Here is a 144,179-nt window from a genome sequence, read left to right on the forward strand (position 1 = left end):
GTCAGCTTGATGTCTAGACATTGGCACCATTCAGATGGTCAGCTTGATGTCTAGACATCGGTACCATCCAGATGGTCAGCTTGATGTCTAGACATCGGTACCATCCAGATGGTCAGCTTGATGTCTAGACATTGAGGAAATAAATGTTGGTCCCGCTAAAATATCACACTAGTTTAGATACATCAGATCAGCTGAGTCTCGAATAACAACAGTGGCACGTGAAAGCTTTGGGTCGTTAGAGTGTTTGTTAATCACATTCTCCATCTGTTGTCACTTTTATCTCAATAGTTCAGGGGTATGAAGAGCAAAGAGGTGATGTTTAGTTACCAACAGCTGCGTCTCTAAAAAAGTGTTCATGTGTCTCTCTCTTTTGTGGATAGTTGAATTAAATCTTAATCATCCATGTATTATAAATAATTGTCATTTCAGTAATTAATTAGTTTTTTTATCACAAGTTTGATATGCTTATATAGAATGAGTCTTTTCATTACAGTATCAATTAATGACGCTACCAGTTACACCATACATGTTATTGGATTTGTTAAGTATGATTATTATTTTTTTGATTGGTCTACGTTAACATCAGAGGTGCGGGGTGGTGTTGGTTAATGACATGTGAGACGGGTAGACTGGGTGAGGATGGGGGGGGGGGGGTTGCAGCATTTACAATGTTTGAGGCCACCATAAATGGAGGGATGACCTCTTATTAAATGTAATACAATTAATCTTGAACGTCTTGTGATTTGCAACTAGCGTACCGAAATGTCACAATATTATGTTTTAAATACGTATGTTTTTCCATGCATTACTATTATTTTAATTTATGTTACTTGTGTCTTGTATGTGTTATTCATGTGTTAAGTATGTGTCAAACAATGTTATTTGATTTGGGCAATGGTTTATTAAAACACTATACACAAACACATCTCTTATTTAAACATTTTAAGCCTAATTATTTTAAAATTGTTGAAAAAAAAATCAAATGTGTCCGTCCAAACAAAAATATCTTCCCTTATACTACTAAAATTAGACACCGCAAATTGAAACTAAACATTTAATGTGACATAAAGAAGAAAATTCTCTAAGACAAGATCGAAAAAAATACACCAATAACAGTTATCTCGACCTTATCGGTTGTCTTTGATAAATGTATAACGTTTGGCCACTGTTTTGAAATTTATTTATTCACCTATTTTTTTAAGACTTATAAATGAGCAATACAAAAATCTGTTTGAGTGTATAAATACTTTATTTACGTAATTTAATGTGATGCAATTTTCAGCCCTTTTTAGTATTTAAAAAGAAAATGTAATGATATAAGTATGTGTCAGTTATTTTTTAAGTTATTGCCCTTGATATATTTTTTGGAAAAAGACCTGTAGTATTTTGGAAACATTCATTTTTATTGCAATTTTAAAATTACAAAACTCTAACCTAATCTACTTAATATATATATTTGAATATTTTCACTGAATGTAACACTGTATCAGATTTAACTTTGTTAGTAATCCACGTCATGTCAACTGTTATTTCATATTTGAATTGAAATCCTACAAGTATCTGGCCACAGACGTGGAAAGTTATAGCAGCTTGCCATTTTCCTGGCATAATCTCTTAAGAAGTTGATAAAATATTACATTAATACAATTGTGTTTTAAACACATGTTTAAATCATCATATGTTTAATATATCTTATGCTAAAAATGTTGAAATGCGTTTTCAACGTGACTTAATTGTGTCTTAAATGTGTTTTACATGTGTCTTACATGAGTCTTAAATGCTTAGAGTTTAAAAGGTAGTGTTAGTTTTATAAAGTGTGTCTGTGTTGTATGCAGGGGCGGAACTACCATACCGCCAGACCCCGCAATGCGGGGGGGGGGGGGGGGGGGCAGGACGTTTAGGGGCCCAGTTCCGACCAAAAAACAATGCATTTTTTTCAAAAATTATGTTTTTCATACATCTTGAAAGTGGTTTTGTAAAAAAAAAAACAGGTCTACTATAGCAGAGATTGTTGCGTAGAAAACTAATTTAAAATCTACAAGAGCTATAGTTTGAAAGGTAGGTAAACATTCACACTACTTCCATGACTTACTGCCCTTCTTTAAAATAGGAATGCCCACGAAGCTCATTTAAATAGTTTTGTACTATGTATATTAAAAAGCAATTAATTCTCTGAATTGTTACTTAAATAAGACGTACTATACAATAGTTCAATTTTTTCAAAATTGATATTATAAAAGCCAAAATTGAAAAAAATAAACATAACGCGAGAAACCATTCACGAATCAAGCTAACGTCTTTATATATTTTTGACCATCATATTTATGATGTATTATAGACTCTGATTTGGTTTGGACCAGGGGTCGGCAACCTTTTGAGACAGAAGAGCCAAAAGTTACAATTTACAAAATTTCTTGCTTTTAAAGAGCCACTATCATTTTAATTTCAATATCATGATCTTTGATTAGGTATATATATATATAAATATATATATATATATATATATATATATATATATATATATATATATATATATATATATATATATATATATATATATATAGGGGGCCCTAATTTTTTCTTTGCGGGGGAGCCTTTTTTTTCTAGTTCCGCCACTGGTTGTATGCAGCCGGCATTGGCCACTCATGTATATATCGCACATTTACCAATCACCTACAACGTATGTATCTATTGCACATAATTTTTTTTTTAAATGTGTCTTATGAATGTACATTTTACTTTAATGGGATAAATTCAGTACAAATGCAATAAAAGTATGATTGTTCGACATTATGGGTGACTTGCATTTTTGATCATGTGGCTAACTTTACATTTAAGAATGTATTGACATTTATGATATATTTTTTGTAACGATTTAATTTACAATATTATTATGTATGACCCTCTTAACAAACAAAAAAAAATAGTCATTGTTTTCCAATCCTACTCGCCCCGTAAGAATAATTGGATATCCGCCATCTCTCGTGTATCTCTCCGGTATTTGTTAGTTGTATTTTCCGTCTTCTCCAACGTCCCAAGAACAAAATAATATTACAGTTTATTCATATATAGGCGCATATGAGACCATTCCTAACTGTACTCAATCTCCAACTGCTTTATGATATGCGACTATGTCCTACACGTTACACTGACCAACTCCTAACGTTTGGTCAGCTGACTGTCACACGTGACAGGCCAGTTTGTTCCACTGTTATTATATTGTTTCTGCTTGACCAATGTGTAGTTATTGTCTGGTCATTATAGCGTGCATGTACGTATTATCGTTTTAAAAAAAATGTCATGGAATAGTATCATCGGAACAACTTTAATTCAACCGGATTGATCGTTCGTCTTATTCATTCAAATGTCATGGCAACCATATTTTCAATAAAGTCCCTGATGCTTGCAAATATATTCCTTTACAAGTCATATTGACATTCAGGATAGTGTCCAGCTCACAATAATTACATTGTTCTTATAAATACAACCTATGTAGGTATATAGAGATTGTTTTATATGTCTAAAACTTGAATAATCTTTAGCTGTAGATAAATAAAATTCGACAATACTGGAGAGTGTTTTTGAACGAGTTATTTCAGTCATAATAACTAATTAAAACCATAGTTTACCTTTCAGATCAGATAATGAACCAGTGTATATAATTTGTCATGGGTTTGGAAAATAAAATAATTCAATGGCTATTTCCTTGGATTACTCGAACTTGTAGCAACATGGGATCATTTTCCTGCAAGCCATACACCAACAGTGGGAACAAAAACCGTTTTGTTACAACTTATCTTTTTGCTGAAACATACCCAACAACCACAGTGTGGTGGGAGAAGTCTAAGGTTTTATTATATATGTGTCAGGTCATCGACTTTCTTATTCACTTAGCTTTGTTAAGGCCTGTAATATTACTCCAGTTTACAACACAACGACACAATTACAAGTTCAAATAACATTACAGTTTTTTCATATATAAGCATACATCATTTTATTCCTAGCTGTACTTTTTTTTTGGAAAACTGTGCAGTTTTATTTTTTACGATATGTTAACATTGAGTCAAGGTTAATGCATCATTTAAAAAAATGGTCAGCTGACAGTCACACGTTTCGTTCCAATGCTTTCATTTTGCATCTACTTGTCCCTAGGGGGTTGTTGGTTGAGAATTAGAATTATAGCTTATATGAATGTATTATATGAATGTATTATTGTTAAAAAAAAAAAAAGTTTTTTCGGAAGAACAGACAGAAGAGTTCAACCTAGATTTAGCTGAATAAAGAGAAAGGCCTGTGACAAAGTCATACTGGTCAAAATAATTGTATTGACCATTACAACTGTCCCTTATGATAATTGTTTTTTTTTTGGTCAAAATAAAAAAAAATAGTCATTTCAATTATAATTTATTTTACGGGCATTTAAACAAATGATAAGTGACTAAATTAAATTATTTCTCCTTTAAAGTATCTAAACTTACAATCATAAATGACTGTTGTTTCTTTACATATAATATAGCAACATACCTTTATTTATCCTTATATAATTGCGATTATTTATGATTAATGAAAAATAAAGCATTATAACACACAAAGTAAAAAAAAGGAGATACAATGCAAATATATTTTTAAAATTGATTGAGATTATCATCAGCTCAACCAGATTTGTGTTATCTTTGGCAGTCTGGACAATACTATCAAATGTCCTTTGTGTATCTGTTGCTGGCCTTTGGAATATCATCTCCATCAAACATAACAGATTGATCTAGTTTCCTAGTTACAAGTTCATTGACTTTCAGATCCGGCTGAGTAGACAATTTATCCTTCAGTCCTATGAATGTGTCAATATCTCCGCTGTTAAAGGCATACAGAAGATCAACCAGCCATTCTTTATCTGTGCCCTTCAAGGATGCCAAGATATCATGGGCAAGTACATTCTCTCAACACAAAAAACAATTAAGATCAACGTTGAGCTATTTGGAATTGATGCTGGTTCGCTTCAAAATAAGATTTGAAAACCAAACATTTGTGGAGCGGTAAGTTTACTGATCTCAAGAGCAAGTTAGATGATTTGGAGGTCCAGTAAAACATGCACGTTTCACTGTACAACTGGACAGCTCTAAAAGAAATGTCGCGAGTTGAGGCCCTATTACGTGACGCATGGAAAAGTCTTACAGGATACTACGGTGAGGTGAAGAAGTTGGCTGACATTGGAGTGCTGACGATCTTCGGGTCAACATATTCATGCGAGCAACGTTTTCTTGCATTAATATAATACCAAGTATACAAGCCAACTAACTAATAAAAATCTATAGGCGTGCTTGAAACTGAAAACGGGTTATGAGCCAGGTTTAAACAAACTTTCAAAAGGCTCGCAAGGTGAAACTGTTGTAAATAGTATTCAATAATTAAAGTTATATAATTTGATTACTGATTTTATTATTCTATGTTTGTGTTTTAATTTGAATAAATATTATTTAAATCTCTCTCTCTCTCTCTCTCTCTCTCTCTCTCTCTCTCTCTCTCTCTCTCTCTATATATATATATATATATATATATATATATATATATATATATATATATATATATATATATATATATATATATATATATATGCAGACTAATATTTTTATGAGTTTTGAAAATAAAATAAATAAATTATTAATATTTGTGCAAGGAGCTGAAGAGCCGCAACTGGACATCAAAGGAGCTGCATGCGGCTCGCGAGCCGCAGGTTGCCGACACTTGGTCTATGTCAGATCCTTGCTTTACCAGATATGATTATGTATCGGATATTTCCAAAAAAATGTTTCTAATGTGCAACACTTCAACGTACCGACATCGCATGTCATGTTTTGCATTTCTCAGAATCATGTATGCATACAGTTCACTATTTCAAAATATATAATTATATACTTTTAAAATTTTTAAATTAGCATACAGCTTCACATTCTTCACGGTTTTAAAAATAAAAAATAGTTTTTATATATTTACATCGCATTTTTCCTAAAACGTTTTAATTCCTAATTATGACGAATTAGATAGCAATTATTATGCGTTTCCTTAATGTTATCTCCCTTGTTTAGTTTAAGTAAAAGAAATTGCAACTGATATGCAAGTTTAGATTTGTATTAAAAAGTGATATTTAAAAAAAAACAAGCCACAAAATGACTCAACAATAGACTGCCAACAAGCAGAGCAGATAAATCATAAACAGCAAATAATTTTCTTTCCTGCCAAACAAGAGAATCAGGAATTGACGTTACTGCATGTTTGTTTTTGTTTTTTTTTATTTTTTAATTTTTTTTTTAAATACAGTTTGACTAATTAAGAATAAACCATGGGTGATTAAAGAACCGTAAAAACGAACTAAAATTTATCAGCGGACTGTGATTGTGAGGTATGTTTCACCAGATAATGGGCTACCTGTTACACGTTTTTTTTTTAATTTCCCTAGCCATGGGTAGCTACACGGGGGAATGTATGGCTGAGGTAGTGCACAACTACCTTTATGATGTGGAGCAGGTGTTTTGATCAATGTTGGATAATATTGCTACCAGTGCCACTATTCTCTACATGATGGCTAATGATTTAATACAATTTACTTTATTATCAGAATATGACAGTCATAAACTCAAAGATCAAAACTTGTCGATTAAAAACGCGAATTAACTAACACCTATGGTTTAAACTATAAAATGAACCATTTCGGTGCATCGATTCAGTTCAGTGAAATAAATGACGAGCCGTTTTCATTTACGTTTTATTTAATTGAAAGTCAAAGTTTGAAGTTAAAAAATAAAGTAAATAATAATAAAATAAAAAAGATTTTGTTTTCATGTACGTGTGGTTAATTTTCTAATTTCGATAAATTACAAAAAGTAAGAAAAACAAAACAATATATATGACACAAAAAAGTAATATAAATAACTGTGGTGTTATATTGTGTAAAATGAGACATCTTAATCGTATTATTTTTTGCAACTTCAAAATTACCAAAAACACAGCTACGATGTAGGCCTATACACCGTGATTACATCGCAGAACATTACTTTGTTGTTAATAATGTCAAATGTATGTCTGTTAAAACATTTTTTTTTAAAATCACTTCCCGTTTTGTTTTATAGTTTGGTAAGGGCTATAACTTTTAAAGAATTCTCTCAAAATCAATGAAACAATTTACAACACTCATTGGCATTCATAAAAAAATAATTCATAATCATGAAAAACAAGTAAGATACCATGAGACAAAAGTAAGACATCATGAAACACAAGTAAGACGCCATGAGACACAAGTAAGACACCATGAGACACAAGTAAGACACCATGAAACACAAGTAAGGCATCATGAGACAGAAGTAAGACACCATTATAGACAAGTAAGACACCATGAGACACAAGTAGGACGCCATGAGACACAAGTAAGACATAATGAGACACAAGTAAGACGCCATGAGACACAAGTAAGACACCATGAGACACAAGTAAGACACCATGAAACACAAGTAAGACACCATGAGACAGACGTAAGACACCATAATAGACAAGTAAGACGCCATGAGACACAAGTAAGACACCATGAAACACAAGTAAGACATCATGAGACAGAAGTAAGACACCATTATAGACAAGTAAGACACCATGAGACACAAGTAGGACGCCATGAGACACAAGTAAGACATAATGAGACACCAGTAAGACGCCATGAGACACAAGTAAGACATCATGAGACACAAGTAAGACACCATGAGACACAAGTAAGACACGATGAGACAAAATGTTTGTAGCTGGAAAAATGTCTTACAACACAGCTACGATGTTAACGCCTTGATTACATTGTTGAATTATTTAGCTGTCAATTATTTCAAAACTATGTACAAAAAAGAATGCTTTTAATCACTTCTCATTGCTTTTACTGCAGGTTTTAGGGAAATAATTTCTGATGTAATTACTTTAACAAAAAAAATAATTTACAATATAGAGAGGCAAATAAAACTACATTCACTACTGTTTCTAAAAAGATTTTGATTGAAATAATTTCTAACACAGAAAAGTGTATTTGTTGTGTACTTTTAAACAAAATATGATGTTTTTCAGTATATTAAAATGCATAACCGTGATAATATTTTATAGTAAATTTGTAATTATGAGAAATATTTTCTTCAAGCCACGGTGCAAGGATCAACTCAATGAGGAGAAAGTAGTTGTTTTATTTTTAATAAATTAACATGTGGCTAATTATTTCATTCGAAGTAACAAGCCTGCTTGTGCTGAGGAAGGTGAAGTGGAGTTCAGCTGTTCATGGAATCTATACAGTGATCCCAACTCGAGACTTTCGTGATAGCCGTACAACACACCACAATAATCCCGTTCTGAATGTAGCTTACCCCATTAAATATTGAAAAACAGAGTTTGCATAATATGACGTTATAATAATAGTGTTCTATGTCAACTGTTTGAAAGAACACATTGTTAAATCTCCTGACACGCCAGGTTAAATTGTCCTCAAACAATTTTTAGAGAAACATCCATTTGAAAAGTGAAATGTTATTATATATTATGTAAACTATTTGTGCTATTGCTAATTATAAAGCTCTATATTAATTAACCATTCAGTAATTAAAATGACTTCACTATGACCAATCAGTAAAACAGAAAAAAATGGGCTTTAAATAAAATCACGGATTATGGCAATAATACAAAGCTTATAAACACAAAGAAATATGATTGTATAGACAGTGAGAGCTTATCCCCACAGATAACAACATATTTGCCAAATCAATTAACATTCAAGAAGTCATTCTTGTATAATGTATTTAATTAAAGGACATACAGGAGTCTACAGTCACACAATGTATTTCTAGGCCGACCCACATAAGTTACGAAAATGTATGTAGTAGTGACCCAATGTTATATTTCATACTGAGTTTGAATTTGATTTTGAATACTCTCATTATAAATACATTAATAAGATTATATTTTTAATTGTGTATAGAATGTTGTAGCACTTGAATAGAACATTTGATTCTATTGTTTGCTACGTTTCTACGCAATGCGTTTTTTTATTGTTATGAAGATATTTAGAGATATGATAGAATGAACACTATAACTTTTTTACACAACAGGTTTAGTTTTTAAATTTCTCTTTTTACACATACATATATGATAGAGTTAGCAAAACAATTATGGTATAGTTACTTATAGTTTGTACGAGGTCTAGACATTACTAGTATGCATACATATATCTATGGTGTATTTACCTTTCAGTGATACTGTAAACCTCTAACGTTTGAGGAATAACTATAGATTTTCCCACTACATTTTTTAATTATATCATTGTTCATATCATTGTCCGGTTTAAATTTTCTCTTAATCACTTTTTGTAATTTTTTTTTTTTCATTTTTTTACAAGGCAAAAAAAAAAAACAAACAAATTGCTTCTTTAGGGGTCATCCATAAATAACCTAACGCTTTTTTTTTAGAATGTTTACCCCCCCCCCCACCCCACCGCCACTCCCCTTAGTCACAAATAGTCACAAAAAGTCAGACACCCCCCCCCAAAATGACGTCACACATCAGACAACCTCCCCCCCCCCCCTCACAATTGCCGTTAAATGCTCATTAAAACAGTTATATTTTCCCATTTCTTGTCTGAACTCTGTCAACATACAGTGTTTTAATTAATTTTATTTCAATTTATTAAAACATTTTTTGACGAGAAATAGTAGCTAAAATTCGTTTTCTATCATTGCTTTTTACAATGAAAAAACAACCCCCTCTGCCTCCTCATAAACCGTCGCAAAATTACGGACCCCCCCCCCCCCTTTCCTCCTAACAGTGTGACGTCATTTATGGACACCCCTATCCCGAGATAATTTTCTTCTCAATCGGCTTATGACAAAATTCAGAAAAAAACATTAAGGAATTTCGATTGCCCGAACGCCGTTTGCTGGAAGGCCGTTTTTTTAAATTTAAATACATATTTTATATGGAAAAAAATTAGAAGGGAGACAACGCAAAGCAAATTACTAGCCAGTCGGTTTTTGTAAATTTCAGAAAGATATATTTAAAAAAACGGTCACAGTATAAATTATCTGACATAGCTATTTAATGGTTTTAGAAAATATAAAACAAATTAGTAGTCATGCTAATATGCATTAAAAATTATTCATGCTATAAAAGTTTTAAACAGTGACTTTAATGTATACATTTTTCTCAGAGACGCAATTTATTCAGCTGAATCAATGTTCACTAGTTTCTTTCTGTCTGGAAATAATTTTTTTAGCAATAATACATTCATATTAGTAGTATAAGCCAGGGGTCGGCAACCTGCGTCTCGCGAGCCGCATGCGGCTCTTTTGATGTCAAAATGTCCTCTCCAGCTGCTTTCACAAATACTAATAGTTATATTAATTCATTTTAATTTGTTTTAGTTATTAGCTTCCTACGGTCGAGCTGGGTACTGGACGGTAGGGTACGAGCTTACCCTGGGCTCTGTGGGGTGGAAGATAAGCCTGGTGAGAACCAAAGGACAGAAGTGACCGATACACGGTAATCAAGCCGATACCCAAGCCAGTTAGTCTGAGTTTGTGGTGTCGATGGATGCCTGGCTAATGGGAGACACATCCAGAGCCGGTGATATCCGTAAAGAAAAAAAAGTTAACAGCTTCTAAAGTGGATTGGGAGAGTCCTTTAGTTATATTATTTGATTTCTAATTTTATTACGCTGGCAAAACATGTGTATGTTTTTGTATGAAAAAATATTATCTCACAGTTAAAGCCAATTATTTAAAATAACAAATCTAATTTATTTATCTAATCCCAATCAAATACCAAATATTGAAACAAAAATGTGGCTCTTTAAAAACTGGGAAATAGATGTAGATTGACTTTTCTTCAGATTTCAGCAGCCATAAACTATGATTATACAAGTAGTTCAGGATTTCATGAAAAGAAAGTGTAAGATAACATTTGGCATTATTTGTGAATTACTTTTTTTTAAATCAATTAAAGAGCAATCTGTAATGCAATTAAATATATAAGGAAGCTTTTACTTTTTTGAATACGTGTTTTTAAGAATTAAGATCTGTTCTAAATTTTTACGACTCTGAAAAATCCACTATTGGTTTCTTGCTTTTTTTTCTCGCAAATGGTTTTCCCAGTGACCGTTATGTCCTTACTTAAGTATGGTACCTTAGTTGTGAGATCAATGCAACTTTCCCATTTTCCTGAACAAACCTCCCTCACTATTTGTCGCAGTCTGACAGATCTACAACATTTTTGTATTAGTGTGAGAGGATTCTTTTTGTTTATCCTCAGCATCACTTTGTGTTATTTCTAAATCATGACCTTTCCAATAATCATCCGTAGTAAAGTTTCCAGTTTTTCTAGACTTTGATGTGGCTGGATTTGGGTTGAGTGATATGGACAAATAATTATTATTTAATAAAATTTGGCACTTAAAAAAAAATAGACCAAAATATAAAAAAATCGCTACAGTTTTTTATTTGTACAAAGTATGATCAAAACCAATAAAACGTAAAAAAATCGAAGTACTTTTAAATAAATATAATGTTTTTTCGTATTTTAACAAAAGTAATATGTTATACTAAATGTGTAATGACGATAAATCTTCCAATAAATAACCGACTCTCTAATGTCTCTATCATGTGGTAAAGTGATAGTTTTATAACTAAAAAAAAAATTAAAGGACCTAATTACTCCATTCAAAGTAACAAACCTGCATGGTCTAACACTACCTACATTTCAACTGTCCTACATACTCTACTGGTCAACTGTGACTGAACTAAAATGTCTGACTGCTACACGCTCTACTGACCAACTCTAACACTATCTACATTTTAACTGTCCTACATCCTCTACTGACCAACTCTACAACTGACCGCTACACCCTCTACTGACCAACTCTACAACTGACCGCTACAGCCTCTACTGACCAACTCTACAACTGACCGATACACCCTATACCTACCAACACTACAACTGACCACTACACCCTCTACTGACCAACTTAAAATCGTAAAAAAAGCGTTAGGTCATTTATGGATGACCCCTAAAGAAGCAATTTTTTGTCTTGCTTAAGATGGAAAAATTAATCAATACAAAATGTGATTGAGAGAAAATTTAGACCGGACAATGACATGAACAATCTTATGATTCAAAAATATAGTGGTAAAATCTATAGTTATTCCTCAAACGTTAGAGATGTGCAGTATCACTTAAAGGAAAATACGTCATAGATATATTTATGCATACTCGTAGTGACTAGGCATCGTACAAAATATAAGTAACCATAACATAATCAATTTGCTAACTCTATCATATATTTATGTGTACAAAGAGAAATTTAAAAACTAAAACTGTTGTATTAAAAAAATATGAAGTGTGCATTCTATGATATTCCTAACAATAATAAAACGCACTAGATAGTAACAAAACAAATAATAGAATCAACTTTTCTATTCAAGTGCTACAACATTCTATACACAATTAACAATTCAATCTTATTAATTTATTTGTAATGAACATACTTAAAATCAAATTCAAACTCAGTATACAATATAACATTGGGACACTACTACATACATTTTCGTAACATAGTATTTGGGTCGGCTTATAAATACATTGTGTGACTGTAAACACGTGTATGTCATTTAATAAACATTAACTAAATACATTATACGATAATAACTTCTGTAATGTTTTTATTTGTAATTATGTTGTTATAGACAGGGGTGTCAGTGGGGATAAGCTCCTACTGTCTATACACTCATATGTTTCGTGTTAATAAGCTTTATATTATTGCAAGAAACATTGATTTTATTTAGAGACAATGTTTCAGTTTTACTGATTGGTCTAATTAGTCTAATTAAAGGCACGTTAACTACTGATATGTTAATTAATATTGGGCTTTATAATTATAAATACAACAAACGGTTTACACATATTATTCAATTTCACGTTTCATTTGACATGTTTTTATTTAAGGATGGCATGATAAAATCTTAATCTGTCATATGTCAGGTCTTCTAATAATGTGTTATTTAAAGCGGTTGACAAGGAACATTACTATAACGTCATATTATGCCAACTTGGTTTTTCATATTCAAGGCGGTAAGCTACATACAGATTAGTTTGTATATGGATGTACCATATTAGGCTAGAGTTTTGTAATTTTAATATTGCAATAAAAATGAATTTTTCCAATAAACTACCGCCTATTTTCAAAATATTTTAAGGGCTATAACATAAATTTAACTTCAACTGCACTTGATATCATTGAATTTTATTTTTACTCCAAAAGCCCGATAGTTGAATACTATTAAATAATTTAAACACATTTGTTGATACATGGAAACAGGTTTAGATTCATTCTTATGTGTGTAAAAATAAGATGTGACTTAATGAATCACAAAACAGTGACCAAGACATATACATTTATCAAAGACAATATATTACGTTGGTTTAATTGACGATTGAATATTCTCAGTGTGTCGACGCCAAATGTTGTCACAGAAAGAAAGAAATATCTGTGGACGATAGAAATAACAGATTTTAGAAACATATCAATCATACCTAACGTAGCTGGTTATCTAGCAGAACGACAAAGAAAAGTACGTGTGATGTTTCCACTGAATGGGGACTCAAGAGTTATACAACACAAAATATGGCATCGATTCTAAGGCTTCTGTAATTTGTAAGAAACTCCGTCTCAGAGAGACAAGTACGCATCCGTATATTTTACTGTTCAAACTTAATAATATACCTCGTGTTACAATAAAATGTATATGTTATTATGTCATAGAGAATTACATAAACACCTCTTTTATATAAATCTTTTCCTACATAAACTTTTCTCCTGCATAAACACATCTCCTACATAAACCAATCTCCTACATAAACCTCTCTCCTATATAAACCTCTCTCTTATAAAAACCCTATGCTATCTAAAACCCTCTCCTACATAAACCTACAAAATACTTTCTCCTTTATAAACCCCTCTCCAACATGAACCCTTTCCTACATAAACCCCTCTCCTACGTAAACTTCTCTCCTACATAATCATTTCTTCTACATACACCCCTCTCTTATATCAACCCTTCCCTACATACAGTTCTCACCTTCATAAACCCTCTCTTACATTAAACCTCTCCTACATACATCTATTGATCTTCGTGTAAGGTTCTGAGTTATATATGGCTAAACGATTGTTGATTAAATTCTCTCTTATAGTATTACTTACGCTATTGATTTATTATTATTCAGCATCCAATGTTACCATTCGTGCCTAAGACACATGGAATAGATACAGTAGAGTCACTCATTTTTTATAACTTCGGCCAACAAGGGGATAATGTGATCAACATTATGCTCAGCCACCTTTGTTTCTCTAACTTAAGTCAGGTACCCATTATATACGGGTGGACTCAAGAACATCATAAGCCACAATACCTAACCTAATATAAACAGAAAGTGATATTTCAACGCCAAGGGTAGACAACGGTACAGAAAATAGTCAAAGTAAAGACTATGTCTATCAGATCTGTGCAGCCTAAGAACCTAAGGCCTCTTGATAGTACTGAGCATGGTAGCCCATTAGTTTATGATAGTTGCTCGTTAGTTCATAGAAGCGTCCATGTACTGTGGTCACTCCATCTATATCATTTAAAATCTTCTCTCACTCTTCCATTAGGGCCTTTATGGGATTACAATGTCTGGTTTGTTTCTATGTAGTGCGTTTTATTATTGTTAGGAAGATATTTAGAGATATGATAGAATGCTTACTTTATACTTTTTTGATACAACACTTTTATTTTTTTTTAATTTCTCTTTTTACACCTACATATCTGACAGAGTTAGCAAAACGAGTATGTTATTGTTACGTATAGTTTGTAAGAGGCCTAGACACAACGAGTATGCATAAACATATCACTGATACTGTAAATCTCTAAGGTTTGAGGAATAACTGGATATTTTACCATTACATTTTTGAAACATATCATTGTTTATATCGTTGTTCAGTTTAAATTTTCTCTCGTTTACATTTTGTAATCATTAATTTTTCCATCTTACGCAAGGCACAAAAAAATGCTTCTTTAGGTGGTCATCCATAAATGACCTAACGCTTTTTTTTACGATTTTTACCCCCCCCCCCCCCCCCTCCCCAGGCCCCCGCCTGCCACTCCCCTTAGTCATATAAAGTCACAAAAAGCCAGAACCCTTTCCACGCAAAAAAAACGTCACACCTCAGCCTACACCCCCCCCCTCCTCTCAAAATTGCAGTTGAATGTTCCTTAACACAGTTATATTTTCTCATTTATTGTCTAAACTCTGTCAACATTGTGTGTTTTAACTATTAACGTTTATTAGATCTATAATTTATTAAAGCGGTTTTTTTAAACGCGAAATAACGGCGAAAATTCAAAACAACCCCATCCCCCTCATCACACACGAATCTCGTTTGCCCGAACGTCTTTTTCCAGAAGGCCGTTTTACCAAAAACATGTTTGCGACAAACTCCTTCTTTAGCGGTGCGGTGTTTCTCAGTTTTAAAAAAAAAATATTAATAACGCAAGTTAAACGTTATACAAATATTTTATAGTTATACAATTACAATTAATATTTCATACTGTATTGGTTAGAGTTCTAAATCAGTAAAGATACTGTCTGGAACAAAATGTGTTTTTTTTTTTTAATTTAAATGCATATCTGCCAAAGATCTTTGCCATTTTTATATGGTAAAAATTACAAGGGAGACAAGGCAAAGCAAATTACTGAGTTGTCGGTTTTAGTAAATTTAGGAATGATATATTAAAAAAATTGTCAAATTATGAATTATAAGAAAAAACTATTTATATGTTTCAGAAAGTATTAAAAATTAGTAGTCACGCTGATATGCATTAACAATCTTTCGGGTTATAAAATTAAAATAAAAACAGTAACTTTAATGTATACATTTTTCAAAGACAAGTAATTTATTCACCTTGATCAATGCTTCCTACATCTTCCCAATCGTCTGAAAACAATTATTATAAAAAAAAGTAAACAAAATATTAAACACCACCAATAAAACAGCCACAACAAATAAAGCAATCACACTTAATTTAATTAATACGATTAGACAAAGAACAGAAGACGAAAACAGACTAGTAGCAACGGCTATTTATAGATCGACTATATGGCAAATTAGGAATAAAGTCAGATATTTGTTCACAAAATACACGGACATCGAGTAAAAAGAAATATTTCAAGCAAAGCTAAGACATAGACTGGGAACTCACTGAGAAGAAATGTACAGGAAATAAATAAATGAAGTTTTAATTTTAATTTAGACAGTCTCAAGCCAAACATCACTCGATCAGCCCCCAAGTAAATTAACATTAGAACAGTCTTCTGTTTCCCAGGCTCTTAAAGTGCACAACCTGAATGGTAGAAAGAGATACACATCTCAACACCCCCCCCCCACACACACACACACTTCCCCCCCTCAACCGGACTGGCGGATATTTCTAGGTAGCGTGCCCTCATTGCCAAGGGTCAATTTTATGTCATGTAAAGTTTTGGAATGATAGATCAGTATGTGTGTTACAGAGACACTTCACCCACTGTCGTTTCTATTTCTGTCCATGGGTGGCTACAATGTGAACTTTTGACTCCGCAGCACAGTAAACTAAGCAGTCAAGAGAAACCTAGTTTGCACACCTTATTTTAGTCTAGTTCTTATGCCATTTTATTTTCTCCCTTTGATTATTATATATGCAATAGATGTTCATTGTTCATGTCTTTGATGCTGTGTAAAATCTATCAAATATATTATTATTACTGATTTAAATGTTTAAAACAATTGAATTAATAAACAAACAAAAAAGTTATTTCACAACCCCACCCCCTCCTTGAACAATTCCCCCCCCCCACACTTCTCACCCGGACTCCTGTCACTTGCTTTTGACCTTTACCCCCTTTACTGTTATGCCTTTCAATTTTGTAAAATCACATACATGACATCATGTAAATATTTATTATGTAGGCCTACATTTGCAAAACCTTTCGTTTTCGTTTGATGTTCGAAATGATGTAAAGAATTTGATGTTGATGTACTTGTTTTAAATTGCAAATAAAAGTATTTAAAAAAAAATAAAAAAAGTAACATTTGTGGATCGCTAAAAAAAAAAATTATAACAATAATACATTCGTATTAGCTGTAATTCTAATATTCTCAGCCACTAACCCCCCCCCCCTCACTAGGGCAGCGTTTGTCATATACACAGCATATGAATGACACACGACAAACACATAATACATTACAAGACACAAGAAGGAAATGATAAGTACTAGTAATTCACGACACGGTATATATAATTAAAACTTATTATTGATATATTCGAGTACACTATTTCCAAATTATAAGACGCTTCTCAATTGCTTGTATTAAATCTATTAAGAGGTCATCCAACCAGTAATGGCGATCTCAAAAGATTAAAATGTTACAACCCCCCCCCCTCGCTTAGTCCACACGAGTCACGTGTCATCAACCAACACCACCCCGCACATATGATGCTAACGTCCACACAAAAACTTGTTAGACCACTTAAAAAATTACTTATGATTAACTAATTCGTAACATACTGTATTTGATGAATTGTATTTGGGGTAAAATGTGTATGATAGTTGAATATATGGCCATCGGAAGGGGGTGTTATGTATAACTTTAAAATGTTATTTTTATTGTATTTTATTCCTGCAAACGGGGTTCGATCAAGTCCTTTGAGAAGAAAATTAGCTCAGGTTAAGAAGCAGCCTATTTACAAGCTTGTATTTAATATTCTTCCTCGTCCAGTCAGTCTATCGTCAGTCTGTCGTCGGTCTGTTGTCTATCTGTCGTCACTTTGTCGTAGTCTGTCGTCAGTCTATCGTATGTCTGTCGTCATTCTGTCGTAGTCTGTCGTCAGTCTGTCGTCAGTCTGTCGTCAGTCTGTCGTCAGTCTGTCGTCCGTCTGTAGTCAGTCTGTCGTCAGTCTGTCGTCGGTCTTTCATTAAGTTTCAACGTTGTTATTTGGGTCAAGACATGAAGATTTTACTTAATGGGGTGCCTAATTGATATTTTATGAATTTTGTTTTTATCAAATTTCAAATTAGTAGGCAGCCTTATCCAACTATTGCGCACTGTTATACGCGGGTTATCATGTTTATTAGGTGCTCAATAGTTGTTAGTCATGCAACTAAAATTGTAAATAAAAATAAAATAAACCGGGAGTGATCTCCCCTAAACTTTCTCGATTATTCTTATATAAAATAACAGGGGATGGGAACTCGGGCTATAGACATGATTTTTAATCCATTTTAAATACTTAAAGTTTTAAAAATAGAATAAAATCTCGTAGACAAATTAATTGCACACCAAGTGAACACCAAATAAAAAAGCGCATAATAGTGCACAATATTATTAGTACTTTTAAAATTTAGATTAGTTTTTTGAGAAATCGGAAGTAGCGTAAATTATTACTTCCGGTCAACGGAAATTACTCAAAATTTTAAAGAAGGTAGAGAATTAGATCTTTTACTTACATGTGAAATTTCATTTATCTATCTGAAATAGTACTCAAGTTATATGCTTTTGAAAAATTCAAAGTAGGAAAAGTACCACTTCCGGTTATCGGAAATCGCTCAAAAGTTGATACGGATCTACGAGTTTGATAAAATACTTATATATGAAATTTCATCAACCTAGTTGTAACGGTACTCAAGTTATCGTGTTTAAACACGGACAGACAGACAGACACACAGACAGACACACAGACATACGGACAAGATTGCACAATTATGTTTTTCCGTATCAGTGAGGTGTAAAACGTCGAGATTTGTAAAAATCTCGATTTTTTTTTTTTTTTTGCACGATTACAATACTTTCTCTATACTACGTATATACGAGAAAGTAAAAATAAAGTACATAAAAAATGCAGAAAAACGTTTCAATAACAAGCTTCTATATAATAATGTATTAAAAACAAAGTAGAAAATAAATATAATAAGGCACTAATATTTAAATAACTATAAAGAAAAGCGTGGGTCGGTTCCTAAAATTAGTAAAAATATTCAATACATATTAATGTGTTTATTTTTATTTTATGTTTTTCTTTTCATGGAATTTTGTAAATACTTTTATTTGCAATTAAAAACAAGTATACCAACATCAACATATTTTACATAATTTCAATCATGTAATGGAACCGAAGTATTTTTCAAATGGACGTATTGAACAAAAATATTGAAAATGGGTTTTCAAATGTATAAATAAATAGAAATATTGTTTAGACTTTCTTTAACAAAATGTATTTACAATTAGTATACAGGGAGGTAATAAATATAAGTGTGTGCTAGTGAAAAATTCAAATTTGGGTGAGAGGAGGGTTATGGGGGCAAAAAAACATTAAAATAGGGAGTGGAGTATGTGAGGGTTCTAGTTCAATGATGTTTATCTTAACAATGTTTAAAGGTTGTGTGATTTCTGTGTATGGGGTAGGGGTGGGCAGGCGTGAAGCAAGCGACGTGCCTGTGGAGTACAACGTCCGGACGTCGTAAGTTCATCTCAAGTTTACAAAAGCCGTGTTGAGTTGGAGTAAACGATTTAAGATATTACATCGACAACAGAGAATATATGGCAACATTTGAGGGAAAAAACAATTTCACGCTAGATGTGGGATGGGTGGAGTCGTAATGAGATCGTAGGAGCAGCGAAATGGTATAGGGGATGAGGGTCTGGAATTGTTCTTTTATTTTATTTTCTTATATTTTTATTATAGTATTGCAACACATGGGTGGGGTCATGGAACAAATAAGATGCAGATGGTGGCTATGGGGTATGGGAGTCCTGAGGTTTGAGGGCGGGGAAAGTGTGCTTTTTTTAAAGTACTTAACAGAGAGAAAAAAATCGAAAACCCTGCTCAGCGTTAGTTAATTTGAATTTGTCGCATCTTTTAAAAACAAGTATAACATATATGCACTGTTTTTCTTAGCATTATTAACAATCTTCTTATACTAAAGACGCAATGTTTCAAACATATGCTATATAGAAACAGCAGCGTATTTAGTTATTTTTGCCAACCGTATTGTACTTTATTTTTGTTTTGACTAAGGGAATACCTTGTAAGTTACTTCCCTTAACCTAGTACATACAACAAAATGGTAAGTGATACAAACACTTGTTTTAATAGACATCCATAATACATTATTAACAACTAAATGATTCAACAATGTAATCACGCGTTTACATCGTAGCTGTGTTTTAGGTGATTTTGTAGCTGCAAAACATTTATTTGATTCACACTATAGACGACGATTTAAGGTGTCTCATTTTTGTTCAAATTTATTTAAGTAAGAGTTATCATTCCATATCAATCAACCCGATTCAACACAATCAATTTATAAGCCAGGTTCTATTTTTACAACTTTTGTGGCCCATAACCTCTGTCCACGGAATAACAAATTACTGATTAACACATTCTTTAAAATATTTAGGTTTAAAATGTTGAAAAAAAGATATTTGTGTATGTATAATGTTTAAATAAATAATTGCCCTAATAAAAAAATAATTTTTAAAAAAAACCCACAATTTCTAAAATACTAAACTAATATTAGCTAATTTGTTTTTTTTTTTTTTTTTTTTTTTTTTGGATATTGTGTTTAAAATATTTAAGGGATTGAACTTTGAATGACGTTCTAAAATCCTGAACGAAAAACAAGTGAAACATAGGCTCGACTTTTCTTTATTAAAATTGTAAAAAAAATGGATATTTTATAATATGTGTAACATTTTATAAAAGCTTTGTTTGCGGTGTATAGACAAATTGTTTATGGATAATATAGTTGGCTTTATATTTAATATTAAAAATATGATTTTATATGTGTAACACAATGTATGCAGTCTACCAACAATATATCAATACAATAGCTTTACACTATTGAACAAAACACAACACTGTATTAATTATATTTGCACCTTACTGCAGAAAAAATGTGACGGAGTTGTCGAACGGTTGTTTGTATGGCTTCTAACACGTCAAATCTGAATGTTCAGTTCAACCAGTAACTGACTCAATGCGAGATAAAAACTTTTGTCACGGTTTATTGCTCACCATAGAATACGTGTAGACCAGACACATCATAGTTATGTTTAGAACACGGAGTTCTGATCACACAAAACAAACCCTGGTAAAATTGTTTGGTTCAGATTTTTATAAACAACCACCTTAGCTTAGATGAAGCCGCTGACAAAGAGGCTGATAATTGTTGCATTGTGCCCGATAATCCTAACTACGCCACATTGTATCGTTCTAACTTTGGCCTGTTAGAGTATGGTAGTCTAGAAACAGGTTATGTGTCTCTCACTTTGGTCTGTTATAGTATGGTAGTCTAGCGGCAGGTTATGTCTCTCTCACTTTGGTCTGTTAGAAAATGATAATCTAGTTAGAGCCCATGAACATGCCATAACCTTAAAAAATTGAAGTAACAACGTATAAAGAATATTGTTTGTCATTTCACTTTAAATATTTCAACTTTTATTTATTTTGGAAAAAATATGTAATTATTTTTTTTTTGTATTTTTTCGGTGGAGTGGGTTAATGGAACTGTATCTAATGGTTAATGGTCTAAGTGTTGGATGTGTTTCTTGTATCTCAGCTCACACCCTGAGTGGTCTAAGTGTTGGATGTGTTTCTTGTATCTCAGCTCACACCCTGGGTGGTCTAAGTGTTGGATGTGTTTCTTGTATCTCAGCTCACACCCTGGGTGGTCTAAGTGTTGGATGTGTTTCTTGTATCTCAACTCACACCCTGAGTGGTCTAAGTGTTGGATGTGTTTCTTGTATCTCACCTCACACTTTGAGTGGTCTAAGTGTTGGATGTGTTTCTTGTATCTCAGCTCACACCCTGAGTGGTCTAAGTGTTGGATGTGTTTCTTGTATCTCACCTCACACTTTGAGTGGTCTAAGTGTTGGATGTGTTTCTTGTATCTCACCTCACACTTTGAGTGGTCTAAATGTTGGATGTGTTTCTTGTATCTCAGCTCACACCCTGAGTGGTCTTAGTGTTGGCTAGTGCGCATGTCATGGTAGAATGTTTGCAAGTAAAACTAGAGACCTAGAGATTGTGTACGTCTCTTATTAAACAATATTTCCGTTCATAATGTTACATCAGTGTAATCTCATCAGGACTGTGTTGACATCAGATGGTATATGGGTGGTAGATGGGGGGTGATGGGTGGATGGGTGATAGATACATGAGTGGTAGGTGTGGGGTGATGGGTGGATGGGTGATAGATACATGAGTGGTGAATGATGGATAGATACAATAATGTCCCTCACACAGACAAACTTGATAAAACTAACACTGGCGACTGAAATCAAATAAGACACATTCAAGACACATGTAAAACACGTTTAAGACACATTTAAGGCACATTGAAGACGCGCTTCCACATTTCGTATGTAAGATATATTAAACACATACATGATTTAAACGTGTGTGTTAAAAAAAAAACAGTTGTATTATTGCAATAACTATCAACATCGCAATAGGTTGTATCGGGCAAATGGCAAGCTGCTATAACTTTCCACGCGTCTAGCTAAATACTGGTAGGATTTCAATTTAATTATGAAATAATAGTAGAAATGACGTGGCTTACTAATGTGAGAAATACAATACAGTGTTACATTCATTGAACATATCGCAACATATATTAAGTAATTACGCAATTTGGCTAGAAAGAATGATTTTAATATATTACTGTCTTATTCGAAAACATTTCAAGGGCGATAACCAAAAATATAACTTCCATAGTAATGTATATCATTGAATTTTTTTTGTATATACTCAAAAGGCCCATAGTTTCATACAATCAATTATCAAGGTACTATATTGATACACGGAAACAGTTTTAGCTTTGTTCTTATATATGTCTTTAAAAAAATGGATGACTAAATTAATTACAAAAACAGTGGCCAAGCATTATACATATATCAAAGACTATCAATTGGGTAACATTAAGTACTGTTGTTTGAAACATTCCTGTATATATACTTTTCTTCTTAGTGTCAAATGTAATTTTTAGTTTCATTTTGTGGGAGCAGTGTGATGGCTTGCCTTAAACACAGACACCCTCTCCACGCCTCTTCAGACACATCTACCCCCTCTGTCCACTTCACCCTCAGACATGATAACCCCACAACCCCTTTAACTGTTCCAACGACCCCACCACCCACCCCAACATCAATTTCGAATATATATTCATTTACTTATTTAAATTTCTAAATCTTGCTTCTTACCCCTCATCTTTCACACAGAAACCTTTTGAAAACTAAATGCGACCAGTATATAAACTGGTCAACATATTTTGTTTCCTTACATAGAAAAAGCTTCACTCTCACATTGACCCACCCCAACACCCCCCCTCCCCTCTTTGAACAATTTCCTTTCCACCCCCTGAGTCCTGACACTTTCATTTGACCTTCACCCCTTCTACTGTTATCCCATAATTTATTTTATTAAAAAAATATTCTATCCTATTTGTATTCTATCAAAAGTACATATATATGTTAGTACAACTACATTTGTATTATTATCTCTACACTTTCAAAAAAGGTTTTTCCTTATCTCATGGTGCACGTTGAAGTATTCAGCATTTAATGATAAGCGGCTTATAAACTTTCAGTAGAAGACTACCAGTTTTGATAAAGTCCATGGGCTAACGAGTCTTTTTAACACCATTCTCATCAATATAACTTTCCATCGATACACCGATTGCTATGTAGTAATCATTAACCATCCTGCAACAATGTTAACCACTTTCGAGTTCTTTACCAGCAAAGTATCACAATCATTCATTTTATATGCTGGATAGTAGTTGAATTTGTCATTTATTTATGTCTATGCTCCTTGTGCTATAAGAATCTGATACACGTTCACCATTGTAATGAAAAGATAGCTCATGTTTCTATTAAAACAAAAATTGTGGTCGCAGATTTTAGTGTGATTGAAATAATTTATTTTGGACTGACATTTTTTTTCCAACTGTATTACAATATACTGATACGATATTTGTTTTAAAAAAATATTGACTTTCTGAATTATGATACATGAAAGATAGCTCCAACGTTTAGTGAAATATTGAGTGCAATATTTGTTGAATACACAATTTCATATACATTGTTTTGTTTTTTCTTACAAGTTGTAGTTGATCGAAGTAAAAATTAACATGTTAAGTACATAAAAAACACATTTTAAAAGAAGTGTTTAATTTCTTTACTTCAAGACTTTGACTTTCAAACAAACAAAACATAAAAACAAACACATAATTAAGTTGTGTTTATTCATTTATTTTACTGAACGAAACCGATACACCGAAATAATTCATTACATAGTTTGAACCAACATTTGTTGGTTAATTCGCTGTTTTAATTGACAAAATGTGATCTTTGAGTGTAGGACTTTTAGATTATATTAATTTTAACAAAGTGATTTGCATTAAAATCATTAGCCATCGTGTAGACAATAGTGGCACAGACAGCAATATCATCCAACACTTACTAAAACATATTTTCTCCACATTATAAAGGTAGTTGTACACAACCTCAGCGATACATGCCCCTGTGTAGCTACACATGTCTAGGGAAGTTAAAAACAAAAACGTGTAACAGGTAGATCATCATCTGGTGAAACATACCTCACAATCACAGTCAGCTGATCAATGTTTGGCCGTCAATTATTGAGTCATGTTTGGGCCCAAAAGAAAGTTGGGAAACTAAAATAATGCCCATTTAGCTGATACGTAAATCCTACAGTGAGTGTTGTATTAAACTAAACGATTAAATAATTTAAAATTAAATTGTCAGTTTAGAATTGCCGTAGTTATGTACTTTTTTATATCAATTTTTAAAACAAAACTAAACGATAAAATAATTTTAAATTAAAATTGTCAGTTTAGAATTGCCGTAGTTATGTACTTTTTTCTATCATTTTTTAAAAAAACAAAACTAAACAATTAAGTAATTTTAAATTAAAATTGTCAGTTTAGAATTGCCGTAGTTATGTACTTTTTTATATCAATTTTTAAAACAAAACTAAACAATTAAATAATTTTAAATTAAAATTGTCAGTTTAGAATTGCCGTAGTTATGTACTTTCTTATATCAATTTTTAAAACAAAACTAAACGATTAAATAATTTTTAATTAAAATTGTCAGTTTAGAATTGCCGTAGTTATGTACTTTTTAGCGCAATTTCCATACTGGAGAATTGCGTTTAATAATGGATGTGTGGGTGTGTGTCCGCTGCCTCTAAGTCGTATCTCCTCCTCAACGAAGCAATATCGAGGACTAGTTTCAAAAGCAAAAAATTTAAGCAAGTTCTAAGGATGATTGTGGGCCAAACAAATTCCCGGAATTCCTTCCTGGATTTCCCGGAAAAGCCAAAAAGCCTCGAACAAATGCAGTTTTTGCTCCACATCTCGGCAACCAGACCACTTAGCGACTTGAAACATTTACCAATCGATTCCTGCCATAATTTAGACCAATATTGCCGAAGAAAGTTTTCAAAAATATCCTTTCGTTCGGTCACAAAAAATGGTTTTAAAATTATTTAAACTGAGCATCTTGTAGGCCTAGGATGATATTTTAAACTGAGCATCGTGTAGGCCTACTAACCAAGCACACCGGCTGAGGCAGTCGCTAGTGAGAGGTAACGTCTACTTGTTTAAACTGAGCAACGTGTAGGCCTACCGTTGATATAGGTTATTCCTGCCATAATTTAGAACAATATTGCCGAAGAAAGGTTTCAAAAATATCCTTTCGTTCGGTCACAAAAAATTAAAAATTGTTATGGATAACATAAGGAGATTGCGCTTAAATTGTCGCTAGACTTTTTATTAACTTGTTTATATCAATTTTTAAAACAAAACTAAACTTGCTTAACAGTTAGCCTTTGTTTGAATTTAAACTATTCAAGGGAGACAACATTATCAAAATGCATAATTATCGATTTCAAGTTCATGGAAAAAATTCTACTTTTAACGTAATAGGAACAAAACACAGTAAATGTAGAAAAAAAGTTTCTATTTTTAAAAGTTTCAATATTATTAAGTAAATTACTTTCTTTTTCAAATTATAATAGTCTATAGTTATTGATTGTGAAACAGTAGCCTACGTCCACACAATTTGCCTTAAATTCCGAAACCTACCTTTCAATATTATTTCTTCAAACGTTTCTCTTTATATTAATTTATTATTATTTATATATATATATGGGGGATTCTTTCCCTTTTTTTGGAAGTGATCAAAAAGTTAAAATGTAATCTGGAAATGTTGTTTTCTTAGTAAATTGTGGTCATTTGTTATATTTTACCGCTTATAATTGTTCCCCTTTTGGTTATTCTTTCGATTTGTACATATCAATTTAACTCCAACATATAACTTGCCACTATGTAAAGTATTTTCAACCTACCAGTGTAAAATATGTTGTAGTTTGTTTTATGGTAAATAAAAGTTTTAAATAAAAAAAAAAAAATAACTTCCAAAATTTCAAATATATTATTATTACTGATTTTAATGTTTAAAACAATTGAATTAATAAAAATAAAAATAAAAAATATCTACCCCCTCCTCTCTCCCCCTTTATCCACTTTACCCCCAGACATGATAACCCCACAATCCCTTTAACTGTTCCAACGACCAAACCACCCACCGCAACATCAATATCCAGAACTTATTTAAAGTTCTAAATCTTGTCTCTTTTCCCTCATCTTTCACACTGCAACCTTTTGAAAACTCAATGCGACCACTACAACACCCTTTCAACTAGTCAACTTAAGTTGTTTCCCTACATAGAAAATGCTTCACTGTCCCATTGACCCTCTCTGAAAAATTTCCTTTCCTCTCCCCACCCAGACTTCTGACACTTTCATTTGACCTTCACCCCTTTTACTGTCATCCTTTGCAATTTTTTTTTATAATCAAATACATGACATCATGTAAATATTCATTATGTACATTTGCAAAACCTTTCGTTTTCATTTGGTTTTCAAAATTATGTTAACAAATTTGATGTTGATGTACTTGTTTTAATTGCAAATAAAAGTATTAACAAAAAAAAATATTTGATTCGAAGAAATTGTTGGATTATTTAGAGAAGATCTTATAGAAAAAAATCTAGATCAAGTCTTTTACAGTTTTATCTCAACGAATTTTTAGCTACTTATTTAAACGTGTGTGTATTTCCATTAGGAACCTTGTGTGTGTGCGGTTTTTTTTCCACATTTTATGCATTGTAAGTACTTTTTTTCTTTTTTTATTCTTGTGTGTGTGTTGCCTGGCCCCGGGTGGGCCTCACGCACAACTATGTCGGAAAAATACATCAAACGGCAATTCCTGTCTAAGTTTGGCATGGCAGGAAATGCGCCAAAAACTCTAGAGATTTTCATAGAAGAGGGTTTTTCTTTAGCTACTCTCACAGCTGGCGAACCAAAAAGAGAGCTATGTATGTTATGTAGCCTATCACCAGCTGAATTTGAGGGTCTGTATAACTACTGGGCACTGCGTAAATGGTATGTTACCATTAGATCAAAGGAACTATATGAGAAAATGCACCTAAAAGAATTTCACAGAGATTTGCCGCCTGGGGTAACATCCAGATACAGAGTGCAGAGAATATCAATAACCCACGCCGATAAATCTGGGTAAAGTGGCATGCTGAAATGGCTGCCTTCCAAGACAAGCGACGATGATATAATGGCGATTCTGAAATCTATAAGCAGTCAGGACTCAACACCAACAATCAAATGTGGTCCAATTCACCATCTCTCTGGAGAAAGAAGATGTGGAGAGTGTGCCACACTATATTATACTTACAAATGAGGCCAACAAGGAGAGCAGGGTCCTTATAATCCTCAATGGGAGGAGGGTGCAATGTTGCCACTGCAACACAGATAGACACCTGCCCAAAATGTGTGAGCATTTGAGGACTCGCGCTCTTGACGGCGTCCAGCTAGTAGATGGACAGTACAGGGCAATTGAGCCTTGGGATGCAAATGATAAAGAAGAAGTTAGGGAGCATCTAAGTAACAATAGAAATTTCTTAAAGCATTGGGACAGTTATGATGTTGACGGAGAAAGACAAAATGAAATGCTTAGAGAAGCAAGGCTTAGAGAGGTAGAAGATGCCTTTGAAGTAGATGGCCAAACTGAAACACATCATACTACTGCAGCATCACAGCAAGTTAACGAAAGCGTAACAGAAACCAGCATAGAGGCCGAAGCCATGGAGACAATAGCGACCAGAAATTCCATAGTAACAAGGTCTCAAAAAGATGGGGATCAAGAAAATTCGGAGGCAGTCGACGAAGCAATAAATGATATTCTTCAAGATAACACTAGTTCAGAAAACATAACTAAACCGCTAAAGGAAATTAAAAGCTCATAAAGTATATCAGCAACAAAGGTATCAGGTCAACTGTCATATAGTCAAGCAATCAGTTTAAGTAAAAAACAATTACCCACAGTAAAGCCATCTCAAAGGGTCGTGACCAGGGCCCAACTGGATAGAAAACCATCGGCTGGAAAGTTTGGCGTTAAAAGACCACCACCATCCAGCCCTCCAGAAACAGATGTTCGAAAGAAAACCCCAAACAATTCATGCTAACTCTGGCAACATTGAACATCGGGGGGGGGGCTAGTGACAAAACATATTATATAAACAACGTAATAAATAAACACAATATTGACATCCTACGTTTACAGGAAACTAACATTTGAACTACAGAAGAAGCAATTAAACTAGATGCATACATCGGCATCAAAAACTCACTGCACAGTACTGGTTTCAACTTCAGAGGAACCAGTTTACTTTGTACATCAGACAAGCACAAAATTAAAAGTACATACACGGATAAACAGCGCAGGATAGCTTGCATCACATTGAATATTGATAATACAGAAATAACAATCATCAATGTATACGCTCCAACACAAAGACAAGAACAAAAACATTTCTACCACACGCTTAATGAACTTATAAATACCGAATACAAAAACAAGACGATACTTTTAGCAGAAATATTTCAAGCAAAGCTAAGACATAGACTGGGAACTCTCACTTAACTGAGGAAAAAATGTACAGGAAAGCAATCAATAAAGTATTAATTTTAATTTAGACAGTCTCAAGCCAAACATCACTCGATCAGCCCTCAATTAAATTAGCATTAGAACAGTTTTCTGTTTCCCAGGTTTTTAAAAATGTACAAACGGAATGGTAGAAAGAGATACACACCTCTACCCCCCCCCCCACACACACATACTTTCCTCCCTCCCCCCCCCCCCCCCACACTCAACCGGACAGGCGGATATTTCAAAGTAACATGCCTTCATCGCCAAGGGTCAATTTAATGTCATGAAAATTTTTGGAGTGATAGATCAGTATGTGATTACAGAGACACTTCTCCCACGGTCGTTTCTATTTCTGTCCATGGGTGTCTACAATGTGAACTTTTGACTCCACACCTAAGGACTGAGCACATTAAACTAAGCAGTCAAGAGAAACCGAGTTTGCACACCTTATTTTAGTCTAGTCTTATGCCATTTTATTTTCTCTCTTAAATTATTATATATGCAATTGATGTTCATATCTTTGATGCTGTGTAAAAATATCAAACAAATTATTATTACTGATTTAAATGTTTAAAACTATTGATTAAAAAAAAATTTTTTAAAAAAATAGAGGACTGTATAGATATAGATGTTTGAAAGGGAAGAATGTGTTTGCTTTGATGTGTCTTTTTGTAATAACATAACTTTTCCGATTGCTTAAAATGTGTATCACTTTAATTCTCTGTAATCACCAATTTATTTCAGCACTACTTAAAACCCAAATTACACCCCGTCCCCCCCCCCCCCCCCCCCCTCACCCACCACGCCGAGGAAAAAAATCCCTTGAATCATCATTTAATTACACATTTGCATTTTCAGGTTGTTTTTTATTTATTTTTTTATATTTTTTTTTTAATATATTTAGACGTTTTGTATTAGATCTATGTATAAGTAAACCATCTTAAATGAATGAAAGTAGGCTACAAATAAGAAAGAAATATTACTATTGTAAATCTATATCAGTCCTCACAAGCCGATGATGGAAACTGTAATACTTAAGCGAACACACAACTGACGCTGTAAATTACATGTCTGAGGCAAAAAAAAAAAAAAAAAAAAAAAAAAAGAAGTAAGTTTTGGATTCATTTTGTGGGGGAACATTTTAGTTTGATTAGAAATACATTGTTGGACTTACACATTTTTTTTAACTGTACTAAATGATACTGTCAGTTATGCAAGTACCAGTAACGTTTGAATACAGTCATCAAACAGACAACAAAAAATACACTGTATTCCCTTCTTTGTATATATATAAATATACGATTTTTGTTTTAAAAATATTGACTTTCTAAATTATGATAAATTAAGATAGCTTCAACGTTTAGTGAAATATTGAGTTCAATACTTGTTGAGTAGGCCTACTTAGTTTCATATACATTTTTTGTTTCTTCTTACATTTTGTAATTGCTCGAAAGTATTTTTTTTTTTTGCCTCGCTTAAGATGGAAAAATTAATCATTACAACATGTTACTGAGAGAAAATTTAGACGGATCATTGATGTGAACAATGATATGATTCAAAAATTTAGAAGTAAAATCTATATTTATTCCTCAAACGTTAGAGATTTACAGTATCAGTGAAAGTAAATACGTCATACATTTATTTATGTATACTCGTAATGTCTAAGCCTCGTACAAACTATAAGTAGCTATACCATAATCGTTTTGCTAACTCTATCATATATTTAGGTGTAAAAAGAGAAATTTAAAAACTAAAACTGTTGTATCAAAAAATTATAAAGTGTGCATATCATATCTCTAAATATCTTCCTAACATTAATAAACGCATTACATAGAAACAAACAAAACAATATAATCACAATTTCTATTCAAGTGCTACAACATTCTATGCACAATTAAAATGTAATCATATTAATTTATTTTTAATGAACATATTATAACATCAAATTCAAACTCAGTATAAAATATAACATTGGGACACTATTATATACATTTTCGTAACATATTATGTGGGTCGGCATAGAAATACATTGCGTGACTGTAAACACGTGTATGTCATTTATTAAATACACTAGGCATGCTGCCCAGCTTTGCTTAGGCTTTCGAAAACATTGAGAATTTGAATGCTTAATTAATTCGCCCGAGGGTCGGTCTACGACCTCAGGAGTTATGAAGAGGTTCCTCCGTGGACATTTTTTTTTCGATTTATTGCTCATATAAGGCGCCGGTCAGTCGAGGTCAGTTTTGACCCCATCATCGTAGACTTTTCGGCCAACCGGCCCCCGTGTTCTGTCGCCCCAAGGCAAGATCCTGCCAAATTTGAAGCGCCTACGGCGCCGGGAAGTGCCCTATCGGGCACCCGACAACTTTGCTTTATATATTATAGAGATTAGCAAATTGCATAGATAAACAAAGATTTCAATAAAGTAATTAAGGCCTGAAATACTTTAGTATAGAAATGTATTATTTGAATAGATGAATCTAGAATATCTAGATCTAGAATCCAAATAAATAAAATAAATTTTATGAGTTTAGGCCGGAAAAATTGTATTGTATACATTTCATAGTGTACGTAGATCTAAATCAAATTTGAATGAAATAGTTCATTTCTTTTCATTCTAAACACGGCAGATGACGTCATTAGTTAATGTATAAGCTATAGTGACGTCACAGTTTTATGCGTTCTTTTTCACATCTATTAATGCTTTTCCGGTTACATAAATAATACTGTTTCTCTACATTCGAATACGCCTTAAATTTTTATTTTTCTTCTTTAAATAAAATTGTGGTTATACATTTAAAACATCTAACATATTATTTTCAACAAAAGTCCGTATAAAGTTCTCCATATATCGCTGCCGTTTCTGACGTGATGTCAGGCGAAAATATTTTGCGGCCAGACAGACAGAGAGAGAGAGAGAGAGAGAGAGAGAGAGAGAGAGAGAGAGGTGCGCACATGGGGAATTATATATTAGGATTATACAAAAAAGACCTCCAGAATATTATTGAGTTTGTAAATATGTTGTTATGGACAGGGGTGTTAGTGGGGATAAGCTACCGCTGTCTATACAATGATATTTTTTTCGTGTTATAAGCTTTCTATTATTGCTAGAATTAGTGATTTTATTTAGAGACAATGTTTCTGTTTGACTGATTGGTCTAATTAAATGCATGCTAATTACTGATTGGTTAATTAATATCGAACTTTATAATTAAAAATACAACATATGGTTTACAAATATAATTTAATATCACGTTTCATATGATTTGTTCTTGTTTAAGGATGGCTTGATGACATAATCTGGCATATGTCAGGTCACTTAATAAAGTGTTATTTTAAGCAGTTGACATTGAACATTACTATACCGTTATTTTATGCCAACTCGGTTTTATATATGTGGAGAGCCGAGCCTAGGACAGAGGAAATCTCTTGCCAGGAGGGACGACAGGAAAACCTAACCTAATAAAAATGATTGTTTCCAATATACTACCGTCTTATTCCATAACATTTTAAAGGCGATAACTTAAAAGTTAGTTCAACTGCACTTGATGCCAAGGCCGATATTTGCAAACTATTAAATTATCAAGAAAATATATTGATACACGGAAACAGGTTTAGCTTTATTCATATAAGTGTCTTAAAATAAGTGGTGACTAAATTAACTACAAAAACACTGGCCAAGAGTTATACATTTATCGAAGACAACAGATTAGGTCTGTTCAATTGACGATGAGACTTGCGTCCTAGTATGTTAACGTCAAATGTTGTCACAGAAAGAAAGAAATATCCATGGACAATAGAAATAATAGATTTTAGAAACATATCAATCATACCTAACGTAGCTGGTTATCTAGCAGAACAACAAAGAAAAGTACGGGTGATGTTTCCACTGAATGGGGATTTTATGGCATTATGGCATCAATTGACTCTAATGATTCTGCAATTTGTAAGAAACCATATCTTTTGAAAAAGGAGATGGAATACTTTGGCTATATGATAAATTCCTGAGCACAGAATCAGCCCCCCCCCCCCTTGCTGACCTTTGTGTTTATGTTGTCAAACAATTACCATATCCAAAACAAGCCATAGAGTTTCATTGTTCGGTTTAAAATGTCTGTTAATTCCTTTATGTAATGATTGTTTGCAAGAGTAAAATAATAAAAGTTTTAAGTTAAAAATATTATTTTACTTTTTTTACCAGGCATTAAATGTTTTATACTGTATCGCTTAGAGTTCTCAATCAGCACAGATACAGTCTTGAACAAATTAAATTGTAGTTTAAATAAAATAAATAGGCATAATTATAAATAACTATTGCCATTTAGTACTTCGAATTTAAAATATAAGGGAGACAATTCATACAAAAATATAAGAAGAAATTCGTTTTGATAAATATTTAATTCTTTTTTTTTAAATGGCCATTTTATTAAAGAATAATAACAAGAAATCTAAAAAAGAAACGTATGTAAAATTAAACATTTAAGATCAAATGTTAAATTGCATTTATAAATGCTTAAATTATAAAAATTGAAAACAGTGTCTTATGTAAATAAGATTATATTAGACAATTGATCAATCCGTTATAGCAATTATTTCCAGAGAATACATTTTCATGCCAACTTTTTTAACGATAATACGTATATTGGTCAAGCAGAAACAATATAATAACAGTCAGTGGCGTAGGCAGACTACCATTTTTACGTTAAGCTACAGCTATTGACTTGTGTATATATTATTTAGAGCTTAAACATTAAACACGTAAGCCTGGCAGCCTCTAGAACAGGGGTCTCCAAACTACGGCCCGCGGGCCGGATCCGGCCCGCGATGTCCTCTCATCCGGCCCGCGGAGATCTTTTGTCCACGGAAAAAAAAAACATTGATGTCGATGGCTGAGGAACTTTGCCCAGAAAAATCAAAGACATGCCTGGAAGAAACTGGCCCCCGAACTGAAATTTGATAGTTAATGCGGCCCTCGGACTGAAAAGTTTGGAGACCCCTTCTCTAGAACAACAATGTATATCATTGTGGTGAGAATAGCCTGTAGAATTTAGTTATGAATTTTATTATCGCGCTAATGTAATGTATAATAATCTGGAACGCAGTAGGCCAAGGGAAGGTTGGCCAAGGTTAGATCAGTTAAGGAGTGTCGAATGGGAGGGGTGGTCTAGGTGGGTAGGCCTTTGTTGTCTAATATGATTGTAGTGCAACCGGAAAGCGTCTAGAAATTAAAAACAAACAAACAAAGGAATTGATTGTTATTCGCATTGAGTTTCTATAATGTGTATGTTTTTACTACTTCAAACCATTTGAAATTTAATTCACTGATGGCGGATGAAACAAGGTAATTGACAACTACTTAATTTTTTTTAAAAATAAGTCAACTGAAAATGTTAAAGATGACAGAGGGTGGAGTAGGCAGGGCTGACGGGGGGGGGGGGGGTTATGACCTTCAAAATGATAATCCTTTACGTTAAGTTACAGCTATTGACGACGATGGACTTGTGTCGCTATCATTCAGTGCTTAAACAACAAACATTCAGGTTAGCAATACGCAAAGGGAAAGCTGAACAAGGTTATCAGTTAAGGGGTGTAAAGGGTGGGATGAATATAAAATACTACCGGATACGCATCTTGCTTGACCCACAATTGTTGACACAAAACTTCGTGTTGGTAGATAGAAAAACTGCGTATTTGGTTATTAAATATAGATGTAGAACCAGGAACCTACACTACAGTAGTCAATTTAGACAGTCAGAAAAGAAGACCAATAATAATTTATGTTCTTATTCATATAGTCGTGTTTTAATGTGTATCTTTTAACTACTTCAAGCAATTTAAATTCATTTTAATGATGGCCGAAAGAAAAAGGAAATTAAAAACTACTTTATTAACTTTACAAAGAGAAGTAAAACTGAAAATGATAAAAATGTAGATGATACTGTTGCTTTTCAAAGTACATTACATCAAGAAATGTCAATAAATTCAGCACCTTCGACAGTTTCTTACGCAAATGATATCGGCAATTTTATCAAAGGAGTTATAACAGACGATACACGGTTGTATTTATTAGAAAACATCTGGCCTCCTGATGAACTTTTAAAATTTCCAGCAAGCGGACAAAGAAATTTAAAGTTTCAATATTTGTGGCTATTTAGGTGGAACTGGTTGACTTATTCCAAATTACTTCATGGCGCATTTTGCAAATATTTTTTTTTGTTTAGTTTGAATTATCGTGGTGTAGGTAATCAGCCTTTGGATAAGCTATCAAAAATTTCATTTTCAAACTGGAAAAAGGCAACAGACAAGTTTAATGAGTACCAGCAATGTGAGTATCATAAAAGAGCAATTTTATTTTCCCAAAATCATAAATCGGTGATGGAGAAAAACAAATTGAACCTATTAAAATCTCCTTAAATTTATCATAAGTCAACAAATTCAAGAAAATCGTTTAAGATTAGCGCCCATAATAGAATCTATAATTTTTTTGCGGCCGACAAGGTATTGCACTTAGGGAGCACAGGGATTTCGGAAATTTTTAGTTGGAGAAACCTGATGAAAATGATGGAAATTTGATTTTTTTTTTTCGATAGTGTACATGTGTTACTTGTTACAGAACAATAGCTTATACTAAGATAAGTTAGTCGATGGCACCCACGAGTTTGTATTGTCACCAGCCACCAATACTTTGCACGCTCGCACTTACACATACACATGTAAACACACACACACATATATATATATATATATATATATATATATATATATATATATATATATATATATATATATATATATATATATATATATATATATATATATATATATATATATATATATATGAAAGTTTTGACACCCCCCCATGAGACGATCCTGGCTAAGCCACTGATAACAGTGAAACGAACTGACCTGTCACGTGTGATGGTCAGCTGACCAAGCGTTAGGAGTTGGTCAGTCTAACGTGTAGGACATAGTCGCATATTATAAAGCAGTTGGAGATTGAGTACAGTTAGGAATAGTCTCATATGTTCCTAAATATGAATAAACTGTAATATTAATTTGCTCTTGGAACTTTGGAGACGAATGAAAATACAACTAACAAAAACCGGAGAGATGCAATATGATGGCGGATATCCAATTATTCTTACGGGACGTTTAGGATTGGAAAACATTGATTATTTTTTTTTTTTTAAAGAGTGTCATACGTATCGTTAATTAAATACGTTACAAAAAAAAATCGCATTAATGTAAATACATTCCTAAATGTAATGTTAGACACGTGATCAAAAAGAGCAAGTCACCCATAATGTCGAACAATCAGACTTGTATTGCAGTTGTACTGAATGTATCCCATTAAAGTAAAATGTACGTGCATAAGACACATTAAAAAAATGTAGCAATTTCAAGGTGTGAAAATAGCAGATTTTACAGCATCCAATGTATTACCTTTTTTTAGGTTCTTAATTTTATGTAATTACAATTATCGAAATAAAGTTTTTGAAAAAAGCTTACATATTATTGGCTGTTTATGCTGCTTATAAACATATTTCTATAGAGCTGAATGTTACATATTAAGTCTTTTCTATTCTGGTAAATGAAAACGTGAGCCATTGTCTCAAGACATTTTCAATCTGGTCAACATACAAAGAGCTGTGTGTCAAGGGTGAACTTTCTGGTGTGTTAGGTATAGGCATAGAGAAGGTGGGCAATCTAAACTCGACATTGTTAAAGCTGATTCAACTATCTGGTGTGTTATGTATAGGCATAGATAAGGTGGGCAATCTAAACTCGACATTGTTAAAGCTGATTCAACTATCTGGTGTGTTAGGTATAGGCATAGAGAAGGTGGGCAATCTAAACTCGACATTGTTAAAGCTGATTCAACTATCTGGTGTGTTAGGTATAGGCATAGAGAAGGTGGGCAATCTAAACTCGACATTGTTAAAGCTGATTCAACTATCTGGTGTGTTAGGTATAGGCATAGAGAAGGTTTCTAGTAGTCCACACCGTATGTCTAAAAAGAGCTAATGCAGTAATTTTATTGTCATCGTTTTTTTTTATTTTTGGATTTGGTTCTACAATTGAGAGTGATTGCTTTGTTTAACGCGTCAGTGTTGGCGGTTTCTAGTATTGTCCCTAAAGGTTATTTTTCTTTTAGTAGTGTTGTGCATGCTTAATAAGTATGTTCTCTGTTTCTTGTACCTGTAGTTTACATATTTGACATGTTATTTTAGTGTTTGTGTTTGCTTTTGAGTTTCTAGAGATGGGTGTAGTATTGTAAATGAGCCTATATCCTATTTTTTTTTCTTTCTGTGTGTTGTTTTTGTTGTGTAAGTATCTGAAGGTGTCGCTAATGTCTACTGTGTTGAATTCTTTAGCCCATTTAATTCTATTTTGCTGTGATTGTACCTGTCGCTCGACTAATGTTTCATATATTTTCTTGGTTTTTCTCTCCTATTATATTTTTGTTTGTCTTGAATATTTTTAAAACCTCACTATAAAAGCTGCTTATGTCTGTTCCCCCAAAGTGTGGTGTCATGTTATGTGTCTTTAAAATCGTGTTTATTCTATGGCCTATGTAATACTGTGCTAAAGGGTGATAGTGCGGTTCTATACCTATGCCTATTCATCAGTTTAATTTATTCTATAAGCTATTTCCTTGGATTACTCGAACTTGTAGCAACATGGGATCATTTTCCTGCAAGCCATACACCAACAGTGGGAACAAAAACCGTTTTGTTACAACTTATCTTTTTTGCTGAAACATACCCAACATAGTATTATCATTTTTTTTTTTTAATTTTTTTTTAAATTTTTTTTTAGTATTATCATTTTAAAAAGTTTTCTTCCATGAGTACATGCTTGAACAGTTCAGTATAGTTTACAAGGATTGATCGCTTGTATCAGAGAAACGTTTACATTTAAGTTACTGTTTTAAAGTTTATATTTTACATTTTTTAAAAATACGTCTCAGCTCAAGTGCTTAATTTTTTTTATATTTTTGTCTACATTATATTATTATCTGTACTTTTTTTTAAATATAAAAAAAATAAGATATCTGTATTAAAGTTCTATTAAAACGTATAGCTCTGTAAGTTTTGTTTTTATTTGTCTCCCTTTTACATTTACTATTATTCTTGGAAAAATATTTTTACCCCTCGACGAACAGACATATTATGTGAGCAATTCAAAACAAATGAAAGTAGGGGCCTTCTCTGGCATTCATAGTAAATCCTCTCAACACAGCTACACATGAGATCAACATTGAGCCATCTAGAATTGATGCTGGTTTGCTTCAAATGCGATAGCAGTATTTGAAAACGAACAATTTATAGAGCGGTAAGTTCAAGAGCAACTTAAAAATAGTTGGAAGTCAATAAGAGCACAAGAGAACAGCTCTAAAATTAAAGGATGCGAGTTGAGGCACTCATATGTGACGCATGGAATTTTTGAATGTAACAGTAAGGTAGGAGAAGTTGACATCTGGAGTGCTGACGATCTTTAGATAAGCATATTCGTGAGAACGAGCGTTCACTTGCATAAATATATTAAAACGTAAAGTAAGATGCAAATTAACACATACAAATCTAGAGCAGAGTTTCTTCCAGGCATGTCTTCGGAAAAATTTTACCGCCCCCCCCCCCGAACGAAATGAAATGTATATAATTTATATAGAAAATATATACTTTTAACAGTGTCCGCCCCCCCCCCCCGAAGAAAGTCTACCCCCCCCCCCCCCGAAAATTTCAAGTGCCCCCCCCCCCCCCCCAGAGAAAAAAGTCTAGAAGAAACACTGATCTAGAGGCATGATGAAAACTGTAAACAACAAGTCATAAGCCAGATTAAAACACACTTTCAAAAGTCATGCAAGGTCAATGCTTCCATTGATGTAACCACTTTAAATATTATTCATTAATTATAGTTAATTTATATGATTTTTAATTATATTTCTCTAGCAGAACTAGTAAAAATAGTGTTATATGTTTAGTGCAAAAATATGTTTTTATTTGAGTAGGCCTATATATTATTTAAGTTATATCTATTTCAAATAATAAAATCCAATTTATTTACCTAATCATAATCGAATCCCAAAAATTGAAATAAAAATGACAGTGGCTTCGTCAGTCTGTCGTCAGTCTGTCGTCACTTTGTCGTAGTCTGTCTTCATTCTATCATTAAGTTTCAAACTTGGTATTTGGGTTAAGACATGAAGATTTTACTTAATGGGGTGCCTAATTAATATTTTATGAATTTTGTTTTTATCAAATTAGTAGGCAGCCTTATCCAACTATTGCGCACTATTATACGAGGGTTATCATGTTTATTAAGTGCGCAATAGTTGTTAGTCATGCAACTAAATTTGTAAATAAAAAAAATTAAAGTACATAAAAAAAATTAAAGTACATAAAATAAACCGGGAGTGATCTCCCCTAAACTTTCTCGAATATTCTTATATAAAATAACAGGGGATGGAAACTCGGGCTATAGACATGATTTTTAATCCATTTTAAATACTTAAAGTTTTAAAAATAGAATAAAATCTCGTAGACAAATTAATTGCACACCAAGTGAACGCAAATAAAAAAAGCGCATAATAGTGAGCAATATTATTAGTACTTTTAAAATTTACATTAGTTTTTTGAGAAATCGGAAGTAGCGTAAATTACTACTTCCAGTCAACGGAAATTACTCAAAATTTAACAGAAGGTAGAGAATTAGATCTTTTACTTACATGTGAAATTTCATTTATCTATCTGAAATAGTACTCAAGTTATAGGCTTTTAAAAAATTCAAAGTAGGAAAAGTACCACTTCCGGTTATCGGAAATCGCTCAAAAGTTGATACGGATCTACGATTTTGATAAAATACTTATATATGAAATTTCATCAACCTAGCTGTAACGGTACTCAAGTTATCGTGTTTACACACGGACACACACACAGACAGACACACACACACACAGACATACGGACAAGATTGCAAAATTATGTTTTTCCGTATCAGTGAGGTGTAAAACGTCGAGATTTGTAAAAATCTCGATTTTTTTTTTTTGCACGATTACAATACTTTCTCTATACTACGTATATACGAGAAAGTAAAAATGCAGAAAAACATTGCAATAACAAGCTTCTATTTAATAATGTACTAAAAACAAAGTAGAACATAAACATAATAAGGCACTAATATTTATATAACTATAAAGAAAAGCGTGGGTCGGTTCATAAAATTAGTAAAAATATTTAATACATATTAATGTGTTTATTTTTATTTTATGTTTTTCTTTTCATGGAATTTTGTAAATACTTTGCAATTAAAAACAAGTATACCAACATCAATATATTTTACATAATTTCAATGTAATGGAACCGAAGTATTTTACAAATGTACGTATTGAAAAAAAATATATTGAAAATGGGTTTTCAAATGTCTAAATAAATAAAAATATTGTTTAGACTATCTTTAACAACATTTATTTACAATTAGTATACAGGGAGGTAATAAATATAAGTGTGTGCTAGTGAAATATTTAGAGTTGGGTGAGAGGAGGGTTATGGGGGAAAAAACATTAAAATGGGGGTGGGGTATGTGAAGGTTCTGGTTCAATGATGTGTTCCTTAACAATGTTTATAGGTTGTGTGGTTTCTGAGTATTGGGTAGGGGTGGGCAGGCGTGAAGCAAGCGACGTGCCTGTGGAGTACAACGTCCGGACGTCGTAAGTTCATCTCAAGTTTACAAAAGCCGTGTTGAGTTGGAGTAAACAATTTAAGATATTACATTGACAACAGGGAACATAAATATGGCAACATTTGAGAGAGAAAAAAAAACAAAACGAGTCGTAATGAGATCGTAGGAGCAGGGAGAGGGTCATGTGGGTATAGGAGATGAGGTTCTGAAATTGTTCTTTAGTTTTCTTTTTTTTTTAATACGGTATTACAATATATGGGTGGGTTCATGTAACAAATGGGATGCAGATATGGGGGCTATGGGGTATGGGGGCCCTGAGGTTTTAGGGCGGGGAAGGTGTGTGTTTTTTTTTTGTTTTTTTTTTAATATATAAGTACTTAACTGTCTTAACAGATGGAACATGTTCACATTGGAATGAACATTGCCTAATCTTAATTTTTCGCATCTGTTGGAAACCAGTATTAAAAAATTGCACTGCTTTTATTAACATTTTAATAACGTTATTAAAACAATTACATATATTTTGTAAAATCAAAATACAAATAAAATTAAAACAAAAATAAATATATATTTCATTACTATTTTAATACTTAGTTTATATTTTACATTTTTTTTAACATTAAATTTATTTAAACCAGTTTATTCAAACCAGTCTGTTATCTCCCTGTTATTGTATCTGAACAAGAAATGGTAAAAGCTAAGTAAATATTAATGTATCTATGATTTAATATTTTAATTATAAACATAAATAAACGTTTATTTTACTATAATAGACTAAAATGTAACATAACTATTTTACATAAAGGGCTCAATTCGCAATAATTATGTTAAATGTATCCTATATGAGTGATTTGTATACCTATCTAAAAGCTGTATGTAGAATGGGGTGTGTATATGTTCTATATACTTCTATTTGATTGTCAAACTATTCTACAGACTACAACTGTATACCAAAGGTGAACATTTTGGAGAGTTTGGTACAGTTATAGATTTTTGAAAAAAAAATGTTCACATACATTAACTGTGTTTTATTGTTTTTATGTACTGTAAAACAAATCTTCAGCGATTTTGTTTTACAAATGTACACACTCGACTAAAACAATTGTATCGCGTATGTTTTAAGTCGATATTGGATTTATGTAATGTTTTCAATCTTATCAGCATATTTTTAGGAAACATATTCACTTTAATTAAATGACTTCTAAATTTATGTTTGTATATATTTTTTTTAATTGTTGTTGTTGTAAATATATTGTTATAGCCCGGGCTATCACTGGGGATAAGCTCCCACTGTCTCTACAATCATATGTGTTCGTTTTAATAAGCTTTATATTATTGCTAGTCATTTTATTTAGTGCCCAACTTTCTGTTTGCTGATTGGTCAGATTAAAGGCATTTTAATTACTGATTTGTTAATTTATATAAAGTTTTATAATTACAAACAGCAGACTAGGTTTACATATATAGTTCATTTTTACGTTTCAGCTAGATTAATTTAGATTAAGATGGTATGATAGACACCTTAATCTGGTATATGTCAGGTCATCTGATGATGTGTTATCTCAAGAAACAGTTGATCTCTACTTAACCTGCTACATCTCATGCAGGTTTGTTGATTCGGATGGAAGAAGACATTATTTTCAATTTTTTTTTTTTTTTTTTTTTTTTTTTTTTTTTTTTTTTTATATTATTATTGTAAAAATACCAAGCCACTATGGGAACTATCAAATAATTACATTTGAAGATTTCTTTCAAGTACTAAATGTTAAAACATATTAATACCGTTAAACATTTTACATTATGAGTCAATTATATATTTTTTTAGATATCCTGAAAAAAATATTAATACTTGTTTATAACAATAAGTTTTAACATATTTAATATATATATATAAAGAAAAGCAAATGTTGTTAATTAGCTTCGACTGTTGTCGGTATTTTTTTACTAAAGGAATTTATAAAAATTATTTCCCTTAACAAGTTTTTAAAGCAAAATGGGAAGTGATAAAAAACATTTGTTAAATACTTGACCATTTTTAATACATTATTAACACAATAAAAGGATTCAACAATGTAATTACAATATTTACATGGTAGCTGTGTTTTAGGTAATTTTGCAGCTACAAAAACTTAATTAGTTACTTATATTATTATTTAGTTTTTTAATTTTCAAATGTATTTCAGTAATAGTTATTAGTCCACACCACTCAAACCAAATCAAAACAAAACAAGTTATAAGCCAGGTGTTAATTGTACATGCATTTATTAGCAAGGTTCGATTTGTACATACATATTGTATAAGTCAGGTTACATGTGTACATACATATTGTATAAGCCAGGTTCAATGTGTTCAACTATATTAGCGTATACCCTGTCTCCTTAGAATAACCGATTACTAATTAAAACATTATTTAAAATAATCGGGCTTAAAATGTTGTAATACGAGTTGTGTTTTATTATAATGTTTAAATAAACCATTGGCCTAATCAAATATTATTCTTTGACACATACACCACACATGGTAGACACGTAATATTTAAAACACAAGTTATGCATGACAAAACGTATGCATTTCAAACATAATATTGTTACATTCGGGTGCGCTAGTTATAAAACGCTTCAAAATTAAGTGTATGATATCGAATAAAAGGTTATCCAACCGTGTACGGCGACCGAAAATATTTAAAATATTACACCCCTCCCACAACCTCCTCAGTCCTCACCCAGTCCACACGTGTCACATGTCAACAACCAAATCAACCTCCCACCTCTGATGCTAACGTCCACAAAAACTTAATAGACCACTTAAACATTACACCTAATTAACTCATTCAATAACATGTATTGTGTACCTTTCAGCGCCATTAAATAACACTTAATACAGTGACTAATTTTAGGTCATGTTTATTTTTAGCAGTACAAACTGAAAGTAAAACATAGACTTGAAAAAAAAACAGAATAAATACACTATTTTAAACTTCAAAGTATAAATATAAAAACTCTTGATTTATTTATATTTTTTGTCTTCCTTTTAAAAGTATCATTCACTGTACTCGTTCGATGTGTTATTAACGATCATAACATTCAAAGGTCGTAAGGCCACATCGGGTTCATGGCCACTCATTTTGTTTAATGTCTAACATACTTTAAAACTGGTCAAAATACAAAGAGACGTGTGCCAAAGGTGAACGTGTTGGACGGTTAGATATGGTGAAACTGTCCGACATACACACGTATGTATATTAACGGTGAATTTACTGGAGTGTTGGGTATAGACAAAGACAAGGTAAACGATCTAAACTCGACATTGCAAAAGTAGATTCAATTATATGTTTTCATCATCATCCAAATTATTATCATCATCACCAACGCCACCATTATTTTTACCACAAATAGGCGACTGCTCTGATGAGGGTGATCCACTACTATGTAAAGCCTGCCTCTATCATAATCAGCCTCTATACAATACAACAATAAGGGTTAAACATTTTCAACAACATGACTTATTTTATTTTTCTCTTTCTTGAAAAAATCGTATAGATTAACGCCAAAACTTCTGATGATCAAATTGTCCTGCTACTGTCACTGTAAGTGTTGGATGTGTTTCTTGTATCTCAGCTCACACACTGAGTGGTCTAAGTGTTGGATGTGTTTCTTGTATCTCAGCTCACACACTGAGTGGTCTAAGTGTTGGATGTGTTTCTTGTATCTCAGCTCACACCCTGAGTGGTCTAAGTGTTGGATGTGTTTCTTGTATCTCAGCTCACACCCAGAGTGGTCTAAGTGTTGGATGTGTTTCTTGTATCTCAGCTCACACCCTGAGTGGTCTAAGTGTTGGATGTGTTTCTTGTATCTCAGCTCACACCCTGAGTGGTCTAAGTGTTGGATGTGTTTCTTGTATCTCAGCTCACACCCTGAGTGGTCTAAGTGTTGGATGTGTTTCTTGTATCTCAGCTCACACCCTGAGTGGTCTAAATGTTGGATGTGTTTCTTGTATCTCAGCTCACACCCTGAGTGGTCTAAGTGTTGGATGTGTTTCTTGTATCACAGCTCACACCCTGAGTGGTCTAAGTGTTGGATGTGTTTCTTGTATCACAGCTCACACCCTGAGTGGTCTAAGTGTTGGATGTGTTTCTTGTATCTCAGCTCACACCCTGAGTGGTCTAAGTGTTGGATGTGTTTCTTGTATCTCAGCTCACACCCTGAGTGGTCTAAATGTTGGATGTGTTTCTTGTATCTCAGCTCACACCCTGAGTGGTCTAAGTGTTGGATGTGTTTCTTGTATCTCAGCTCACACCCTGAGTCGTCTAAGTGTTGTATGTGTTTCTTGTATCTCAGCTCACACCCTGAGTGGTCTAAGTGTTGAATGTGTTTCTTGTATCTCAGCTCACACCCTGAGTGGTCTAAGTGTTGGATGTGTTTCTTGTATCTCTGCTTACACCCTGAGTGGTCTAAGTGTTGGATGTGTTTCTTGTATCTCAGCTCACACCCTGAGTGGTCTAAGTGTTGGATGTGTTTCTTGTATCTCAGCTCACACCCTGGGTGGTCTAAGTGTTGGATGTGTTTCTTGTATCTCAGCTCACACCCTGAGTGGTCTAAGTGTTGGATGTGTTTCTTGTATCTCAGCTCACACCCTGAGTGGTCTAAGTGTTGGATGTGTTTCATGTATCTCAGCTCACACCCTGAGTGGTCTAAGTGTTGGATGTGTTTCTTGTATCTCAGCTCACACCCTGAGTGGTCTAAGTGTTGGATGTATTTCTTGTATCTCAGCTCACATCATTAACAAGGATCTGGACCTGTGATTTAAAAGACACGGCTTTAAAATCTGGGTAGGTTTTCTCCACTTTCTTCTCTAACTCACCCCGGATCTCATTAACCAGCTCATGTATTTCTTCACTGGCTTCCTTTACGTCGCTTGTACCGCCGCACATCATTTTCACAGTGTAGTTGACTAACTATTGTTTTATTTTATTTTATTTATTTATTTATTTTTAAATACTTTTATTTGCAATTAAAACAAGTACATCAACATCAAATTTTTAACATAATTTTGAACACCAAATGAAAACGAAAGGTTTTGCAAATGTACATAATGAATATTTACATGATGTCATGTATTTGATTATAAAAAAAAATTGCAAAGGATGACAGTAAAAGGGGTGAAGGTCAAATGAAAGTGTCAGAAGTCTGGGTGGGGAGAGGAAAGGAAATTTTTCAGAGAGGGTCAATGGGACAGTGAAGCATTTTCTATGTAGGGAAACAACTTAAGTTGACTAGTTGAAAGGGTGTTGTAGTGGTCACATTGAGTTTTCAAAAGGTTGCAGTGTGAAAGATGAGGGGAAAGAGACAAGATTTAGAACTTTAAATAAGTTCTGGATATTGATGTTGCGGTGGGTGGTGGGGTCGTTGGAACAGTTAAAGGGATTGTGGGGTTATCATGTCTGGGGGTAAAGTGGATAGAGGGTGAGAGAGGAGGGGGTAGATTTTTTATTTATTTTTATTTTTATTAATGCAATTGTTTTAAACATTTAAATCAGTAATAATAATATATTTGATAGATTTTACATAGCATCAAAGACATGAACAATGAACATCAATTGCATATATAATAATCAAAGGGAAAAAATAAAATGGCATAAGAACTAGATTAAAATAAGGTGTGCAAACTAGGTTTCTCTTCACTGCTTAGTTTAGTGTGCTGCGGAGTCAAAAGTTCACACTGTAGCCACCCATGGACAGAAATAGAAGCGACTGTGGGAGAAGTGTCTCTGTAATCACGTACTGATCTATCATTCCAAAACTTTCCATGACATAAAATTGACCCTTGGCAATGAGGGCACGCTACCTTGAAATGTCCGCCAGTCCGGTTGAGTGGGGGGGGGGGGAAGTGTGTGTGTGTGTTGGGGTGGGGGGTTGAGGTGGGTATCTCTTTCTACCATTCAGGTTGTGCATTTTAAAACCCGGGAAACAGAAGACTGTTCTAATGTTAATTTACTTGGGGGCTGATCGAGTGATGTTTGGCTTGAGACTGTCTAAATTAAAATTTTATTTTCAATTGCCATTGTAAAAATATCACGTAAAATGTTACTGGCCGAATTTAAAACGGAAGATTTCTCTCAAGTAATAAATTTTAAAATATATAAATACCGTTAAACTTTTAAAATTATGAGTCAATTTTATATTTGTTAGATATTCTGCAAAAATATTAATATATGTTCGTAACAAAACATTTTTTTAAAATTATTATATATTGAATAAATAGCAATGTTGTTATTTAGCTTTGACGGTTGTACTGTGTTTTGTTGTTTTTTTCTTCAATAAATACATTCTTAGAAATTATTTCCCTTACAACATTTTTAAAGCAAAATGGGAAGTGATTAAAAAAAACATGTTTGAAATACATGCAGATTTTAAATACATTATTAACACAATAAAATGATTAAACAATGTAATCACAACATTTACATCGAAGCTGTGTTTAAATAATTTAAAGCTACAAAAACTTAGTAAGTAATCTTATTTTTTTTAAATTTTAAAATGTATTTCAGTAATATCTATTAGTCCACACTACTCAACCCAAATCAAAACAAAAAAAAGTTACAAGCCAGGTGTTAATTTTACATGCATTTATAAGCCAGGTTCGATTTGTACATACATATTGTATAAGCCAGGTCCGATTTGTACATACATATTGTATAAGCCAGGTTCGAATTGTACATACATATTGTATAAGTCAGGTTACATGTGTACATACATGGATAAGTCAGGTTCTATTCGTACAACTATATTAGCGTATACCATGTCTCCTTAGAATAACTATTTACTAATTAATACACTCTTTAAAATAATCAGGCTTAAAATGTTGTAATACGAGTTGTGTTTTATTATAATGTTTAAATAAACCATTGGACGAATCAAATAATATTCTTTGACACATACACCACACATGGTAGACACGTAATATTTAAACACCAGTTATGCATGACAAGACGTATGCATTTAAAACATACTATTTTTACATTCGGGGGTGCTAGTTATAAGACGCTTCAAAATTACTTGTATTATATCGAATAAGAGGTTATCTAAACATGTATGGCTACCGAAGATATTTAAATATTACACCCCTCCCCCCACGCCCTCAGTCCTCACCCAGTCCACACGTGTCACATGTCAACAACCAAATCAACCTCCCACCTCTGATGCTAACGTCCACAGAAACTTAATAGACCACTTAAACATTACACCTAATTAACTGATTCAATAATATGTATTGTGTACCTTTCAGCGCCATAAATTAACACTTTAATACAGCGACTAATTTTAGGTCATGTTTATTTTTAGCACTTAAAACTGGAAGTAAAACATAGACTTGAGAAAAAAAACCCAGAATAAATACACTATTTTAAACTTCACAGTATAAATATAAAAACTCTTGGTTTATTTTTATTGTTTTTTTTCTTCCGTTTAAAAGTATTATTCGCTGTACTCGTTCAATGTGTTATTAACGATCATAAAGTTCAAAGGTCGTAAGGCCACATCGGGTTCATGGCCACTCATTTTGTTTAATGTCTCACATACTTTAAAACTGGTCAAAATACAAAGAGATGTGTGCCAAAGGTGAACGTGTTGGACGGTTAGATATGGTGGAACTGTCCGACTGGAGTGTTAAGTATATTCAAAGAGAAGGTACGCGATCCGAACTCGACATTGTTAAAATAGCTACAGCAATATGTTTTTATCGTCATCCAAAGTATCATCACCGTCATCACCAACACCACCATTATTTTAACCACAAATAGGCTACTACTCTGATGAGGGTGATCCACTACTATGTAAAGCCTGCCACTATCATAATCAGCCTTTATACAATACAACGATAAGCGTTAAAAAATGTCGACAACTTGACTTGTTTTATTCTTCTCTTTATTGAAAAAATCGTATAGATTAACGCCAAAACTTCTGATGATCAAATTGTCCTGCTACTGTCACTGTAAGTGTTGGATGTGTTTCTTGTATCTCAGCTGACACCCTGAGTGGTCTAAGTGTTGGATGTGTTTCTTGTATCTCAGCTCACACCCTGAGTGGTCTAAGTGTTGGATGTGTTTCTTGTATCTCAGCTCACACCCTGAGTGGTCTAAGTGTTGGATGTGTTTCTTGTATCTCAGCTCACACCCTGAGTGGTCTAAGTGTTGGATGTGTTTCTTGTATCTCAGCTCACACCCTGAGTGGTCTAAGTGTTGGATGTGTTTATTGTATCTCAGTTCACACCCTGAGTGGTCTAAGTGTTGGATGTGTTTCTTGTATCTTAGCTCACACCCTGAGTGGTCTAAGTGTTGGATGTGTTTCTTGTATCTCAGCTCACACCCTGAGTGGTCTAAGTGTTGGATGTGTTTCTTGTATCTCAGCTCACACCCTGAGTGGTCTAAGTGTTGGATGTGTTTCTTGTATCTCAGCTCACACCCTGAGTGGTCTAAGTGTTGGATGTGTTTCTTGTATCTCAGCTCACACCCTGAGTGGTCTAAGTGTTGGATGTGTTTCTTGTATCTCAGCTCACACCCTGAGTGGTCTAAGTGTTGGATGTGTTTCTTGTATATCAGCTCACACCCTGAGTGGTCTAAGTGTTGGATGTGTTTCTTGTATTTGAGCTCACACCCTGAGTGGTCTAAGTGTTGGATGTGTTTATTGTATCTCAGTTCACACCCTGAGTGGTCTAAGTGTTGGATGTGTATCTTGTGTCTTTGCTCACACCCTGAGTGGTCTAAGTGTTGGATGTGTTTCTTGTATCTCAGCTCATACCCTGAGTGGTCTAAGTGTTGGATGTGTTTCTTGTATCTCAGCTCACACCCTGAGTGGTCTAAGTGTTGGATGTGTTTCTTGTATCTCAGCTCACACCCTGAGTGGTCTAAGTGTTGGATGTGTTTCTTGTATCTCAGCTCACACCCTGAGTGGTCTAAGTGTTGGATGTGTTTCTTGTATCTCAGCTCACACCCTGAGTGGTCTAAGTGTTGGATGTGTTTCTTGTATATCAGCTCACACCCTGAGTGGTCTAAGTGTTGGATGTGTTTCTTGTATTTGAGCTCACACCCTGAGTGGTCTAAGTGTTGGATGCGTTTCTTGTATCTCAGCTCACACCCTGAGTGGTCTAAGTGTTGGATGTGTTTCTTGTATCTCAGCTCACACCCTGAGTGGTCTAAGTGTTGGATGTGTTTCTTGTATCTCAGCTTACACCCTGAGTGGTCTAAGTGGTGGATGTGTTTCTTGTATCTCAGCTCACACCCTGAGTGGTCTAAGTGTTGGATGTGTTTCTTGTATCTCAGCTCACACCCTGAGTGGTCTAAGTGTTGGATGTGTTTCTTATATCTCAGCTCACACCCTGAGTGGTCTAAGTGTTGGATGTGTTTCTTGTATCTCAGCTCACACCCTGAGTGGTCTAAGTGTTGGATGTGTTTCTTGTATCTCAGCTCACACCCTGAGTGGTCTAAGTGTTGGATGTGTTTCTTGTATCTCAGCTTACACCATGAGTGGTCTAAGTGTTGGATGTGTTTCTTGTATTGCAGCTCACACCCTGAGTGGTCTAAGTGTTGGCTAGTGCGCATGTCATGGTAGAATGTTTACAAGTAAAACTAGAGACCTAGAGATTATGTACGTCTCTTTTTAAACAAGATTTTCGTTCATAATGTTACATCAGTGTAATCTCATCAGGACTGTGTTGACATCAGATGGTATATGAGTGGTAGGTGCGGGGTGATGGGTGGATGGGTGATAGATACATGAGTGGTAGGCACGGGGTGATAGGGGGATGGGCGATAGATACATGAGTGGTAGGTGTGGGGTGATGGTTGGATGGGTGATAGATACATGAGTGGTAGGCACGGGGTGATGGGTGGATGAGTGATAGATACATGAGTGGTAGGTGTGGGGTGATGGGTGGATGGGTGATAGATACATGAGTGGTAGGTGTGGGGTGATGGTTGGATGGGTGATAGATACATGAGTGGTAGGCACGGGGTGATGGGTGGATGAGTGATAGATACATGAGTGGTAGGTGTGGGGTGATGGGTGGATGGGTGAAAGATACATGAGTGGTAGGTGCGGGGTGATGGGTGGATGGGTGATAGATACATGAGTGGTAGGTGTGGGGTGATGGGTGGATGGGTGAAAGATACATGAGTGGTAGGTGCGGGGTGATGGGTGGATGGGTGATAGATACATGAGTGGTAGGTGTGGGGTGATGGGTGGATGGGTGATATATACACGAGTGGTGAATGATGGATGGATACAATCATGGCCCTCACACAGACAAACTTGATAAAACTAACACTGGCGACTGAAATCAATTAAGACACATGCAAGACACATGTAAAACACGTTTAAGACACATTTAAGGCACATTGAAGACGCACAGTCACATTTCGATTGTAAGATATATTAAACACATACATGATTTAAACGTGTGTGTTAAAAAAAAAACAGTTGTATTAATGCAATAACTATCAACTTCGTAAGAGATTGTATCGAGAAAATGGCAAGCTACTATAACTTTCCACGCGTCTAGCTAAGTACTGGTAGGATTTTAATTTAATTATATATATATATATATATATATATATATATATATATATATATATATATATATATATATATATATATATATATATATATATATATACATAGATATTCGCTCTAATGCTGCTGAAATGATACAAAAAATAGATCACATGACTGCACTGGACTATAAGAATAAACGATAGTAATAAACATCATGTATTGATTTTAGAACGTCTAATACGTGATACTTTGACTTTAGAACGTCTAATAGAAACATGGTTGATATTTTGACTTTAGAACATATAATAATGTGTGATATTTTTACTGTGAGTGGAATTGATTAGTAGTTGAGTAATAATTATTTTGTGGTCTGTAAATGTGTCTGTGTAAGATGTTTTACTTTGATCACAGTTATACTTTCATGAGTGAATATTCTGTCTAGCCTAGCTGTGTTATAGTATGTTATTTTGTTGTGTGTTGTTTTAGTGAAACAACATTTAGTTAATAAAATATCACTAAATCCGCAACAGTACCTGTCAGAAAAAAACCTGAATTTCTTTAAGAATTACCTTAATACACAATTAATTTAAAGTATTAATACCGCTATAAATTGTATGATACAGAGAAACATTATATTTATTTAAAAGTCCTGCCAAAAAACAAACGATGTAATTTATAAAAATGCAGTTTTTCAAACATATCCTAAATAGAAACAGTAGCGTATTTTGTTATATTTGCCTATCGGTGTTGTACTTTATTTTTGTTTTGACTAAAGGAATTCCTTGTAAGTTACTTCCCTTAACCTAGTTAATATAACAAAATGTGAAGTGATAAAACCACTTTTTTAAATAGATATACATTTTATATTATTAACAATTAAATGATTTAACGATGTAATCACGGTCATAACTGTGTTTTAGGTGATTGTGTGGCCTCAAAACATGTATTTGATTCACACTATGGACGACGATTTAAGGTGTCTCATTTTTGCGTTCAAATTTATTTTAATAAGAGTTATCAGTCCATATCACTCAACCCAATTCCACACAATACATTACTTCTAACTATTAATATATAGAATCGGGCGAAATAATTGTGTAGAACACGCATTCGCTAAATAAAGCGATCGTATTCGGTCTTTTAAAAATCTTCACATATAATAGACACTCTAAGTACTTTTGGATTGCAACTTTGAATACATTCAAAATTAAAATAAAACTTCAAAGTTGATCAACATAAATTGACGAAAAACTCAATTTGTTTTTAAAATGTGATGGCCATAATTATTATTTAATCTTTGGTGTTTATAATCAGATTTAAAAAAAAAAAAACAGTCGAAATTGTAAGTGACTGATCAAATATATTTAATCAGCTTTTGATACAACGTAGTTTATATGCTTACAGCTTTTGTTATAACAAAACTTGTTGTTACATGTAACGGATGATTTTAAATACTGATGTCCCATAATAAAATAGGTGTGTTGGGTTGTTAGTAGTATTATAATCTCGACTAATTTTATGGTTTGAAATTAGGGTTAGGCATATTGTAGGACTAGGGTTGGTGTTAGGGTTAGGGACAGGGTTAGCATTGACATTAGCCAGCAATGTGTGCATTTAGTTAACTACCAGTAACCTAACACCCCTTTTTTAAAGAAGATTCTATTATCGGATACTGGTATAAATATTCCCCCATGAAACTATGTTTACATCAACTACAACATATGTATTCGTCTTTCTATAATACGGACGACACGCTTTGTGTATATTTAACTTCAGTCTGTCAGAATATATTAGTCTTATAACAGCATTTAGGATTTGCTAATAATAGATGTAGATTGGCTAATCTTCACATTTCAGCAACAGTAAATTATAATTATATAAGTAGATCAATAACGGATATCAATGTAATGTAAGATAATTTTTGCACAGAATTATATGTTTACTTAATTTTTTTTTTAAAATAGCAAGCTGGCCGATTTGATGGTGACGATGTAACAGATGTAACATCAACATTTACTAAATGAACCTCTACTGTACGGTTTACCTTCCAGTATATTACAAGATCCTGACAACGTCTATGTAAAACGCTTGCTTTACTAGAGCAGGGGTCGGCAACCTTTTGAAGCGAATGAGCCAAAAGTAACAATTTTCAAAATGTCCCTGGTTTTAAATAGCTGCTAACATTTTTTTTTTTTATTTCAAATATTTTTTTTTTTTATTGAGATTATTAGTATTTGTTCAAGGAGCTGGATAGCCGCATCTTGATATCAAAAGAGCCGCATGCGGCTCGCGAGCCGCAGGTGCCGACCCCTGTACTAGAGTACTAGATATGATTTTGTATCAGTCAATAATTTATCCCAAAAAACAAATGTTTTCTAACGTATCTTAATGTCCTGCCATTCATTACATGTCATGTTTTGCATCTCTCAGAAACATGTATGCACACATATCACTGTTTTAAAGTATATAACCATATACGTTTTTAAATTTCAAAAAAGCATGCTGCTTCACGATATTCACAGTTTTAAAGATTAATCGTAGGTTTTTTTTATACTTACCTTGTATTTTTCTTAAAACGTTTTAATTCTTCTTATGGCGAACAAGATAGTGATTATTTAAAAAAAAATAATATCTGTGCATGAAGCTGAAGAGCCGCATCTGGACACCAAAAGAGCCGCATGCGGCTCGCTAGCCGCAGGTTGCCGACCCCTGGTCTAGCCATTTTCAAATACAATGAAACATACTTAGTTTTTTTTAACTAGGCTTTAATAAATTTTAGCAATTTCTTCTACAAGCGTCCCATAAGTGGGACGCTAACAGAATATGGGTTAACTTCCTAAGCCTTCGGTGCTGCAGCTGCTTGCGTGCCATGTTGAAATTTAGAAAAAAAATGCTTGATTTTACATTGTAAATATAGTCTTACACTTATGTAGAAAACATGATATCATTATGGACAGTGAAAGGAAAGTTTATAAATCGGAATTAATCGCTTGTCTTAGAAAAATCTATTCACTCAAGTCACTGTTTTCAAATTTTATAACGAGGAAAATGTTTAATAAATTATATCGTAACTACTACTTTTTTTCTTCCATATATTGTGATTTAATTTTGTCTTTTCATTTTTATCAAGACATTTTTTTAAAGAAGTATCTGTTTTTAAATGTATTGGAATTGATAGCTCTATAATTTTATTTGCTTTGTCTCCTTTTATTTTATTTTTTTTTAAATAAGATAAGGCACAATGTATTGGCAAATACGTATTTTAATTGTTTATAATAACCTATTGTTTCAGATAGTATCTTTGCTGAATGAAAACTCTAACCAATAGAGTATGAAACATTTAATGCCATGGTAAAACTATAAATTATATTTATAACGTTAAAATTTCTTAATTAATTAATTATTTAGTTCAATTAATGTGAAACACCCAACGTTTAAGCGGGAGTTTGTCGCATTTGGTCAAATGAAAAAACTGCCTTCAGGCAAAAGGCATTCGGGGAAATAGGGAATTTGTCTGAAGTCAATTGAGAAGAAAATTAGCTCAGGTTAAGCAGCAACTTGTTTTCCCCTGCTTAAAATGGGGAAAAAATTATTACAGAACAAAATTGAGAGACAACTTAAACAGAACATTGGTATGATCCAAAGTTGTATTGGTCAAATATATAGTTAATCATCACACTACACATACTTACAATATCAGTTAATGGTAAATACGTCATTTTATATTTATAAATAGCCGTATTGGCTAGACCAGGGGTCGGCAACCTGCGGCTCGCAAGCCACATGCGGCTCTTTTGATGTCAAGATGCGGCTCTTCAGCTCTATGCACACTGTTAATAATTATTTTATTTTCGAAACGTATGTTCTGCAACATTCGGTGATGAATGATATAATAATAAATATAAACAATAATCACTCGCTATTCTATAAGAATATTTATTTACTCCCTATTTCACTGTACTTTCTATTGAATTGTCTATCCCGATTCGAAACATTCAACTTCATGGTGGATATTACAAAGAAACTAAAAGAGCTAAATGTAAAACTGCAAGGAAAGGAAAACACAGCCTATGCCTTGCTGGTAGTTGAGTCCAGTGTGTTAAAGTTACAATAAAATAGTTATCGCATCTCGCTAACTTTTTTTTTCAATAATATAATCAACGTTTGAATTATTTGTTAGTTCTTTTTTTTATAATAATGGCGATTATACACGTTTGCGCCCCCTATAAACAGCGCCTTAGTCAAGGGCCTAGTTCGCCTTAATGTTAACGACTCCTGTTGAAGCTGTATTTTATTTATCGCTTCGTAGTTTTTATCAACTACACAACCATGGATACAATAATTTAAATTCAATATAATGTTTATTCGTGAATTTTGCTAAAGGGTGGTATGAACCTATCAACATTATGGGCGAATACTCAGTCTACTATCCTACCAGCCCTGATACATTGACACCATCAAGTCGGTCACAATACCTTCCAGAGATTGCTTCAATTAATTCTTATGATATGTTATATGTGGGGAAACTTAGCTGAGTCCGTATCAATTTTAGAAGAGGGGGGAGGGGGCTCATGTCAGAGGCGTAGCGACCCTTCACGGCGCCCGGGGACATACTTTCAATTTGGCGCCCCCTTGGGAGCAAATTTTCGATTTGCACCCCCCCACCCCTCGAACTTTTCATTTGCACCTCCCCCCCCCCCTCAAACTTTCGATTTGCACCCCCCCTAAGGTCGGCGCCCGGGGAAATATGTCCCCCCCCCCCGCCCCCCCCCCGCCCCCCCCCCCTCGCTACGCTACTGGCTCATGTAAATGTTTGCAAAGCATGTAGCCTATTTTTCCATGTTTAAGCTAAACTATTCATGTTTTAGTGTATACACGTCAGTTTTATTTTACGAACTAAACAGGGTTATAACTAGTCATGTCTTAGGTTGTATGTCATTCAATTTTATGTTATGAACTAAAAGGTAGTATCTTATCTACTTAGACAGTATAATATATGGGTTAAAATGTATGTCTCTTATAAAATAACACATAAAGATATCTTTGTTTTCTTTTTGCTTAAACATCTGAAATGGTACCAATTAACATTTGCTGTGTTCCAGAGGCGTAGCGAACGGGGGGGGGGGGGGGGGGTTGGGGTACTCGGGGGGGGGGGCATATGTCCCCGGGCGCCGACCTTAGGTGGCGGGCGACAATGGGTTGGAAAACCAAATTGAAAGTTTGAGGGGGGGGGATGCAAATCGAAAGTTTAAAGGGGGGGGGGGGTTGCAAATCAAAATTTCGAGGGGGGGGGTGCAAATCGAAGTTTGTCCCCGGGCGTTACGCCACTATTGTGTTCATGTACATTTGTGTTACGATAAATGGGGATAAAATCATTACTTGTTAGGTCCAGACGGAGGTTAGTCTATTTTATTATGTTTTTGTTTTCTATTTTCTTTGATTTAGAAGGCTACAAGTGTAGAACTAGGTAGAGTAAGACAAAGGTCAAAGGTTGTTATCATAGTAGAGATGATAAACCATTGTTTTGGTGTGACACATATGGTAAGGTAAGAGTTTACTGTCTTTACATTAACGAATAGAACTTTGATAAAAAAACAACTAAGCAATGACACGCCATACATCTGTATGCAAGTATTACTTTATAGTGCTGGAATAATAGAACTAAAAGAAAATGAGAGAACAAAACAAGATCGGAATATTATGGTTTTATGGTGTTCAATATATGTTATTGCGTTAACTTTATCAAATGCATGTACATGGGTCACTATTTATTTTTGTTTACGTGTGAAATCACATTTAGTACGTCATCACGAACCTATGGTCCAAATTTGTGGCATTAATTCCAGGTGGAATCATACAGCTTGGAATTTTAGCTACTAAAAGAAACGAGTGCCAATTCAAACCACACTTTGGTATATCTTAAACTAAATGGTGTAACAACTATTGAATAGCACTTTGAGAAAAAAAAAGGTGACATTCTTTTCAACAGAAAAAAAAAGAAAAAAAAAGAAAAGATTAAATGATAGAGCCTGACCCAATTCTCCTAACAAGACATGTATATGATTTCCTCTATTCATGATGAACAAATAATTTAAATTACCTATAATTATTTAGTCGTTGATTTTAGCTTAGATCTGATATAAACCTAAAAGCGTTGTGAGCGAATGTTCAGTAAACTATCCTACCAGCCCTGATATAAAACTATCCTACCAGCCCTGATATAAAACTATCCTACCAGCCCTGATATAAAACTATCCTACCAGCCCTGATATAAAACTGTCCTACCAGCCCTGATATAAAACTATCCTACCAGCCCTGATATAAAACTATCCTACCAGCCCTGATATAAAACTATCCTACCAGCCCTGATATAAAACTATCCTACCAGCCCTGATATAAAACTATCCTACCTGCACTGATATAAAACTATCCTACCAACCCTGATATAAAACTATCCTACCAGCCCTGATATAAAACTATCCTACCAGCCCTGATATAAAACTATCCTACCAGCCCTGATATAAAACTATCCTACCAGCCCTGATATAAAACTATCCTACCAGCCCTGATATAAAACTATCCTACCAGCCCTGATATAAAACTATCCTACCAGCCCTGATATAAAACTATCCTACCTACCCTGATATAAAACAATCCTACCAGCCCTGATATAAAACTATCCTACCAGCCCTGATATAAACCTATCCTACCAGCCCTGATATAAAACTATCCTACAAGCCCTGATATATTGACACCATACAGTCGGTGACAATACCTTCCAGAGATGAAGTCCATTAATGTTTATGCTGCTATATCATATATCATATGTGGGGAAACTCAGCTAGGCTCTCTATATCAAGTTTGGCGGGAAGGGGGTGGCATGTTAGCGTTGTATCTCGTTAGACATTTCGTTGATCATTTTCCATATGTTGCTCCTGCTCTCTCTTTCATTTAGGAAATATACTAGACTTTTCATTAACAAGTCCGTGTGTTTTAAGTGGTATGTAGATTTAAGCGACTTTTTTGTATACTGACTGTGTGCAGTGGTTGATTAAATCGAAACATTCAACTTTATTTTTAAAATAATATTTTTTTTTAAATAAAAAAAAATATATATATAAAATTGTAGTGAATTAAAGTAAACTTAAAGTCTTTTTACTTACTAAGATATTAAAATCAAGATGAAAATTCTGTAGATTTTGAATTATTTTAATTTTAAATGAAAATGATTTCTTGTTCAGAAACAATAACAGGGGGATAACAAGTTGATTCGTATAACAAACTGTATCAATGGATGTTTAAAACAATATACATAATTAAGCAATGTATTACATTTGTAATAAAAATTGATTTTCCTTTCGATTTTTTTTTATTTTAATATTTTAAACATATGTGTATTTATTATAATTAATCAAATTAAAAACGCAAATGAAAACATTGAGATACATTTTTTAATTGTTAAAAAAAAAAACGAACATAAGCAATATTCATAGACATTTTAAGTTTGTTGAATTATATTTTGACTTCATGGTTAACAGCTATTTATTACATGAAACTTTATAGTATGCTGCTGTTATATATGTAGAAAAAAAAATGTTTTATTAGCACCAGCAGAAAGTTGTCTCCCATTTTAAAATTTTTATTAATTAAGGGATGTTACTTTCAGAGCCGTTCAGAAAACATAAACGATAACAACATTTCATAAACAAAAAATAGTCTCAATTTTTATTTATTTATCATAATATTAAAAGGTTATTTTAATGGGTTTGATATTGCACGCATTTACATTTGTAGGTTTTAAAATTATTAAAAGAACGTAGATTAAAAATAAAAAACGATAACTGTCTTTGAAGCCATTTGTGTAAACTAGAGAACCATTCTCTACTACTTTTATTCGAGATGTAGTTTGATTTCTGTTTAGAAGTATTTGGTCAAATATATGTATAAGACAGGGGTCGGCAACCTTTTGAAGCGGAAGAGCCAAAAGTTACAATTTTCAAAATTTCCCTGGTTTTAAAGAGCCACTAACATTTGTTTTATTTCAAAATTTTTATATATTTATTAAGATTATTAGTGTTTGTTCAAGGAGCTGGAGAGCCGCATCTTGATATCGAAAGAGCCGCATGCGGCTCGCGAGCCGCAGGTTGCCGACCCCTGGTATAAGAGAGTTGCCAGGCAATTATGAAAACAAAATTTTGCTTTTCATTTTATTATTTTATTTAGTCCGATAGAATATGCTGCATTGAAAATAATTGATTACAGTCACATGTTCTTGATTTAAATTACCGAGGAGTGTCAGAGTAAAAATAATAAAGATCTAAGTAACAGCCGACATAGATCTAATATTATTAATATTATTATATTTCATTTGCATAAAATCAAAGAAATGGGAACTTTGACTGCTTCAAATTCAAATCATGTAAATTTATAATCAAATGTTCATTTTGAAAAGAGAATGGTTGCTGCTGCTGAGGCAGGGGATATCTCCACGTTAAGGAAACTAATAAGAAAGAAAATACCCATTTCTGTAACTGACGACTATGCTGGACACAGTGAGGTTGTGAAAATACTTCTTGATGCTGGTGTTGATATGGATCAGACAGTAGGGTCTAATGTATCACCTCTCCATTTGGCCGCTACAAATAACAGAACAAGCCCAGTTAAATATCTAGTTGCTGCAGGCGCTCAACTCAAAACAAGAAACGACAGCAGCCTTATTCCTAAAGACGTGTGCATGTATAATTCAGAGACATGGAACGTATTAAAAGCGGCTGAGAAAGGTGAAATGCCTGATCTTGTTGTTGAGTCTGATGTATCAGAAATTACAGACTTTTCAATTCCTAAAGTTGAGAAAACATCAGATTCAAAAACCAAAAAGAAAGGAAAAAAGGGAAAGTCTGGAAAGGGAAAAAAGAAAAAAAGGAGGAAAGAAAAAAAAGAAAGGGAAGAGAAAGAAGTGATGAGTGTAAGAAATGAATATTGTTTCTCATCCCTTAAAGTTATTACTTATCTATCCTGTTCTGAACATGAAGCAGAAATCAAAAAGCAACTTATATTCCCAGTACTTTTTTGCTTAAATTTTCTATAGGATTATGTTGTAGCTTTTGAAAATTTGTAGTCATGCTATATTTAAATTTTTTACCAAGACCCACAATTTTACTAGTCATCTGTCACAGACTTTATATAGTTTTGTATTATGTATATGTACCTGTGTTGAATTAATGCTTTCATCTTTACTCTGAATGAAAATTAATACATTGTATAGGTCTAAAAAAAATTGAATTGTATTTCAGCCTGTAAAAAAAAAAAAAAAATTGGTCAAATATATGTTCATCGCTTCTCGGCCTTTTGGCTGAGATCAAAGAGCATTATCTGTTATGGATTTTTTATCAAAAAACGAAAAGAAAATCAATATTTTAAAAATATTTTACAAACAAAATTTAAAATTATATTCTTCTATGCTAAGAATTTCATGTTGTGATTATTGTGTGTGTAAACTCAATTGATTCTGCTGTCTATGTAAATTATGTTTTTGTTTTCTCCCTTATAGCATTTTAAATAAAAACATTGGGCACATACTATAAAAATTACTTAACATTACAAAAAAGAAAACAATTAAATATCTACATTGCATCAATCTAAATAAGACTTTCATTAAATAAAAAAAAAAAAAAAAACTGTCGATGCAGTACTTTCCACAGTGTAAACTGGAGTAATATTACAGGCCTTAACAAAGCTAAGTAAAGAAGAAAGTCGATGACCTGATACATATAAAATAAAACCTTAGACTTCTCCCACCACACTGTGGTTGTTGGGAATGTTTCAGCAAAAAGATAAGTTGTAACAAAACGGTTTGTGTTCCCACTGTTGGTGTAAGGCTTGCAGGAAAATGATCCCATGTTGCTACAAGTTCGAGTAATCCAAGGAAATAGCCATTGAGAGTAGAACACACTGGTTTATTATCTAATCTGAAAGGTAAACTATGCTTTTAATTAGTTATTATGACTAAAACAACTCGTTTAAAAACACTCTCCAGTATTGTCGAATTTTATTTATCTACAGCTAAAGATTATTGAAGTTTTAGACATATTACACACTATCTATATACCGACATAGGTTGTATTAATAAGAACAATGTAATTATTGTGATCTGGACACTATCCTGACTGTCAATATGATTTGTAAAGGAATATATTTGCAAGCATCAGGGACTTAATTGAAAATATTGCTGCCATGACATTTGAATGAATAAGACGAACGATCAATCCGGCTGAATAAAGTTGTTCCGATATTACTATTCCATGACATTTTTTAAAAGATATTACGTACATGCACGCTATAATTATCAGATAATAACTCCACATTGGTCAAGCCGAAACAATATAATAACAGTGAAACGAACTGACCTGTCACGTGTTACGGTCAGCTGACCAAACGTTAGGAGATGGTCAGTCTAACGTGTAGGACATAGTCGCATATCATAAAGCAGTTGGACATTGAGTACAGTTAGGAATAGTCTCATATGCGCCTATATATGAATAAACTGTAATATTAATTTGCTCTTGGAACATTGGAGACGAAGGAAAATACAACTAACAAATACCGGAGAGATTCAAAATGATGGCGGATATCCAATTATTCTTACGGGACGAGTAGGATTGGAAAACAATGATTATTTTTTTTTGTTAAGAGGGTCATACGTAGCGTTAATTTAATACGTTACAAACAATATCATTAATGCCAATACATTCTTAAATATCATGTTTTAGACACAAGATCAAAAAGAGCAAGTCACCCATAATGTCGAACAATCAGACTTGTATTGCATTTGTATTGAATGTATCCCATTAAAGGAAAATGTACATGCATAAGACACATTTAAAAAAAATGTGTAGCAATTTCATGGTGTGAAAATAGCAGATTTTTTTTTTTGAAAATAGTGTACATATTATTGGCTGTTTATGCTGTTTATAAACATATTCTTAAGGTGATGAATGTTACATATTAAGTCTTTTCAATTCTGGTTAAAGAAAACGTGAACCACTGTGTCAAGACATTTTCAATCTGGTCAACATACAAAGAGCTGTGTGTCAAGGGTGAACTATCTGGTGTGTTAGGTATAGGCATAGAGAAGGTGGACAATCTAAACTCATCATTGTTAAAGCTGATTCAACTATCTAGTGTGTTAGGTATAGGCATATAGAAGGTGAACGATCTAAACTCATCATCAACCTGCCACTACCATGTAAAACCTGCCACTATCATGTAAAGCCTGACACTACCATGCACAGCCTTCAACTGTCATAAACAGCCAATACACATCACAATAATACAGATTATAATCGCTCGACAAAATGGATGTGCAATAGATACATACGTTGTAGGTGCGGGGTGATTGGTAAATGGGCGATATATACATGAGTGGCCAATGCCGGCTGTATACAACACAGACACACTTTATAAAACTAACACTGCCTTTTAAACGCTTGTGTCAGATATATGCTAGTCCCGCTGTAGACTGAAAGAAATTAAGACATTTTTAAGACACATGTAAAACACATTTAAGACACAATTAAGGCACGTTTCAACATTTTGAGAATAAGACATATTAAACATATGATGATTTAAACGTGTGTTTAAAACACAATTGTATTAATGTAATATTTTATCAACTTCTTAAGAGATTATGCCAGAAAAATGGCAAGCTGCGATAACTTTCCACGTCTCTGGCCAGGTACTTGTATGATTTCAATCCAATTATGAAATAACAGTTGACATGACGTGGATTACTAACGTGATAAACCTGATATTGTTGCATCCAGTAAAAATATTCCTATATATATATATATATATATATATATATATATATATATATATATATATATATTAAGGAGATACGCAATTAGGCTAGAGTTGTGTAATTTTAAAATTGCAATAAAAATGAATGTTTCCAAATTACTACCGTCTTATTTCAAAAACATATCAAGGGCAATAACTTAACAAATAACCTTAATAAATATTTATATTATTACATTTTCTTCTTAAATACTAAAAAGGGCTGATAATTGCATCACATTACATTACCTAAATAATATCTTGATACACATAAACATATTTTTTATTGTTCTTTTATGTGTCTTAAGAAAAGGGGTGAATAAATTAATTACAAAACAGTGGCCAAACGTTATACATTTATCAAAGACAACCGATTAGTTCTGTTCAACTGTCAATGTACGCCTTACTTCGAGGTATTGCCTTAAATAATGTTCTTCTATCTGTCAAATGAAATGTTTAGTTTCAATGTGCTGGTCACATTATAGTGTAAGGGAAGATATATTTGTTTAGACGGACACATTTGATTTTTTTTTTTAACTGTATAAAATGATACTGTCAGTTATCAAGTACCAGTGAAGTTTGAAGACATTCATCAAATTGAAATGAATTTAAACTGAGTGACACTATTTAATCTACACCAGACACACTGACAAACAGACAACCAAACATAAACCGTATTCCCATTTTTATTTATACGTATACATCAGACAATTGTCGAAAATTATTGACTTTCTGAATTATGATAAATGAAACAAAGTTAAGTAAAATATTGAGTGCAATATTTGTTTAGTGCACAATTTCATATTCATTGTATGTTTGTTCTTACATAATTTTGTAATTGCATGAAATTAGAAAATTAACCACGGCCTTTTGTGGTGAATATATATATATTTATATATATATTTATATATATATATATATATATATATATATATATATATATATATATATATATATATATATGTGTGTGTGTGTGTTTTGTTTCATGTACTGACATAGACACTTGATGAAGAAGCTTCGTGTTATCCTAGTGTTATACCCTTGTTTGATTTGATATTTTTCATTTACAGGATCCCCGGAATGCTTATCAATCTGATAAACAAGTGCGGACTAGAAGTCAAGGCCTTTTACATGTGCTGCCTAATAAACAGATGGAACAGCCGACCCGAGGTTAACTAGCCAGTCAGCTACAGTGTTTGTCCTGTGGAGCCAGGTCTCCTGTCAAATATGATGTCTTTGACAGCTTGACTCTGTCTTTTCCAAGAAATTACTGGGGACCTTTGAGTCTGGACAGTTTACTGCACCAGTTTGTCACCCCTGAGGTTGTACAAGATGTTGAGTGTCATGGCTGTGCTAAGATTTCTCCGAGGAAAGTCTTCAGGTCAAATTTTAGGAAGAGAATATCAATAAGGAAACTTCCCCAAGTTCTGTGTGTACACCCGCCTCGCACACAGTGGCTGGACAATGGGATTCCAGTGAAGAGATTTGACCATGTGAGTTTCCCTGAAACACTTCCCATGGATCCATACATGTATTGTAACCAAGGTGACAGTGCTAGCCTTCTGCTTGGTGGTGTGGATATCACAATGCAAATGTTAAGCCAATCAGCCAAAGCGGCGACTACACCAACATCTGCACCAGTCAACCTTTTAAGAACGTTGAACTTTGACCAGCAGTTCACCAGAACCGGTTTATTCGTTGACCCCAAACTTCCCCGGAGATCCCCAGGGAGTTCAGTGACGTCAACCACAACGCCCCCCCCCCCCCCCCCCCCGGAGCTGTACAAGGTCGGGAGCTCAGACTTCTCCTACAAGCTGACCGCTGTGGTCTGCCACATCGGGGACAGTCAGCTCGGACATTTTGTGGCTTACCGCCGCGGCATCCACAGTGGTGGTCAGTCTCTGAAAGGTGCGGGTGACCTAGGGTCCAAGTGGTGGTACACGTCATACAGCACAGTGTCCAGTGGTGGTCAGTCTCTGAAAGGTGCGGGTGACCTAGGGTCCAAGTGGTGGTACACGTCAGACAGCACAGTGTCCAGGGTGTCCCAGCAACATGTTCTATCTTCTGAGGCTTACATGCTGTTTCACGAGCGCATTTAAATCTATGTCAATCCAGATATCTACGTTTATAGAGTATTATATTAACACTGGATGCCGCACATTGCTTGTTATATTATGCTCTTTTTTGTCTATATCGTCAACATGAATCCTACCCTGCATAAAATACTGATCTGTTTGCAATAAAAACGTGTGTCTATTTGTTGTGATAATTATTGGATCACACATACCATAAATAGAGTCTTTGCTTTTTTTTTAAATTTATGCATTTTTTGTCATCTATGGAAATCCCAGTGTGCTGTCTGTTATCGAATCATTAATCCTTGATTATATGTTATATAGTGTACATTATAAGTGCTTTAACATGTCGTACAGAGTGTACATTTGCTTTATAGTGCTGAACAGAATGTAAACCAAATGCTTTATAATTGTGTACTAAATATAAATCATGGATGCTTAATTCTATGGTACTAAACATTACACATCAATTACTTTATTCCATTAAGTATTCAATTACATTTTAAACCTGACACGGAGTTTTAAAGCTAAATCTGTTTCCGTGTATCAATATATTTTCTTGATAATTTAATAGTATGAAAATATCGGCCTTTTGCAGTATATAAAAATAAAATTCAATGGCATCAAGTACAGTTGAAATAACTTTTAAGTTATCGCCTTTGAAATGTTATGGAATAAGACGGTAGTATATTAGAATCATTCATTTTTGTTAGGTTAGGTTAGGTTTTCCTGTCGCCCCTCCTGGCAAGAGATTTCCTCTGTCCTGGGCTCGGCTCTCCACATATATAAAACCCAGTTGGCATAAAATAACGGTATAGTAATGTTCCATGTCAACTGCTTAAAATAACACTTTATTAAGTGACCTGACATATGCCAGATTATGTCATCAAACCATCATTAAACAAAAACATGTCATATGAAACGTGAAATTGAATTATATGTGTAAACCATATGTTGTATTTATAATTATAAAGTTCGATATTAATTAACCAATCAGTAATCAACATGCCTTCAATTAGACCAATCAGTCAAACAGAAACAAAGTATCTAAATAAAATCATTGTTTCTTGAAATAATATAAAGCTTATTAACACGAAAAAAATATTAGTGTATAGACAGCGGTAGCTTATCCCCACTGACACCCCTGTCTATAACAACATATTTACAAAATCAATAACATTCTGGACGTCTTTATTGTACAATGTATTTAATTAAATGACATACACGTATTTACAGTCACGCAATGTATTTATACGCCGACCCACATAATATGTTACGAAAATGTATGTGGTAATGTCCCAATGTTATATTTCATACTGAGTTTGAATTTGATTTTAATATGTTCATTAAAAATAAATTAATATGATTACATTTTAATGGTGCATAGAATGTTGTAGCACTTGAATAGAAAATGTGATTATATTGTTTGGTCTGTTTCTATGTAATGCGTTTTATTAATGTTAGGAAGATATTTAGATATATGATAGAATGCACACTTTATAATGTTTTGATAGAATGCACATTTATAATTTTTTGATACAACAGTTTTTGTTTTTAAATTTCTCTTTTTACACCTACATATATGATAGAGTTCGCAAAACGGTTATGTTATGGTTACTTATAGTTTGTACGAGGCTATAAGACATTACGAGTATATATAAATAAATGTATGACGTATTTATCTTTCAGTGATACTGTAAATCTCTAATGTTTGAGGAATAACTAAAGAATGTATCACTACATTTTTGAATCATATCATTGTTAATATCATTGTCCGTTCTAAATTTTCTCTCAATCACATTTTGTAATGAGTAATTTGTCCATCTTAAGCAAGGAAAAAAAAATGCTTCTTTAGGGTCATCCATAAATGGCCTAACGCTTATTTTAATTTTTTTACCTACCCCCCCCCCCCCAACCCCCCACCACTCCCCTTAGTCACACAAAGTCACAAAAAGCCAGACTACCCCCCCCCCCCTAAAAAGACGTCCCACCTCAGCCTACAACACACACCCCTCACCCTCCACAAAAATAAATTGCCGTTAAATGTTTCTTAAAACAGTAATATTTTCCCATTTCTTGTCTGAGTGTTTTAATTAATTGTTATTACAATTTATTAAAACAATTTTTTAAAACACGAAATAACAGCTAAAATTCATTTTCTAGCATTGCTTTTTACAATGCAAAACAACCCCTTCCCTCATCACACACCCTCACAAAATTACTGACCCCCCCTTTTCCTCCTAAGAGTGTGACGTCATTTATGGACACCCCTATCCCGAGATAATTTTCTTCTCAATCGGCTTAAGACAAATTCAGAAAAAAAAACATTAACGAATCTCGTTTGCCCGAACGCCGTTTGCCGGAAGGCCGTTTTACCAAAACGTATTTGCGACGAACTCCTTCTTAAGCGTTGCGGTGTTTCACAAGTTAGACAAAATAAAAATATTTAGTAACGCAATTTAAACATTATACACATGTTTTACAGTTATACCATTACAGGTAATTTTTCCATACTATATTGGCTAGAGTTCTGAATCCGCAAAGATACTGTCTGGAACAAAATGCGGTTGTTTTATTTAAATTTAAATACATATCTGTCAAAGACATTTGCCTTTTTTTTTTAAATTTGGAAACTTTACAAGGGAGACAACGCAAGCGAAATTACTGACCTGTCAGTTTTAGTAAATTTTAGAAAGATATATTTAAAAAAAAATATTGGTCACATTATGAATTATCTGACAAAGCTACTTAAAGGTTTAAGAAATATAAAAAATTAGTAGTTACGCTAATATGAACTAAAAATTTCTCAGGTTATACAATTTGAAAACATAGACTTCAATGTATACATTTGTCTAAGACAAGCAATTTTATTCAGCTTAATCAACATTCATCTCTTGTCCTTTGTGCGAACAAAAATAATTTAACCATAATAGATTCATATAAGCTATAATTCTAATTCTCAGCCAATAACCCCCCTAGGGCAGGGGTCGGCAACCTCTTGCGACTGAAGAGCCAAAAGCTACAATTTACAAAATTCCCAGTTTTTAAAGTGCCGCTATTGAATACTTATTCAAATCGTCAGATAAATACAATACGAAAGTACTTTTGATAAGATGTGGAAGTCATAATTACTAAGTTATATAATGTTTATCTTTCAGATCAGACTGACCATCTCTTAGAGCTTGGTCAGCTGACCATCACACGTGACAGGTCAATGGGGGTTATTGTTTTATAACTAGTGTTTAATAAATGTACTAACGTTAAAAAAGTATTTCATAATCGACCACTATATAACATGTACAATAAAATAAATCAGAATTAATCACTTGTCTTTGAAAAATGCATATATTCAAGTCGCTGTTTTCTTATTTTATACCGTAATAGATTTTATAATGTGAATTACTTTTCGTGCTTCATTATTTTAATATTTTCTAAAACACAAAAGTATCTTTTTAAATGTATTTGTAATTCGCTATTTTTTTTTAATTTATAATTTTTAAATTTAATAAAATAAATAACTCTGTTTGTTTTATTGATGTACCTCCATTCACATTTTCTTCGAAATAAGAAATGGCAATAGTAATATATATTTAAAGCTTAAAAAAAGCCTTAAAAAGACTAGAACACACTAGTTCACTATCCGATTTGAAAGGTAAACCATGATGTGACTGAGTAATTAGGACTGCTACAATTATCTCATGAACAGTTTATACGCAAACTATTCACTGCATACGACCCGTGGCGTAGCTAGGATTTTTCGGCCCCTATGCAAAAAATATAAGCTGGCCCCTTCATCCATATAAGTATTATATCAAAATCGTAGATCCTTATGACGGGTTATGTGTATCTCTCACTGTGGTCTGTTATAGTATAGTAGTCTACTAATGTCATAAACTTTAAAAGAAATGGGCGTAACCACATGTAAGGAATATCGAAACAGTTTACTGTTGCTTTGACATTTTACATTAACCATTTTATTTTGCCTTTTTTTAAACGTAATAAAATGTAGACTCCTTACATAAAATAAAGATAGTACAGATGAAACCGTAATTATCGCGTGTGTTAAAAATTAAATTAATTTTAAATCTTAGTTGTATTGTTTTATATATATATATATATATATATAAATAAATAAAAAAAAAAAAATATATATATATATATATATATATATATATATATATATATATATATATATATATATATATATAAATATATATATATATATATATATATATATATATATATATATATATATATATATATATATATATATATATCACCCATTTGATATGTTTATATACAATTGGAAATTATAATAAAGTATTAATTAATGGCGCTACAAGGTACACCCTAGGTGTTATTGAATTATGTAACAATCTGTTGTTTTAGTGACAACTAGTTGTTATTGTGAGTTTTTCCTTCTTTAAAGACAGACGATAAACTGCTGGTTCATTTTACAACTTTATTTAGAGTAGTTAAATCCACAATAAATACAGTTCATTTCACAACTTTATTTAGATTAGTTAAATCCACAATGAATGCATTTCATTTCACAACTTTATCTAGAGAATTAAATCCACAATATATACAGTTCATTTCATAACTTTATTTAGAGTAGTTAAATCCACAATAAATACAGTTCATTTCACAACTTTATTTAGATTAGTTAAATCCACAATGAATGCATTTCATTTCACAACTTTATCTAGAGAATTAAATCCACAATATATACAGTTCATTTCATAACTTTATTTAGAGTAGCTAAATCCACAATGAATACAGTTCATTTCATAACTTTATTTAGAGTAGTTAAATCCACAATAAATACAGTTAATTTCACAACTTTATTTAGAGTAGCTAAATCCACAATGAATACAGTTCATTTCATAACTTTATTTAGAGTAGTTAAATCCACAATAAATACAGTTAATTTCACAACTTTATTTAGAGTAGCTAAATCCACAATGAATACAGTTAATTTCACAACTTTACTTAGAGTAGTTAAATCCACAATAAATACAGTTCATTTTACAACTTTATTTAGAGTAGTTAAATCCACAATGAATACAGTTCATTTCAGTAATCAAACATCCACAGCTTGATACAGTACTCATACTTAAAGTGTATGAATACAAAAGATAAAAATCATAGGAATAATACTGGATACATTTGAAGTTCTAACAGTCAAAACACACAGCTTCCCCCTGCATTCATCTAGGCGGCCTCTCGAACATCTCATTTACCCCGATTATATAGCCCTACATTCACCCCTTCAGTCAGTGAGTGATCTCCAAAAAGGCAAACAAAATACAGTGATTGATCACTCACGCATTCACTCCCGATGGTCAGGTATCACACACATTGTACCCCAAATACATTTCATTGAATACAGTCTGTTACGAATTAGTTAATCATAAGCATTTGTTTTAAGTGGTCTAACACGTTTTTTTTTTTTTTTTTTTTTTTTTTTTTTTTTTTTTTTTTTGTGGACGTTAGCATCAGATGTGCGGGGTGGTGTTGGTTGATGACACGTGACACGTGTGGACTGGGTGAGGACTGATCGGGGGGCGGGGGGGGGGGGGGGTTAAAAATTTTAATTGTTTGCGATCGCCATTCCTGATTGGATTACCTCTTAGTAGATTTAATACAATTTATCGAGAAGCGTCTTATAATTTGCAAATATCGTATTAAGTTTTAAATGTATCTCTCGTGTCATGAATTACTAGTACTTAACATTAAATCATTATGTCACTTGTAATGTATTACGTGCCTGTCGTGTGTTATTGATGTGTGGTGTATGTGACAAACAATGTTATTTGATTTGGACATTGATTTATTTAAACATTATATTAATCACACCTAATTTAAATCCACTGTATTTTAATATTAATATTTTTAATAGTTTAAATAACATATTAACTCGTAATTTGCTATTCTATGGGCTAAAAATCGAACCAGGCTTATTAATGTATTTTGTGGATTTGGCTTTAGTAGTATGAACTAATAACTGTTTCTAAAATGAATTTGGAAATAAAATAAAGTAATATAAATAACAGTGGTGTTATATAGTGTAAACTGAGACCATTTTTATCGTTTTCTAAATTGTCAATCATATTAATTTTTGCAACTTTAAAATCATCTAAAAATCAGCTACAATGTAAACGCCGTGATTACATTGTTGAACATCACTTAGTTGTTAATAAAGTAAAATGTATGTCCATTAAAACATTTTTTTTTAAAATCACATTCCGTTTTGTTTTATAGTTTGGTAAGGGCAATAACTTTTAAAGAAGTCTCTTAGTCAAAATCGGTTAAACAATTTACTACACTTATAGGCAGAAACAACTAAATTCGTTACTGTTTTAAAATGATTATGCTTAAAGCTATAATTTTATAGAAAAAAAGTGTATTTATGTTTGCAGAACTTTTCTAAATCATGACCTTTACAATAATCATCCGTAGTAAAGTGTCCAGTTTTTCTAGACTTTGATGTGGCTGGATTTGGGTTGAGTGATATGGACAAATAATTATTATTCAATAACATTTGGGAATAAAAAATAGGCTAAAATTTAAAAAAAATCGCTACCGTTTTTTTTATTATACAAAGTATGTTTAAAAACAATAAAACGTAAAAAAAAGTCGAAGTTCTTTAAAATAAATATAATGTTTCTTCGTATTTTAACAAAAGTAGCCTACTATTTTACACTAAATTTGTAGTGACGATACATCTTTAAATAAATATCCGAGTCTTCAATGTCTTGATCATGTAGATAAAGTGATAGTTTTATAACTAAAACAAATTAGATGACCTGATTACTAATTTCAAAGTAACAAATATGCATGGTCTAACACTACCCACATCTCAACTGTCCTACATACTCTACTGACCAACTCTAACACAACCCACATTTCAACTGTCCTACATACTCTACTGACCAACTCTAACACTACCAACATCTCAACTGTACAACATGCTCTACTGACAAACTGTGACTGAACTAAAACGTATGACCGCTGCACCCTCTACTAACCAACTCTACAACTGACCACTACGCCATCTATTGACCAACTCTACAACTGACCGCTACACCCTCTACTGACCAACTCTACAACTGACCGCTACACCCTCTACTGACCAACTCTACAACTGACCGCTACACCCTCTACTGACCAACTCTACAACTGACCGCTACACCCTCTACTGACCAACTCTACAACTGACCGCTACACCCTCAACTGACCAACTCTACAACTGACCGCTACACCCTCTACTGACCAACTCTACAACTGACCGCTACACCCTCTACTGACCAACTCTACAACTGACCGCTACACCCTCTACTGACCAACTCTACATCTGACCGCTACACCCTCTACTGACCAACTCTACAACTTACCACTACGCCATCGATATCCAACTGCTAACAGTACCACACGCTTCAGTGGTCATCTGGGGTCGGCGTGGTCGAGTCGGTAAAGCTCATGGTTGCTAAACCGAAAAGTCTCGAGTTCGAACCCTCGGGAAGATGAGGCTCGCTAGCTGGGGACAGCCACTCTTCTAGGAGAGACAACTCCAAAATTAAACAACTGCTTCCTTGTAGTTTGTTCTTGGTTGGACAAAGGCTATTGAAGCAAATCCAAAAAAAAGCAGGCTGTAATCGGAGTCAATAGCGCATAACCAGTTGACACGTATCGCTTAATTGTGTTGGAGGCGTGGTCGAGTCGGCAAAAAGCTCATGGTTCATAAATTCGAACAAAGTCTCGAGTTCAAACCCACTGGCAGATAAATATCGATCCCCTTCAACACTAATAATTAAAAACGAAGAAGAAGAAGAAGACCCTTGCCAGACATATGCTGGGCCCGTTAGAGACATGCTGAACATACCTACTGGACACATGTTGCAATAATTCGTGTCACTCTAATGTATACATTTTAAAGTCCCGGCGTAATTAGGTATGGTTATAGTGTTATAGACCTATAACATATCATATATAGTGCTATAGTTTATTATTTATCCTTTTTATATATTGCACATGTGGTTACATCGTATTATATGACCATTTAAATGTATCAAATATTTTCTTATATGGACATTTACATATTTAATATCTCACTGTTTTATTTTATAAATAAAAGCATAGTTTACCTTTCAGATCAGACTGACCAACTCTTGGTCAGCTGAACATCCCACGTGACAGGTCAGTTTGTTGTACTGTTATTATATTATTTCTGCCTGATCAATGAGAGTTTAATACATTTTATTGTATGAAAGGTTTTTTTTTTTTTTTTTTTTTTTTTTTTTTTTTTTTTTTTTTTTTTAATACTTTTATTTGCAATTAAAACAAGTACATCAACATCAAATTTTTTAACATAATTTTTAACATCAAATAGAAACGAAAGATTTTGCAAATGTACATAATGAATATTTACATGATGTCATGTATTTGATTATAAAAAATTGCAAAATATTACGGTAAAAGGGTAAAGGTCAAATGAAAGTGTCAGAAGTCTGGGTTGGGAGAGGAAAGGAAATTTTTCAGAGAGGGTCAATGGGACAGTGAAGCATTTTCTATGTAGGGAAACAACTTAAGTTGACTAGTTGAAAGGGTGTTGTAGTGGTCGCATTGAGTTTTCAAAAGGTTGCTGTGTGAAAGATGAGGGGAAAGAGACAAGATTTAGAACTTTAAATAAGTTCTGGATATTGATGTTGCGGTGGGTGGTGGGGTCGTTGAAACGGTTAAGGGGATTGTGGGGTTTGCATGTCTGAGGGTAAGGTATTGTATGAAAGTTAAAAATTATTCACAACCAAACGGTGTAGTTGAAGAGACCATAATTTAACGGGTTGGATCTTAATTCTTTAAAAACGATATACATTCAAGTCACGGTTTTTAATTGTAAAACCTAACGCGTTTATATATAAAATTTAGCATTCTTGCTAAGTTTTTTAAAATATTTTCTAAAATGTGTTAATTTTACATATGTGTTTTATGAGCAATATGCCTATTTCTTAAGCATATGTTTTTAAAGTTTTTATAATATATAGCTCTGTTAGTTTGATTGATTGGTCTCCCTTTACCTTTTCTATGTAATAAGAAATGGCTATAGTAATATGTATTTTAAGTTTTAAAAAAAGACATTTAGTTCTAGACAGTATCTAAACTGTTTGGGAACTCTCATCAATATAGAATAATACTTTTATTTTCCAGATAAAACAGTTTGTGATATTTATAACGTTAAAAGTATTAATTGTGTGTTTGTTTTTGTTTTACCGTGAAACACTGCAACGCTGAAGAAGGTGTTTGTCGTATTCGGGCACATGTCTTACGACACAACAAAAACGGGATTCGATCAAGTCCTTTGAGAAGAAAATTAGCTCAGGTTAAGCTGCCATCTTTTTTTTTTTTTTTGCTGAATTAAAAAAGGGAACAACGATCATGACAGAAGTAGATTAAGAGACAATTGAACCATAGTTGTTGTGTTAAAGTCTATAGTTATACATCAAACCTCATATATTTACAGTATATGTGATTGTTATTACGCCAGTGATATATGTATACATAGCCATATTGGCTAGACCTCGTTCAAACTATAAGTAACCTTAACATAATCGTATTTTTAATTTTAACATATACGTTTATACAGACACATTTGAATATTAAAACACTTTTATCAAAATATTGTTCGTATTTCAAAATGTAAATTATACCAGATGATAATGCGTTGTAACATAAGCTGTGACATAATCAGAAGATGAGTTAATACAAAACAAATAAGCAGCAAGTTGACCGACCTTAACATTCCACATACATCATCATCTGATACTACGTTAAATATATGTACTGCTTTTAAAGTTCGTTTAAGCTTTTTTAATTTTTTTTTTATTGCAAGAAAAAAAAGACAACACGTGATATCAATAATGGTAATAGTTTAACGAATGTTTTGTTGGTCTTTAAAATATGTGTAAAGCAACAACAAATTAACAATATTTTTTTTTTCTAACTGAAACTTATACAACTAAAATAGCATGCAGGTTTTAAACAAAATAATCAACAAGATTATTTACGCGATAGTCAGCATTTTGTTAGTAATAATGTATAATCATTTTAAAAAATAAGATCTCTATGAGTGTCAATGTTCGGTTGCCTCTCTTTTATTCCTTATATTTAAACAATGTGAAACCATTTGTGAACTACTTCTATGTGAACATCGTATACAACGCACAGAGTAATTTTCAGCTTGAACTTATGATTTCTATTTTTTTATTGTTAGACTGAACAACGGCGACCATAGGTTGTCGTCCCAACTTCCTTGACAAAACCTTTAGTTTATTAGTATTTTTTTTAAAATAACTATTGAATAGTGTCGTCAAAAGTACCATAGCAGTTATCCTTTATCAACACTAGCATCATCTGAGCTGAGGTAGTAGTATATGAACATTTGAACACATTAACTTTACCTGGGTTTGTTTTGTATGATCAGAACTCCGTGACCCTAACATGACTATGTAGTGTGTGGTCAGCACATTTTATCTATACAACTCAAAAATGTAAATCTTATAAAATGTTACACTTTTTCAAAGAAAATACTTTTTAACAATTTTAACAGGATGTTTAAAAAGTAACATGGGTATAGTAAAATGATACGCCTTAAATCGTCGTATATAGTGTGAATCATATCAATCTTTTGCAGCTGTAAAATCACCTAAAACACAGGATGTAAACGCCGTTGTTTCATCGTTGAATCATTTAGTTATTAATAATGTAAAATGTATATCAATTAAAACAATAGTTTTTATCACTTCCCATAGTGTAATATGCACTATATTAAGGGAAGTAACTGACAAGTAATTCCCTTAGTCAAAACAAAACAAAAGTACAACACTGATAGGCACAAATAACTAAATACGCTACAGTATCTATATACAATATGTTTACAACACTGCGTCTTTAGAAAACACATCGTATGTGTTTTTTGCAGGACTTTTAAATAAATATAATGTTGATCCGTATCATATAATTTTTAGCAGTATTAATAATTTACATAAGTTTTGTATTTAGCGTAATTTTTAAAGTTAATCAGAGTTGCCTCATCACATTTGGTTGGTCGTAAGTGATATTTTATTAACTAAATGTTGTTTCACTTAAACAACACACTATAGCAGAACTTACGATAGCGCAGAAAGGCTAGACAGAATATTCACTCGTGAAAGTATAACGGTAATCAAAGTAAAACATCTTACACAGACACATTTACCAAACACAAAATAATTATTGCTCAACTACTAATCAACCCCACTCACAGTAAAAATAGCACACATTGTTATATTAGATGATCTAAAGTCAAAATATCGAACATGTTTCTATTAGACGTTCTAAAGTCAAAGTATCACGTATTAGACGTTCTAAAATCAGTACACTCATAAAAATAGTATACTGTAAAAAACAACTTGAACCAATATGAAATCACTAAGAACTGGTGGAGTAGAGCATATACAGATATCTGCTTGGGCTCTCACTAAGAACTGGTGGAGTAGAGCATATACAGACATCAACTTGGGCTCTCACTAAGAACTGGTGGAGTAGAGCATATACAGACATCTACTTGGGCTCTCACTAAGGACTGGTGGAGTAGAACGTATACAGACAGCTACTTGGGCTCTCACTAAGAACTGGTGGAGTAGAGCGTATACATACAGCTACTTGGGCTCTCACTAAGGACTGGTGGAGTAGAGCATATACAGACATCAACTTGGGCTCTCACTAAGAACTGGTGGAGTAGAGCGTATACAGACAGCTACTTGGGCTCTCACTAAGGACTGGTGGAGTAGAGCGTATACAGACATCTACTTGGGCTCTCACTAAGAACTGGTGGAGTAGAGCGTATACAGACATCAACTTGGGCACAGCCCCACAACTGTGATGTGACCAGCACCGTGTACATTTTGTTTTCGAATATTTTTTCGTCAGTTTGCATTAATTTGATTAGAGTGACATTTGTTTAGTTATTAGTTTCTAAATTGGGTAGGGGTAGTGCTATAGTTATATAATTTTATTTTATTATCATAGCGAAGCTAGCTAAAATACTTTCTTTTATTATGTGCAAAACATGTGTATGTTTTTTGTATGAATAAATATTATGTTGTACTCAAATACATTTAATTTAAATATATTTACCTAATCCTACTCAAATACCATAATATTGAAAAAAGAATAACTATTGGCTCTTTAAAAACTTGGAAATTGTGTTAATTATTACTTTTGGCTCCTCCGTCTCAAAAGGTTGCCGACTCCTGCCTTGTCGTCTTTACTCGAAAACGTTCATACCCCATAAAAATAGAAGCAGGTAAGTACATTTTAATGTGATTCTAAATAAAAGTCACCATGATGTTGCTCATAAACCAGCATAAGAATGAGAGAAGTATCAACACATTGGGAAAAGTGTTCAACGAACTCTAGAATGAGATAAGCATCAACATATGTTGGGGAAAGTGTTCAACCAACTCTAGGATGAGAGGAGTATCAACACATTAATAATGCTACAATTTAAAATGTAAAAGTGTAACCGGCTTCACTAAATTTTAAATGAATCAATTTCCTAATTTAGTCATTTAAACAAAATCATTGCGAAGTATTACCATGCTGAGACAACGAACCCGACAAAAATATTTCCAAACTAATTTCGGGCTTGAATTAAAGGGATTTTAATTACTGTTTGGTAAATTACAATAGAGCTTTATAATTATAAACACGACATATGGTTTAGAGATATAATTACATTTCACTTTTCAAATGGATTGTTTTTGTTTAAAAATTATAAAATGGCTGCTTTATCTGGCATTTGACAGGTCATCTAATAATGTGATATATCAAGCAGTTGACATGGAGGATTATTATAATTACGTCATACCATGCCAACTGGGTTTTTAATATCCACTGGGTAAGCCATATCTAGAACGTCATAATATACCAACTGGGTTTTCAATATCCAATGGGTAAGCTACATCTAGAACGTCATAATATACCAACTGGGTTTTCAATATCCAATGGGTAAGCTACATCTAGAACGTCATAATATACCAACTGGGTTTTCAATATCCAATGGGTAAGCCATATCTAGAACGTCATACCATGCCAACTGGGTTTTTAATATCCAATGGGTAAGCTACATCTAGAACGTCATACCATGCCAACTGGGTTTTCAATATCCACTGGGTAAGCTAAATCTAGAACGTCATACCATGCCAACGAAAGTCTTGAGATGGGATCCCGGGTCCATAAACAGCTGAACTCCACTTCACCTTCCACAACATTTTTTGTCTCATTTAATTTTGTTCCTCTCACCGCATCCCCACTCGAGCAAGGGGTTCAGGCGGTAAGAACATTTTAACCTTAAGGTACATTCAGAACGAAGTCCTGTCACTATGTCCAGCTTAATTGTAATGTTTACAAGGTCTTGTGTAAAATTGTAAATTAAACTCGTAATATTGTATCATGTAGTTTTTAAAGTGACCCTTGACTTTATAGCCATTGCCAATTTTTTTTTTTCGTTTATTTCTCCAGGCTGCCTGCGCACATTAAATATATTCCGATTGGAATAAACCAACCAAAACAGTGAACTGTTTTCATTTTAAATCTAAATTATGTTAAAGTATAAATCCTTAAAATCAGCCATGATATAGCATCAACAACATTTTAGTTATTTTAAAATTTGGTTGAAAAAATACATGGTTTCATATATACGGCTACATTTTACCCATTGAGACAATACATGCACCAAGGAAGTTGGAATCCCGAGGTAACTTATCAGTTCTTTTAAGAGGGTGATCATGTATTATTTGATCTTTTTTTGTCCCCTATGATATAAGTGACGTATGAGCGTGACGTAAATGGTGGAGAGTGTGTGTAGAGGATAGCCCAAAGTGTGTCCATGTGTGTTGAGTGGTAACATTAGGGAACCAGATTTTGGCTTAGCCATATTTTAAGGGAATGATTGGCTTGCTAATGATTTGTTTATAATGGTGTTGCTTGCTAAGGGTGGGCAGCCCTGTGCTATTGATGGCACTGACATTCAGTTATGGAAAAGATTCCACACAAAAAACGCGTTAAACAATGGTATCATCATTACTTTTAAAAAAGTGTTGTATTTTTTCTGTATTGACGAGAGAACATGTTTTTATCATTAATTTAATCAGTTATAGTGTTCTCTCTACTATCGCATTTTCTCTACACGGTTTGATTAAAAATGTTAAGAACTAACTTGCTGTTTAAATGTATCCTTTAATTAATATTTCATTTTTTTTAAAGTGTCCCTTAATTACTAGGGATCCAGAAATAACTTTTGACTATATATTTGATGTAGTGTGCAATTAAGTATTCTGAATTGTCAAGAAACATTTTCTATTAAAGCTAATGTGTTTATATTTTCAAACTATAATAGCTATTGAGCATTAATTATATTTAATTTATTACTTTAACAATATCGCAAATTGTAAATACATGTTACGTTATTGTTGTCATATAAAACCATGTACATTATTGTATTATTACTTATTTATGCATTTCTTAGTTTTGTTTGATTATTTTAGCGATTGTTACGGAAGTTATTCCCCTTGAATTAAAATCATTTTAAAATGGGAGATACTTTTAGTAACTCAATGTTCATAACATAAAGAGTTCACCAAAAAATAATTATCACACAAATATGAGGGTTCTTTTAAATTTTAATTAACCGATTTTAATTGAACGATCGAAATAATACAAGATCAATACCATTAGTACACTATTATATTTTTACATAAAGAAACAATATTTGCATTTTATAATTTTAAATAAAGGCAGTCAGCCTTAAATAAATAAATTTAGATTCAGTTCTGGAACTCACATCAGGAAGTCTGCAAGAGAGCTGTAAAACCAAAAGAACTGTGACACATATAGTAGCGTTCTAGATAATTCAGCTTTAAAAATATGTATATGTTTGTGATTAGCAGATAATACATTACTTTGTTTTTATTTCTAAATTAATTTATTGTTCAGGCCAACTAAAAAGACGTTATGAATTAAGTATATTGTATATAACTGTGGCTTCTCAAGAATGTTGTATTCTGTAAGCATTGTCAAGAAGGTCAACAAAACCCATAATTATCCATCATTCATTTAAGGATAGACACAACGGAAAGAACTTTTTTTTTTATTTAACACATTTCTGGATGTTTAATAAGTTCACATGTTACTAGTTGTTAACCTATAGACAAAAATAATATATAGCCTTCAATAGCAGCACTGGTTGCCATGAAAACCACGAAAAGGTGTAAAAACTAACACCTATTCTAATCTCTATAACTTTGTTCGTATAAGAAATATATAAAAGCTGATGAAAGATGTAGATTTCTTAAACCAAACTATACATTTTTACGTTTATTCATAGAGACAAAACTCAAGTTGAGAATGGGTAAGTGTGACAGTCAAATATTGTATTTTGTTGATGACTTTAAAAATCAACAAATTAAAAGTGTGCGGAGGTCGATTAGCGTTGTTACATTGTTGTTTTCAGTTGAGGCAATCTGTATGAGTTAGCAATGCATTAATGTGCTAGATTCAAGTATTCATTGACCATTTAGTCATGATTACATAGAGCAAAGTATATGTGTATCGAAGTCGCTTGGGAAAATCATTTTTGAGAAAAAAGTGTACATCCTATTAAACTTATAAGAAAATAGAAATGGTTTCATGTCTTAGAAAATCGCGTACAAACAAGTAAACGTTTCCTAAATATGTATCGAAAAATAATGTTAATACAATATTACTTTTTCTATTATATTTATTCAATGTTTCCTACAACAAAATTGTTTACATTTTTGTTAATTGTATTAACAATTATTTGTGTAATATTTTAATTTTTAGATGTATTAAAGTTGACGAATAAGCAAATTTCTTTGTTCTGTCTCCCGTATAGTGTCTCTAAATGAAAAAATGCAAACTAATCTGTAAGTATGTATTTTAATTACATACTATTCATTTCGACATCTAAAGTGATTGAAACATTGAATTGAGAAGTTATGCACTGAATTATTTGATACCAAGGTAAGAATGTATGTGATGACGTAAACTTATACAAATTTAGACATAGTTATATAAAACAGGTAGGAGTAAGTACAAATTACATAGCCGACCAATCAAAAGAGAGATGAGCAGTCACGGTCAGTTGGTCAGAGATAGCGTCAGTTGGCAGTCAAGCGTGGTAAAGTCAGTCGAGTGTTAGAAACAGTTGAGCAGAGATAAGTCAGTTAAGTTACAGTTGTGGTGTTTCAGTTGATATAATTGTGAATATATAGTCTAGAAATAATGGAATATATTTAGAAATTAGTAGTATACTTTACTAGATATCAGTACAATTAGGACTAGGCCTCACATATGAAAGTCAATGCCCATACGCATATACAAACAGTATACATAAACATTCTCGCACCACAAGATATGGTAGAGCTGTGGAATGTTCAGCCTCTACAGAATTGTGTGAATTTAGCGGATTAGCACAAAGTGAAAGAAAAAGTGGCGCTGTCGACTTAGTGTGAAAGATAAGATCATTCCTTAATCGTATGAGATTATACCGGTGCTGGATTTGTTTTATACCAGATGTGTTTCTGTCTTCTGTGTTTCATGTGTTACTCATAGCTGTTTATTATTATGGTCCAGTGCAGTTATTTGATCGATTTTTTGTAACACACCACAAGCACTAATGTGAGTATATATTTGGATATATAGATTTTAGTATAGTTTGTTTGTGCTATGTAACTGGGATAAATAATATAGATTTACAATTAGTAAGTCAGTTTTCAGCTTTTCTCAAAAGTAAGTATGTCAATAAATAGCAGCAAAACAAGATTCATTTTGACCGGCGAATGCACGTTTATTTCATTTACCGACATAAGCACTTTCTTTGCTTACACTGACCGTGAGATCGTTTTGACAGATTGGGCGAACCCCGTGACATAATTATCCAATCAGACGCTGATATGGATTTAAAAGTCACTGTCCTAGCATGGTTTGTTATTTCCCTAATACTATTTTCTTTTTTTTTTTTTGGAGGAATTAGACACGACCAGTAAATATAAATTTAAAATATATAAATGTATAAATATAAAACACGTTTACTATCTCATGAGCGAACGAAGCTTTTACTAAAGAATGCCCATTAATTGTATGTATCCAACTAATTTTCAGAACATTTAAATAGCTTTTTGCTATAATTTTTATTTTTAGCGCAATTTCCATACTGACAATTGCGATTGTTAATTCGTTATTTCTGGATGGACGGATGGATGTGTGTCCGCAGCTTTAAGTCGTATCTCCTCCTCAACGAAGCAATATCGAGAACTATATCCAAAAGCAAATATTTTAAGCAAGTTCCGAGGATGATTGTGGGCCAAAAAAATTCCCGGAATTCCTTCCTGGATTTCCCGAAAAAGCCAAAAAAAACTCGAAAAAATGTAGTGTTTGGCCCATATCTCGGCAACCAGACCACTTAGCGACTTGAAACATTTACCAATCGATTCCTGCCATAATTTAGAACAATATTGCCAAAGAAAGTTTTCAAAAATATCCTTTCGTTCGGTCACACAAAATTAATTAAGGAAATTGCGCTTAAATTGTCACTAGACTTTTTATTAACTTGTTTTTATTATTTGTTTTATTTTCTACTTTTTAGTGATTCGTGATTTCTGAAGTAGACACGACAAAAAATGTTTGCTTTAAAATACCACCAGTAGGTCGCGAAATCCAAAAGAGGATTTTCTGCCCTGTGAAAGCAGACGTCAGGGACAGAGGCGTATCCAGGTTTTCGCTGTAGGGGGAGCGAAAAGAGCAAAAAAAGGCGCCGAATTTTTAACACGTTCTATATACGTGTATTATATATATATATATATATATATATATATATATATATATATATATATATATATATATATATATATATATATATATATATATATATATATATATATATATATATATATACACTACAACGAAAAACAATGAACGTAACACAATCTGTTTTGTAATTCTTGTAAACAAAATTTCTTACATAATAATTCCTGAGAAATTATTTAAGACAAGGGAAATAGGGGAAATAATCACTCTCTTAATATAAATATGTATATATCTACACATTTAATTATAAATGACAAAACAAATAAATAATTACTTTAGAATATAATGAAATTGTTTAAGACTATTCGTGTTTGCAAAATGTTTTTTTTCTATAATCAGAATTTAATATATTGTCATCATAAATGCTAAAGTATTACAGCATAATGAAAGCTTTTTAAATCAGGGTTGGTATAAAACCACGCTTTTCGATGAACTTGATAACATTCGGAATAACAGCCTACATATATATAAATATCGGTCTTTCAGTTCAGTTCATACATTTTAATTAACTACTGCTTCTTTGTGTTCTTTAAAGATCCTTTTTTTTAACATAGTGATAGGTATGGGTTAGATCACTGTATTGATCACACACCTTTTTACTGGTAATTTCAAAAACAATATTCACAGAGTTTTACGTTTAAAAAGCTAATTTTCTGGCGGCATGGTACTATGGTACATCATTACGCGTTCTCTACATGTACTTAACAGATCAGTTCGGGGTGGGTTGGGGGGGGGGGATGGAGTCAACTTCATTCACCAGTGTCCGTTCACTTTAGGTCAATTATCCAACCCAGTGTATACCTAGGTGTGACATTAATGTCGCTATACACAATTGTGGTGGTCAGGTGTGTGTGTGGGGGGGGGGGGGGAGATAACCAACTCAGAGTGAACATAGCGTCAGTTTTTAGATGACTGTTCTAAACATACATATATATATATATATATATATATATATATTACACAAATATATATTACACAAATGTATATTACAGAAATACATTTAAATAAGTAGCAGTGGTATTATGACAATATTTTTTTTACAGAGGGGTCCATGGGGGAGGGGGGGGGGGTGTAACTGTTTCATATAATTTGTAATCGTAATCACTATCGCCCAAACTGTTTCTGTATTGTAATTTTTTAAAAATTAATCACACGATTCAAACTGTATATATAAAGTAATTATGTGTGAAGTTTTATGTATAACATTTTCTAATTCAATTATTCGTTAGTGGGTTGTAGGCTGAGGTGCGACGTTATTTTAGGGGGGGGGTCTGGCTTTTTGTGACTATGGGGAGTGGCGGGAGGGGGGGGGATCCTAATAAAAGCGTTAGGTCATTTATAGATGACGCCTAAAGAAGCAATTCTCTTTTGCCTTGCTTAAGATGGTAAAATTAATCAATACAAAATCCGATTGAGACAAAAATTTAGACGGGACAATGATATGAACAATCTTATGATTCAAAAATGTAGTGGTAAAATCTATAGTTATTCTTCAAACGTTAGAGATGTGCAGTATCACTTAAAGGAAAATACGTCATAGATATATTTATGCATACTCGTAGTGACTAGGCATTATACAGTTGCCTTAAACTTAACACCCCTCTTCCAAGTGGTACTACCGTAGAGGTATTTTAAACATTGCAATACATCGTAATGGTTATTTTTAGAATGGCAAACTGATGCAGCTGTTAATACGTGTTGTAAACGTAGACACTACTAGACTAGAACAATAATGCTTAATTGCTGCATGAAAAGAAATCTTGTGATTTACATAGATGTGCCGACCAAAAATATTTTTTTAACAAATATCATTGTTTAAAACTTTGAATTTAAAAAGTTTCCAAAAAGGCGCCACTTTGCTGAAAATGGCCAGAGGGGGAGCGGCCGCTCCCCCTGCTCCCCCCTGCGTACGCTACTGGTTAGGGACCACAATGTACAGACAAAACCATGCTGAGAAAACGAAGGATAGTTCTTTATCCTACTACCTCCCCTTAAATTCAAATAGTTAAAAACGTTTTTGTCTCCCCTTCCCCCTAATGTCCTTAACTAGATCTACTAGCTCTATGATTGTAAACATTTCGTGAACCACAGTTCATCAGACTGTTAGAGTGATAGCATCTAGCATATTATCTCCTTTCTGTTATCAAAAATAGTAATCTAACAAATGATTTATTTTGTTATCACTCCTTTGTTACGAAATCATTAAGTTAATTTTAATGACAAATTAAACATCTAATTAAATTTAAAAATAGATACACATGTATTTGAATTGAAGCGGAGCTTATCTAAAAAGTTGAAACGAAATTGTGCATTAGAAGTGGGTTAAATTTAGGTAAAATATTTGAAACAAATCAGCAAACAAACAGAAAACTAATTTAAAAAAAAAAAAAATATAGCAGTAAGCTTTTAAATTTGATGAAATGATAAGAAAATAAAACGAATCTAAAATTGACCCCTGGCGTGTGCGAACGCTGGCTTTGATCTATCCGCAAGTCCGGATGGAGGGATGGAGGTGTGTGTGTGTGAGGGGGGGGTTGAGGCGTGTATCTCTTCTGAAATAGATCGTATTAAGTTCACAAAGTATTCGTATTAGCTAAAAACACTTTATTTTTTTATTTATTTTTTAATTTGGGAATTTTGTAATTTGTAGCTTTTGGCTCTTCCGTCGCAAAAGGTTGCCGACTCCTGCCCAAAGGTGGGGGGGGGGGGGGGGTGGTTAGGCTGAGAATTAAACTTATATGAATGTATTATTTTTAAAATAATTGTTCTGGGAAACAGACAGAGCTTTTTAACCTTGATTCAGTGGAATAAATTGCTTGTCTTATAAAAATGTATCCATTAAAGTCACTGTTTTCAAATTTTATAACCTGAGAAATTTTGATTTATATTAGCTTGACTACAAATTTTAAATATTTTTCTAAAACTTTTAATAGTTTTGTTTGATAAAATCGTACTGAGACTATGAGACATTTTTTTTTAAAAATTATATCTTTCTAAAATTTACTAAAATCGACAGCTCAGTAATTAGCTTTGCGTTGTCTCCCTTGTAATTTTTCCCGTATAAAAAATAATAAAGGTTTTTGGAAGATATGTATTAATTAAAACACTCTATGTTGACAGAGTTCAGACAAGCAATGGGAAAATATTACTTAATTTTGGAGAATTTTGGCGCATTAAATCTAGTGTTTTGAACGGACACAAATTTTGAAAATTCATAATAAATTATTTTGAAGATATGCACTTACATTTTTTTACCTGGGTGCCCCGAAATATGAAAAGATATTATGAATTCATTATTTATTGGGCTTAAAATATAATGTTTTATGAATGGTGGAAAACCTACGAAGGGGTTAATTTGTCAAGATGGCCGCCGTTGTCATAGATACCAAGAATTTTCCACGATTTTTTTTACTGGAAATGCATATGCAGATGTATCGTAATAAAGCTGTAAAGAAATAACTGTTTTCTAACGAGTATTAAAAACGTTTTTTTACGGCAATTTTGAGAGAGGGGGGGGGGGGGGGTGGGTTGTAGGCTGAGGTGCGACGTTATTTTAGGGGGGGGGGGTCTGGCTTTTTGTGACTATGGGGAGTGGCGGGAGGGGGGGGGGGGGGATCCTAATAAAAGCGTTAGGTCATTTATAGATGACGCCTAAAGAAGCAATTCTCTTTTGCCTTGCTTAAGATGGTAAAATTAATCAATACAAAATCCGATTGAGACAAAAATTTAGACGGGACAATGATATGAACAATCTTATGATTCAAAAATGTAGTGGTAAAATCTATAGTTATTCTTCAAACGTTAGAGATGTGCAGTATCACTTAAAGGAAAATACGTCATAGATATATTTATGCATACTCGTAGTGACTAGGCATCGTACAAAATATAAGTAACCATAACATAATCAATTTGCTAACTCTATCATATATTTATGTGTACAAAGAGAAATTTAAAAACTAAAACTGTTGTATTAAAAAAAATATGAAGTGTGCATTCTATGATATTCCTAACAATAATAGTACTAGATAGTAACTAAACAAATAATAGAATCAACTTTTCTATTCAAGTGCTACAACATTATATACACAATTAACAATTTAATCTTATTAATTTATTTGTAATTAACATATTTAAAATCAAATTCAAACTCAGTATAAAATATAACAATCGGACACTACTACATACATTTTCGTAACATAGTATTTGTGTCGGCGTATAAATACATTACGTGACTGTAAACACGTGTATGTCATTTAGTAAACTTTATACATTATACGATAATAACGTCTATAATGTTCTTTATTTGTAAATATGTTGTTATAGACAAGGGTGTCAGTGGGGATAAGCTACTGCTGTCTATACAATCATATGTTTCGTGTTAATAAGATTTATATTATTGCAAGAAACAGTGATTTTATTTAGAGACAATGTTTCAGTTTTACTGATTGGTCTTATTAGTCTAATTAAAGGCATGTTAATTACTGATAGGTTAATTAATATCGGGCTTTATAATTATAAATACAACAAATGGTTTACACGTATTATTGAATTTCACGTTTCATTTGCCATGTTTTTGTTTAAGGATTGCATGATGAAATCTTAATCTGGTATATGTCAGTGCACCTAATAATGTGTTATTTCAAGCAGTTGACGCCACGTTATGCCAACTCAGTTTTTCAATAATCAAGGATGTAAGCTACATACAGAACGGGATGATGGCGTACTTAGTTTGTATAAGGTTGTAACATATTAGGCTAGAGTTTTGTAATTGTAATATTGCAATACAAATGAATGGGTAAAATGTATATCCAGAATATGGAATTCCCTCCAGTGAAGGCCCTAATGGAAGAGCGAGAGAAGATTTTAAATGATATAGATGGAGTGACCGCAGCACATGGACGCTTCTATGAACTAACGAGCAGCTATCATAAACTAATGAGAAACCATGCTCAGTACTATCAAAAGGCCCTTAGGTTCTTAGGCTGCATATATCTGATAGACACGCCTATAGCCGATCAGGCAAAGAAAAATTTTAATATTGGTTGAGCAGCTGTAATAGGCGAGCGTGTATCCAATTTTGGTGAGCTCCTTGCCTATGATATCTTGGCATCCTTGAAGGGCACATATAAAGAATGGCTGGTTGATCTTATGTATGCCTTTAACAGCGGAGATATTGACACATTCATAGGACTGAATGATACATGGTCTACTCAGCCGGATATGAAAATCAATGAACTTGTAACTAGGAAACTAGATCAATCTGTTATGTTTGATGGAGATGATATTCCAAAGGCCAGCAACAGATACACAACTGACATTTTATAGTATTGCCCAGACTGTCAACATTAACACAAATCTGGTTGAGCTGTTAGTCATGAAAGCTGTGAGGCTTGGTTTAGTGAGAGAATCTATTGATGAAATAGAACAGAAATGTCACATGACATGGGTACAGCCTAAATGATCGCAAACAGATTTCCGGCATGTAGAATCGCCTTGAGTTGTTTGGAAAATATATTGGCTTGATGGAACGCCTGGTACAAACAACTACTTATGGTATTCTCAAATAATTATTGAGAAAGTATTGCATAAATAATAGTCAATTATTATTGTAAGTTTTGATACTTTGTCAAGGAAATAAATAATTTGGTCACTTATCATTTGTTTAAATGCCCGTGAAATACATTATAATTGAATTTTTTTTTTTAAAAGTCCATTTTGATAAATGAACAATTAACATAAGGGACAGTTGTAATGGGGAATACAATTATGTTCACCAGTGTGACTTGTTGGGATTAAAATGCATAACATGTTGTCTTCAATCTACATATAATATGTTGTCTACATTAGACACATACCATGTTGCCTTCAATCTACATATAATATGTTGTCTACATTAGACACATACCATGTTGCCTTCAATCTACATATAATATGTTGTCTACATTAGACAGAGAGAGAAAACGTTAATGAAAACCCATAATTTAATTGAGTCTCTTCATTTATTTGACTGAAGTAAATCGATGCACCAAAATGGTTCATTATACAGTTTAAACCACAGTTGTTATTTAATTCGCGTTTTTAATCGACACGTTTTGATCTTTGAGTTTATGACTGTCAGATGCTGATAATAAATTAAATTGTATTAAAATCATTAGCCATCATGTGCATAATAGTGGCACTGGCACTGCACTGGCAGCAATATTATCCAGCACTCATTAAAACTTGTTTTCCACATTGTAAAGGTAGTTGTGCGAAACATACCTCACAATCACAGTCAGCTGATCAATTTTAATCCGTTTTTACGGTTCTTTAATCACATATGGTTTATTCTTAACTAGTCAATCTGTTTAAAAAGAAATAAAATAAAATAAAAAATCAGTAACGTCTATTCCTAATTCTCTTGTTTGGCTGAAAAGAAAATTATTTGCTGTTTGTTATGTATCTGCTCTGCTTGTTGGCAGTCTATTGTTGAGTCATTTTGGGGCTTGTTTTTTCAATATCACTTTTTAATACAAATCTAAACTTGCATATCAGTTGCCATTTCTTTAACTTAAACTATCCAAGGGAGACAACAATAACGAACGTGCATAATAATCGCCATCTAATTCGTCATAATAAAAAATTAAAACGTTTTAGGAAAATACGGGATAAATATAAGTAACCTACTTTTTATCTTTTAAAACGCGAAGATCATGAAGCAGCATGTTTATTTCAAATTTAAAAAGTATATAATATTATATTTTAAAACAGTGATATGTGTGCATACATGTTTCTATAAAATGCAAAATATGACATTCTATGACGTTCACTCTATAACGATAGCGCTTGGAAACAATTATTTTTGAGAGAAAATATTAACCTGTACAATGTACAGATATGATTATGACATAATCATATCTAGGAAAGCAAGGGTCTCACATAGACGTTGTCAGGATCGTGTGATATGCTGGTAGTTAAACCGTACATTAGAGTTTCATTTAGTAAATGTTGAAGTTAAATATACACAAAGCGTGTCGTCCGAGTTATAGAAAGCCGAATACATATGTTGTAGTTGATGCGAACATAGTTTCATGGGGGAATATTTATACCAGTGTCCGATAATAGAATACTCTTTAAAAAAGGCGTGTTAGGTTACTGGTAGTTAACTAAATACACACATTGCTGGCTAATGTCAATGCTAACCCTGTCCCTAACCATAACACCAACCACCCTAGTCCTACCATACGCCTAACACTAATTTCTAACTATAAAATTAGTCGAGATTATAATACTACTAACAACCCAACATCTATTTTATTATCGGACATCAGTATCTAAAATCATCCGTTTCATGTAACAACGACAAGTTTTATTATAACAAAGCAAGGTCGTTCAACACAATGTTGTTTTTTTTTTTCATTTTTCACATCGTAATGTTAATTTTATAAACATGCGCATGAGTATAATACAATAGTATGTATTTACTGATGGGGGAATTCAATAAACATTCGAATGAGTCTAACACAATAACATTGGTTTACTACAAGATGTTCTATAAACTAGCTTAGTGTAAAATAACCAGAAATGTAGGTATAATATCATAATGAGTTTTATAATTACATATGCCTTATATTGACTTACACACCTCTATAAAGGCAAGCATTGTTTTAAGTTAAACTTTTAACCAAGTTTTAAAATGGCCGCTCCAAAATTAAGGTGTGATTCACATGCAAGGCAGGGCTAGAATAGATTTGATATTTGAAAATATTTCCTGCTGAAAAAATAATATTTTAGGAGAATGTTGAATGTAACATTCATCGACTATTATTTGTCACATCTCTAAGATAAAATATACGCACACATGTTAGTGTTTTAAAATTCGTAACCGTATAATATTTTAACAACACATAATTAGCTCGCTTAATGATCTCGTGTCGCTTTTTTACTTTCTCGTATACACGTAGTATAGAGAAAGTATTGTAATCGTGCAAAAAAAAAAAATCGAGATTTATACAAATCTTGACGTTTTACACCTCACTGATACGGAAAACATAATTTTGCAATCTTGTCCGTATGTCTGTGTGTCTGTTTGTGTGTGTGTGTCTGTGTGTGTGTGTGTAAACACGATTACTTGAGTACCGTTACAGCTAGGTTGATGAAATTTCATATATAAGTATTTTATCAAAGTCGTAGATTCGTTTCAACTTTTGAGCGATTTCCGATAACCGGAAGTGGTACTTTTTTATCTTTGAATTTTTCAAAAGCCTATAACTTGAGTACTATTTCAGATAGATAAATGAAATTTCACATGTAAGTAAAAGATCTAATTCTCTACCTTCTGTTTTGAGTGATTTCCGTTGACGGGAATACTAATTTACGCTATTTCCGATTTCTCAAAAAAATCTAAATTTATAAAGTACTAATAATATTGCGCACCATTATGAACATCTTTATTTGGCGTTCACTTGGTGTGCAATACTTTTTTCTATGAGATTCTATTTTATTTTAAAAAGTGTATGTATTTAAAATGGATTAAAAATCATAAATATATCCCGAGTTCCCATCCCCTGTTGTTTTATATAAGAATATTCGAGAAAGTTTAGGGGAGATCACTCCCGGTTTATTAAAAATAAAACACTCATCTTAAGTTATACTTCGTTTTCCGTAGTATACTTTAATAACAATAATACACGATATTCACCGTTTTTAAAATAAAAACATTATTCTTACATTTTAACAACGCGTGAGATGGCCACATAGAATTGTCCATGTGAGAAACACGGTCTTTTAAAGTCTAGAACTAGTCCTACGTGAGAAAAACTGAGGAAGCTTTTTAAAATGTTGTTATCAAACTTTTACCAATAATGTATTTTTTTTTTAATGTGTGACCTTGTTTTTCAGATCTCCCTTTATATAATTGTGTCGGCACTTTATTTCTTTGATATTATTAGTTACTGGAGACGCACCAACATGTGCAGTAAACAAACCTTTAGTTTACTCTGACCACCGTCATCAATCGTGAAGAAGAACACACCTTTTAAACGAATGTAGGGGCCATAGTGCTCATATGGGGGCCCGGGGCGCCGGAGGAGAACCCTATTGTATCGCGACTGATCCCGCTGTGCAGGTCATCCAGTAGGCGGACCCCGTGTACTAAGACAGGCACTGGGAAACTTTGGGCGCTCAACCACACATGTACGTTGGGCGCCGACACCCCAATATTTAAACCATGTTAGGGCTATGATAGAAAACTTTGGGCGCTCAACCACACATGTACGTGGGGCGCCGACACCCCAATATTTACACCATGTTAGGGCTATGATAGAAAACGTTGGCCGCTCAACCACACATGTACGTGGGGCGCCGACACCCGATTATTTAAACCATGTTAAGGCTATGATAGAAAACTTTGCGGGACTGTTGTTAAATAATTAGTGAATGGGTTCAAAGTAAAATTGTATGCAGTGCCTGGTTTATGTATAAACTGTTCCTGAAACTATTGCGACAGTCATAGTTACTCAGTCACATCATGGTTTACCTTACAAATCAGATAATGAACCAGTGTGTTATAATCGTAATGGCTATTTCACTGGATTACTAAAACTTGTGTCTCTAACTGGCCTAGCATATTTCTGGCAAGGGTCTAACATAGACGGTGTCCGGATCGCGTGATATACTGGAAGGTAAACCGTCTAGTAGAGGTTCATTTAGTAAATGTTGATGTTACATCTGTTACATCGTCACCATCAGGTCGGTCAGCTTGCTGTTTAATTTATTTTTTTTAAATTAAGTAATTAACTAATAATGTCAAATATTATCTTACATCGTATTTTCATCAAAGCCTGAAGTACCTGCATAATCATAGTTAATAGATGCTGAAATCTGAAGAAAATCCAATCTACATCTATTCCACTACTATTTTCAGGCAATCCCATATGTCTCTATAAGATTAATATAATAATACAGACCGAAAATAAATTTACATAAGCGTGTCGTTTGAGTTATAGAAAGCAGAAATAATATTTAGCACTGTTGTAGTTGATGCTCATACAGTGTTATGTAACAACGATAAATCTTTTTTATAACAAGAGCTGTAAGCATGTAAAAGGTAGGAAAAGTCCATGTTATCATACTACATTTTTAAAAAAACCGTTAATAAATATGGCAAGCGATACAATTATAATTGCATTTGAAAAAAATAAAGCCTTTTGGGAACAATCGATTACACTCATTTATATATTTTTTGTATCGAATATAAGCCGTTGAAAATCAATTTAGAATTATTTTATCAATTTATATTTATATATTTTCAAAAACTGCCGTCAACCTCTCCTTGAAGTCAAACGGAATGGCCAGGGAGAATAAAACAATAAGTCAGAACAGTTGTTCTCCATGATACAAATACACACTAGTGATATATGATGTATAGCGTAATATTGCATTTATATTTAATAATATACCATCCCCAATCACCACAACAACCTGACTTTACAATCCAAATTAAAATTAAAAGTGTTTGCTAAATTACTACTATACTATCAGTAATTATTTTTTGACTATATCTAGCCTTAATGAAACCGGAAGTAATTATGTACTTATTACACACATGTTATAAAATATTCAATTTTGGTTGAATAATTTGCTTTCTGGCAACAAAAATGTGAAACCATTTCATGTCTTTTGTACACTGTGTTGTAATATAAGCTGTTAAATATATTGTTTCAGTCACTTACCATTTCTTTCTTTTTTTTAAATCTAAGAGAAGCAACGCAAATAAAATAAAGTTCATGGCCATCAATATACTAGTGTGGTTTTAAAAATACTCAGAAATAAAAATATATAAGACATAAAATAAACACAGTGTAAATTGTTATGACAAGTAACTTGGTAGTTGTGAACACGAAAAACAGTGTCTTTACAATAATCGTATTTTAAAGACAAATGAACATGTCGGACGAACATTGGTCAGTGTGCTGCTTTTTATGTCTTAAAGTGTCAATTTGAATAAGATCGTTTGCCGCCAAAGTATTTCATACATTAATATAGAAGTGTTTCACAATCCGACCCATCATGAAGCTCGTGAGGTTTCTCATGAAGCTTAGTCATGAAAAAGTCACCATAGAGTTGAAAAATGGAACTCAAGTTACAGGAGCAGTTACAGGTGTTGATTTGAGCATGAATACACATTTAAAAGCAGTAAAGATTACTGTAAAATATAAGGAAAGACAACAGTTGGATTTATTAAGTATTCGTGGTAACAACATACGTTATTATGTTCTGCCTGAAAGTTTGCCCCTAGACACTCTGCTTATTGATGATGCTCCACGTTCAAAAGCTCATGGGAAGAGGGAGGGAGAAAAGCCTTGCACTAAGAGGTAGAGGTAGAGGTGGGCCTAGAGGACGAGGCAGGGGTGAGCCAAGAGGTGGAGGGGGTGGTGGAGGAGGAGGAGTTGGGGGTGGCCGTGGTGGTAGGCCAAGAGGTGGGCCTAGAGGACGAGGGAGGGGTGGGCCAAGAGGTGGAGGTGGTGGTGGAGGAGGAGTTGGGGGTGGCCGTGGTTGTAAGCCAAGAGGTGGGCCTAGAGGACGAGGGAGGGGTGGGCCAAGAGGTGGAGGTGGTGGTGGAGGAGGAGTTGGGGGTGGCCGTGGTTGTAAGCCAAGAGGTGGGCCTAGAGGACGAGGGAGGGGTGGGCCTAGAGTTGGAGTTGGTGGAAGGGGAGGAGTTGGGGGTGGCCGTGGTGGTAGGCCAAGAGGTGGAGGTGGTGGTGGAGGAGGAGTTGGGGGTGGCCGTGGTGGTAGGCCAAGAGGTGGAGGTGGTGGTGGAGGAGGAGTTGGGGGTGGCCGTGGTGGTAGGCAAAGAGGTGGAAGGAGATAAAGCTGGATCATGTAGACCATGTGTTCTGGTGTTTATATGCACCATCTACATCACCCAGATGTTGTCAGGTGATGAAATATATCTACAATGGCAAACGTGACTGCTATGTCCAACAATACTTAACATAGAGAAATCCTTACTTAATTTATATTACGATACACATTTTCCCCTTTTAAAAAAATATTGAACCATTAAAAGCGTTTAATTTGGTTATTTAAAAACACATAATCAGTTAAGTACAAAACCGTTGAAAGTAGTATGATCGTTAGTGTAGATGTGCGATAACTACAGTATATGACTATTACAATAACATTCAACTGAAACCAAACGCTTTGTATTCTGTAAATCATTTTCAAAGAATGTAATAACGCTAGAGAAATGATAGGTATTTTAAATGTGCAGTAGTCCGCACACGCCGATAATAAAAACCGTAATACATTTTGCTACTTAAAGTATAAGAGCATGGGACGGAGTTGTCGAGTGGTTGTTAAAACGTTTTTCTTAACTCATTTTCGCGTTTGTTTGTTTGTTTGGTTGTTTGGATGTTTGTTGTTAAAATTGACATCGAAAATTAGCCCACTTCTGATTGCTCTAGAGACCTGAAATTTGGCATGCATGCTACTTTCGCCTAACAATTTCAGATGCAATCATAAAAACTAGCAATTAGTGACCGTAATTAGCTTAATTTAATTACGCCCCAAGGACCATAAAATTGAGGACATGATTTCTAAAGATACCGACAAGACTTGAGGCCTATTGACACAGTTACTTCGGCCCCAATCGATGTGAGCGCGCTGGCCGTGATCGTATAGTGGTTAGTACTTCGCGTTGTGGCCGCGACAACTCAGGTTCGAATCCTGGTCGCTCAAGATTTTTAGTCCGTGTATTTATAAACACTTTTTTAAAAACCACGTTTTTCATGTGTAGCAACGGACTAAAAAGGAGAAAATAAAATACTTAAAAAAAACTTTTTTAAAAACCACGTTTTTTATGTGTAGCAACGGACTAAAAAGGAGAACGGACACGGTAACACATTGTTAACGGTGACACGGTTGGTACGCTGGGCATGCTAAAATACACATAAACACGTTTTTCCTTAACTCAGCTTCGCGTTTATTTGTTTGTTTATGGGAGATTTGATCACGTGATTCGTGAGTAGATCTCCACGCCAGCAACGTAAATTACACCCTTTCTCTGTTTAAAGCGTATCGGTCGCTCAAGATTTTTTTAGTCCGTGTATTTAAAAACACTTAGTCAAGTCATACTTAATCAAGTGATTAGATAAAGTAGAAAATAAACTATATAAAAAACTTTTTTAAAACCACGTTTTTCATGTGTAGCAACGGACTAAAAAGGAGAAAATAAAATACTTAAAAAAAACTTAAAAAAAAACCACGTTTTTCTTGTGGACTAAAAAGTAGAAAATAACTATTTACATACATTTGATGACAAAAAACGTGGGTCGGGCAGATGGGTCGGGAAATTTGATGGTGAACGTACCCACGTTTTTTGTCATCAAATGTATGTAAATAGTTATTTTCTACTTTTTAGTCCACAAGAAAACGTGGTTTTTTTAAAGTTTTTTTTTAAGTATTTTATTTTCATAGTTTCTAACACGTCAAATCTGAATAGTGCGTCCATCTGACTCAATAAGTGATAAAAACATTGTCGACACGGTTGATTGCACGCCACACAATAGGTGTGGACCACACACTACATAGTTATGTTAGCGTCACTGAGTTTTGATCAAACAAAACAAACCCGGATAAAAGTAGTCAGTTCAGATTTTTATAAACAGCTACATCAGCTCAGATGAAGCCAGTTGATCAAATATATCTACAATGGTCAACTTGACGGCCATGTTCTCTAGTTATGAAATAATTCTAAGCCCTACTTTTAAGTCACACTACATCTCTCTCACTCTAAGCTAGGAATTAACTAAATGTCTTATTAGAGAAGTGATGAAAGCAATTTTTGGTAGCCGTTGTTCAGGGTAAAGATATGAACGTGAAAAATTCATGGACATAAAATATGAATACACGAATAAACAACCGGTAACAGTGATCATCCATCACATTGTAATTTTAAAATAGTTGACATCCCGTGTTGTCATCTGGTTTTATTCTATCTGTAACTTTGTATTTCAAAACACATTAAATGTGGGATATGACTACATGTTATTAACACACACATTAAGACTTTTAGATTCAAACATTTAAATTGAAATATAATAGACACCCATTTGCGCAATGCTACGTATGACAGAGGAATACCACTATATTAAAACAAACCGACACCACACCACATTAAGGAGGGACAGCAAACTTTAAAGCAAAAATAAGATATAGATGGACATTCAAAGATAACATATGAAATTAGGCTAAAACAACATTTTTAAGAACGGCACCATATAATAAGTTTGACCAGAGAAAAGAAAACCGTATCTATTAGTAACACGTATAGGAATCTACATAGTGAACACATCTTTTAGCAAAATAGTAGTAGATAGATATGAGGTGACAAACCGACACTCATTAACCTAAGTGTCCCATTGTCATTAAAATATGATTAATGTAAATATATTTTTTAAAGTTCATATCAACATTCAATTTTTATTAACAAACACATGGATAGCTCATAATTTCCAAGTCATTTGTTATATAACAAGAATAAGCTTTTTGTTTTATTTCTAATGTTTTTAATTGTGTCGATTCTTAACACCACACTTTGTTGATAACCATGGATTTTATATTAGTTGTGTACCTTAGATTTTCGGAATAATTGAAATGATGAGTGACTGAAAGAATATATTTAAACAACTTATATTACAATATGGTGTACGTGCTTACAGCTGTTGTTATAACCAAACTTGTCGTTGTTACATGAAACTATGTTAGCATCCACTACAACATTCTTAAATATTATTTCGGCTTTCAGGACGGCAAATTATAGGTATATTTATGTGTATATGGGTATATTTCACTTCAGTATGTCAGAATATATTAGTCTTATAGCAACATTTAGGATTGACTACTTATAGTAGTAGACTAGATGTAGACTTACTATTCTTCAGATTTCAGCAACCATAAATTATGATTATACAGGTTGATCAGGATTTGATGAAAATACAATGTATGATACTTTTGAACAATTTCGAGTAATTATTTTATTAAAAACTAAATTAAACAGCAAGCTGGTCTACTTGATTGTGACAATGTAACAGATGTAACATCAACATTTACTAAATGAACCTCTACTAGACGGTTAACCTTCCAGTATATCACACGATCCTGACAACGTCTATGTTAGACCCTTGCCAGACATATGTTGGGTCTGTTAAAGACATGGGGAACATACCTCAGACAACATGGAGACACATGCTAAATACATGCTAGATACATGTATCAATAATACGTAGCGCTACATTGTATACATATTTAAGTACCAGCGTAAATAGATATGGTTATACAGTTTACGATTCAATAGTTTAAAATTCATAAAAAATGTTTTAGATAGTGCTGCATTGTATTATTAAATATTTCAAATATAGTTACACGAGCCGACCCGCGGTGTATCATACGCCGCTATTTAGTTGTTTTTTCTACTTTTCAGTAATTCATAATTTGTGAATTCGACAGTACCAATGCTGCCACTGAAACTATTTGCTAAGTGTTGTATGTGTTTCTTGTATCTCAGCTCACACCCTGAGTGGTCTAAGTGTTGGATGTGTTTCTTGTATCTCAGCTCACACCCTGAGTGGTCTAAGTGTTGGATGTGTTTCTTGTATCTCAGCTCACACCCTGAGTGGTCTAAGTGTTGGATGTGTTTCTTGTATCTCAGCTCACACCCTGAGTGGTCTAAGTGTTGGATGTGTTTCTTGTATCTCCGCTCACACCCTAAGTGGTCTAAGTGTTGGATGTGTTTCTTGTATCTCAGCTCACACCCTGAGTGGTCTAAGTGTTGGATGTGTTTCTTGTATCTCAGCTCACACCCTGAGTGGTCTAAGTGTTGGATGTGTTTCTTGTATCTCAGCTCACACCCTGAGTGGTCTAAGTGTTGGATGTGTTTCTTATATCTCAGCTCACACTCTGAGTGGTCTAAAGGTTGGATGTGTTTCTTGTATCTCAGCTCACACCTTGAGTGGTCTAAGTGTTGGATGTGTTTCTTGTATCTCAGCTCACACCTTGAGTGGTCTAAGTGTTGGATGTGTTTTTTATATCTCAGCTCACACCCTGAGTGGTCTAAGTGTTGGATGTGTTTCTTGTATCTCAGCTTACACCCTAAGTGGTCTAAGTGTTGGATGTGTTTCTTGTATCTCAGCTCACACCCTGAGGGGTCTAAGTGTTGGCTAGTACGCATGTCATGGTAGAATGTTTGCAAGTAAAACTAGAGGCCTAGAGATTGTGTACGTCTTTTATTAAACAAGATTTCATTTCATAATGTTACATCAGTATAATCTCATCATGACTATGCTGACATCAGATGGTATATGAGTGGTAGGTGTGGGGTGATGGGTGGATGGGTGATAGATACATGAGTGGTAGGCGCGGGGTGATGGGTGTATGTGTGATAGATACATGATTGGTAGGTGTGGGGTGATGGGTGTATGTGTGATAGATACATAAGTGGTAGGTGTGGGGTGATGGGTGTATGGGTGATAGATGCACGAGTGGTGAATGATGGATGGATACAATAATGGCCCTCACACAGACAAACTTGATAAAACTAACACTGGCGACTGAAATCAATTAAGACACATGCAAGACACATGTAAAACACGTTTAAGACACATTTAAGGCACTTTAAAGACGCGCTTCCACATTTCGTATGAAAGATATATTAAACACATACATGATTTAAAAGTCTGTGTTAAAAAAAAAACTGCTGTATTAATGCAATAACTATCAACTTTCCACGCGTCTAGCTAAGTACTGGTAGGAATTCAATTTAATTATGAAATAACAGTAGAAATAACGTGGCTTACTAATGTGATAAATATCATACAGTGTTACATTCATTGAAAATATCCCAACATATATTAAGTAATTACGCAATTTGGCTAGAAAAAATGATTTTAATATACTACTGTCTTATTCGAAAACATTTCAGGGGCGATAACCGAAAATATAACTTCCATAATAATTTCTATCATTGATTTTTTTTTTTAATATGCTAAAAAAATCCAATTGTTTAATACAATCAATTATCAATGTACATTATTGATACATGGAAACAGAATTAGCTTTATTCTTATATGTTTCTTTAAAAAATGGATGACAAAATTAATTACAAAAACAGTGGCCAAGCAATATACATATATCAAAGACGATCAATTGGGTAACTTTAAATGATTTTCGTTGTGCGATTTGAGGATGCCTATATACTTTTTACTTTCTCGTATATACGAAGTATAGAGAAAGTATTGTAATCGTGCACAAAAATCACTTGAAATTTTAACAATTTTCACCGTATTACACCTCAGTCCTTCATCACATCCGAAGTATAGGGGACTTATTTTAATCGGGCAAAAATTATCAATCCAGATGTATCAAAATTAAGAGGTTTTGTGTGTAATCCAGTCTGAAAAACTGGGCTTTGCAACTCTGTCCGTATGTCTGTGTGTGTGTGTGTCTGTGTGTCTGTCCGTGTGTAAACACGATTACTTGAGTACCGTTACAGCTAGGTTGATGAAATTTCATATATAAGTAGTTTATCAAAATCGTAGATCCGTATCAACTTTTGAGCGATTTCCGAGAACCGGAAGTGGTACTTTTTCTACTTTGAATTTTTAAAAAGCCTATAACTTGAGTATTATTTCACATAGATAAATGAAATTTCACACATTAGTTAAAGATCTAATTCTCTACCTTCTGTTAAATTTTGAGTAATTTCCATTGACCGGAAGTAGTAATTTACGCTACTTCCGATTTCTCAAAAAACTAATGTAAATTTTTAAAGTACTAATAATATTGCGCACTATTAAACACTCTTTTATTTAGCGTTCACTTGGTGTGCAATTCATTTGTCTACGAGATTTTATTCTATTTTTAAAACTTTAAGTATTTAAAATTGATTAAAAATCATGTCTATAGCCCGAGTTCCCATCCCCTGTTGTTTTTTATAAGAATATTCGAGAAAGTTTAGGGGAGATCACTCCCGGTTTATTTTTCTTAGTGTCAAATCTAATTTTTAGTTTCATTTTGTGGGAGCAGTGTGATGTGAGATCACACAACACATAATTTGACGCTTGGCTTGCCTTAAACACAGTCACCCTCTCCACGCCTCTTCAGACACATTTACCCCCCCCCCCCCTCTGTCCACTTCACCCTCAGACATGATAGCCCCACAACCCCTTTAACTGTTCCAACGACCCCACCACCCACTCTAACATCAATTTCGAATATATATTCATTTACTTATTTAAAGTTCTAAATCTTGCTTCTTACCACTCATCTTTCACACATGAACCTTTTGAAAACTCAATGCGACCAGTATATAAACTGGTAAACATATTTTGTTTCCTTACATAAAAAACGCTTCACTGCCCCCCCCCCTCTTTTAACAATATCCTTTCCACTCCCCACCCGCAGTCCTGACACTTTCATTTGACCGTCACCCCTTTTACTGTTATCCCGTAATTTATTTTATTAAAAAAAAAATCCTATCCTATTTGTATTCTATCAAAAGTACATATAGATGTTAGTACAATTACATTTGTATCAGTATCTCTACACTTTAAAAAAAGGTTTTTCCTTATCTCATGGTGCATGTTGAAGTATTCAGCATTTAATGATAAGCGGCTTATAAACTTCCAGTAGAAGACTACCAGTTTTGATAAAGTCCATGGGCTAACGAGTCATTTAACACCATTCTCATCAATATAACTTTCCATCGATACACCGATGGCTATGTGGTAATCATTAACCATCCTGTAACAATGTTAACCATTTTCGAGTTCTTTACCAGCAAAGTATCACAATCATTCATTTTATATGCTGGATAGCAGTTGAATTTGTCATTTATTTATGTCTATGCTCCTTGTGCTATAAGAATCTGATACACGTTCACCATTGTAATGAAAAGATATTTCATGTTTATATTACAAAAAAAATTGTGGTCGCAGATTTAAGTGTGATTGAAATCATTTATTTTGGACGGTCATTTTTTTTTCCAACTGTATTACAATATACTGTCACTGATCAAGTACGAGTGAAGTTTGAAGACATTCATCAAATAGAAATAAATTGAAACTGAGTGACGCTTTTTAATCCACAGCAGACACACTGACAGACATACAGACAACCAAACATGCACCGTATTCCCATCTTTATCCATGTATATAGATACGATATTTGTTTAAAAAAAATATTGACTTTCTGAATTATGATACATCAAAGATAGCTCCAACGTTTAGTGAAATATTGAGTGCAATATTTGTGGAATACACAATTTCATATACATTGTTTTGTTTGTTCTTACATGTTGTAGTTGATCGAAAGTAGAAAATTAACCACACGTTAAGTACATAAAAAAACATTAAAAAAGAGATAATTTCTTTACTTCAAGACTTTGATTTTCAAACAAACGAAAACTAAATACAAACATATAATTAAGTTGTGTTTTTTCATTTATTTTACTGAACGAAACCGATACACCGAATGAATTCATTAAATAGTTTGAACCAACAGTTGTTGGTTAATTCGCTGTTTTAATCGACAAAATGTCATCTTTGAGTGTAGGACTTTTAGATTATATTAAATTTAACAAAGTGAATTGCATTAAAATCTTTAGCCATCATGTAGAGAATAGTGGCACTGGCAGCAATATTATCCAACACTCATTAAAACACCTGCTCCACATTATAAAGATAGTTGTACACAACCTCAGCCATACATTCCCCCGTGTAGCTACCCATGTCTAGGGAAGTTAAAAAAAACGTGTAACGGGTAACTCATCAACTGGTGAAACATACCTCACAATCACAGTCAGCTGATCAATTTTAGGCCGTCAATTATTGAGTCATGTTTGTGCCCCAAAGAAAGTTGGGAAACTAACCTAATGCCTGTTTAGCTGATACTGATACATAAAGCCTACAGTGTAGGCATATATAGTGTTGTATTTAAACTAAACGATTAAATAATTTTAAATTAAAATTGTCAATCAGTTTAAAATTGCCGTAGTTATGTACTTTTTTGTATCAATTTTTAAAACAAAACATGAGTTGCCTTTGCTTGAATTTCAACTATTGAAGGGAGACAACACTAACAAACGTGCATACTTATCGATATCAAGTTCATGGACAAAAATCTACGTTTAACGTAATAGGAACAAAACGCAGTAAATGTAAAAAAAAGTGTTTTTAAATTTTAAAAAGTTTCGATATATTAAACAAACTGCTTTTTTTTTTTAAAAATTATAATTGTCTATAGTTATACAATGTGAAACAGTAGCGTACCTGCAGATATTTTTCTTCAAGATCCGAAACATACATTTTTATATCGCTAAATTGTACATTCTTCGTTATACTAATTTATTTATTGCAGAAAATATTTCCCATACGCATATCCTACGACACCTCATCAGCGACCAACAAATACTGCTCCTCAATTATGGAAGAGCAGATACGTGGTATTTCTCTTCAACCACCTTTGATGTCACCACTCTTCACAACACCCACAAAATACACGGCCCCTACACACTACACTTCACACCACACGAAAAAGACAAAATAAACGGAACCCTTAGATGGGTCCCACCCACACTCAGCGACCTTACACTCATACAAGCATTACAGCCCTACAGTAATAAAGCACCAATCATTACTACAATCCCTTACACCAACAACCGCAGCTTCTCCATAAACACTGATAACTCAACAAACATCCCTCATTACATCCAAATAAACTACAAAAACAAAACACTCAACATCTTAGTCGCCATAAACGGAAGAAGACAAGCCTGCCAACTTTGCTCCTCAACCCTCCACTGGACCAATCACTGCCCAACCCACAGTATACAACCAACAGCATCACAAGAACCAGCCACGCCTGCACAACAGCAAGAAATGGTTTTGTCGACATCAAAAACACCGCCCAAAAACCAACCCTCAACACAAGAACCAGCGCTACTCGCCCAACCTGCTACAATACCAAGCATTCAACAAGCAGCTCTAACAAAAAAAAAACAGAGACAAAGCCCAATGATCAACCTACAGCACAGGATACAGCAACACCTGTACCACAACCCCCGACACCAAGCAACCTACAAGAACCTTCAATAACGGGGGCAATAGACCTAGCCTCAGAAATGGAAACTAGCTCGTCAATGAAAAGAAAAAACCAAACCAGCCCCACTGAACTAGGAAAAACAGTTAAAGAAAAAAAAAACACACAACGCTAACCAAAAACCCCCTCACATGTAACTACTGCCTTAACTCGCACCAAACACTCGAGGAACTAATGTGTCACGAAGCTACAGAACACCGGGAATTCAAGCAATGCTACCACTGCAGCGATGGAATAATCCACGAGTCTATTTCTAAACATTTCCTAGAAGAGCATAAAGAATCCATCTTCAGATGTGCGTTCTGTGATGTAACCCTCCCAGCACATAGCATCTATCACCACATGGCAGCGCATCACATAGACATCATGACTAAGAAACAAAAAAAAGCCTAAGTGAAAACCTAAAAAGAGTTCTCTGAAGATTTTAACAAATAGACATCATGACTGAGGAAAAAAAAAAAAAAAAAAAAAAAAAAAAAAACAATTAAGTGAAAACCTAAAAATAGGGAAACTATAAGACACTGCTACGCTAGTTTTGTTAAACGTTTTGTATTAGTCACAATTGAACTGATATTTTATATCATTAATGTTATACTATGTATTACATTATTTTTTATAAAACATGCAACCTATCCATACAATGGAAGGAATTCTATTAAAAGCCTAACGGCAAAAAAAAAAAAAAAGAAAATATTTCCCATACTAAATCTTGTCTAGCCGTGATCTGGTACCCAGGAATCAATGTGTAGGCTGTATTGGTTGCAATCAGTTTCTGTGCGGAGAATATACTAAGCAAGTACGCAATAAATGCCAGCAATAACATTTTCTGACAGGGGTTGAAATAACTTAAAACTCACTCATGAAATTGTGCAATATTTATTTGGACCAGCTAACATATTGTCCTATCGTATTATGTTAAGGTAAACCACATACAATTATAAAGAAGTGTTATTCTGGACTTTCAACCTGGACCACACGGACCCCATGGTACCAAACACGTATGTGCCCGCCTCTCACTATTCGACAGAGATATAATTTTTTTCATAAACATTTTAAAATATGATTCATTTGTTACAGTTTTGATTTTTTTTACTGCCAAGATTCATTAAATATGTTCGATACTTGTCCCAACTTCTCTAGCGGCGAGCCAGACTGCACTATTTACGCTAGCCTGGAACGGCTAGTGCCATTTGCACATCACACCTTGTACACGTAGAAAACCCGAAGTGAACGAATATAACGAACGCCACGAAATGATCCGATAAACGCCGAAAACGCCAAATCACAAGGCACATAACTCTGATTGCTTCGGCTATCATCGGCTCACTTCTGGTTTTCCGCGTGTACATTACATGGAGTGATGTGAAAAATCATTCCCCGCCTGGAACCGAGTTGTCATTGTGATTGCTGCCCTGTTCGGGTCGCGACAGTTAGATAAGAGATAGGTTCGTCAGACGTCACACGAATTAGGAGTTTTCTATAAAAAAACTGAACCGGCTAAAAGCTTATAATTTTAACACTGACTGGGAGGAATCATATCGTTTCGTTAATTTGAAAAATAAATGCGTTTGTTTGTTGTGTGGTAGTAACATTGCAGTGAACGACACTTTTAGACAAATTATGGCCTTTTTAATGTGAATTATCCTCTTAAATCTGAAGTAAGAAAGAAAAAATGTGTAATCTAAAATCAAGACTGTTTTCACTAGACATGTGGAAAATTCTAAAAATGCTACTATTGCTTCTTTCAAAATATCTCACATGCTCGCAAAAAAAAAAAAAGAAACATTTCATTGATGGTGAGTTGTTTAAGGAACTATTTTTGACTGGTGCCGATTAATTAAATGTTTTCTTTGTCTGTATGTGTTTTGTTTACTTTCATTACATTTTCTAAATACATATCTCAGTGTGTATAAAATTTGAAAAAAAAAATGCCAAACAATTTTATTATTTTGAAACATTGTTGTTTATTATTTATTAATACATTATGACCATAAGAAAATAAGAATAGGACTATAAATTATGGGAAAATGACAAGTTATGGAAAGAGTTAGTCGAATTAAAATAGGTGGTGCCCTCCACCCTACCAATATTTCAGAATGTGCTCTAGAGTAAAAAAAAAGTTTGGAACCCCTGATCTAGGTGATCAACTTGATGTCTGGACATTGGCACCATTCAGATGGTCAACTTGATGTCTAGACATTGGCACCATCCATATCGTCAGCTTGATGTCTAGACATTGGCACCATCCAAATGGTCAACTTAATGTCTAGACATTGGCACCATCCAAATGGTCAACTTGATGTCTAGACATTGGCACTATCCTGATGGTCAACTTGATGTCTAGACATTGGCACTATCCTGATGGTCAACTTGATGTCCAGACATTGACACCATCCATATGATCAACTTGATGTCTAGACATTGAGGAAATAAATGTTGGTCCCGCTAAAATATCACACTAGTTTAGATACATCAGATCAGCTGAGTCTCGAGTAACAACAGTGGCACGTGAAAGCTTAGGGTCGTTAGAGAGTTTGTTAATCACATTCTCCATCTGTTGTCACTTTTATCTCAATAGTGCAGTAATATGAAGCGCAAAGAATGTGGCTTTTAGTTAGCATAAGCTATGTATTTTAAAATCGTGTTCATGTGTCTCTATATTTTTGGACTGTTAACTTGAACCGTAACCATCATATGTATTTTAAATAATTGTCATTTCAAGGTTTAGTTGATATGCTTATATAGAATGAGTCTATGTATTAAAGTATTATTAGTATTGCTAGCCGGGCAATGGCTGTGGTGGTAACCTAGCCGTCTAGATCTACAAATCTAATATTCAAACCACTAGTAATCCGAAATCACATAGAATCTATTCATGGTCTGGAGTAGATTGATAGACTATAGATACTCTAGATATATAGATTTAATAATTTATTAATAGATCTAAATCTTTGATGGTGGTAAAAAGAAAGGAGCTGCTCCAAAGGAAACTGAAGCAAAGAACCAAATGTAGACAACATGTTATGTGTCGAGTGTAGACAACAGGTTATGTGTCGAGTGTAGACAACAGGTTATGTGTCGAGTGTAGACAACAGGTTATGTGTCGAGTGTAGACAACAGGTTATATGTCGAGTGTAGACAACAGGTTATGTGTCGAGTGTAGACAACAGGTTATGTGTCGAGTGTAGACAACAGGTTATGTTTTGAGTGTAGACAACATGTTATGTTTTGAGTGTAGACAACATGTTATGTGTCGAGTGTAGACAACATATTATGTGTCGCGTGTAGACAACATAGTATGTGTTGAGTGTAGACAAAAGGTTATGTGTCGAGTGTAGACAAAAGGTTATGTGTCGAGTATAGACAGACAACAGGTTATATGTCGACTGCAGACAACATGTTATGTGCCGAGTGTAGACAACAGGTTATGTGTCGAGTGTAGACAACATGTTATGTGTCGAGTGTAGACAACAGGTTATGTGTCGAGTGTAGACAACAGGTTATGTGTCGAGTGTAGACAACATGTTATGTGTCGAGTACGGTAGCTCATCATCTGGTAAAATAAAAAAAAAAGATAAATAAATAAAAATGATGTTACATGTATTCCTGTTATTCTTGTTTGACTTGAAAAAAAAACTATATGTTGTTTATTATATATCTGCTCTGCTTGTTGGCAGTCAATTATTAAGTCATGTTGGGGCTCCAAAGAAAGTTTGGGAACTAACATAATGCTTGTTTAGCTGATACCTAAATCATGTAATGTATGAAGTGTTAAATTTAAACAAAATGCTTTAATACTTTTTTAATTAAAATTGTCAATCCGTTTAGATGTACCTTTTATATATTTACTTTTTTTAATATCAATATTTAATACATATCTTAACTTGCTTATCAGTTGCAGTTTATTGAATTTAAAATACTGTTTTTTAAAGTAAATATATTAGTTCGACGGCGAAAAATGTATACGTTTCAGGGAGTAGCCTACGTCATGATCAGAAGACCTATAGAATGTAGATCTAAATCAAATTTGAAAGTAATTGTTCATTTCTTCATATTCTAAAATTGGAAGAGGACGCCATTAGTGTTGTGTTTTTTTCTGAAGTTTAAACGTGTTGCAATTGACGATATTATTTATTGGGTTCTTGTCATAACCGAATCCAGATGGTCAACTTGATTTCCAAACATTGACACTATCCAGATGGTCAACTTGATTTCCAAACATTGACACTATCCAGATGGTCAACTTGATTTCCAAACATTGGTACTATCCAGATGGTCAACTTGATTTCCAAACATTGTCACTATCCAGATGGTCAACTTGATTTCCAAACATTGTCACTATCCAGATGGTCAATTTGATTTCCAGACAGTGGGGAAATAAATGTTGGTCCTGCTAAAACGTCATACTAGTTTAGATTCATTAGACCAGCTCTTTGTATCTAGAGTAATAACAGTGACATGTGAAATGTGTGGATCGTTAGAGAGTTTGTTAACGACAAACCCCATCTGTTGTCACAGTTCTCTCAATAGTGCAGGAATGTTTAGAGCAATGAGGTGACTTTTAGTTAACATTGGCTGCGTCTTTTTAAATCGTGTGCATGTGTCTCTGTCATTTTGGCCTGTTAGATTAAGCAGTAATCATCGAATATATTATACATACACACGTGTGTTTTTTTATGTACTGGACAGTCAGGTATTTTACTTCAACGGTCAAGATTGTTGGCACGTTAATCACTAAGACATAGTTAACATTAACTAGTTATACATTTGTCCTTCTGATACAATGATTCTCATTCCCCAGAAGAGATTCCTATGTCAATATTTCTAGGTTAAATAATCAAATAAACATTATATAATCTAAAGACAACATATCACACGTTACCATTTTAAGGTCTACATACAAAATATCACACCTATTTATATTAGATGTTCATAGTCAAAGTATCCACTAGTATATGTTCTAAAATCAATACATCAAACTATATCCTAGAGCAGTGGTTCTTAAACTGAGTTAGATACCTAACTTATGAAAATGGTGACATTTGTTTTACAGAGCAATTATGTGGCACTCTCCCACTTAATTCAAACCAAAAACTTAGAGAACTGTCTATAAACTTTAACAGTCTAAAGTTTTGATCTGTGACTCTGTGACGTGTCTAACCAAGTAAGTTATCTCGCTTCCCCATACTTTTTCATCCATGTAACGATACCTAACTGAGGCTGTCACGTAAAAAGCTATCATTTTTAATAAGCTGTAGATCAGTTTGACAGCCATTTAGAAGTATAAAAAGCACATTAAACACAATCCATTCTTCATAGAGTTACATAGAACTTAAATATGTCCGCTCCCATTTGGCAAATTTAACCTGTTATGTAACTATATTTTTTTTTTAAATCGAGTTTAAATTAAGTCAATAGTAGTAAAGTATATGCGTATTTATTTGTATTATTTACAATTTTCAATCAAGATAAATACACTGCCGATTTTGAATAATTTTATTTTTTAACGAAAATTAATGTCTACCATTTACTTATCATTTATTTGTTATTCTGAAACTATTGCAGGGAGTTAACCAATTAGTTTGAATAACCAACTGCATTCATAAATGTTTAAAACAATACTAGGAAGGAAACTACGAATTACAACAGTTATAACATAGGAATTGTATTTAATTTTTTTTTATTTATATATTTAAAAATATATGTATATGATAGAATGGCATTAGTTAAAACTTTTATAAAACATTGCGTTTGTTAGTAATTGTTTTTTTTTGAGAGATGTGAAAAATTCTAGCTAGATTAATCTTGATGTATGTGTGTTAATCTACTAGATGATTGTTGTGCATAGTTGAAATATATTATATCAACTGAATCGATAGTAATACAATTTTACTTTTAATCAACATCAAATAACTGTAACTGCATTGTAATAAAAACAAAAAAAGTAAACACATTTAAATATAGCATGTCACAGTTTATAGATACTGTATTCTATTTGTTCCGAAATAAAATAACCTATTTACAATTTTTGGTAACAACATGATAACAAATATATTATCAGTGGCTTTTACGGTTTACATTCAAGTCAAGTGTATTGTTTCTCTCTTTGTAAATATTTAATGTGTAATTCAATGTAAAAGTTAATTACTACAAACAGCATCACGTTCTTTACAAAATACATACTTATGTACTTTGTTTCCAATTGTTTAATATTGTCTTTCAAGTAGCTCTTTAGATTAAACAATTTAACCTTGTCAGTTTAGATTTTAAAATTCACAAACCACGCAAAGTGTTATGTTCGAGGTAAGTGTGAACATTTTTTAAATTTTACAACAATAACTCCACCTGCTATAAGCACTATATACACATATGACATAATAAATATGCATATAAAAATATAAACGAATTAAAAAGGTTACTCATGAGTACATATATTTTGTCTGACATCTTTTCTAGGGTAGTGTATTCGTGTGGTGCGTGTCTAATGATGTAGTGTGACTACATAGGAACCAGGGGGAGTTACCTAAATGTACTGTAGTGTTGTGTATTTTATTTGTTTGTCACCTCATGTCAGACGAATTTCTTGTTAAAGATATTTTGTAGGCGCTTTTTTGACTGCGTTGTTTTTATCAGCGGCCATTTTGACAACAGTCCCTGTAAAGGTCCAATTAAGTCAGCAGCGCCAATTTTTCTCTCACTTTGTTCTAATCCCTTAAATTCACACAATTCTGTACAGGCTGAAAATTCCACAGCTCTACCATATGTTGTGGTGCCAGAATGTTTTTACATACTGTTTGTATATTTGTATGTGGGTTGACGTTCTTATGTGATGCCTGACAGTTTCTTTATAAGTATAGCACAACTGACACAGTTCCAAGTTTAATAATATAACCTTTTTGTTTTTATTTTTACACAAATTTACATGCCCTAGTTTCAACTCTACTGATATCTAGGATTATACACTTCGAATTCTTTAAACATATTTCAGCATTTTTTGACTATCTATTTACATTTCTAAATTCTGAAACACCACAAATGCATTTTAACTGACTTATCTCTGCTCAACTGCTTCTAACACTCGACTGACTTTCTACACGCTTGACTTCCAACTGACGCTATCTCTGACCAACTGACCGTGACTGCTCATCTCTCTTTTGATTGGTCGGCTATGTGATTGGTACTTACTCCTAACTCCTGGGACTGCCTTAAAAAAGACAATCTATTCTACACTATTCTCCCTCCCTCCTTTGCTTTACTTAATTGTGTCTAAATATGTCTAAGTTTACTTCAACATATACATTCTTACCTATCAAACAATTCAATATATATCATATTAATTATTATATTGTTTTAATAAGTTGAGATGTCCAAAAAATATTATGATATTAAAATACATATAACAGATTAATTTACATTTTTACTTTCTCGTATATACGAAGTATAGAGAAAGTCTTGTAATCGTGCAAAAAAAAAAAAAATCGAGATTTTTACAAATCTCGACGTTTCACACCTCACTGATACGGAAAAACATAATTTTGCAATCTTGTCCGTATGTCTGTGTGTCTGTCTGTCCGTGTGTAAACACGATAACTTGAGTACCGTTACAGCTAGGTTGATGAAATTTCATATATAAGTATTTAATCAAAATCGTAGATCCGTATCAACTTTTCCGATAACCGGAAGTGGTACTTTTCCTACTTTGAATTTTTCAAAAGCCTATAACTTGAGTACTATTTCAGATAGATAAATGAAATTTCATATGTAAGTAAAAGATCTAATTCTCTACCTTCTATTAAATTTTGAGTCATTTCCGTTGACTGGAAGTAGTACTTTACGCTACTTCCGATTTCTCAAAAAACTAATGTAAATTTTAAAAGTAATAATAATATTGCGCACCATTATGCGCTTTTTTATTTGGCGTTCACTTGGTGTGCAATTAATTTGTCTACGAGATTTTATTCTATTTTTAAAACTTTAAGTATTTAAAATGGATTAAAAATCATGTCTATAGCCCGAGTTCCCATCCCCTGTTATTTTATATAAGAATATTCGAGAAAGTTTAGGGGAGATCACTCCCGGTTTATTTGTTTAGTGACACTAGAAGGGAGACAAAACAAAATGTTTTCTAACTTGTCTACATTGATGAATCTAAAAATCAAAATATTATTAAGTTGATAGTTAATACGATAAATAAAATTATAAAAAAACAACATCCTGAAGTAAAAATGGAATAGTATGAATTTTAAAATTAAAATCTCGTTAAAAATTGTATGTAGCTACATATTAAAAAACTTAAACTTTTTTGTAAGCCTTTCTCTAAGACATGTGAACATTTCGGTTTATCCACGCTCCTGAGAACTTATATTGGGATGTAGTTATTTTTTTTTCTCACGAACGATTCTCCAAAACTAATTCCATACAGCTCTAGTAGCTACATGTAATTATGCCTTCATTAATAAATTGCTATGTCATAAATATTTCCTCTAATTGAATTAACATTGTAACAATGCGAATCGATCTCCGCACGTTTTTGATTTGTGGATTTTTCAAGTTATCTGCAAAATAAAAGAGTTTACTGTCACATTTACCCATTCTCAACTTGACTTCTGACTCTAAATTTACCGTAATGCTCATAAAAGTATGAGGGAAGTGGTTACTTCCGTAGTACTACATGATGGCTTAGTAAAATTGCATCATCATTTTTTAAAAGTTGGTCCTATGTAACATGTGTTATGTTTCAATAGATTACGATACTCAACAGTTTTATATAACATGTGTTATGTTTCAATATATTACGATACTAAACAGTTGTATATAACATGTGTTATGTTTCAATATGTTACAATTCTAAACCAATTTGAAAATTGGCCAATCTCTACTAGGTAAAATGTTACGGTTAGTTAAAGTGGTGGCCTAAAAACTAAGATGTAAATAATGCTTACGGAGTTAATATTTATTGATAGGTAAGGAACCAATAATTGTTTTGCTGAGGATGGGGAGGGGGGATAAGTTATTTCATATTCATGAAACACATCGGTTATAGGTAATGAAAAATCTATGTTTAAATAAATTGTTTTTTTTTAGAATAATAACAATTTACATCAGCATAAAAAATAATTTTTTCCCGCAAGCCATACACCTACAATAGGAACATAAACATTTTTGTTACAACTTATCTTTTTGCTGAAACATACCCAACAACCACAGTGTGGTGGGAGAAGTCTAAGGTTTTATTATATATGTGTCAGGTCATCGACTTTCTTCTTCACTTAGCTTTGTTAAGGCCTGTAATATTACTCCAGTTTACAACACAACGACACAATGACAAGTTCAAATAATATTTCAGTTTATTCTTATATAGTAGCTAGTTGCACACATTTTTAAACAATACTTAAAATGACAAAATTACGACGGGGTTGTATTAAGGGGACTAAATGTTGCAAAATGATACCAATTTTATGTTTATAGGATAAACGGTTCTCTAGATATGACGGTTTTAGTGTAAAAATTGCTGGGACAACTAAGCCTATGGAAAATGAAAGCAAAAAGTGGTCACGTCGAGAGCGTAGATAAAAGGCGAAAGGGAAATAACTGCGTAGGCGCACAATTATAAAATTTTCAAATAAGTATTTTTAAATGCATTTTTTTTTTTAAAAATGAGTATCTCTACCAAGATATTAATACATTATTTAACTTAAAAGTGGTTTATTAAAAATCATTTAAATAAAAATATACCACTGGATATATTCAATCATTTAACTCAAACGTCATAGTAATTGTAAAAATAAAAGAAACTGGCTGAGTATAAAAGAATAAACATTGCTTATACCTCGTTAAACGGTATCATATTGACAGCTCAGTACAGTGCAACATATATGAGTGTTTTTGACTTATTGGAAGCATGTCAGTTAAGAGATAATCTTTGGGTGTCGTTAGATAACTGAACATAGCTCGCGCGAAACAAACAGCAACCTTATCAAGAATCGAGCATTTCACACAGCTACGTAGACAGACGCTAGACACAAGGGTTTCTGTCCGGCTTTTGCCTTCAGTTTTAAATACGACATCTTGCCACCTGGTTTTGATTGTGATGGACAGCTTGGTCGTGGGATGACCTACGGTCACCAGGTCGGGTACCGATCTATCACTTTAGTTAGCGGGCGTACTACATACAAGACCACAATGTCCAGTTGTGATAACATTTAACACAATCTTGGCGCTACCGGGTCTGGAAAAACGTCTTACAACAATGAGGATAAGCTATGGATGGGGGAGAGGGATGTGTGTAACCAAAGAGTGCCTTTATTTGTGGACGTTGAAAGGCAGATTCAATTCCGTACCACGTTTAGAAAAGCAAAAGGTACCCCAGTACTACATAGCTAACTTACCAACCATACTTTACATACTTTCAAATTCATTTTAGATGTAGTATTCGAAAAAATCAATCACACTAACTTAACAAAAGCAACTCAATTAGCACCCGACTCAAATGTCTTTAACTCAGAAAGTCTCCCTCCCCCATCCTCATTCAATCGTTATTTGATTGTGAGTGGGTATCAAGCAAATAAATTTAAGCCTTTGTTGTTTACAAGGGTATATAATTTTATTCTTTAGCAAGATAAACTAATGGGACATGAAATAAATGAAGACTATCAGTGTACACATTCAGCTTGTTACACACTCGTAAAAACTAAAATGTTTTGTGTTAACTAATATTTCTTATATTAATAAGATTTTGATCCCGCACAGTCTACTTGGTTAATTTAACCACTATTCAATTAATAATTTCGACCTTTGGCTTATAATGTTTAAGACTGCTTAGACACATCTTTATTTTACATTTTAAATAGACCCAATGGCCTAATATAAAACAAATATAACGGAATAAGACAGCGGAGAAAGGTAGAATCGATATCGCTAATACTTATTTTTTGTTTGTCGGGTTTTACAGCTTGTGAACGTCTGGAGAAGAAAGTAAAAACATTTGTGAAAATAACAGTAAAAGTATACAACTGACACTAAATTCAAATTAAGTCTGAATGTTTTCTTATTTTAATTGATCGAAATACCAACGGATATAGTGACAAAACATTACCGATACCGTTTTTCTCGATTTTTAGATAAGCCTCTACTATAATGCTTTACGAAAAAGATGATTTTCGTAGTTAAAAAATTAAACTAAAAATCGTATAGTCTTACTCAAATCGAACTTAGTGTTTTAAATCATTATATGTATAAGTTAATTTCAACTTTGTGTTGAGTTATTGTATACCTAATTCAATCACTAGTAGCACGTAGTACAGGCCGCAACAATTTAGCTCAATTCGTAAAATTTTTACTATTTTAAAAGGTTAATTTATTATCTTTGAATCCTCTCATTTACTAGTTTAATCATTAACATTCTTTAAGAAAAAAAATGTATAAAAATTGGAAACATAAGTCATATAAAACGAAGGAACATGAAAATGCGGTATCGATACCGCTAACAGGGTACCTAGTTTGTGAGACATTTTGCACAGTCTGCTAAACGGATAAACCTAAAATAAGTATGCTTGTTAGAAAGCTTAATAAAAAATGAAGATAATTCTACTAAAAAGTTAGTCTCAATGTTCTACTATTTTATGTACATTTTTGAAAACTCACCTTTTGAACTCAATATGAGATTAACAAAAACAAGTAAAAAGTTGAAATAAAAATTATAAGGAGGGCATATATGATTGGAATCATAATCGCGTTCTATCGTTTTTTAAACGGTTAACATAGCAATGCGAACAACTACATTTGAATTAGATTTTATTGTGCACGAAAGGTTTAGAGCCCGTGACGTCATATTTTATTTACTTGTGCAACTAGCTAAAGGCACACATATATCGTTAAGGACGATAACCCCCCCCCCCACCCTCCTTTCCCCCAACCCCAACCCCTACACCAACCCCCCCCCCCCCCCAGTGAAAATAGCCTCCTTTTAGCTACCTCCCATAAGTTTAAAATAGTTTCAAACTATCAAACTAAATTATCTGCCCCTAATAGCCGTCACTAAAACCGGCTCTACAATTGTAAACATTTTGTGTAAACCACAGTTCACCAGACCATGTGTTGGTGGTAGGGATATGCCTAGAAAGAAAGAGAGGGGCTGCTAGGCGCGCTTACAGCTTAGTGTTTTATATGGTCTCCAAGAAGAGAATTATATAGATATATATAAATAGAAGAAGATACATTTATAGTAGCTTATATATACAAGGTTTAAGGCTAATGAATGTATTATTTTTAAAATAATTTTTTTTTGGAAAAACAACGGAAACCCACGGAACGTAAATTTAATTGACTAAGCTGCTTGTCTTAGAAAAGTTATACAATAAAGTCACTGTTTTCAAATTTTATAACCTGAGAGATTTTTAATGCATATTAGCGTAACTACTAATTTTTGTAACATTTTCTAAAACATTTACATAGCTTTGTCAAATAATTCGTACAATGAGTATTTAAAAATATGTATATTTGTTTTTTATTGTTTCAAATTTATTAAAACCCACATCTCAGTAATTCCGCATTGGTTATCTTCGTTGTATCCCCCCCCCCCCCCCCAAAAAAAAATGGCAAAGATTTTTGTCTTAGGTGCTATGACCACAGGTGCTTTGACCATATGGGGTTTGACCATAGGGGTTTGACCACAGCGGAGCTTTGACTATAGGGGGTTTGACCATAGTGGCTTTGTCCGCAGAGGGGAGGGGGTTGACCATAACACCGCAAATCTTAAGAAGTAGTTTTGTATTTTATGCAGCGCAATGGCCACTCATGTATCTATCACCCATCCACCCATCACCCCACACCTACCACTCATGTATCTATCACCCATCCACCCATCACCCCACACCTACCACTTATGTACCTATCACCCATCCACCCATCACCCCACACCTACCACTCATATACCATCTGATGTCAGCAGAGTCCTGATGAGATTACACTGATGTAACATTACGCACGGAAATCTGGTAAGGGGGGGGGGGGTCGCTACTTAAAGTGGGGTTGGAAACCATTGCGTTAGACTAACACACGCCGTTCTTTTTTTTTTCACAAATGTGCTTACCTTTACCAATGGTAAGCTGTCTGTAACATGGGAACAGTCAAGTTTGTTCCAATGCTATCATGTTGAATCTGCTTGTTGTCTGAGTTAGTTTTTTTTTAATTCTTTTATTTTAAGGGATTTAGAAGGGATCGTCTTCCATGATCAATCTGATATGTAACTGGGGTAGGCCTAACTACCAGTTACAAATGATAACGAACGAGAAGCCGAGACACAGTGTTGGTCTGATGCAACCGATAACAGGTGGCTTATTGGGTCGGGCTGATAACAACCTCAAAGCCAACGCGTGCTATTTTGGGAAACGGTATTCAGACGGCCTGTCAACTTTGATGGATAGGACGCAGATGTTATTTTACGGTCTGTACGTTTGAACTACGCAACTGGTGGTCGGAGATCGAGTACAAGTATCGATTACGGAGGAATACAAGTACGGAGACGAGTACGGATACAAGGCATAAATAGGAGGGGACGGCAGAACTCTCTCCCTCTCCTCCCGTTTCAGCGAGCTCTCTTCCATCTTCATCGCTCGCTTAGATCAGTCAGTCTGTGTGACTATGTCAAGTCGGTTATAGAACGGGTTAGCCGTATTGTGTTAAGAAGGATTATAGACATGTGGATTCAGTTATATAAAGCCTAGTGAAGGACTGTTAGGGGTCAGTTGATTCAGACTATTATTGAGAAGCATTCCTGTTGATTTATTGTGTTATTATGAAGCATTTCTTGATTCATGTAATAAAGGATCAATAGCGAACCTGCATCTTGAGTATCTATACTGTGGTCAATGTTGTCTAGAATGAGTGGTTAAACTCGTTAACACGTGGCACTACAGGCAATTAGGTCTCATTACATGTGGCGTTGCGAGCATGGTAACTGTTGGCTCGTTACAATTGGCGTTTTCGGCAGGATAAATGTTCGCTCGTCACAATTGGCGCTGCGAGCAGGGTCACATTTGGCGCTGCGAGTAGCCTAGGTCACATTTGGCGTCGTCGGACAGGATGAATTCAACTAGACTTGCCGTTTAAGGCACCTATAGTCAACCTTGTGCATAACTGTGTTTAGTGTGTGTGTGAATTCGGACATTCAGGAACTGTGAAAATTGAGGAACGAGGAAAAATTTTTCATACACACACGGTAAGAAAGAACTCTTTTTTTTAGTACTTAAGGAAGAAAATGTCTACTCTGGACGAGAAGCAGACCCATATAGTGGTCCTACCCAGAGAGTCCCATATTAACAAATTTTACGGGGACGGAGATCCAACTTTAACCAACAGGTTCAGTGAAGAGGTCAAAGCGGCCTGGGCCTCGAGACATATGTCACCAGAGGAAAGATTAAGACTGCTGATGGGCAGTATAGGTGAAACGGTTAGGGCAGAGGTTAAGTGCCACGATAAAACCGTCCAATCAGATCCAGATAAGGTGCTGGATCTGATTATGGAGACCTTTGGGGAGAGACGGTCGGGAGTGCAACTGCTATCGGGATTCGTGGGCTTAAAGCAGAGAATGGCGGAGAGTGTGATGGAGTACTCACACAGGATGAACAGGGCCTTTGATTTGGTAAAGGGCAAATCACCGGACATTGATGTACGCCTACTGAGGGACCATTTCATCGAGGGGCTAGCAACCCCGATCTTAAGGAGAGAGTTGAAAGAGGAGGTCCACAGAGACCAGCAGTTGACCTTCCTTCAGGTCAGGAACTCAGCGATCCGCAGGTCCGAGGATGAGGACCAATCGAACTGTTCGGTGGACAAAGTCTCTGTGCCTCAACAGAGACAATCCCCACCCACAGGGGCCGACACGATGGAGACCATGATGGCTCAACTGTTGGCCCACCTAGAGAAGGTTGACCAACGCTTGAAGTGGTTGGAAAGCAGGTCAACAGCTGAGAATCAGGAAAAGAACGGTACAAAACGGGGACGGGTTGGACGGCCGCGTCCTGCCAAGCCATCACTCCAATGGACGGCAGACGGTAGACCAATTTGTTTGTCTTGTTCACAACCCGGACATATGGCACGGTACTGCCAGGGAAACGGTCGTCCTCTGTAAGGCAGGGCCAAGCTACAGAGGGGCGAGGTTATGGCCCAAGAAACAAAATGATGGGAGTCTGTCCCGAAATGGTGATTACGATTGGGGACATCGCGGTGAAGGCAATTGTGGATACAGGCTCCCAGGTGACGACAATCACGGAAAATTTTTACACCAAATGGATGAAAGGAAAAGACCATAGGTTGAGGTCTGACACAGGCATGCGCCTAACGGCAGCTAATGGACTAACCATTCCATACTGTGGTTATTTTCTGACGGATGTCGTGGTGGCGGGACATAAGTTGAAGCAGGTTGGGGTGTTCGTTACGAAACACAACCTAGAGACAAATGTGTCAAACATACCTTGCCTATTGGGCATGAATATTCTTGGTCAGTTGCCAGAATTTCCTACAAATATTGTCGGATCGACCACACCAGGTCGGGGATCCAAGTTGGCCAGGTTTGCCAAGACCAGAGGAAGGACAGCAGTCCCGGCAAACACGGTCAAGGCAATCACATTACAAATTGGTGATAGAAGCGTGAATGGTGATGTGATGATAGAACCATGTGGCGCCGCACTGAGGGCAGGCGTCGTGTTACTGCGGACATACACATCAGCGGAAAACGGACTAGTTCAAGGGTTGGTAGCAAATGTTTTGGATGAAGAAATTTTTATACCGCCTAATACTCTGGTAGGAGTACCACAGAACGTCGAGGTACAAAGGTCGGCACAGTGCATCGAACTGATCAATACCAGTAGTAATGAAGTAACAATTAGGTCGGTCAATGTGACGGCCGAGGTGAAGAAAAAGGGTGGCCGATCATATATATTCCCGGAAACTGAAGACCCAAAATTAAATGAATTACTGAATAAATACAGGGATGTATTTGCCTCGTATGAGGGTGATTTGGGGTACACGGAAGTAATCAAACACCAGATACCCTTACTACAAGACAAGCCGGTGGCGCAACCTTATCGAAGATTACCACCGAGTCACTACTCGGCGGTGAAGGCACACCTGAATGATCTACTAGAAAAGGGAATTATTACAACTAGTACAAGCCCGTATGCGGCACCGATTGTAGTGGTAAAAAAGAAGTCAGGGGAGATAAGACTGTGTTGTGATTACCGGAAATTGAACAATATCACAAGAAGGGATGCATTCCCCTTGCCTCGTATTGATGAATGTCTTGATGCGTTGGGGGGAGCAAGATTTTTTTCTACCTTGGATTTGGCCAGTGGCTACCACCAAGTGGCCATGCACCCCAACGATCAACATAAAACTGCATTTATTTCTCCGCTGGGACTGTACGAGTGGACCCGTATGCCGTTTGGTCTAACTAATGCACCTGCTACATTCCAGCGAGTAATGCAGAGTGCTATGAGTGACTTTCTATTTCAAATAATGTTGGTGTATTTGGATGATATTCTAGTTTACTCAAAAACTTGGGAGGACCATCTAAAAAGATTAGAACAAGTGTTTCTCCGTCTTAGGGAGATAGGAGTAAAGCTGAACCCAGACAAATGCTGCTTTGGTTTGAAATCGGTACATTTTTTGGGTTACGTGATTTCGTCGGATGGCATCGCCACTGACCCAGATAAAATTGCAGCTGTTAAAGAATGGAAACAACCAACAACTACGGTAGAGGTCAGGTCATTCTTGGGCTTTGCTTCCTATTATAGAAAATTTGTGCCGGGTTTTGCAAAAATTGCCGCACCATTGCATGACTTGGTAAACAAAATGACAAAGAAACACAGTAAGGAGAAAAAGAAAGGTAAAACACAACTGATAGGTGAATTATGGACTGATGAATGCCTGAACTCGTTTAAGCTCTTGAAAAAGGCTTTGACAGAGGCACCGATATTGGGATACGCGGACTTTGACAAACCATTTCGGTTAGAAATCGACGCCAGCTCTAAAGGTCTGGGAGCTGTGCTATCACAACAACAAAAGCAAGGTTTCAGGGTTATTGCGTATGCCAGTCGAGCTCTGAAGGGATCAGAGAGGAACATGACAAATTACAGCGCCATGAAACTAGAACTTTTGACATTAAAATGGGCTGTGACTGAGAAATTCAGGGACTATCTATTAGGTGCTAAATGTGTGGTATACACTGACAATAACCCCTTGAGCCACCTAAAGACAGCAAAGTTGGGATCCATCGAACAGCGATGGGCAGCAGAATTGGCACTCTTTGACCTAGAGATAAAGTATCGCCCGGGGCGGTCCAATGGCAATGCGGACGCCTTATCAAGGAATCCTTACGAGAAACCGGGTGATGAGGAAGAAACGCTGACAGGAATATGTGAGGTCAGAGCGTCAACAGATATCCCTCATGGGGTACAAGTGATGCAGAACGGGCAGACCGGGGTGGAGCACATATCCACGGAACCCGAACATATGGACAGTAGTGATTTTATTTGCCTTAATCACCAAAAGATAAGAGATGCCCAGAGAACGGATAGTGGCTTACAACCGCTATTGAAACACGTCCAGGAACAAAAATTCCCAGGAAGGAGGGAAAGAGAACAATTTGGTCGAGAAACAAAGAAAATACTGAGTCAGTGGGACCGTCTCAGTATAAAGGATGGTGTTCTCATGCGGAGAATTCATGACCAAATTGATGGCACAATACACCAGGTGGTGGTGCCGGGACAATTACGAGGAGAAGTGCTAAGGTTGGCACATGACAGGGCAGGACACCAGGGTCAGGACAGAACCCACAAAATATTACGACGGAGGTGTTACTGGCCCAATATGGAAATGGAGGTCAAACGCCATTGTGAGGCTTGTGTGAGGTGTCAGCATGCGAAAATGCCAGTTGTCAAAATGAGACAGCCATCAGGACACCTACTAGCGACAAAACCACTAGAGATTGTGGCTATGGACTTTACGTCGTTGGAGCAATCATCGGATGGGACGGAACATGTGTTGGTAATGACTGATGTATTCACCAAATGGACGGTGGCGGTGCCCACGCGAGATCAGACCGCCAAAACAGTGGCAAAGGTCTTAATAGAACATTGGTTCATCAAATATGGCATACCAAGACAATTACACTCTGACCAAGGAAGGGCTTTCGAGTCAGAAGTAATTAACCAACTGTGCAACCACTACGGGATCAACAAATCTAGAACAACCACATTTAATCCGAAAGGAAACGGACAGTGTGAACGGTTCAACCGCAGCATGCATGATTTGCTGCGTACGCTAGAACCTGAACAGAAAAAACGTTGGCCTGATTTTCTCCCAGAGTTGGTATATCTATACAACTGCACACCACATGCCACAACCGGCTTTTCGCCATACATGTTGCTGTTCGGACGAGAGGCTCGACTCCCTCTTGATTTGTTCCTAGGAAAAAGGGAGAGTATGACTGGCTCATACACCGCACTGGAATATGTGAATGAACATATGCGAAGAATTAGAGAAATGTACAGGGTAGTACAGGAAAGACTAGAACATGAAGCTCGGCGAAGGGAACCGCCGGTACAGACAAAGGACCCGCCACTCAAACTGAATGACAGGGTATTACTGCGTAGTCACCCGTTAGGCAGAAACAAAATCCACGATCTCTGGGGACAGGAGATATGGCAAGTCGTGGAGATGCCTAAAGTAGCAGGTGGCCCCTTTAAGATAAGACCCATCGATCACGCCAAACCGGATCGGTGGGCGAATATTGCTCAATTAAAGAAATATTGGAATAGGCAAGAAGAGCAGTTACACACACAGAAACCCAAGACAATTAGGGAACCGGAAGTTATAACGGAAATTCACATACCCATTCCGGAACCATATCACCATCAACAGAACAACAGCGATACGCAAGGGGAGGATACCGGCAACAATGAGGATCCCGGTCCCTCCAGAAGCAAAGAGACAGTAGACCATCAGATAAGTGGTCCGCGGAGAAGTTTAAGGAACAGAAGGAATACGAAATTTTTTGTCAGCAACCATCAATTCTTTCATGGTCGCGCTGTTATGAAAACAGACTGTTCAAAGAGCTATAGAAGTGAACTGGTGAAGGCACCAAATGGAAAGGGTGGATGTGAAGTCTAGAACTGTTTTGTGTCTCAGGAAGATGATGTAGACACAGTTGATATGTGAAATAGGTAGAACTGTCAATCGTATACGAATGGAACGTCGTAGACAGTGAGTGGAACAATAAATTTTTTTTTTCTACGATTATGCGATTGACTTTGGAGAAGTGCACCTGCCAGGCGTTGTTTGTGGTTGAAAACACACAAAAAAAGCAGGGGTGGATGTAACTGGGGTAGGCCTAACTACCAGTTACAAATGATAACGAACGAGAAGCCGAGACACAGTGTTGGTCTGATGCAACCGATAACAGGTGGCTTATTGGGTCGGGCTGATAACAACCTCAAAGCCAACGCGTGCTATTTTGGGAAACGGTATTCAGACGGCCTGTCAACTTTGATGGATAGGACGCAGATGTTATTTTACGGTCTGTACGTTTGAACTACGCAACTGGTGGTCGGAGATCGAGTACAAGTATCGATTACGGAGGAATACAAGTACGGAGACGAGTACGGATACAAGGCATAAATAGGAGGGGACGGCAGAACTCTCTCCCTCTCCTCCCGTTTCAGCGAGCTCTCTTCCATCTTCATCGCTCGCTTAGATCAGTCAGTCTGTGTGACTATGTCAAGTCGGTTATAGAACGGGTTAGCCGTATTGTGTTAAGAAGGATTATAGACATGTGGATTCAGTTATATAAAGCCTAGTGAAGGACTGTTAGGGGTCAGTTGATTCAGACTATTATTGAGAAGCATTCCTGTTGATTTATTGTGTTATTATGAAGCATTTCTTGATTCATGTAATAAAGGATCAATAGCGAACCTGCATCTTGAGTATCTATACTGTGGTCAATGTTGTCTAGAATGAGTGGTTAAACTCGTTAACACGTGGCACTACAGGCAATTAGGTCTCATTACATGTGGCGTTGCGAGCATGGTAACTGTTGGCTCGTTACAATTGGCGTTTTCGGCAGGATAAATGTTCGCTCGTCACAATTGGCGCTGCGAGCAGGGTCACATTTGGCGCTGCGAGTAGCCTAGGTCACATTTGGCGTCGTCGGACAGGATGAATTCAACTAGACTTGCCGTTTAAGGCACCTATAGTCAACCTTGTGCATAACTGTGTTTAGTGTGTGTGTGAATTCGGACATTCAGGAACTGTGAAAATTGAGGAACGAGGAAAAATTTTTCATACACACACGGTAAGAAAGAACTCTTTTTTTTAGTACTTAAGGAAGAAAATGTCTACTCTGGACGAGAAGCAGACCCATATAGTGGTCCTACCCAGAGAGTCCCATATTAACAAATTTTACGGGGACGGAGATCCAACTTTAACCAACAGGTTCAGTGAAGAGGTCAAAGCGGCCTGGGCCTCGAGACATATGTCACCAGAGGAAAGATTAAGACTGCTGATGGGCAGTATAGGTGAAACGGTTAGGGCAGAGGTTAAGTGCCACGATAAAACCGTCCAATCAGATCCAGATAAGGTGCTGGATCTGATTATGGAGACCTTTGGGGAGAGACGGTCGGGAGTGCAACTGCTATCGGGATTCGTGGGCTTAAAGCAGAGAATGGCGGAGAGTGTGATGGAGTACTCACACAGGATGAACAGGGCCTTTGATTTGGTAAAGGGCAAATCACCGGACATTGATGTACGCCTACTGAGGGACCATTTCATCGAGGGGCTAGCAACCCCGATCTTAAGGAGAGAGTTGAAAGAGGAGGTCCACAGAGACCAGCAGTTGACCTTCCTTCAGGTCAGGAACTCAGCGATCCGCAGGTCCGAGGATGAGGACCAATCGAACTGTTCGGTGGACAAAGTCTCTGTGCCTCAACAGAGACAATCCCCACCCACAGGGGCCGACACGATGGAGACCATGATGGCTCAACTGTTGGCCCACCTAGAGAAGGTTGACCAACGCTTGAAGTGGTTGGAAAGCAGGTCAACAGCTGAGAATCAGGAAAAGAACGGTACAAAACGGGGACGGGTTGGACGGCCGCGTCCTGCCAAGCCATCACTCCAATGGACGGCAGACGGTAGACCAATTTGTTTGTCTTGTTCACAACCCGGACATATGGCACGGTACTGCCAGGGAAACGGTCGTCCTCTGTAAGGCAGGGCCAAGCTACAGAGGGGCGAGGTTATGGCCCAAGAAACAAAATGATGGGAGTCTGTCCCGAAATGGTGATTACGATTGGGGACATCGCGGTGAAGGCAATTGTGGATACAGGCTCCCAGGTGACGACAATCACGGAAAATTTTTACACCAAATGGATGAAAGGAAAAGACCATAGGTTGAGGTCTGACACAGGCATGCGCCTAACGGCAGCTAATGGACTAACCATTCCATACTGTGGTTATTTTCTGACGGATGTCGTGGTGGCGGGACATAAGTTGAAGCAGGTTGGGGTGTTCGTTACGAAACACAACCTAGAGACAAATGTGTCAAACATACCTTGCCTATTGGGCATGAATATTCTTGGTCAGTTGCCAGAATTTCCTACAAATATTGTCGGATCGACCACACCAGGTCGGGGATCCAAGTTGGCCAGGTTTGCCAAGACCAGAGGAAGGACAGCAGTCCCGGCAAACACGGTCAAGGCAATCACATTACAAATTGGTGATAGAAGCGTGAATGGTGATGTGATGATAGAACCATGTGGCGCCGCACTGAGGGCAGGCGTCGTGTTACTGCGGACATACACATCAGCGGAAAACGGACTAGTTCAAGGGTTGGTAGCAAATGTTTTGGATGAAGAAATTTTTATACCGCCTAATACTCTGGTAGGAGTACCACAGAACGTCGAGGTACAAAGGTCGGCACAGTGCATCGAACTGATCAATACCAGTAGTAATGAAGTAACAATTAGGTCGGTCAATGTGACGGCCGAGGTGAAGAAAAAGGGTGGCCGATCATATATATTCCCGGAAACTGAAGACCCAAAATTAAATGAATTACTGAATAAATACAGGGATGTATTTGCCTCGTATGAGGGTGATTTGGGGTACACGGAAGTAATCAAACACCAGATACCCTTACTACAAGACAAGCCGGTGGCGCAACCTTATCGAAGATTACCACCGAGTCACTACTCGGCGGTGAAGGCACACCTGAATGATCTACTAGAAAAGGGAATTATTACAACTAGTACAAGCCCGTATGCGGCACCGATTGTAGTGGTAAAAAAGAAGTCAGGGGAGATAAGACTGTGTTGTGATTACCGGAAATTGAACAATATCACAAGAAGGGATGCATTCCCCTTGCCTCGTATTGATGAATGTCTTGATGCGTTGGGGGGAGCAAGATTTTTTTCTACCTTGGATTTGGCCAGTGGCTACCACCAAGTGGCCATGCACCCCAACGATCAACATAAAACTGCATTTATTTCTCCGCTGGGACTGTACGAGTGGACCCGTATGCCGTTTGGTCTAACTAATGCACCTGCTACATTCCAGCGAGTAATGCAGAGTGCTATGAGTGACTTTCTATTTCAAATAATGTTGGTGTATTTGGATGATATTCTAGTTTACTCAAAAACTTGGGAGGACCATCTAAAAAGATTAGAACAAGTGTTTCTCCGTCTTAGGGAGATAGGAGTAAAGCTGAACCCAGACAAATGCTGCTTTGGTTTGAAATCGGTACATTTTTTGGGTTACGTGATTTCGTCGGATGGCATCGCCACTGACCCAGATAAAATTGCAGCTGTTAAAGAATGGAAACAACCAACAACTACGGTAGAGGTCAGGTCATTCTTGGGCTTTGCTTCCTATTATAGAAAATTTGTGCCGGGTTTTGCAAAAATTGCCGCACCATTGCATGACTTGGTAAACAAAATGACAAAGAAACACAGTAAGGAGAAAAAGAAAGGTAAAACACAACTGATAGGTGAATTATGGACTGATGAATGCCTGAACTCGTTTAAGCTCTTGAAAAAGGCTTTGACAGAGGCACCGATATTGGGATACGCGGACTTTGACAAACCATTTCGGTTAGAAATCGACGCCAGCTCTAAAGGTCTGGGAGCTGTGCTATCACAACAACAAAAGCAAGGTTTCAGGGTTATTGCGTATGCCAGTCGAGCTCTGAAGGGATCAGAGAGGAACATGACAAATTACAGCGCCATGAAACTAGAACTTTTGACATTAAAATGGGCTGTGACTGAGAAATTCAGGGACTATCTATTAGGTGCTAAATGTGTGGTATACACTGACAATAACCCCTTGAGCCACCTAAAGACAGCAAAGTTGGGATCCATCGAACAGCGATGGGCAGCAGAATTGGCACTCTTTGACCTAGAGATAAAGTATCGCCCGGGGCGGTCCAATGGCAATGCGGACGCCTTATCAAGGAATCCTTACGAGAAACCGGGTGATGAGGAAGAAACGCTGACAGGAATATGTGAGGTCAGAGCGTCAACAGATATCCCTCATGGGGTACAAGTGATGCAGAACGGGCAGACCGGGGTGGAGCACATATCCACGGAACCCGAACATATGGACAGTAGTGATTTTATTTGCCTTAATCACCAAAAGATAAGAGATGCCCAGAGAACGGATAGTGGCTTACAACCGCTATTGAAACACGTCCAGGAACAAAAATTCCCAGGAAGGAGGGAAAGAGAACAATTTGGTCGAGAAACAAAGAAAATACTGAGTCAGTGGGACCGTCTCAGTATAAAGGATGGTGTTCTCATGCGGAGAATTCATGACCAAATTGATGGCACAATACACCAGGTGGTGGTGCCGGGACAATTACGAGGAGAAGTGCTAAGGTTGGCACATGACAGGGCAGGACACCAGGGTCAGGACAGAACCCACAAAATATTACGACGGAGGTGTTACTGGCCCAATATGGAAATGGAGGTCAAACGCCATTGTGAGGCTTGTGTGAGGTGTCAGCATGCGAAAATGCCAGTTGTCAAAATGAGACAGCCATCAGGACACCTACTAGCGACAAAACCACTAGAGATTGTGGCTATGGACTTTACGTCGTTGGAGCAATCATCGGATGGGACGGAACATGTGTTGGTAATGACTGATGTATTCACCAAATGGACGGTGGCGGTGCCCACGCGAGATCAGACCGCCAAAACAGTGGCAAAGGTCTTAATAGAACATTGGTTCATCAAATATGGCATACCAAGACAATTACACTCTGACCAAGGAAGGGCTTTCGAGTCAGAAGTAATTAACCAACTGTGCAACCACTACGGGATCAACAAATCTAGAACAACCACATTTAATCCGAAAGGAAACGGACAGTGTGAACGGTTCAACCGCAGCATGCATGATTTGCTGCGTACGCTAGAACCTGAACAGAAAAAACGTTGGCCTGATTTTCTCCCAGAGTTGGTATATCTATACAACTGCACACCACATGCCACAACCGGCTTTTCGCCATACATGTTGCTGTTCGGACGAGAGGCTCGACTCCCTCTTGATTTGTTCCTAGGAAAAAGGGAGAGTATGACTGGCTCATACACCGCACTGGAATATGTGAATGAACATATGCGAAGAATTAGAGAAATGTACAGGGTAGTACAGGAAAGACTAGAACATGAAGCTCGGCGAAGGGAACCGCCGGTACAGACAAAGGACCCGCCACTCAAACTGAATGACAGGGTATTACTGCGTAGTCACCCGTTAGGCAGAAACAAAATCCACGATCTCTGGGGACAGGAGATATGGCAAGTCGTGGAGATGCCTAAAGTAGCAGGTGGCCCCTTTAAGATAAGACCCATCGATCACGCCAAACCGGATCGGTGGGCGAATATTGCTCAATTAAAGAAATATTGGAATAGGCAAGAAGAGCAGTTACACACACAGAAACCCAAGACAATTAGGGAACCGGAAGTTATAACGGAAATTCACATACCCATTCCGGAACCATATCACCATCAACAGAACAACAGCGATACGCAAGGGGAGGATACCGGCAACAATGAGGATCCCGGTCCCTCCAGAAGCAAAGAGACAGTAGACCATCAGATAAGTGGTCCGCGGAGAAGTTTAAGGAACAGAAGGAATACGAAATTTTTTGTCAGCAACCATCAATTCTTTCATGGTCGCGCTGTTATGAAAACAGACTGTTCAAAGAGCTATAGAAGTGAACTGGTGAAGGCACCAAATGGAAAGGGTGGATGTGAAGTCTAGAACTGTTTTGTGTCTCAGGAAGATGATGTAGACACAGTTGATATGTGAAATAGGTAGAACTGTCAATCGTATACGAATGGAACGTCGTAGACAGTGAGTGGAACAATAAATTTTTTTTTTCTACGATTATGCGATTGACTTTGGAGAAGTGCACCTGCCAGGCGTTGTTTGTGGTTGAAAACACACAAAAAAAGCAGGGGTGGATGTAACTGGGGTAGGCCTAACTACCAGTTACAAATGATAACGAACGAGAAGCCGAGACACAGTGTTGGTCTGATGCAACCGATAACAGGTGGCTTATTGGGTCGGGCTGATAACAACCTCAAAGCCAACGCGTGCTATTTTGGGAAACGGTATTCAGACGGCCTGTCAACTTTGATGGATAGGACGCAGATGTTATTTTACGGTCTGTACGTTTGAACTACGCAACTGGTGGTCGGAGATCGAGTACAAGTATCGATTACGGAGGAATACAAGTACGGAGACGAGTACGGATACAAGGCATAAATAGGAGGGGACGGCAGAACTCTCTCCCTCTCCTCCCGTTTCAGCGAGCTCTCTTCCATCTTCATCGCTCGCTTAGATCAGTCAGTCTGTGTGACTATGTCAAGTCGGTTATAGAACGGGTTAGCCGTATTGTGTTAAGAAGGATTATAGACATGTGGATTCAGTTATATAAAGCCTAGTGAAGGACTGTTAGGGGTCAGTTGATTCAGACTATTATTGAGAAGCATTCCTGTTGATTTATTGTGTTATTATGAAGCATTTCTTGATTCATGTAATAAAGGATCAATAGCGAACCTGCATCTTGAGTATCTATACTGTGGTCAATGTTGTCTAGAATGAGTGGTTAAACTCGTTAACACGTGGCACTACAGGCAATTAGGTCTCATTACATGTGGCGTTGCGAGCATGGTAACTGTTGGCTCGTTACAATTGGCGTTTTCGGCAGGATAAATGTTCGCTCGTCACAATTGGCGCTGCGAGCAGGGTCACATTTGGCGCTGCGAGTAGCCTAGGTCACAGATATTATGGTTTAATTTTTTTTCCGTTTAGAAACGTCATGCTTAATGAATATTGGGTCGTATTAATCGCTACTTTTAGAAAAATGTATACAATCAAGTCACCGTTTTCAAAATTTATTTTATGAGCTATTTTTAATGTTTTTTTTGCTGAAAACATTTATTTTAATATGTTTACCATGTACATAAAGTAACATAATTTGTGTTCAAATAATATTTTTATTCTTTAATTCATGAGTTCTTATAATTTATTAAAAAAGTAAGCTCTGTCAAATTATTTGCGTTCTCTCCCTTGTGTTGTTTTTTTCAAAACAAGACAAGGCAAAAGTTATTGGCAAAAGTGTATTTTGATATGTTACAACATTTTGCTGATTTAGAACACTAACCAATACAGCATAAAACAATTAAATTCATGGTAAAACTTTAAATGCTATTTATTATGTTAAAATTGAGAGTCTACTTGACAAACATTGAGATAGTACACTTTGTTCTTTTATTGTGCAGTGTTTCTTCCAGACTTTTTTCTCCGGAGGGGCACTTGAAATTTTCGGGGGGGGGGCGGTAGACTTCCTTCAGGGGGGGGGGGGCGGACACTGTTAAAAGTATATATTTTCTATATAAATTATATAAATTTCATTTCGTTCGGGGGGGGGGGGGAGGCGGTAAAAAAATTTCGGGGGGGCTTTGCCCCCCCCCCCCCAAGCGATGCCTGGAAGAAACTCTGATTGTAGGTGCTTAAAACAGGACGAAAGGTAACATATCACATTTAGATAATACGGCCAGTCCAACATTGAGACAGAGGTCAGTGATGAGATAGTAGGACCAGACCAACATTGAGACAGAGGTCAGTGATGAGATTGTAGGGCCAGTCCAACATTGAGACAGAGGTCAGTGATGAGATAGTAGGACCAGTCCAACATTGAGACAGAGGTCAGTGATGAGATAGTAGGGCCATCCAACATTGAGACAGAGGTCAGTGATGAGATTGTAGGGCCAGTCCAACATTGAGGCAGAGGTCAGTGATGAGATAGTAGAGCCAGTCCAACATTGAGACAGAGGTCAGTGATGAGATAGTAGAGCCAGTCCAACATTGAGACAGAGGTCAGTGATGAGATTGTAGGGCCAGTCCAACATTGAGGCAGAGGTCAGTGATGAGATAGTAGAGCCAGTCCAACATTGAGACAGAGGTCAGTGATGAGATAGTAGGACCAGTCCAACATTGAGACATAGGTCAGTGATGAGATAGTAGGGCCAGTCCAACTTTGAGGCAGATGTCAGTGATGAGATAGTGGGGCCAGTCCAACATTGAGGCATAGATTAAGATACTGTCTGGAAGTAAATGTAGTTTAAAAATAAATAAATACATATTTGCCAATACTTTTTCTTTCTCTAATTTGGAAAAAAAAAATTAAATGAAAGGGAAACAAAAAAGTACAGAGTCATTAGTTTTTAAAATAAATTTACAATTAGATGTTATAATGAATTGGCATAGTACTATAAATACAAAAAAAAAACATTTATGTTTTTTAAAAATTTATTTCACCCATTTCAACTTCGCAAGAATACCCTACGATACCACGCCACTCTCAAGCTTTAAACTACAACCACTCTACAAGAATCCATACTACCAACTAAGAATCAACTACCACCCAACCAAGACTGTAATACTCGCAAAACCAAACAACTACGAGAAGCGATCATGTAAAAGAAAACCAAGAAACCGAAAGTGTAAACAAGTGTACAAGAGCACAGAAGAACTCGGAAAATTCCAACAGCACATAATATTGTGTATACATATGTATACAATTATATGTAAACATTTTCTTGTAACCTGCTCTTGCGGGGAAGCAATAGGAAAGGAACTTTATTAAACTAAAAAAAATTAAACAAAATGAAAATAAAGATAATATAATTTATTAAAATTATAATTATAAGTCATTAACCTTCATAAGACAATCAGAAACAATATGATAGCATTGGAACCAACAGACTGGTGACATGTGATGGTCAGATGATCATTTGTCAAGTTTAGCGAATTTATAAAAAATAAAATGGTATTTGTCAATCTAACGTGTAAGACACTGTTGAATGTCAGAAAACAATTGGAGATAAAGTACAGTTAGAACTAAATTGATGTGTACCTTTATATGAATAAACTAAAATATTATTTGAACGTGCCATTGTGTCGTTGGGTTGTAAACATATGTATAAAATAAACCGGGAGTGATCTCCCCTAAACTTTCTCGAATATTCTAATTTAACACTAAGGGGGCTGGCAACTCGGACATGGACAAGATTTTAAATCCATTTTTAATTACTTAACCATTAGTAGAATAGAATCTCGTAAAAAAATAAAAGGCAGAGAATTAGAACTTTTACTTATATGTGAAATTTCATTGATCTATCTGAAATATTACTTAAGGTATAGGCTTTTGAAAAATTCAAAGTAGAAAAAGTTGAGAATTTAGATTGTATCTTATTCTTTTAGTTTGTGTTGATTTTAAAATGGTTAAATAAACGTCGATGAAGAAAAAACAACGATAATTGTCTTTAAAGCTTTTTGAGTAGAGGTGAGAAATTTCTGTTTAATCTCTACTCCATTTTGGTCGTACGCTGGGCTCAAAATATTTGATCGTTCTTTTGTATATAAAGTACAAAGTACTACAACAACAGATATAATTTTCCCCTCAAACAAAACATCGTACCATTTCCGTTTGAAAAATATCACTATCAGCGAGGACTAGAAGTCAAGGCCTTTTACGTGTGCTGCCTAATAAACAGATGGAACAGCCAACCCGATGTTTACTAGCCAGTCAGCTACAGTGTTTGTCCTATGGAGCCAGGTCTCCTGTCAAATATGATGTCTTTGACAGCTTGGCTCTTTCTTTTCCAAGAAATTACTGGGGACCTTTGAGTCTGGACAGTTTACTGCACCAGTGTCCAGTGGTGGTCAGTCTCTGAAAGGTGCGGATGACCTAGGGTCCAAGTGGTGGTACACGTCAGACAGCACAGTGTCCAGTGGTGGTCAGTCTCTGAAAGGTGCGGGTGACCTAGATTCCAAGTTGTGGTACACGTCAGACAGCACAGTGTCCAGTGGTGGTCAGTCTCTGAAAGGTGCGGGTGACCTGGGCTCCAAGTGGTGGTACACGTCAGACAGCACAGTGTCCAGTGGTGGTCAGTCTCTGAAAGGTGCGGGTGACCTGGGCTCCAAGTGGTGGTACACGTCAGACAGCACAGTGTCCAGTGGTGGTCAGTGTCTGAAAGGTGCGGGTGACCTAGGGTCCAAGTGGTGGTACACGTCATACAGCACAGTGTCCAGTGGTGGTCAGTCTCTGAAAGGTGTGGGTGACCTAGGGTCCAAGTGGTGGTACACGTCAGACAGCACAGTGTCCAGTGGTGGTCAGTCTCTGAAAGGTGCGGGTGACCTGGGCTCCAAGTGGTGGTACACGTCAGACAGCACAGTGTCCAGTGGTGGTCAGTCTCTGAAAGGTGCGGGTGACCTAGGGTCCAAGTGGTGGTACACATCAGACAGCACAGTGTCCAGTGGTGGTCAGTCTCTGAAAGGTGCGGGTGACCTAGGGTCCAAGTGGTGGTACACGTCAGACAGCACAGTGTCCAGTGGTGGTCAGTCTCTGAAAGGTGCGGGTGACCTAGGGTCCAAGTGGTGGTACACGTCAGACAGCACAGTGTCCAGTGGTGGTCAGTCTCTGAAAGGTGCGGGTGACCTAGGGTCCAAGTGGTGGTACACGTCAGACAGCACAGTGTCCAGTGGTGGTCAGTCTCTGAAAGGTGCGGATGACCTAGGGTCCAAGTGGTGGTACACGTCAGACAGCACAGTGTCCAGGGTGTCCCAGCAACATGTTCTATCTTCTGAGGCTTACATGCTGTTTTACGAGCGCATTTAAATCTATGTCAATCCAGATATCTACGTTTATAGAGTATTATATTAACACTGGATGCCGCACATTGCTTGTTATATTATGCTCTTTTTTGTCTATATCGTCAACATGAATCCTACCCTGCATAAAATACTGATCTGTTTGCAATAAAAACGTGTGTCTATTTGTTGTGATAATTGTTGGATCACACATACCATAAATAGAGTCTTTGCTTTTTTTTTAAATTTATGCATTTCTTGTCATCTATGGAAATCCCAGTGTGCTGTCTGTTATCGAATCATTAATCCTTGATTATATGTTATATAGTGTACATTATAAGTGCTTTAACATGTCGTACAGAGTGTACATTTGCTTTATAGTGCTGAACAGAATGTAAACCAAATGCTTTATAATTGTGTACTAAATATAAATCATGGATGCTTAATTCTATGGTACTAAACATTACACATCAATGACTTTATTCCATTAAGTATTCAATTACATTTTAAACCTGACACGGAGTTTTAAGTAACAACACTATTAATGTAGCATCACATTTACTTAAATAGTTTGTAATTTTGTTTTAGTTTAGTTTAATGATTACTTTGATTCGTTTAATACCTTAGATATCACCTTTGAATTTAGTATTATATAATTTTTATTGCAATACATTTTGGAGAAAATAATCAAAAGACCTACACATAAATTATTAATATTTTTTTGATGATTTTGTAAAAAACAATAGGAATTTTAATTTCTTTTTACGGTTTGTTTATTGAACTGGTATTATTTTGATATTGTTTATATGTCATTGATCTTGAAACCATTGCTGTGATTATGTTGTTAGACAGATTTCAATTATTTTAAGCAAATTGAATAATTACAATTTTCTTTTTGCATAACAATGTGTTATAAAGATATCCTGAGTTAAGAAAAAAAAAAGAAAAAAAAAGAAGCTCTTTGTGTAGACCTCAGAGTCCTACCCTTAGTTCTCAACCTACTGATTGCTGGTAGCGAAATGTTTCTCCTTTCTTTTTAAGTTGATTAAAACATGAGTACTTCAAATACATACTTGTATATTCCCCGTAAGTTACAACATCATCCTCACCTCGAACCATTTCCGATTGCAAAAGAACACAAGAGACAACATGATCACATGTGTGGTCAATGACGGCTGCATACAACACAAACTCACTTTATGGAACTAACACTTTTAAACTCTTGTATCAGATATATGGTAGTCCCACTGTCGACTGAAATCAGTATGTAAAACACATTTAAAACACATTTAAGGCACATTTAAGGGACTTTGAAGACGCGCTTCCACATTTTGATTGTAAGATATATTAAACACACACATGATTTAAAACGTATGTGTTAAAAAAAAACAGTTGTATTAATGTAATATTTTATCAACTTCCTAAGAGATTATGTCAGAAAATAACAAGCTGCTATAACTGTCCGCGTCTCTGGCCAGGTACCTAAAGGATTTTAATTTAATTATGAAATAACAATAGAAATGACGTGGATTACTAACGTGATATATCTGATACAGTGTTGCATTCAGTGAAAATATTCCTATATATATATATATATATATATTAAGTAGATACGAAATTAGGTTAGAGTTTTGTAATTTTAAAACTGCAATAAAAAATGAATGTTTCCAAAATACTACATGTCTTATTCCAAAATCAAATAAAGGGAAATAACTTAAAAAATAACTTTAATAAATATTTATATCATTACATTTTGTTTTTATATACTAAAAAGGGCTAATAGTTGCAACATTAAAATTTTATAAATAATCTGTTGATATACTCAAACAGGATTTTCATTGTACTTTAATGTTTTTTTTTAATATGAGGTAAATAAATTAGTTACAAAACAGTGGCCAAGCGTTATACATTTTTCAAAGACAACCGATTTGGTAAATAGTAAAGTGTTCCACAAATCCAAAAATGATTATTGCCTATAACAGGGGTCGGCAACCTTTTGAAGCGGAAGAGCCACAAGTTACAATTTTCAAAATTTCCCTGGTTTTAAAGAGCCACTAACACTTTTTTTATTTCAAATATTTTTTTTATTAAGATTATTAGTATTTGTTCAAGGAGCTGGAGAGCCGCATCTTGATATCAAAAGAGCCGCATGCGGCTCACGAGCCGCAGGTTGCCGACCCCTGGCCTATAAGAATTTTCTTTCTGTCAATTGAAATGTTCAGTTTCAATTGGTGGGTCACCCCTTAGTGTAAGGCAGGGGTCGGCAACCTGCGGCTCGCGAGCCACATGCGGCCCTCCAGCTCCTTGCACAAATACTAATAATCGTAATAAAAAAAAAATATTTGAAATAGAAAAATGTTAGTGGCTCTTTAAAACCAAGGACATTTTAAAAATTATAACTTTTGGCTCTTCCGCTTCAAAAGGTTGCCGACCCCTGCCATACTCTAACAGACCAAAGTGGGAGACACATAACTTGCCGCTAGACTACCATACTCTAACAGGCTAAAGTGGGAGACACATAACTTGCCGCTAGACTACCATAATCTAACAGACCAAAGTGGGAGACACATAACCTGTCACTAGACTACCATATTATAACAGACCAAAGTGAGAGACACATAACCTGTCACTAGACTACCATACTCTAACAGACCAAAGTGAGAGAGACACAACCTTTCACTAGACTACCATACTCTAACAGACCAAAGTGAGAGAGACACATAATCTGTCACTAGACTACCATACTCTAACAGACCAAAGTGAGAGATACATAATCTGTCACTAGACTACCATACTCTAATAGACCAAAGTGAGAGAGACACATAACCTTTCACTAGACTACCATACTCAAACAGACCAAAGTGAGAGAGACACATAATCTGTCACTAGACTACCATACTCTAATAGACCAAAGTGGGAGACACATAACCTGTCACTAGACTACCATACTCTAACAGACCAAAGTGAGAGAGACACATAATCTGTCACTAGACTACCATACTCTAACAGACCAAAGTGAGAGATACATAATCTGTCACTAGACTACCATACTCTAATAGACCAAAGTGAGAGAGACACATAACCTTTCACTAGACTACCATACTCAAACAGACCAAAGTGAGAGAGACACATAATCTGTCACTAGACTACCATACTCTAATAGACCAAAGTGGGAGACACATAACCTGTCACTAGACTACCATACTCTAACAGGCCAAAGACGACACACAGTGGCGTAGCTAGGATTTGTGGGCCCAATGCAACAATTATCAGCCTCTTTGTCAGCGGATTCATCTGAGCTAAGGTTGTTGTTTATAAAAATCTGAACACAGAAATGTTACCAAGGTTTGTTTTGTGTGTTCAGAACTCCGTGTTTCAAACATAACTATGACGTGTGTGGAATACATGTTGTCTATATTTGATTTGGGCAATTGTTTATTTAAACATTATACAAATAATTATAATTATTTTAAATAATGTATTAATTACTAATTTACTTTTCTATGGACAGAGGGAATGGGCCAAAAAGTTACAAAAATAGAGCATGGCTTATACATGTATTGTGTGGCTATGGGTTAAGTGGTATTGACTAAAACCTCTTGCTGAAATACATTTTGAAACAGCATATTTTTAAAAAAAAGTAACATAGGTGTATGTAGAGTAAAATGATACACCTTAAATTGTCGTCTATAGTGTGAATCATATAAATCTTTTGCAGCTGCAAAATCACCTAAAACACAGTTAGGATGTAAACGCCGTAATTACATTGTTGAATCATTTAGTTGTTTAATAATGTAAAATGTATATCTATTAAAACAATTGTTTTTGTCACTTCCCATTTTGTTATTTGAATTAGGTTAAGGGAAGTAGCTTAAAAGGTATTCCCTTAGTTAAAACAAAAATAAATTACAATACTAATTGGCAACTAAATACGCAACTGTTTCTACATAAAGTTTGAATCAGACATTACGTTTTTTTAGAAAAAATATCGTGAATATTTTTGTAGGGCATTTAAATAATTAAAATATTTCTCTGTTACAAAATGCTGAACAGTAATGTATTGGTTAGAGTTCTAAATCAGCAAATATAGGCCTACTGCCTGAAAAAAAATGTAGTTGTACACAATTAATATTCACTTTTGCCCTTTCTTATTTTGAAAAAAGAAAAAAAAAAAAAAAAAAAAAAAAAAAAAAAAAAAAAAAAAAAACAAGTGAAACAACGCAGAGAAAATACAGAGCTATCAGTTTTAATAAATTAAAATACAATAACATTATGAATAAAAGTGTTAGTTTTGAAAAAAACGTACCTAACACAATTTCAGTTTCAGACAAAATTAAAAGAAATAATTTTTATAGCTAATAAACATTATAAATTGCTTATAATGTACATTTAGAAAACAGCAACATTAATGTATACACTTTTCTAGGACAAGGGGTTAATTCGTCTGAATGGGCGTTCGTATATGTTACGGGTCAGTTTGAGGTCAGGTTAGAATAGGGTAGAATAGTCTCGAACTTAGCGGGGAGTGCGTGTGTGAGTTGAGTTCACCCTACTGTGTAGTAACCCCGGTGTGTTTATGTATTGTAATCCCAAGGTCGAATGCGGGTATAAAAGGGCGAGTGAACGATTGTGGGAGGTCAGGCAGCGGTTAGTTGGTAGCGGTTAGGACGAGGGCTGCTCTTTATGTGTAAAGAATTGAGACCGAATAAAAGTATTGAGGTCAACACGAATCGTCTCTTGAGTTGAAACTAACCCGGAACGTAACAGTGCACTTATGTCATTCTATGGATATAAATAATTGTAACCAATTCTCAGACAATAAGCCCCAATGGACAAAAACAAATACAACATGATAACATTAAAACGTAATGACTGGTCCCGTGGAACAGTCAGCTGACCATTGGTCAAGGTTAGCACATTTGTGTCGGTTAGTCTATTGAACGTGTAGGACCAGTGGCGTAGCGAGGTCGGGTGTCACCCGGTGCGGCACTTAATGGTGTCACCCCACCATAGAGACCCTTCCAAGGGACAAACTTTCTAATTTTCGATTTCCACCCCCCCCCCCCAAGTTTTCGATTTGCACCCCCCCCCCTCAAACTTTCGATTTGCACCCCCCCTCGAGTTTTTCTCTATATATTTTGCTATTTTTGCCTTGGTGGCACCCCCCTAAATGGTGTCATCCGGTGCGGTCCGCACCCCCACCCCCCCCCCCTTCCCTACGCCCCAGTGTAGGACACATCATGATGTCAGAAAACTGTTGGAGATTACAGTTAGGTATCATTTGATGTGTGCCTATATTTTATACAAATAAATATTATTTGATTTTGTCATTGTGTTGGTGTGTTTGTAAACGAGAGCAATATTACAGGCCTTCACAATGCTAAGTAAACCGTATAAGCCACTGCATATATTTGTTTTTATCATGTTGGCTACTAACAATTGTAAATAGGTTATTTTATTTCCACACAAAATACAATACCGTATCTATAAACTGTGACATGCTATATTTAAATGTGTGTATTTTTTTTTATTTGGTTACAATGCAGTTACAGTAATTTGATGTTTAGTAAAAATAAAATGGTATTACTATCGATTCAGTTGATATAATATATTGAAACCGTGCATAACAATCATCTAGTAGATTAACACACATATATCGTGGTTCTTAACATTTGTAAAGGTACCGACCCCCACTAATGTCATGTGCGCAATCATCGAAACCTTCTTAATTTTAATATCGTACCCACTAAGAACAATCCTAATGTGAAACAAATGAGATTGGTGTGTGTCTAGACAGCAGCCGAGCCCTTTAGACGGACTCATAAAACCCATGGGTTTCAATGGACCCTAGTTTAAGAACCACTGAGATAGAATAACTCATAAAACCCATGGGTTTCAATGGACCCAAGTTTAAGAACCACTGACTAGAATAATTGCTGTGGACATCTTTTAGTAAGCGGAGCATGATTTGGTTCCAAAAAATCTAATAGACCAATCCAAAAAAAAAATAATCCTAATTAAATAATTCAATAACAAGTATGGTTAACCTTGTAGCGCCATTAATTGCAGCAGGACCAACATTTATGTTCTCAATGTATAGACATCAAGCTGACCATATGGATTTTGCCAATGTCTGGAAATCAAGCTGACCATCTGGATGGTACCAATGTTACAGAGCTAACATCAAAATGTACACACCCTTACGTCATAACTGTTTGGTGTCGACATTTTGCTTCAGCTGAACAGTATTTTAATTGCCGTGTAGAAAAGTAATGTTACTCTAAACCGACATGCATTTTGTTCACATAAAGCCCTACTAGTTGGCGTTAGGAAAACGAATATGGGTGGTACCACAACACACACCCTTTGGCGTCCTTGGTTACGGAGGTTACATGTAAGTGTTTTGGGTCGCTAGAGAGTCCATTGCGCAGTGGCGTGGGCAGGGGGGGGGGTGTTAGGAGGGGAGTCATAACCCCCCCCCCCCCCCCATAGACCCAAATCCCCAATATGTTGATGCTTCTCTCATTCTTATGCTGAATTATGAGCAACATCATGGTGACTTTTATTTAGCATCACATTAAAATGTACTTACCTGTTTCTATTTTTATAAGGGTCGGCAACCTTTTGAGACGGAAGAGCCAGAAGTAAAAAATAACAAAATGTCCCAGTTTTTAAAGAGCCACTAACTATTCTTTTTCAATATTATGGTATTTGAGTAGGATTAGGTAAATAGATTTAAATTAAATGTATTTGAGTATAAAATAATATTTATTCATACAAAAGCATATACGTGTTTTGCACATAATAAAAAAAAGTATTTTAGCTAGCTTTGTTATGATGATAATAAAATTATATAACTATAAAACTACCCCTACCCAATTTAGAAACTAATAACTAAAGAAATATGTCACTCAAATTAATGCACACTGACGCATATAAACAAATGTCTTCTGAATAAAATAACAATTATTATTGAAAATATTCGAAAAAAAAATGTGCACGTTGCTGGCCACATCACAGTTGTGGGGCTGTGCCCAAGTAGCTCTCTGTAGACGCTCTACTCCACCAGTCCTTAGTGACAGCCCAAGTAGATGTCTGTATATGCTCTACTCCACCAGTTCTTAGTGATTTCATATTGTTTCAAGTTGTTTTTTACAGTATAATATTTTTATGATTGTATTGATTTTAGAACGTCTAATACTCGATACTTTGACTTTAGAACGTCTAATAGTAACATGTGTGATATTTTGACTTTAGAACATCTAATATAACAATGTGTGATATTTTTACTGTGAGTGGAATTGATTAGTAGTTGAGCAATATTTATTTTGTGGTTGGTAAATGTGTCTGTGCAAGATGTTTTACTTTGATTACCGTTTTACTTTCATGAGTGAATATTCTGTCTAGCCTTTCTGCGCTATCGTAAGTTCTGCTGTAGTGTGTTGTTTAAGTGAAACAACATTTAGTTAATAAAATATCACTTAATACGTAAAAGAATTTGATAACATACCCATGAGTCTCCCTAAGAATTACGCTAAATACAAAATGTATGTAAATGAATAATACCGCTACAAATTGTATAATACGGAGCAATATTATATTTATTTAAAAGTCAAGCAAAAAAACATACGATGTGTTTTCTAAAGACGCAGTTTTTCAAACATATGACATCTAGATACTGTAGCGTATTTAGTTATTTTTGCCTATCAGTGTTGTATTTTTGTTTTGTTTTGACTAAGGGAATTCCTTGCCAGTTACTTCCCTTAATATGGTGCGTATAACAATATGGGAAGTGATAACAACACTTGCTTTAATTGATATACATTTTACATTATTAACAACTAAATGATTCAGCGATGAAACAACGGCGTTTACATCCTGTGTTTTATGTGATTTTACAGCTGCAAAAGATTGAAATGATTCACACTATAGACGACGATTTAAGGCGTATCATTTTACTCTGCCCATGTTACTTTTTAAACATCCTGTTAAAATTGTTAAAAAGTATTTTCTTTAAAAATGTGTAACATTTTATAAACGCTTACATTTGCTTGAGTTGTATAGATAAAACGTGCTGACCACACACTACATAGTTATGTTAGGGTCACGGAGTTCTGATCATACAAAACAAACTCAGGTAAAATTAATGTGTTCAAATGTTCATATACTACAACCTCAGCTCAGATGATGCTAGTGTTGATAAAGGATAACTGCTATGGTACTTTAGACGACACTATTCAATAGTTATTTTAAAAAAAATACTAATAAACTAAAGGTTTTGTCAAGGAAGTTGGGATAACAGTCTATGGTCGACTTTGTTCAGGCTAAAAATAAAAAAAAAATAGAAATCATAAGTTCATGAACAAACGGTAACAGTGATCGTACGTTAAATTGTAATTTTAGAATAGCTGACACACTTGGGTTGTCATCTGGTTTTATTATATATGTAGCTTTTTATTTCAAGCTGAAAATTATTATGTGCGTTGTATACGATGTACATATAGAAGTAGTTCACATATTGTTTCCCATTTTTTTTAAATATAAGGAATAAAAGAGAGGCAATCGAACATTGACACCCATAGAGAACTTTTTTTTTTTTAAATGATCGCACTTTATTTACTAACAACATGCAGACTATCGAGTAAACAATCGTGTTGATTATTTTCAATCTTATTATTTCAATTAGAAAAAAAAAATTGTTAAATTGTTAAAAACGGTGATGTTGCTTTATATATATTTTTTAAAGACCAGCAAAACATTCGGTTAAATCTATTGCCGTTCCCGTTATCACATGATGTCATTATGTTTTCTTGCAACAAAACTTAAACGTACTTTAAAAGCAGAACTTATATTTGACGTAGTATCCGTTGATGGTGTATGTGGAATTTTTACATTTAAATGATAGCCAAACATCATGTGGAATCATCACATTAGTTACATCATCACCATCAGGTCTGTCAACTTGCTGATAATTTGTTTTGTATTAATTCAACATCTGATAGTGTCACAGATAATGTTACATCACATTACCATCTGCTCTTGACCTACTTATCCAATTATAAAGTCTATTGCTGAAATACGAAACATAGTTAGCCTATAATTATTCTTTTATTATTTTGATAACAAGTGTTTTAATATTTAAATGTGTCTGTATAAACGTATAATGTTAAAGTTAACAATACGATTATGTTATGGTTATTTATAGTTTGAGAGAGGTCTAGCCAATACGGCTATGTATAAATATATCACTGGCGTTATAACAATCACAGATACTGTAAATATGTGACGTTTGATGTATAACTATAGACTTTACTACAACAACTTTGGTTTAATTGACTCTTAATTTATTCTGTCACGATCGTTGTTCCCTTTTTGAGTTCAGTAAAAAAAAAGGTTGCAGCTTAACCTGAGCTTATTCTCTTCTCAATGGACTTGATCGAATCCTGTTTTCGTAAGACATGTGCCCGAATACGACAAACTCATTCTTCAGCATTATTATATATTTCACAGTAAAGCAAAAAAAACAAACAAACATTTAACACTTTTAACATTATACATACCACATACTGTTTTATCTGGAAAGTAAACGTTTTATTCTGTATTGGTGAGAGTTCT

The 144,179-nt window shown here is 34.7% G+C and overlaps 1 pseudogene; it reads left to right on the top strand.

Moving 5' to 3' along the window:
* The first annotated feature begins 33,044 nt into the window (after window positions 1–33,044).
* Window positions 33,045–88,714, top strand: LOC131939072 (26S proteasome non-ATPase regulatory subunit 13-like; annotated as a pseudogene).
* Window positions 88,715–144,179: the final 55,465 nt, after the last annotated feature.

The sequence above is a fragment of the Physella acuta genome, unplaced genomic scaffold (genome assembly GCF_028476545.2).
Source record: "Physella acuta isolate Inbredline_101_S28 unplaced genomic scaffold, ASM2847654v3 ptg000264l, whole genome shotgun sequence".
In the NCBI taxonomy this organism is placed as follows: Eukaryota; Metazoa; Mollusca; class Gastropoda; family Physidae; genus Physella; species Physella acuta.